Source organism: Panicum hallii, chromosome 2 (assembly GCF_002211085.1).
Source record: "Panicum hallii strain FIL2 chromosome 2, PHallii_v3.1, whole genome shotgun sequence".
NCBI classification, from domain to species: Eukaryota; Viridiplantae; Streptophyta; class Magnoliopsida; order Poales; family Poaceae; genus Panicum; species Panicum hallii.
In genome coordinates this window covers 7,357,544-7,499,024 of record NC_038043.1, presented here as the reverse complement: position 1 = coordinate 7,499,024, position 141,481 = coordinate 7,357,544, and the positions used below count along the sequence as shown (strand labels likewise).

The window sequence follows — 141,481 nt, the reverse complement described above, 5'->3', positions numbered from 1 at the left end:
TTTCTTTTTCAGGGGCTAAAACTCTTTTGCAAACCCAACAACCCAAACAAAGGGATTGCTGCACACAACTCCTTTGAAATTAGTTCCAACATCTCAACTTTCAGACAACAGGTCGTGAATCTCAAGTGCTATTGCGACGCGCTCAGAAGGAGTTAGGGAGCAAATTTAGATCCGTTGGAAAGAACACGAGATAAGCTTTCCAGATTGTATTTAAATATTTGAATCGGACATGTAACATAAGATATAGGACTGTTTTCTTCCAGTGCTCAGATCTGGGAAGATGGATTCGTGGTGGCAGAAATGACAGCGGAAATATGAATAGATTTGGTGGATTTCATGGTGACTAAAACATGACCAGAACTCAAAACTCTAAAGATTGAACCACTAAGAACCAGCAACTAGCCCAAACAATGCAACTGAAAACTCAACAAGCAAAGAACTAAGCAGAACAGCAAAAGCTCAAACTTGTTGTTGGGATTTTCAGATCTAGCCTATTTTTGTGTAGTTTTCTGGACTGTAGGTAAAGGGATCGGTAGAATCTCTCACCGAAAAAAACCTTGCTCTGATTACCACATGATGGAACCCGCTGGGGTTTGCTCCCGATCTTTCGATGAGAGTGGGGGATAACTCGATTTGAGGAGGATCGACGTTGTGCTGCCCGACTACAACACCACAAGGGCTGCGCTGCGCCTTAGCGACAGTTACACCGCCTCCAATTTGTGTTGTTCTTGCTGTGCCAAGAACAACCTTGAACCTGCAAGCAAATCGAAGAACAAGCAAGAACAAAGGGACAAGCAAGCAGCACACAGACCTTGCCCAAAGGATAAATCTGATACACACGAAGTTGGGGTTCTGAATCGAGCAAATCGGGTGGTCTAATCGACACACGCGTTTACAAGGAAGTAGCAACAGCTAACTTACAACCAAACAAAACCCAAGTGTCAAATGGTGGCTGCTGGTGATTTATATAGGTGGGGGGGCAGCCAAGAGGCGTGGGGGGTGTAAACCCTAACTTAGAATGGGCCCCCAGTGGGCTGAACTAGATATAAGGGCCTCAGCCCAAGACTGGAAGACTGAACGTCATTTTGGCGATTCTGCTTAACTCCTTTTGAATTTCGTCTTGAGGTTGGATCCATCTGAAAGTAGACTTCAGGATCTTTCCAACAAGTACTCATGGGCTTCAAACAATATTCGGAGCTAAGAGTTATGGCCTTCCGAAGTTGCCCCTTCCTGGAGGCCCGAACTGGTATGGTCCGATCTGATCATCCACACTCGCTTTCTTGTCGTGTTTGCTCTCCCTCCAATCTGGTTCATGTCCCATGTTCCTAAGAATAAGAAAAGTATCACAAGAATTTAGTAGTACCCCATTCATGGATGATGGTTTATGGACAACGAGGAACGAGTTTACCTGATAATTTAGCTCTCGTGCACGAGCTCTTGTTATTGGTCCTTGCTGCATAGTAGGCATGGGTGTATCGTTGGGAGGGATGTCCTCATCACACTGTATGGGATAGCTGCTGCTATATATGATCCTTTTTATAAGTGGTAAGTTACAACAAGTGGTAAAGGACTGGTCCTATTTTACGGCTTACAATACTATCACTTGTTGGTAGTACGTAGTATATAAAAGATCCAACCGTCCATTAGAAATGATTCATTAGAAGGAGCAAGATTGTTATTAATAACTTAATATAAATTAAGAATAATTTATATAATTTTTTGCAATTTTGTCTATTGCAATCATTTTTAGCATATTGGAAAACTTTTATGCCGTTGCATCAGGGACGAAACCTTGCAGTGAAATGATTTTTCACATATTACCTTTATACTAACTATACTATCTAGATATATTATCTTATACTACTAATCAATATTTTAGTGGTATAGCAAAATCTCGACCGTCCAATATTTACATACGAATCCTTATCAGACAGTAGTATATGATCGTATTGTGTGTCGTAAAATAATTGTGTGTCGTAAAAATCCTCAAGGACTAAAGGTGGATGTGTGGTGACTGATTAGCGATTGCATCTTTTGCTCGACCTGAATTAAACTCGATGATGATCATATCTTGTGGCAAAAAAGAGATCGTCATTCCCAGCATCATCAGTGGTATCTGTCTGTATGTCTCTTGGACGTACATGTTACTGGAAAGATGAAATCATTGAATGAAATGTTTAGTTTTTCATCGTTTTGATATACAGCAGGAGGACTGTTATATCATTTCACAAGATAGTCCTGCTAGGAGGGGCTACTACCTGTTGGTCGTTATGGCTTTACAGGAATAATTTTATTTTTAAAAGAAAATTTAACCCTTCTCCTTTGTAGGTTATCTTCCCAGTTATCTATTGGCTCGGTTCATGGATTATACTAAAAAAACCAACTTTACATGACTTTGTTGCAATAGCGTCACAACAGTTGGCTCAGGTGGCTAAGGAATTTTTTACCTAGGCACATGGGTGACGGTCTAATCTACGGATTGACAGTCATTAGCGTCTCGATTGATCTTTTTTCCGCTTTCCTTATAAGCTGTCTGTGCATCCTCGTAATGCAAAGGTCGGGAATGTTCAAGAATTTTGTATCAACTCGATGTAAAAGCCTTGAGTTAAATAAAGTTTCCCTTATCGAAAAAATATCATTTAAGAAGGTAGTGTGCAAAGGTTTACATGATGGTGATTACATAGGAAACTTGATAACTCAACACCACTAAACATAAGAGGTTAATTGGACAAACTTAAGCCTGCCGCAAGCAGTTCAGGGCCAATGCAAGCGACTTCTTTCATGATCCATTCGACACCCTAGGCATGAACAGGTTGTGCAGTAATCCTTAATCAATTGTAGGCATACAAATACTCCCTTCTTGTTAACGGCAAAACCATCAAATCGTGTGGCTTTGGGCTGTCTGGGGAAGAAAAGCAGGCAGCAGCTAGCATCCCCTGGGCCGCTCCTTTTTGTCTGTCATCCGGAGCTTCCGCGCAGCAAACACATTTCGCCCTGGTTTGCCTGTCCGCGGCTCCTTGACACTTCCAGGAGAACCTGGCCTGACGATCCATGGAGCACTGATGGAGAGGCTCCATAATGCAATTTCCAGCACTCCATCATGCTGAATTGCTGATTTGGGTGTGCCTATTTCATGGCCGCCATCATACATGTTTCTTGTCACGATTGTAACAGGCTGTGTAGGATTGAAGATATTCTTCCACATGCCTACTACCCCTAATGTCACACTGCATGAGCGCAGCTCTAGTGGGATTCTCTCGCTTGATATACCCTCCTTTCTGCACGCTATGTGTCGTTTTCGCCGGTTAAGACTTAAGAGTTAGGTCATGGGATGCATGATGAGGTTGTGACCACTAGTAGTTAATTTATTTACAACACATAGAATTGCTACCTATCAATATTTTGGACGCAGTTGCTCTTTCTATTTATAACTTCACAAATGCTGAGCTCAATTAAGTTTGAATTTCTGTATATAACAAAAATGTCAAATCTTTTATTTCCTAAATCATATCTGGCTAGAATCCTGCTCGATCTCCTCCCTTTGAGAGTCCCTGTTCATTTTGTCCCTTGTTGTGTAAAGTTTTGATCTATTATTTTGGCATGTACATGGATTTAAATAAAAAATTTTCAACTGAAAGTTGTAGGTCTCATCGAAACAACTAATAAAATTTCATATAAAGTTTGTCTCAATCCTAATCCGTATCCAAAAGCGGTCATTTGCCATAAGCCCCGGAAACTGTTCTTCAGTTTGGGAAGTAAGTGCTGCCGCGCACCAAATGGTGGGGCTATGATTCTATACTCGGGAAAGGCTTGTTTGGTCACTGCCCATGATTCAACCGCTCCATGTTAGGGGTATGAAGCTTGTTTTCCTAATGCTGCTATTTCCACTGATCTTTGCAATCCCAGATGTTTAGTAAAACTACACTGTCCAATGCAGAAGCTGTAACTACTTTCTTGGGGCTGGAAAGCGTGTCGAAGTCCATGGGCAATAGGGCTGTGATTTGTCATTTGTGTCTAACTTAAATCTGCCCAGATACTTTGCTAGCTGACATTAATAATGGTGATTTTTGTCCACTTCAGTTGCATACTTGACTGTATATTATAATTATTTTCAGAGGTGAAAGGAAAAAATATTGGTACTGATCTGCTAAACCAAGCTTCTGATTCTGACTCTGATCCTTAAATATGGTGAAGAAAAACGTTCCTTATTATATGTTGCAAGCACCATTAAACTTATGTGCTTGACCACATGATTTTTATTTTAAACCCATTGTTGCGCTGGGAACCCATTCTTGGCAACCGTGGCTGCTTCCGTAGTGAGCTTGGCAGCTCTCTCCTGGTTCCGATATTCTTTCCAATGTTGCTAGTAGCACAACACCTGCAATAAGCATAAAACACATCGATCAGCAGTGGGTGGGCTGATTGGACTTGCTTTGGTAGAAGTGGCAGGGGCTAGCTACCATTGTCGACGACAGCTGAAGCAGAGTTCTTAGTGGCACCTCGCTCAGCTCTGATCAGACAGACGCTATTCCTGTTGCCTCCTGTTCCCAGTTGTCCCTGCAGCACATTGCTTGGCTTGCCCATTTCGGTTCATGTATTGCCCTATTTCTATCTCGGACCCTTACTCGGAATTGACTGTATAGAAGCAAGGCAGCTGGGGAACATGCTCATTTCATCAGAGCTATGTATGTCTCAGCATGTTGTACTAGTGCATTATACTAGTATCTTCGCTGCATCTCGTACATCAACATTAATTCATGTTCTGCAGTCGCTGGTAAAGAGCACATAGAGCAGCTAGTTCTTGTTCTTGGTATGGGCGACAGTTCAGCGATGAACGCCTAATTAGCGGCATGGGAGATGGAGACATTATTAGATGGTGCACACGTAGAAAATAAATCCTTAGAACACTCAGTGTGATCTATAGACATCTAGCAATCAATTTTTTAGTCAATTGAGATCAAGATCCTACGGTGCCTGATGTATCTTCTTCCTAAGCCATCCTCTCGAGCTCGCCTCCTTACCAGCGACTGCAAGATTCTCTATCTCGCTCGCCCTACCCTACCCTCATTTCTGTCCCCGCGGCTTCCAACGCGTGTCTTCATGCCCCACCACTGCCCACCCAATAGGTTCTCCACCATCGCCGAGGCCGGTGGCATCACTGTTGTCTTACTCTCTTACCACCAATGCTGCTACCATTGCCAGGCTAGCCTATTGCCGCTGTTATGAAAACCGAGAAAATAGATCGAACACGAGACATAGAATTTTACGTGGAAAACCCTTACGGGAAAAAACCACGGGCGCCAAACCGACGATCTTCACTATATGAGGAGAGTTTACAGAACGCAGGGAATACAATGAGTGTCTCAACCCTTCCCGTGCTGCTTACAAGATGTATTTATAGAAAATAAATATAACCCAAACTGTGGGCCTCCAGGCGTCCCCACAAGACCACGTATAATTCGGATCATATTCCAACAAACTCCACCTTGAGACGAATTCCATCTTGTAGCGAATGAAGTATCATCAATCAACTCACTTCAATAATAAATAATCACCGGCGCCAAAAGTCACTGGGACTTAAACTGTAATACCAACTAAGTCTGAGCATAGCTCAAACTTAGCTCCAGGAACTGGCTTTGTCAACATATCTGCAGGATTATCATGAGTACTAATCTTGCATATCTTCAGCTTACCTTCTTCGATCACATCACGCACAAAATGATACTTGATATCAATATGCTTAGTCCTCTCATGGAACATCTGATCTTTAGTAAGGTAAATAGCACTTTGACTGTCACAGTATAAGTCAATGCAAGATTCAACTCCACATAGCTCAGCGTACAAGCCTTTCAACCAAATTAACTCCTTGCACGCTTCACAAATAGCCATATATTCTGCTTCAGTAGTAGACAAAGCAACAACAGACTGTAATGTAGCCCTCCAACTCACAGCACAACTGCCAACAGTAAACACATAACCTGTAAGTGACCGTCGTCTGTCCAGATCAGCAGCATAATCAGAATCAACATAACCAATGAGACCCTTATCAGTTCTGCCAAACTTCAAACAAGAATCTGCTGTGCCTCTGAGGTACCTGAAAATCCACTGAACTGCCCTCCAATGTTCTTTACCAGGATTAGACATATATCTACTAACCAAACTCATAGCATATGACAAATCTGGACGAGAGCAAACCATGGCATACATCAAAGACCCAACAGCACTAGAATAAGGAACTCTTGACATGTATTCAATCTCCTGATCTGTACTAGGACACTGAGCAGCTGACAACTTAAAGTGAGGTGCAATAGGGGTACTAACAGCTTTAGCATTTTGCATGTTGAAACGCTGAAGAACTTTCTTGATATAATTTTGTTGACTAAGAAGTAACAAACCAGATTTTCTGTCTCTACTAATTTCCATACCAAGAATTTTCTTTGCAGCACCAAGATCTTTCATATCAAACTCACTACTCAATAATTTCTTTAATTTAGTGATTTCAATCTTACTCTTGGCAGCAATCAGCATATCATCAACATATAACAGCAAGTATATAGGTGATCCATTAACATGCTTGATATAGACACAACTATCAAATTTAGACCTCCTAAAACCGTGCTTAAGCATAAATGAATCAAGCCTCTTATTCCACTGACGAGGGGACTGCTTCAAACCATACAAGGATCTCTTCAACTTGCACACAAATTTCTCCTTGTCAGGCACTATGAACCCTTCCGGCTGGTCCATGTATATGTCCTCCTCAAGCTCTCCATGCAAAAACGCAGTCTTCACATCTAACTGCTCAAGCTCAAGATCATGCGAAGCAACAATACTAAAGAAAGTACGGATTGAACTGTGTTTTACAACTGGAGAGAACACATCATTATAGTCAACACCCGGAATTTGACTGTAACCTTTTGCAACTAACCTTGCCTTAAACTTTGGAGGCTCACTTGGAGATAAACCCTCCTTTCTCTTGAAGATCCATTTACAGCGGATGGTCTTCTTTTCCTTAGGCAAAGGAACAACCTCCCATGTACTGTTCTTCTCGAGAGATTGCATCTCCTCATGCATGGCTGAAATCCAATTCTCGCGATCATCACAACGAACAGCTTCTTTATAAGTTGCTGGCTCATGAATATTCTCCACCTGTTCAGCACAACTCAAAGCATAGTAAGACAAGTTACATTCTTCAATAAGACGTTTTGGAGGTCCACAACCCCTCTTAGACTTGCGTTGAGCAATAGGTAAATCCTCCTCTAGCTGCAAAATAGGAGGAGTTTGCTGAACATCATCATGAGCAACATCATCAGCAATATCATTTTCCTGGTCATCAGCAGGCTCCACCTGCACGCCTGTATCATCATCAACATGCTCCACCTGCACGCGCATACGCTGCAGCTCCTTTTCAGAATTATCTGGAACATGATCTGAGGACAAACTGTCATGAAACATCACAGATTCATTGAAAACAACACTCCTGCTCATAAAAGTCTTTCCTGTTTCGGGATTCCATAATTTATATCCTTTAACTCCCGAACCATAACCAAGAAAAATACACTTAACAGCTCTGGGCTCTAATTTTCCATTATCAACATGAGCATAAGCAGTGCAACCAAAAACTTTCAACTGTGAATAATCAGCAGGCGTACCAGACCATACCTCAATGGGAGTTTTCTTATTAAGTGGAATAGAAGGCGACCTGTTTATTAAGTAACAAGCAGTGTTTGCAGCTTCAGCCCAAAAACGCTTGCTCATCCGTGCATTGGACAGCATGCAACGAGCCTTTGATATGATGGTTCTGTTCATACGTTCGGCCACACCGTTTTGCTGTGGAGTATAAGGTATGGTGTGATGTCTCACAATGCCTTCCTTCCTGCAATAATCATCAAAAGCATCCGAACGAAATTCTCCACCATTATCAGTACGAAGCAATTTTACTTTTCTTTCAGTTTGCCTTTCTATCATAACTTTCCAATCCTTAAAAGCAGCAAAGGTATCATCTTTCTGTTTCAGAAAATAAGGCCAAACCCTTCTAGAATAGTCATCAATAATAGTAAGCATGTAACGAGCACCACCAAAAGAAGGCTTACGAGAAGGACCCCATAAGTCAGCATGTACATAATCAAGAGTACCTTTGGTGGTATGAACTGAAGTGTTGAATGTCACCCTTTTATGCTTCCCAAAAATACAATGCTCACAAAACTTCATGCTACCCGAAGTGCAGCCATCAATCAAGTTTCTCTTCATCAATTCTGCCATACCAAAGTGACTCATATGTCCCAAACGCATGTGCCAAAGGTTAGTTTTACTAGGTTTGTCATTAGAAACAGCAGCAGCAGCAGAAACAGAACCATGTAAAGTACACCCTCTAAGGATATATAACTTTGCAGAATTAAGATCACCTTTCAAGTAAACAAGAGAACCTTTTGATACCTTCAGAACGCCATTTGAACCGGAATAGTGAAATCCTTCTGAATCAAGCGTGCTGAGCGAGATAAGATTTCTGGACATCCCTGATATATACCTGACATTTTTCAGCGTGCGTGTCATGCCATCATCTGTCTTGATCTGAACGGAGCCAATCCCCACAATGTCACATGGGTTATCATCTCCCATCCGCACAACATCTCCTTCTGCACAGGCTTATATGAACTAAACCAATTTCTGTTAGTGCAAATATGGAACGAACATGCGGAATCAAGAATCCATTCATCATGACCAGCAACACAACCAGCAAATACTACCAGACAATCTCCCGAATCAGAATCAACAGCAGTAGAAGCAGAAGCAACAGAGACCTTTCCAGCCGAATTGTTTTTTTCTCTTCTCCTTTATTTTTAACTTTAAACAATCCTCAATAAAGTGAGTATTTTTCTTGCAGTACCTACAGAACTTTTTATCACCAGGCGGCTTGGACTTTGAACGGCCTCTGCCATTATGACTCTTGCCACGACCATTGCCATCATTGGAGGATCTATGATCAGATCTGCCTCTCACATGCAAAGCATCGCCCTTGGAGGACGACGTCCCGTCATACTGCACCATGCCTCTCATCTTCTCCTTTGACTGGAGCGCCTCATAAACTTCCTTTAAGGTTAGTTCATCACGGCTCAAAAGTATGGTGTCACGGAAATTAGCATACGAATTTGGCAACGAACATAATAGTAAAAGACCTAAGTCCTCATCATCATACGTCACCTCCATCGACACTAGGTCGGCAACGATCTTCTTAAATTCAGCGATGTGGCTCATCACCGAATCCTCCTCCTTCATCTTCAGAGTGAACAGCTTCATCTTCATCTGCATCTTACTGGTTAGATCCTTGGACATACAAATCGATTCCAGTTTCAGCCATAATTCTGCAGCAGTTTTCTCCTTTAAGCACTCCTGCAAAATATCATTGTGAAGATGCAACTGGATTAGGGCAAGTGCCTTCTGATCCTTGCGGATCTCCTCCGATGTCCACTCGGCCTTCCTCTTGCCGAAATTATCCAGCGCCTCATCATAGTCATGAGTTTGCGCCAGAATCCCCCGCATCTTGACTTGCCATAGCGAGAACCGCGTGTCGTAGTTCAGCAGCGGAAGATCAAACTTCATCGACGTCGTCATGAAAAATAATAGCAATAACCAGAAGAAATAATCTGCAGAAGTTTAGGTGTAATAGCAATAACCTGCAGCCTGGTACACTTGTGTGTACAATCAACAGTAAACTGAGTAAATAGATCTCCTAGTAGCCTTCACTGTGTGCGCGTAGCAAATCTGCACCAAATTGAGTTGGAGCAGCAGGAAACGGCGATAATTTTTCTCGATCTTGATGCGCAGGGCAGCAGCAATAGAGGACAGCAGCAGCTTTCTCCCGCTGGACGGTGCACACGGAACAAAGGCTGTTTGCTCTGACGCGGTGCAGCAGGACAACTGCGGACGACGGCAAGGATCTGAACCGGAAAGTCGAACACGATGTCGACTCCGATTCGAACCGGAAAGTCGGCCACCCGCCTTGACACGACGTGACGAGCGACGGAGGAACTCGCCCGATGGATGTGTCAGGGAACGGCTTCACGAGAGAACGAGCGACGGCGGCGCACGGGGACTGAAAACCCTAATTTTTTTTCTTCTCTCAATCTGAATCTCGTATCTAGCTCTGATACCACTTGTTATGAAAACCGAGAAAATAGATCGAACACAAGACACAGAATTTTACGTGGAAAACCCTTACGGAAAAAAACCACGGGCGCCAAACCGGCGATCTTCACTATATGAGGAGAGTTTACAGAACGCAGGGAATACAATGAGTGTCTCAACCCTTCCCGTGCTGCTTACAAGATGTATTTATAGAAAATAAATATAACCCAAACTGTGGGCCTCCAGGCGTCCCCACAAGACCACGTATAATTCGGATCATATTCCAACAGCCGCGGCTCTCCATCGAAGCCCACTGGACTCCGGAGGAAACATGCGACACGGAGCAGAAAATTCAAGTGCTGACGAGGCTCAACGAAACGCTCGACCTAGTGTTAGCTCCCAAATTAAAATGTTTATACTAGCTAAACATTATGTTTTTTAGATGGAGTGGTAAACATTACTCATGAGTGGATTTTGAATTGCTTTCCTAATTAATTAACCCCCAGGCTGTTATCAGCTAGCAATCAGCTTATCATAACACCATTATCGTTGGCTCGTTAGAAGAAGATCAGAAATGAGAAGGGATCCTGATGTGATCTCAATCTCACTGATGTGGTAGAGTCGGTGGACAGGTCTTCAACAACATCGTGGTGGCGTCGTTTCAAATAATCGTGCTCCAAACGACACGAACAGCTGAACTTACTGAATTCGCACCCTCAGATCTTGTAATGCAGGTGTTGTGTGGAGGAACGAGGCCCTGCGGAAAAAACAAAGGAACTTTGTCCAGTACGATTTTCTTCTAGCAGTGCCTGACTCCAACATTGGCTGCCTCAGGGACATATCTGTATTGGCTCCCTCCCACACTCTAAGATTCACTGTGATCCTGGCCCATGCCGAGTCTGCCGAACCTGAAATGACAAAGAACACGCATCGGTCAGCTGTCAGGCACTACCGGAGACGCGATCTTTGCCGAGGGCCAAATCGTTTGCCGAGAGCAAAACATCGGGCACTCGGCAAAGACACATTTTGCCGAGTGTAGCCCTCGGCAAAGGAAAACACTCGGCAAAAGCGTATGTGCCGAGAGCAAAACACTCGGCAAAAAAGAACACTCGGCAAAGATAGGCGGCCGTTATCTTTGCCGAGTGTACTCCACAGGGCACTCGGCAAAGACCCAGTTTGCCGAGAGCCGGCAATAGACACTCGGCAAAGAGAGGTCTTTGCCGAGTGTCCTTGACGACACTCGGCAAAAAAGTTTTGTTTTTTCCTTTTAATTGGCACCAAACTTTTTGTATTATAATTATACGTTAAGTTGAACTATATATATAATTTTAGCCTATTACTCTAATTGTTTGGTATATTTAGTCAATTTATTTCATTTGATTGAATTTCTTGAGATAATTCAAATTTGAACTGCGAGTCGATCGAGGAATTGAAAAAAGTGAATCAAAAAATTATATTCATATTATTGAGCGTACGTTGATGCCATATCCACGAACGGACAACAAATTTTAAAGATTATGTTCACGACACGTAACCACAAATTTAGGATCCAGTTGTTTTTAAATTCCATAAAATGCAAATTTGGTCAGAAAATTATGAAACTTGTCGAGATGTCATGATATCATATGGGGAGGCTGTGGTAAAATTTTGATATGGTTTCGTGAAAGTTGTAACGTACGATGCTTACAAATCTATATGTCCTTCACATGTGATAATGAAACTTCTTTCCATATGTTTCGCATTCTAAGCATCGTATGTTAAAACTTTCACGAAACCATATCAAAATTTTACCACAGCCTCGCCATATGATATCATGACATCACGACAAGTTTCATAATTTTCTGAACAAATTTGCGTTTAATGAAATTTAAAAACAACTGGATCCTAAGTTTGTGGTTACGTGTCGTGAACATAATCTTTAAAATTTATTGTCCGTTCGTGGATATGGCATCAACGTACGCTCAATAATATGAATATAATTTTTTGATTCACTTTTTTCAATTCCTCGATCGACTCGCAGTTCAAATTTGAATTATCTCAAGAAATTCAATCAAATGAAATAAATTGACTAAATATACCAAACAATTAGAGTAATAGGCTAAAATTATATATATAGTTCAACTTAACGTATAATTATAATACAAAAAGTTTGGTGCCAATTAAAAGGAAAAAACAAAACTTGTTTGCCGAGTGTCGTCAAGGACACTCGGCAAAGACCCCTTTGCCGAGGGCCAGACGTACGGTCAACAGTTGGAGGCGAGGATGAGTGCCGACCAAGCGAGGATGGCGGAAATGTTTCAATACATGCAGAGTCTGGGCGCCGCAACGGGTGTACCTCCGCCAACTTCACTCTTTCCGCCAACATTCGGCACTCCGGTGAGTTCAGTACGCTCTTTGAATGTATTGTTGTGTTGTGTTTCAAACTTCTTTTCTTTGCAGAATCAGTCGGCGGGCTCAAATGATCCATATGCATCGCCAAAGTCGGGAGCGTATCCTAATCCGGGGCTTGGAGCGTCTCCGGGTGTTGGAGCGTCTCCGGGTGTTGGAGCGTCTCCGGGTGTTGGAGCATCTCAGAATCCGGGAACTTGGCCACCACCACAGGGAACTTGGCCGCCACCACCAAGTTGAGCTATTCACACTTTGACTTATCGATATGTTGCAACTTTAGGACTTGTGTATGATATTTGAACTTGGATCTATGAACTTGCTCTATCGTGGATGATTGTATTGTGTTGCAACTCTAGAACTTGGTCTATTGTGTTTGAACTTGGCCTATTGTCTATTGTGTTTGAACTTGGCCTATTGTGGATGACTGTATTGTGGTCTATTGTGGATGAATCTCTTTATTGTGTTGTGGTCTATATTGTGGTATATTGTCTACTGAATAAAAATAGGTTCTGGACCCTTTGCCGAGTGCCCCAGGTTTTGCCGAGAGCAGGCTCTCGGCAAAGGGTCCTAAACTTTACCGAGAGCTAGGCCATGCTCTCGGCAAAGAGGCCCATGCTTTGCCGAGAGCAGGCACTCGGCAAAGAGGCCCATGCTTTGCCGAGAGCAGGCACTCGGCAAAGAGGCCCATGCTTTGCCGAGAGCAGGCTCTCGGCAAAGGTGCGCCTGTTTGCCGAGTGCCGTGTCAGGCTCTCGGCAAAGCCGTAACGGCCACACAGCCAACAGGTAGTATCCTTTTCTTTGCCGAGGGCCCCGTTTGCTCTCGGCAAATAGTTTGCCGAGCGCCCGAGAAAGGGCTCTCGGCAAAGCCTCCTTTGCCGACAGAAAATTTGCCGAGAGGTCTTTGCCGAGAGCCCCTCTCGGCAAACTCTTTGCCGAGAGGCTTTGTAGATTTACCGAGTGCTTCTGGCACTCGGCAAATCTGCTGCATCCGGTAGTGAGGCCGGCTGGCTTCTCGTACTACTAGTGATCTAGCAACGGCGAGAAGAGCAAACCGTCATGGATAGCTGTAGAAGGTAGCAGCCACTGGCAAGAGTGAGAGCCATGGGCGACTATAGCTATACAACCAACGCCCCTAGAGATGCAGTTCCAGATGCCCCCCATTCCTACTATTCTGCACATGTATATATGGAGCATCCAAGTGCAAGTCATGGTAGTTTTCATTCGGCTCCAGCCTTTTTTCACAGGATCGGACTTGGTTCTTGACGTTTGTTTTGTGGCTGAATTGGTGCATCTTAGGCAGAAGACAACTAACAAGATATGGGAAGATTAGAATATATAGCAACATTCGTCTTAGTGTGTTGTGGAAAGCCCATGATCCTCATCTGGCCTGAGACAGATTGCCCTGTGATTTTGGAGATGTTTCACCATTATTTTCGTTATTTGATTTTGAGAGGGCCTGTGACGTATCACCGTTTCTAGTAATCTTATAAAATATGAGAGGGCCTCCACGCAGGCATTCCAACAAGCATAGTATGTTCTGGGCTGAATTACCACGAGCCTGCAGCTGCACAATGGCAGATAGATGTTTCCAAGTCCTGCTGACCCGGTCATTGCTCTCATGGTGAGCTCGGCCGATATGCGGTGGGTGATTTCCTGCCTGGGTTTGTTCCCCATGCAGCACCTGTAACACGGAAACCTTACTGGTCAGGGGTCAATTGCTGATTTTTGTACAAGTGGTAGGAGCTAGTAGCCGGTTAGCAGGTGTACCATGCCGCACGGCGTATGTAAGGAAGCAAGTGGGTACCCAATAGTATTTTTTGGGTCATCTAATTAATTACGATTAGTTTATTTCTCCTCCCAAATTATTTACGCAGATTGTCATTCTAGTTCCTTTTATCAATTTTTAGGATCGATCCAATGACCCAAAATATATATAATTTGCATCCTTAGACGTATGCAACAAGGACACAAAATGTCTCAGCAAATATGGTTCCCGATGCCTCCTTTTCTCAACACTACTGTGCGTCCATCAGTTCGTCGTGTGTCCATTTGGTCTCGGCCTCTTCATTTTCTCTCATACCTTGTTGCTGTTGTTGGTATAGTTTTAGGGTTTATATGGTTGAGCTAACACTACTATAAAAAACGATCTGTAGCAACATCCCGAATTTTTTTAGGGGCAGACCAAAATGTCACCCGTTCTTACAAATAGGGCGCGAATACTGTAGCAACCGAGCCGCCCCTGTAAATCCATTTGTAGGGGCGGCTCACCCTCCAGCCGCCCCTACAAATGGGCGCTATTTTTAGGGGCAGCTGGGGGAGGGGGTGAGCCGCCCCTACAAATGGATTTACAGGGGCGGCTCACCCCCAACTCGCTCCTAAAAATATCTATAAAAAAATCTGGGCACCTTCTCCCTCCTCTCGACCCCCCATTGTTTGCTCGGGAGAGAGCTGAAAAAAAAGTGGGGAAGTTTTTCAACTTGATTTCCTTCAAGTTGGGGGTTTTAGGAGGTAAGTTGACGCTAATTCCTTGTTATTTTTAAGTTTTTTGTTAGATTTATGGCTCAGATGGAGCTCTCTTTGCCTCTAACTAGCTCTAGATCTCCATGGTGTGGATTAGCCATTTGAGACAACATTTGCCTCAAACTTTTGGATGAAGTTGTGCTATTTTAGTAGGAGAACAAGATTATATAATCATTTTGAATCGATCTATAGTTTTTTAGCATCATTCTTAAGTAAATAATGCCCTAGATCTATGGAGGAGAGAGAAGAAGATTTGTTTTTTTCCTATTTTTCAAAGATGCATGTTAGATTTTTCCCAACATTTAGTGGTAAAATAATATGTTAATTTTTTTATTTAGTACAAGTTAAATTAATTTTTTCCCACGTCTATACATATATAGAAGTATATATTTATATCAATTTAGGGCTCCATTTCTTTTGAGAAAAAGATTTGATTTTTTTCTATATTTGCATACATGCATGTTACATTTTTTCCTAATATTTAGTTGTACAATAATATGTTGGAAATTGATTTTTTTTATTTAGTATTAATTAAATTAACTTTTTCCAACACCTATACATATATATACATATATAGAAGTATATATTTATGTGAATTTAGGACTCTATTTTTTGTAAAAAAAATAATTTGATTTAATTTTTTCTATCTTTTCAGATATGGATAGGACATGGATGTACAATGCAAAAAGGACGGACACCTATTTCCGTGGAGAGCTTAATAAATTTATTCAAGTTGCTGAATCTCAGTTACTTACTCCCCATATGATTGTATCTTTTCTGTACAAAAGACTACTTCATGTGAACCATCAATTAATATTTTGTCACAAAGGTAACATTTCTAATCACTAGCTTCAGCCAATATTTACTTTAACATCAACTCAGCTGTAGAAGCCTGTACAAGCTCGTAAGGAAGGGCACAGTTTTTGCTCAGGAATAATCTTTGTACAATGTCAATGACCACAAAATTAACTCACTCTCAAACCAAAAGGCATACAAGCTATAAATTAGCGGACAAATTTGAGCTACTATATTTGTAAGGAACTCCTTGGGTACTCTAGACGAATAATGCTGTTATGGTCACTTGTGCATCTGAATTGACAAAGTTTATCTCAACAATGATGTAGGATAGTTGAAGTTTCCTGGTCGTCATGCTGTAGCAATAATCTCTGTATCAATAATCCGGCACGCAATTAGCATGTGACTAGAATGACAATAACCTCTTTATCAATTTTAAGGTACTATACTTATAAAAAATATGAGGTAAAATTAAGACGGGCACATTTGTTAAGACAATGCTGCCGAGTTTATTCCCCGATGGAAATCATCTTGAGCTTGGTCGCCTATAGTGGCCACTACCACAGAGCGGGACATTCCTGACAGCCGAAAACCATCAGGAAAGCCTCAAATACCGTCAGGGATCAGATTCCTGACGGTTAGCCGTCAGGAAACAGCTGACAGGACCAGCTGGTCAGGAAAAATGGATGTTTCCTAACGGACGGCCGACAGGGATTGATTCCTGACGGCAGTTCCCGACAGCTCAGGGCTGACCAACCAACCACGTCTCCTGTCAGATTTGCCGTCAGTAATTCCGGTTAGGAACATACCCCGACAGGAGTTATATTGGGTTTTCCTGACCAATCAGCACTCAGGAACTAACCTAACAACCGTGAGGATAGATGGCTGTACACCATCATTACATCTATTACATCCCAGATATACGTTTAATACCTAGATGATTCTCTGTTCACAATACACATGTCATCCATGAAGAGCATGCAATTCATAACAAGTTCAAATGCCATCCAGATCTAAATGGTACTAATTATCGCAGTTATACATTAGTTCATGAATTGGCTACACGCGTACAGCATGTCCAGCTCTTACAGTGAGTTCAGAGCAGCAGCCAGTCCCCATACAGACTCCAACTAAGTTACTAACTACACAAGAGGTTAATTGTGCCCTTCACCAGCAGCCAGTCCCCATACAGACTCCAACTTAACAAAAGGAGAGCTCTTTTCACTGTACAAAAGGAGATAAGTGAAGTTGTATTAGTAATATGAAGTATAGTCTAATGTTGATTTGATATCTCAAGCAATGATGTTTGAATTAGAAATGAAACAATGGAGTTTTATCATCATCTCAACATATGCAAGCATTCCGGAGATGTTTCAAAATGCATAGGTCATAGTTCCAAAATGGTATATGCTAGCTGCTAGCTCGCCCTGTTTCGGCTACATGTCATTCTCAATTCAAAATCAACAGTTACTGCATCATAGTAGTTAAAAGGCATGAATCTCAAGAGCAAAGAAATATACTTCACTAATGAAATTTCAGATAAGTAAATGCTAGCTATTACAGATGTGGCCACTGATAGAAACAAGTGGCATGCATCTCAAATCTGATCTACTAATTTACCACTTGAGTTTTGCATTAGTATCTGTACGCTAGAGTTGCTGTTAAGTGGTTCTCTCAGTTTCAGAGATTTGCCAAGTATTTTGATACATTTTCCTAAAGTTTCACGCCTACACAACATATTGATGGTATTCAGACTGCAGAACTAAAGTTTCATGAATGCCAAATGCAGAAAACATAGACCGCTACAGATTTACGAATAATTATAAAATTCTAGGATTAACCGGTATTAGGTGAATTATCAAATAAGCATGCAAAGCAACCTTTATTATGTAATCCAAAAGATTCAAGATCAGCTTTTGCAGCTCCTCAACCTTCGAAGTCTATCCTTTTTTTCAGCTTGCTCATAAAGTCTTGTCTCCTCGGTTGTTTAAACCTTCAAAATACAAGCAACTAGTCAGCCAGTTACAACAGTTGAGAACAGTTAACTGTTAAAAGGGGGAAGGAGAGAAACTAGCAAGCAAAATACATTAGAAGCCTCTCACCAAGTCATTCCCACCACCACAGTTCACAGGAGAGAAACTAGCAAGCAAAATACACCATAGAGGATAGAGTGATCAGAGCTTGCTTGCTGTCTTATGCTTTATGTGAATTTCTCCTGTTCACATAAAGCAGGACTGATTAATTGAGATATTCATTCGACAAGTACATATAGGAATTAAAAATCTATTAATATGGGTCATGAAATTCAAATCAGAACAGGACAGAATAGAGCGCACTGGAGCTAATATTAAACACTGAAACAACAAATCAGAGCTTAGAATATTTTTGTGTCCTACGATCCTAAGAAACATTACGGAATGCACCAAGCTTTCTGCCTAATAATTATAGACAAACGCAGAGTGATTCTATAGCGCACGCTGCCATATCCACATTATACTAGAGTACTAGACAGATCGATGCAACAAAGCCAGGAAAAAAGAATACCCTTTGTGGATCTCAGGCAGGCTTCACGTGGCGGATCTTGTGGTTGAAGCCGACCTCCCTCTTCTGGATCTCTCCACGAGCCTCTTGTGGCCCACACCCGACACAGCCCTCCTCCGCTTGCATCTTGTGGTCCACCATCATCCTCCGCCGCCGGGCTGGGATGCGCAAGAATCGAACATGAGGCCGGCATGGATGCGAGTCGGCGGATTGAGATGCGCTACGGTGGATTGGAGCAGCGCCAGAGTGGAGCGGCGTAGGTGGGAAGGGGTGGCGGCGGCGGATTGGAGCGGCGCCGGGATGGGGTGGCGGCCAGAATTGAGTGGCAGCGTATAGGGTTGGGATGAGCCCAGAGGTGAGGTGCGGCGGGTTGGATCGATTAGGGTTGGCCAGTTGGGACTTGGGAGGGGATTTTAGTACATGCTTGTCAGTTTGTGGGCCTAAGCAAACCTCGACCTGGGAATTTTTCCCCCGCCTCAGCGCGAAACTAGGCGCGCAAGCGGCAAGCCAATTGTTTCCTCGCGCGCACTGGGTTGGTGGTCCCGTCGGTTAAGCGGCCGGCAGGAACCACAATTCCCGTCGGTTTTCGTAGGCCGTCAGGATTCCTGCGTCAATTCCTGTCGGGTTTCTGAGTTCCTGACAGCTTAGGCCAAACCGATAGAGGCTTTTCTCTGTTTACTGTCGGTTTCTTACGACCGACGGGAATGGAACCTATTTCCTGTAGGTTCTTCAAAAACCGACAGGAATCATACAAACCGTCAGGAATGTGACGTTTTCTGGTAGTGGGCATGTTGCCATGCCTGTGCTTGTGCATGGTTCCATGGCGTAGCAAGAATAATCAATTTTTGGAATTTTTTTTCACAGCAGGGCAAAATCAATTTCCATTTCTAGTTAAGGAGCGACGGCTTTACAAAGTTTTTAACCCCTATTTTGTTACCACCTCACTGCATTTGGATGTCAGGAAGCAATATATGTTCTATCGCATCTGCTGCAGACCCTTTCCTTGGATATTGTCACATATGTCGGCTCCACAGCAGCTGCAACACACAAAACCAGAAACACACATCTATCAGTGGTCAAGTCAATTGGCTTAATGCCCAAGTCGTAGCGGCGGGCAAGCTAGCTAGCATCAGCACGAGGGATCACCAGGAGCCTTTGTAGCTGCACCATGAACACTCCAAGGCATTCAGTTCCGGATGCTTCCTGTTCCCAGCACATACACTGCATGGTGCATCCATGTCTAACTCGTCTTATTCCTTGCGCTCCATCACCATTTCGCTTGAATTTGTTCTCATTGGTTCTGTTGAGGTTGGTGCGTCTTAGGCAGCAGAGGGACAAGCCATGGGAAGATGAGAATATATAGGAATGAAAATCTCTCAGGTCTCTAGGGTCAATTCAGCAATGAGGGGTTGGTTCATGTGTGCAGTGTATTTGGTCTATTTCAGTTAATCTGAAAGACAACCTCTGAATAATATGACAGATCTCAGCATTCATGTGATTCAATAAAGCCACCTTCAATAAACTGTTCATCACTACATGTAGTTGGAAAGGGGCCAGCAGTGAAAGAAAAGTTGTTCCAATTGAATTGGGAGCATTTGTTGCATCAGGACCTACTTTAATAGAATAAAAAATTGTTCCTTAACAACTTGTTCTTTTTGGAAAGAAAAATTGTTCCACAAAGAAGACAAGATGTTTTTATTGCATGAGGAAAAATATCCAGATCTCAACAAATGTATGCTTCGTGATTCGTGTTCCATTGGCACTCGCTCGCAGGTGTGATAAAGTTGGGGTTTGGCCATACGGCACCGCGCACTCCAACAAATTCTATTAGAGCCCAAGGGTACGGGAACCCGGAACATACAACAAAGACATTCATTCAGGAGAAACCATGCATGGCAATACCGCGCCGCTGCAGCTGCGAAGTTCCACCACCGGTGCTAAAATCATTGCTGGCATCGATGGATCAAGTCGTACACAGGAAGATACGAGAAGTCGTGAACAAAATAAAGGACTGACCAAGTTAACATTGTCAGCCTGTGTAGATGCTAGTGGCACATGAAACATACATCAGGGCCATTGCTGTTTTCACAGATGCTGGTCGCCTCGGAAAGCTAGTTATGATTGTTGGATTTAACTAGAAATGAGTCAAGGGGTGCCACACGTGCGTGTCCGTGCTCAGTCTCGTCACCAAGCCGGGGCAAGGCCGTGGATGTGCCGTGGCATGGCGTGTCATGTCCTGTCGAGTGGACCAGGGGCATGATGCGATGTGTAGGTGCCTGTGAGGTTTTCCCTTCTTGAGGAGATGCGATAAAAGCAACAATTAAGCCTTATCCGTTACGTAACATTGCGCCTGTAAGTTATCTGTAACTAATGTGAAATGATTTATTTCATCAGTTACTCGTTATTCGGAGGATGCACCGTTCAAGGTTCATATCCTTCTTCTCATTGGCATCGTCTCCCAATCGATGTATGATCTTCATTCCTCAATTACAGTCAATATAAATAAGTAAAAATAGTATAGCTGCCGAGGATGCTAAACTTAATGAACTTTCTCTGTTGAACAATCAGGCCCTGTAACCGTTGCCGCGCAAACCGATTGCATGAAAACCAAAACAAGCACATTTAACAAAAATACTTAACCAAACAGCACCTATGATCTCTTTCCGATCGAGTGTCCAGCATGCATTGATACAAAATGTTCTTTTGTTCTTAAAAATGGGAAAAGAGAAGAAAATCAGCTTCCTGTAATGGTAGATGTCGAGCAGGGAAAGAGGTGTACAAGCATGGACAATTGACCTAGCTAGTTGCATCAAGCCTCTACCGCCTAACGGCAATTTAAGCACACTTGCTGATATATATCCCTACTTCAAGCGAGGTAACTTCTGCTCTTTCTTAGTGCCCTATGTGACTTCTACCGTTTCCATATATTATGACAAGAAAGCTACGGATCAACCAATGAAGCTCTAGATGTTAATATGTTATATCCAGCTGCACCCAGTACATTCCATGATTATTTGCATTTGTACACACAATACAACTGAAAATTATTGCATTCATCTAGATGCATTGAAATTCAAGTTGCAAACAGTTACGTTTGTTGCTCAATGCAATGCCAAAAAAACTCTGACAAAGACCCAAACCCTACCACCGCGAAGAAAAACTCTGAGAGTCGTCTATGGAGTAAGCAGGAGATGAGGTGCATCATCTCTTGAGATGTACCAGGGTCCTCGCGGATGGTTGTGCGCGGATCCAGTATCATCCCGTTCAGCAGCTCACCAATGCCTATTTCCTGGTGTGGTTCATCACAACCATAGGCGTGATTCGCCGAATCCATGATTTGCCGAATCCTATGGCAGGCCAATCTGTTCTCCGCTGATGTCCAGTGTTCCAGGACACAGTGGGAAGATAGGGCACTAGCATGTTTGTTTTGGTTCGGCAGTGGTTTCTAGAGCAGATGTGACTGGTTTGTAGAGCAGCTCTCCATTCTGAAATGAATATTCTTTGGTGCCTACTAGTGATTCTTAATTTCCTGGTGTCTCCCATTCCCTAAGGCTGTCTGCAATTTTCGGCAATAAAAAGATCGTAAATGAAAAGTGGAACAATGAACAAATAAGGTTATTGCACGAGCATTCAGGGCAAATATAAATGAAGCAGTTCTCATTGCTCAGTGCGCCAAGTTAGGTAGCACAGTCCATTGCGTCATAATTGTGTATTCATCATAAACCATACTGCGGTTGCCGAAAATTTTTATCTCTTTGTCACAATTTACTCTTTCACACAGCAGAAGGGGCCTCCGAAATTCAGGTGAATTATTAGTTATGTTTGTATGAAGTGTTCGCATCTGGTCACCCCAACTGCACCGCTACGACCACTTGTCTTGTGATTCAACCACAGCATTAGAAGTAGAAGAGTAATTCAATAGTCAAACCAAATACAACCTGGCGATTTTGTTGTGCCTGATGCTTCCCAAGAGGTAGCAACCTGGACAGCTACAAGGTCACTTCTGTATGATGAGCGTCCGCTGTGAAAGACACCACAGCCCTGAGCCACGGATGAGCACTTCGCCACGGCATCACATGCTTTCCCGAAAGAAGATGTCACCGATGTAAACCTCAAAGCAGAAAGGGTTTTTCCTGATATCTTCCGTTCTTGTATGGAATTTAGGTGGTGGTAGTTCGTATGCCTTCCATTCTCGTAAAAAACCACAAAGTTGAAAGGGTTTTCTGACGTCTTTCTTTTGCCTGCATTACTTCTTTGCTATTTCCAAACTAATGGCAGCTCTATTTCAAAATGAAAGGATCAGTGTGAAGAATATATAGATTGGTGAGGGTACTTTAAATCGTACCTCATAAAGAGTAGCTCTAGTTAGGGACTACCAGAAGCTCTCTGTTGCCCGTTCATTAAAGTCAGCCAAAGAAGTATTTGTCGTCTTTGTCATGCAAAAGTTCTATAAAAAATCGTCAGAAGAAATATGGCGTTGTCTACAATGCATGTGAAGTACAACTCTTTTTGTTTCCTCGAGAGAGAACGGCAGGCCATGCAAGAATCAGAGACCCATGTAGTACACATTCTCAGCACTCTTTTTGAAGGATGCAGGTGCACAACACCGACTTTATCAGCGTTCCATCTACATATCCTTACATGACATGCTTCCTTCCTATGGAGTAGATAAACATTGCTGAGAAGCGAGAAAAAAGATGAATATGTTTGCCATCTATGCAGCATTGGCAGTGTTGGTGATCCAGCAAATATATTTCGATGTTCAACACACAAATTAAATTCAGCATACGCTTGGTAGGTATCAGGAGCATGATGAGATACCTTTGGTGATATAGCTGGGTCACAGAGTTTCTCCCTTTCCTTTGTAGAGTCAAAACTCGGAGGCTCTGCGACTTCCAGTTACCATTGAACCACAGTAGCCAATGGATTAGGCAAAGTATGATGTTGAGAGTTAGATGGCATACATGTTGCGTTCAGCCCAACAGTGATACTGTGAGACTCAGCGATATCTCTAGAACTTCATATCTGAATTAGTAAGCAAGATGAAGATCGACTCCACACTAGCTGACAATTGAATTGAAATCTCATGGCTATGGGCTCAAGCTGGGTGGTAGAGGAGACTAAAAAAACGAAATAGGCCGGGAGCAGCAGGGCAAGGCACTGAAGAACACAAACACTCAAACGGATTTAAATCCTCTTCTCTTGATGTTCTCCCTTCTTCCCTCTGTATCTGTACCCTTCCTCCACCGCTCTGTTCTTCTTCATGTACCCAATCACTTCACTTGTAGCGCCGCAACAACTGCACCAGCTCATCGACGTAGCGCTCCTGCCTCACCCTGTCCCCGACGACCTCCCGCAGCTCCCTGGCCTTGCGCGCCATCTCCTCGCCCTCCTCACCCGCCATCACCCGCTTCACCGCCGCCGAGACGTCGGCCCCGCGGAAGGACCCGCCGCCATCTTCGTCCCGCGGCACCTCGACACCGACCCCGCGCGCCGCCATGGCCCGCGCGACGAGGCCCTGGTCGGCCACGAACGGCAGCATCACCAGCGGGTGCCCGAACCGGAACAGGCCCTACACCGTGGAGCCCCACCCGCAGTGCGTCAGGAACGCGCCCACCGCGGCTTGCGCGAGCACGCGCACCTGCGCCACCCACCCGGCGAGCACCACCCCGCGCCCGGCCACGCGCTGCTCGAACCCGTCAGGGAGCAGCGCGGCGGGGGTGCGGCCGCCCGGCGCCCGAAGCGCCGAGAGGAAGCGCGCGCCGGAGAGCTCCAGTTAGATCGCGAGCTCCCGGATGTGGCCCACCGTCACGGGCGCCTCGCTCCCCAACGCCACGTAGATGACGGACCTCCGGGGCTGCTCGTCCAACCACCGCGCGGCCGCCACGAACGGCTGGTCACCACCGCCCGGCCGCGCGTCGTCGTCCGCGGCGTCGCCGGGCAGAAGGAGGCCCGCGGGGACGACGGGCTTGGCGAAGAGGTCCGTCAGGAGCGGGAACAGCCGCGGCTCGGCCTCCGGGCAGCTGCGGTGGACGACGAGGCGGCAGGACGGGCGGTGCAGCTGCATGAGGCGGTCCATGTCGGAGACGCCGGAGGCGTTGGGCCGGAAAGCGGCGGCGATGGCCTCGGCCTCGTGGCAGCGGTAGAAGAGCGTGGAGGGGAAGTGGACCCACGGCGGCTGCACCATGTAGTCCTCCATCGTCCGGCGGGGGTGCACCTCGTTCGACTGCTTCGTGCCGACGTACGCCAAGAGGGCCGCCGGCAAGATGAGGAACATGGCGCACGCGATCTAGCTTGCAGCAGGCAAGAAATTAAAATTAACGAAAAGAATTGATTTTTGACGAACAGCTAATCAGTTGCTGCAGCTTCGATCGAATGCCTTTTCACCTTGTGCTCCTCGGCGATCGGCCAGACCTACCAAATACGGTTGTATCTAAATATAGAAGAGATATGGCTGGTTAGCAAATATAGGTTGTTATTAGAGACAGAACAGTTGTAACCGTGTAAATCTTCCTTTCCTAGATAGTTTCCAAACCAGCCAACTCTCCTATATATTGTGTACACGTGCCTGTTATACGCCACTAATATTATTAATACAAAGCCGTCGTGATCTCTGATTAGATGCCGACGTTCACATCTTCTATTGCGCCTCTGATTCTTCTCATGGTATCAGAGCCTAGTAGATTCAATCCTTGAAGCAATGGCGTCCTCAAGTTCGTCATCGAATCCTCTCCTCGGCTTTCAAGTCACAGAGAAACTCACTCGTCATAATCACGGTATGTGGTCTGCGCAAGTTCTTGCGATCTTACGAGGCGCAAAATTGGAGCGATATGTCAACGGAAAAGCCATAGCTCCACTTGAAGAAATTGATGAGAAGAAGGGCGACGTCGAGGACGGTGCATCCGTCAAGGTCTCAAATCCGGCCTATGAAGAGTGGTTCGCCACGAACCAACAGGTCCTAGGGTTTCTCCTCACCTCCGTGTCTAGGGACATCCTGGCGCAAGTCGCCATGGCAAGAACCTTCACTGAAGCATGGAAGACGATCACCGATATGTTCGCGGTCCCACACGCGTGCACGTGCGACTAACGTGCATCTCGCCCTCACCACGACAAAGAAGGATAACATGACGGTTGCTCAATACTATGGCAAGATGAAGGGGCTCGCAGATGAGATGGCTGCAGCAGGAAGACCCCTCGACGATGAGGAACTGGTGATGTATATCTGCAATGGTCTTGACACTGAGTACAACTCTCTAGTTTCTGCTCTTGTAACTAGATTAGAACCTATTGCTCCTTCAGAATTGTACTCCCTATTATTAAGCTTTGAGACCAGATTAGAGTTGCAGCTTGGCTCCGGTTCATCGTCGTCGGCAAATTCAGCAGGAAGAGGTGGTCGCGGTGGGGGCCAGCAAAGGTGAGGCTTCAATCGTGGCCAAGGTGGACGGTCCAATCCTGGCCGCGGGTCTGGTGGCCGCAGGCATGGTCAGCAGCAGCCACCACGCCAGAATCAACAGCGCAGAAGCTTCCCCACTGGACCTACCGCGACCTATGACAACAATGGGCACCCTATCTGTCAGGTCTGCTTCAAGACAGGACACACGGCGATTGACTGCTGGCATAGGTTTGATGAAAACTATGTCCCAGAGGAACGCCACGTTGCTGCTGCTATGAGCCTCTACTCCATGGATCAAAATTGGTAAATGGACTCTGGTGCTACCGACAATATCACAAGTGATCTTGAAAAGCTCGCCGTTCGTGACAAGTATCATGGAGGTGACCAAATTCATATGTCAAGCGGTGCAGGTATGGAAATTAAACATATTGGTCATTCATTAATTCACACCCCATAATTTGCATCTAAACAATATTCTTCATGTTCCAAAGGCTGCTAAAAATCATGTTTCAGTTCATCGTCTCACCAAAGATAATTCTGCTTTTCTTGAATTTCACCCTGATTATTTTTTGATCAAGAATCAGGCCACGAAGAACACCATCCTTAAGGGGCCATGTTGAAGGGGTCTCTATCCCCTTCCTCCATCCACTTTAAAGCAAGCCTTTGGAGCCGTCAAACCATCCTTCGAGAGGTGGCATAGTCGTATGGGTCATGCATCCGCCCCTATTATTTCTAAAGTTATTAGCATGAATAATCTCCCCTGTTTAGATGAGTCAAATAAAGAGCCTGTGTGTGATGCCTGTCAAAAGGCAAAGAGTCATCAGCTTCCGTATTCCAAGTCGCATAGTGTTTCAAGTAAACCTTTGGAACTTGTTTTCTCTGATGTCTGGGGTCCTCCACCTAATTCGGTTGGAAGAAATAGATATTATGTTAGTTTCATCGATGATTACAGCAAATATGTGTGGATTTATCTTATTAAGCACAAATCTGAGGTTTTTTAGAAATTCAATGAATTTCAAAATCTAGTCAAGAGGCTTTTTAATCGAAAAATTGATGCAATGCAAACAGACTGGGGGTGAATACCAGAAACTTCACTCCTTTTTTGAGCGAGTTGGAATCTCTCATCTTGTGTCCTGTCCTCATGCTCATCAATAAAACGGGGCTGCGGAACGAAAACATAGACATATTGTTGAAGTTGGGTTAGCTCTTCTTGCTTATGCATCTATTCCTCTTAAATATTGGGAAGATGCTTTCGTTGCTGCCACATATCTTATCAATCGGACACCTAGTCGAGTCATTAATTATGAAACACCTCTTGAACGGGTGTTCCAACAAAAACCAGACTATTTATCTCTCAGAGTCTTTGGTTGTGCATGTTGGCCTAATCTTCGTCCATATAATACCCACAAGTTTCAGTTCCGCCCCAAACAGTGTGTGTTTCGATCCTTCCACAAGACGGGTCTATATATCTCGGGATGTTACTTTTGATGAGAATGTTTTTCCTTTCTCTCAACTTCATCCGAATGCAGGAGCTAGACTTCATCAAGAAATATCTCTCCTTCCTCCTGATCTCCAGCCACTACCATATGATCAAGGGGGAGAACTAATGAGTGATCATATGTTTAATTCTAATAATTCGTGTGAAGAATTGTGTGCAGGAGATGGCGGTGAATTCCATGCAGATTTGGTTGCAGTCGTCGAAACCGTGGCGTCGCCTGCGTCCCCTCCGACTAGTGCTCCTACCATCTCACCACCTTGGGAGACAAGTGCTCCTACCACCTCGCCACCTGGGGAGACAACCTCGCCCATCGTACAACTGACAGGATCCCTATCGGACTCAGTGCCTGGCTTCCCTGCGTCGGTTTCGCCCACGAGAACAGGTGCTGATCCTACTGTGATCTGCATGGGCAACCGTCAGGATCTTCTGTGCCTGAGGAAGCTGCATCCCCAGCTGCGGCAACAAATGCACCTGAGATATCAAGACCCATGACACGGTTATAGGCCGACATTCGCAAAACAAAGGTGTATACTGATGGCACTATTCGATATGGGTTTTTTACATCATCAGGGGAACCACAAAATATAAATGAATCTTTAGGAGATAAGAATTGGAAAAATGCTATGGATTTAGAATACTCTGCTTTGATGAAAAGTAAAACCTGGCATCTTGTACCTCCAAGAAGAGGCACTAATATTATTGACTGCAAATGGGTTTACAAGCAGATGGAAGTTTGGATAGATATAAGGATCGTCTTGTTGCTAAAGGTTTCAAGCAAAGGCATGGCATAGACTATGAAGACACTTTTAGTCCTGTGGTCAAGGCATCAACAATTCGAGTTATTCTTTCTGTTGCTGTGTCAAGAGGTTGGAGTCTTCGTCAATTAGATGTACAAAATGCCTTTTTACATGGTCTACTAGAAGAAGTTTATATGAAACAGCCACTTGGATATGAGGACAAGTCTGTGCCAGGTTATGTGTGCAGACTCGACAAGGCTTTGTATGGACTTAAACAAGCGCCAAGAGACAAGGCTTTGTATGGACTTAAACAAGCGCCAAGAGCGTGGTATTCGAGGTTAAGCATGAAGCTACAAGACTTGGGTTTCAAATTGTCAAAGGCAGATACATCTCTATTCTTTTATAATAAAGGTAACATCAGTATATATGTGCTTGTTTATGTTGATGATATAATTGTAGCCAGTTCGACACCTAGTGCAGCTTCATCATTGCTTAGTGATCTCAATAAAGAGTTTGCTCTAAAAGATCTAGGTGACCTGCACTACTTTCTTGGAATTGAAGTAAATAAGGTGTCTGATGGTCTGATCTTGACACAAGAAAAATATGCCTCGGATGTATTAAAAAGAGTTGGAATGAGTGATTGCAAGCCAGTTACTACTCCTATGTCCACCTCAGAAAAACTATCAGTTCATGAGGGAGATTTGCTTGGTCCGAATGATGCTACTCAATATAGAAGTGTGGTTGGTGCGCTACAATACTTGACCTTAACAAGACCTGATATTTCATTCTCTGTTAATAAAGTATGCCAGTTCTTACATGCACCTACCACAGTTCATTGGGTTGCAGTCAAAAGAATTTTGAGATATGTAAAGCATACAACAAAACTTGGGCTCAAGATTGGTAAAACGACATCTCTCATGGTGAGTGGTTTCAGTGATGCAGATTGGGCTGGAAGTCTTGATGACAGGCGATCTACAGGAGGTTTTGCAATATTTGTAGGATCGAATCTTGTCTCTTGGAATGCAAGAAAACAAGCAACTGTGTCAAGATCTAGCACAGAAGCAGAGGACAAACCATTGGCAAATGCAACTGCAGAAATCATGTGGATTCAAACTTTATTGTTAGAAATTGGAATTCAAGCACCAAGAAAAGTGAAACTATAGTGTGACAACATGGGAGCCAAATATATTTCGGCAAATCCAGTGTTCCATGCACGTACAAAACATATCGAAGTTGATTATCATTTTGTGTGTGAAAGAGTTGCAAGAAGATTGCTTGACATAGAACATGTTTTGACAAGAGATCAGGTGGCCGATGGTTTTACAAAACCACTAGCGGCGCGACAATTGGAATTATTCAAAGGCAATCTTAATCTGGAGAAGATTTAGATTGAGGGGGAGTGTTAAACAAGTTATAACTAACCAAATATGGTTGTATCTAAATATAGAAGAAATATGGCTGGTTAGGAAACATAGGATGTTACTAGAGATAGAATAGTTGTAACCATGTAAATCTTCCTTTCCTAGATAGTTCCCAAACCAGCCAATTCTCCTATATATTGTGTACATGCGCCTGTTATGCGCCACCAATATTATTAACACGAAGCCGTCGTGATCTCTGATTAGAGGCCGACGTTCACATCTTCTATTGCGCCTCTGATTCTTCTCAAGACCCAGTTCTGCGCGAAGTCGAGTATGATCCAGTCGGGCTTCCTCTCAAACCCGTTGCCCTCACCGCCGCCACCCATGCGGCCAGCGACAAGGGCTACGAACAGCGCGGCGAGACCGTCGAACGCCGCCTTGAGGAGCTTGACCTTCTCCGGCGGGACGTCGGCCGTCGACTCGGTGCCGGCCGGCAGTCCCTCGACTGCCAGCAGCTCCATCGTGATGACGCGGACGCGCGCGGATAGGTCCGGCGGGACGGCACCTAGCCTGGCGGCGTTCCTCGGCGTGGACACGAAGGTGACAGCGTGGCCGCACCATGCAAGCCGCTTGGAGAGCTCGAGGAACGGGATCATGTGGCCAAATGCCAGACATGGAAACACCACGACGTGGAGAGAACGAGAGGAAGGGGACGAAGCATCTCGAGTTCCTGCCATGGCTGGATACTTGAGAGCTTGGAACCGTACGCTGGGTAGAACCCTTCTTTGTTTGCGCTTTTCCTCCTTTTATTTTGCTGAACCCCACGCTGAACCTGAACCGTACGCTGTAATTTCATTGCTGTTAAGTAATGAAATTCGGGTTGGGCCCCTAGTGAAAAACTTGAGAGCTTGGAATAATCCAAATGGAAGCAGGTAGCATGCCTAATTGTGACTACTGTAGGAAGGAATTTGATAAAAAGGAGCTCGTAAAAGCTTCAGCTGTCCTGATCTTTGATGCAAAAATAATAGAAGGTGTGATTCGCGCATTTTAATAATTTAATCTGGTTTAAATCAACCTATCATTATGTCACACCCTAAAATATTTAATTTTAGGATGTGAATGTCTTTTACAATATGTTCATCTATCAATAGGATTTTCCAAGAATTTTAAAGATGTTTCTAGCAATTATTCTATTTATCTTAGAGCTAGATCCATTTTTATTTTATTTGGAAAGCTCTAAAATTCTTTTTCATGAGTCCCAAATATTTTATTTGGAATAGTCGTGATCCAAATTACCTCCCGAGTTTTCCCCGGAAAATTTTGGGATTCTTCCGGATATATTTTTCATGGTTTGAAATATTTATCTAGACTTTTCTAGATTTATTTTAAACTTAAAAATGTGTTCTGGAAAATATTTCTATTTTGATTCTCATCGTAGTCGAACCGAGCCGTATCTTTGTTGTACATCCTTTTAACCTTATCCTCTTAGAATCTTTAAGATGTCCCATCGAGCTTCCGATCCTCTAACCATTTTTCCCGATCAAGTCATGCTTGAAAACGACGCCTCGTAGCTCGTCTTCAGTATTTTTCTAACGATGTTCGATCACCGTCAGCTCCAACAACTCGGCCTAATCCTTTACTTCTCTTTTCCACGCTCTCGAATAACTCGTTCATGTTCAACCAGCACAGTCAGCTCGTTTTCACGTTCGGCCGTCACCCGAACCTGTTTCGGCACATAAACGAACTCACTCGGTCAATCTCGTTTTCTCTTTCCGTTACCTCTACTATCCTCTCTTTGCTCGCTAAATTATGGAACCCGCTGGTCGGTCCAATCTCGTCTCTCGTGGGCAATCCAGACTCGAGAACGAGTCCCAGCCCGATGCGTCACCGCGTCCTTGTCCTCGTCCGAGTTTGAAGCCAGCCCGATATCTCCAAGTCTATTTAAACGTGCCCTACACCTTTCCTTCCCCATAGCCTCTGCATCGCGTCTCTGGTGCCCACGTAGCCGGCCCTAGCCTCCCCCACGACTCCCTGCTGCTTGCACCCTTGCGACCTCTTTCTGCAGCGCCCCGAGTTCCTGCAGCGAGTCGCTCCTTCCCCTGATTCTTCTCTATGGCATCACGGCCCCACCTGTCATTTCCTTTTCCCCTCTTCATTTTCTATTCAGGCCCAACCCCCTGCCAGCCGCCCATGCGTCCCGTCCCCTCCAGCGCCGCCCCTGCCCCTTCCCTCTCCTGGCGCAGCACCGCCTCCCTCCTGCAGCCACAGCCCCCTGCAAGTGCCCAGGTGCACAGCAGACAGCCACCAGAACAGGAACCAGCGCAGGAACAGAACAGAACCGCCGCCGCATCTTCCTCCGTGAAATTCGATCGCCAAGGTGCATCTCCACAGTAAGTTAGGTATGGAATGGAATCCCCTCGTCGTCCTCTTTCATTTTCCCCGCTTCCCACGCTCTCCCGTGGCCGGAATCGACGGGAATTTCAAGAACAGTAGCCGCCGGTCACCATGGGAGGCTGTTCCAAGCTTTTCGCGATTTAGTCTCTCGAAGATACTGTAATTATCGCCTAAATTTCTGTGTCTTGCAAAATTTGCAGAAAACCCCCTAGATCTATTACAACTTCTCAATCCAGCCCTATCGTGGAATTTTTCAGATCTAACCCTAAACTTTTCTGTATTTGCAAGCACTATTTTCTGAGTCTAGTATTTCTTTCCTCCTAAGCTCCGAAGTCTATAGTTAATTACGTATTCATCCCTGCAGCGCTGTTTCATGCATAGTTTCCGCGTTTTAGATCCGTTTCGATCCATTCTTTTTGCGTTAGTCTTCTAAAACCCTAAGCTATCGTTTAGCGGTATTGTTGTACCATAATTCCTATTTTTAAAATTAGATATCAATTTAATTTGAATAATATCCTCTCATCTAGATTTTTGAAATAAAATCCAATCAAGTCTTTACTCCGGTTTTCATAATAAATGTTAATTTTATATCAACTTTTGTTTAATTAGAATAACTCGTACATAGATAATTATTTATAAAATTTGATTAAGTTGTACCTTATCTTTATAAATGCAAATATAATATGAGTTAATTATAATTAGAGATATTTTCTTTTATATCTTTTACATTAGATTTTTAAATTAAAATAAATAAAATCCTATAGTTCTTTTATTTCTTTTATAATATAAATCTTTAGATAGCTATATCTTTTCAACCCTAGCTCCGTTTTCCGCATTTCATTCTTTCTCGTGACCGTAGCAACAAGCCCTATTCTTTAGTACGCTCTTTTAAAGCTTTTCTTTTATTTGCTGTATCGGTTCTTAGTCGTTCTTATTTGTTTGCTTGCTTGTATGCTTGGACCCGATGCTTGTGTGACGTTAGAAGGAGCGTGATCCAAGAGTTTTGAAGATTTAGAGTTTCAAGAACAAGAGTTGAAGACTCTGAGCAGCTATTCTCTAAAAGAAAGGCAATTATTTTCTTGATCATGCTTTTGTCCTAATAATCACAATAAATATAACTTTTTCTTTATATGCATGCTTGTGTTCTAATTTTGATGGATCCTAATTAACGATATGCCTAGTCTTACTGATCATTCCTTGTCAATCTGGATTTTACCTTTTTGTTGGGTAGATATTGCTTAGTTGCTATAACTGGTTCTGGTTTGGCAATAATTTATAACCATGATGACAACAATGATGATGTTACACCTGTTCTATCCATATTCATGCGCTATGCGTTGTTAATACAAGATTAGATTATATGTTTAATCGGAATATGGAGAACCACCCAGGAAAATAATGCAACCACAATACTATATGGCTCTGGTCTTGGCTAATTAATTAGAAACTCTAGCTTGTGATGATGTTACCGAAAGGGCAAGAGGGGAGTGCGTTGATGGGGTATAGCCCGGTCCTCTTAGAGGCTATGATTATGGTCCTTAGCTAAGGTACCACCTCACTAGGGAGGGTTATGACCACTGCGGCCTGAAACCTTAGCGGATTGTCATAAGTTAGGGAATTTTTGTAAAGGCCTCATAGTGAATCCCTTGCCACTCACCTCGGAAGTGTTTAAGAGGCTAGCTACCTCGGGCAAATCGGGAGACACGAATTGTGGATAAAGTGTACAACCTCTGCAGAGTGAAAACTGATATATCAGCCGTGCTCACGGTTAAGAGCGGCTTGGACCCTCACATGATAATTGAACTTGAAGATGAATTAAATTGTGGACCATGGTTATGGTTATGGTTATCGTGGACCATGTTTATGGTTGTGGTTATGCTTATGCTGTATCTCTTCTCTCTTTTTTAATGTGGATTTTGGTATGAACTTATACCTTAGTAATCAAGTGCTAATAAAATTTGACCAACTAAAATTGCTTATCGCAGTAAGCCAGTCAGCCTTTCCTTGATTTTGGATTTCATGTCATATAATTCTCAACACTTGCTAAGTACCAACCATAAGTGTACTCACGCTTGTTATAATTGCTGCTCAGAGGAGAAAGTGATCTGAAATCATTTGAAGATGATGCTGAGTTCTAGGCCTGCGCAACCCCCGGTCGATTGCCTGTGAAGTTTGGAGTCTTCGTTTCCAGGGTAAGCTGTATAACTGTGATAATCTTTATAGTCTTTTAATTCTCTTTTCATGATACTGTTGCTGATTATTCACTAGTGAAGTCACTATATGTATGGAACTTGATCCTGGCATACATATAGTTATGCATTCGGTTTTGTCTTTAAAAACCGGGTGTGACACATTATATGCTTGTACTTTAGTACGAGTGCAAATCAAACTCTAAGTGGGGTGTATCATCCTGAAATTAGCCTTGACACTGTCAAGTCCACATCGGCAAAATATCATCACATGAGTTAGGATTTGTTGATCAGAATGAGGAGGAAATCTGTAAAAGAATAATGAAAAAGTCTTTCAATCTTCAACTCGGATCTCGGTTTGCTTTTCAGTCTATACAAATACTATAGCGTAGGGAGTATATATTGAAGGCCCAACTTTGTCAGGTATAGATCCTCGGGTATCCTCAAGGAGCTACTCGCAACGAAGGAAGAAGTCGGACTCCTACTAGCATTATTCTATAATCCTACCAAGACTCTACCCTGTAATCCTACCACCTACCTTGTAACCGACTAGGACCCCTACCCCCTAGACTATATAAAGGAGAGCAGAGGTACATAGATCGGCACAACAACAACATGAGGGACAACTCGTGCTCATCCAACACATCATCTAAGGCAATACAAACCACCATATATGACGTAGGGTATTACGCTCTCGGCGGCCCGAATCTCCAAGCCACCTCGGGGGTATCCCTCAGTGGGCTTGGAGATTAAACACCAACAGTTGGCGCCAGGTAGGGGCGCTCATTAAAGATCCACCGGAGAACTCGATGGCATCATTCAACTTCACCAGCGTTGTGCTCGACGAGAGCACGACGTTCCTAGTTCTGCATCGCCAACAGTCGTGGTAGCTTCAACAGTCACCTCGCCGGCATCAGGGAGCCAACGGCATCTGCTCCAACATCCTGCCAAGATATCGACGACCTCGTTGATGACCTCGGCAAAATTCGACTTTCCGATCTAATCGGAAATCACAAGGATGAGTCCGGATCCAACCCGGCTCCTACTTATGATCGGCTTGTTTCCAGCTCGTGTCAGCGACGACCTCGACTACCCGGTTTTACTCTAGCTCGCACCGCAGCGATGACCTCAACTACTCAGCTTGACTCCAGCTCATGCCGCGAGGACGCTCGGTGACCTGCCGATGACTACTCCGACTACTTGTCTTGATAAGAAAACTAGTCGGGAGTGGGCTTCACACCGTCAGCAACTAGTCGGAATCAACTCTGACTAGTCAGCTTCATCAACAAACCGTCGCGGCTCCATCGACAACCGTTGTGGCTTTGTTGATAATCATCCACGAATCAAGCTAGGTCACTTATACCTTTTCCGACTTGTTCTTTACAAGATCGGCTACTATTTTGTGTACCCTCTCGACGGGAATTACCCTTGGGGGCTACACCATGATCGGCTACTTCTAGGGTTTGCTGACTAACATCCTACACACTTGGTACATTGAGTTCGTAGGCGCTGCCCACGAGCTTGGTACACTGAGTTATGTCAGACTCATAGCGGCTACACCCTACAGACATATGCGCTGCAACATGCGCTCTCGCGGGCTACTTTATGCCAACGAGCACTCTTTTTGTCGCAATATCGACTACTTATTCATACATTCATTGTCTTCTCTTAACGGTCGCTAATCTACCTGGGTAGCACACGCTTTAATCCATGAAACCTCAACTCTTCTATACGCCTGACGGGTCCAGGGATTCGGGGTCCCCAGCAGGCCCACTTCCCATTGACTGGTTCGAGGCCTTGTCAGACCCGGGTAGATGGAACTCGCTCCGAGCATAAAACCCGAGCCCGAAGACCAGAACCCGAAAAACCCGAGCCCGAACCCATTCAGCCCATTACCCGATACCCGAACATGTTTCTTGGGTTGCAATTGTCAAAACCCGAACTAATTTCGGGCTTTTCGGATTTAGGGTCGCAGCACCCGAACTACCCGTTTAGCCCATAGTTTTTTTCTTTCCGTCACATCTCGCGAGTCGCGACTCCACCGCTCCACGGCCCAGCCCACATTCTGTGAGTGTGATATTATGTTAAGTTCATGTCCAAACTACCCATAATGTTGATGTTTTTGTTCAGATTTGTTGTTCAAATGCTGCTGTAATTTTGGTTCATATTTGAGTAGTTCGGGTAGTACGAGCTACCCGAACCCGAACCCAAAGTTTTCGGGTAACCGAATTTTCGGGTAGTAGTCTGTGCAGGCCTATTTCGGGCTTAGGTTCTGAAAGCCCAAACTTTCAAAAGCCTGAATAACCCGACCTGAAAGTTCGGGCTAACCCGAACGCTCGGAGTGAGATGGAACTGTACACGTGGCATACTTTTTCTAGGATAAGGGTTGGGATATGGCCCACGCCTTACATCTGTGTAACTACTCGTAGCCTAGTAGAAATGCTCCTACAGTAGTCAAACTAGTCAGATACAGTAGGGAACTACCAGAAAACCACTCGGGGTAGGACTCTACGGCATGTGTCCGACTAGGACTTCCATGTAAACTTGTCCCCCCAAACCATATAAAGGCGGACAGGACCCCCTGTAGGGGGGGAACCCAGTGATCGTCCAGAGAATCGCCTAGGAGATCACCCAATCATCATCAAAGGCAATACAAACCACATAGGACGTAGGGTATTACGCTCTCGGCGGCCCGAACCTGTCTAAAACCTTATGTTCCTTTGCACCTTTGACTTTCTGATCTCGGCAACACCCTACCTACAAGCTCACCACCTCGGGGGTATCCCTCGGTGGGCGTGGTGGTAAAACACCGACAGGCCTCAACTGGGATAGGCGCTCGTCCGTACGAAGCAACAAATTCATTTAGGCTATCTCAACCCACAACCCCGACTGACTGCTTAGTCGGGGTTGCAAAGGCCTCTATCCCCGACTTGCTACTCAGTCAGGGCGACCAGGGCTCATATCCCTGACTGGCTGCTTCGTCGGGGTGACCAAGGCTCATCTCCCCGACTGTAAAGCAGCCTGACGGGTCCAGGGACCCGGGGTCCCCGTGGGCCCACTTCTCGCTGGGCAGCCCAAGGGCGCACGTAGAATGAGCGACAGTCTACGTCTTCGACTACTTCGACTACATCTACGACTACTTCGACTACATCTATGACTACTTACTGGTGACTACATGGACTACACCTTAATCGGCTACATCGAACAGGCTCGACTAGCAAAGTCGAGTAATGGCGCATCCGATGCCTTCAGCACTAGATCCGCCTCTGGCGACAACTTCATTTGAGCCGCATCAGCCCAAAACCCCGACTACTCGGCCAGGGTGATCAAGGCTCGTGTCCCCGACCGCAAAGTAGTTGAGGGCCGGATCTGTACCTAGGCTCCGACTAGGGGTTCCAATTGAGTTCCGCCCAACACGTGCCCTCCTCCTCGACTGGTAGGGCAGTCGGAAGGCCGGACTCAGCTTGCCAGCAGGCCTCAGGAGTAGGTGCGGAAGATAAGGATGGGCCTTGGGGTCAACTTATCATACACGGCCAACCACCCCCTCCACGGGGGTTACAATCCTCTCTGTTGTGGCAACAAGATGCCATTATTCTACCGACCCGTCCTCGCAAAGGGATGGGCAGAACGTCATCGTGATATGGCCGGAATGCCCCCATCATGATGAGGTGACTCGGACAGGCGCCAGAGACAGGGCATGATAGTCGTACCATACTTATCGACATCCCACGACCTCCGATCGATGGAGCATAACGCACAGGGACAAGATGAGACAGCCATCCCACGATGCAGGACTTGGGCGATGGTCGTCTCAGGGCCCCGACTGACAAGAGCTAGCAGTCTAGACTGGTGAAGCGAGGAACTCTCTCTCTCGCTCTCTACCTCATTTCTTCTACTTTAGCACCCCTGTAAAGGATACCTCCCTTGGACTATAAAAGGGAGGATCACCCGCCAGGATAGGGGAGATCGGGAATCCAATCTCCCAGTCTCACGACTTCCACTCGAAAGCTTATAACTCCCCAACTCTCACGATCACCTGGGCTCAAGGAATACATCCAACTGACCCCCGACTGGACATAAGGCATTCTGCTTGAACCAGTATAAATCTTGAGTCATTGTATGCTAGGCTACATCCGATCACGACGCACGATACACATCTTCGAGTAGTTTAGGCTATCGGCCATTTCCGGAACTGGCAATTTGGTGCCATCCGTGGGGAGGACATCGTGCGTCCACCGTCCCGACGATCGGATGGCCTCCATCTCCAACACGTCCAGCCTCACGAGCATGAGCGATACGATTCGCTTTGGCTCGTTGGATTTTCCAACAGCCCCGCGCGCTGGGCTATGGGAACCCCCCATCTTCGCACCCTTCCAGGCCTTTCGCTTCGGAAGCCTGGACTTTGTCACCGATCATCTCGGCACGCTTCACCTCCGCGAGGAGCCCGCTCCTCTGACACCACTCAAGGGAGACATTCCCTCGAACGAGCCGCTGGCCAACCTCGACACTGAGGCGCTGGCGTGGCACCTCGAGCTCATGCTCTGTGCTGACCCCTCAGCAAACGACATGGATCTGGTCCTATTCTCGCTGCACAACTTCTTCCATGAACTCTCTGGGGGGGCACCCCGCTGTCCCCACCATGCTCACCACGTGGACAGCTCTCTTTCGTCCGAATACGAGGGCCTCATCAATGGCCTCCACATTACTATCGAGCTCGGGGCCACTCGGCTCTACGTATACGGTGACTCTAAGCTGGTAGTGACCAAGTCATGAAGGAGTCCGACTGCGAGAGCCCCCACATGAACACATACGGCATGGAGGTGCGTAAACTGGAGGACAAGTTCCAAGGAATCGAGTTGCATCACGTCCCACCGAAGGGCAACAATGATGTTGATGTACTTGCTAAGATGGCAGCCCAACGGGATCCCATCCGCAATGGAGTTTTCATCAACGACCTACACGCGCCTTCGATCCGCATAAAGCCAGATCCGCCTTCAGGGCCATCCACCTCGGTACCTGGGGGCCCCGGCCAAGTGCTCGGGGGCCCCGACTGCTTTGCGACCGGGGCCAGCGCAGTGTAACCGACCCCGACTGCTTTGCGATGAAAGCCGACGCAGCAGGAACCGGCCCCGACTGCTTTGCGATGTAGGGTGGCGCAGGGGTAACCGCCCCCGACTGCTTTGCGACGGAGGCCGACGAAGCGATAACCACCCCCAACTGCTTTGCGATGGAGGCCGACGCAGCAGCAACCGGCCCCGACTGCTTTGCGATGGAGGCCAGCGCAGCAGTAATCGCCCTCAACTACTTTGTGATGAAGGTTGACACAGCAGCAACAGGCCCTGACTGCTTTATGATAGAGGCCGGGACTTCTGCGGCCGAGGCAGTAACTAACCACGACTGGAGGGCGCCTCTTTTGGCCTACCTCCTCGACGAGGTTCTCCCACCCGATGGAACCGAAGCACGAAGGATCACCTAGCACGCCAAGACGTTCATCACCATCGACGGCGAGCTGTACAAACAAAGCCCATCGCCTGTGGGGATGCTCATGAAATGAATCCCCAACCAAACAAGGCAAGGAACTCCTCTTGGAGATCCACGTTGGCATTTGTGGCCACCATGCAGCCCCGCGTCGCTAGTCGGTAAGGCCTTTCGCCCTGATTTTTACTGGCCGACAGCTCTGCGCGATGAGGAAGAAGTCGTCTGCACGTGCAAAGGATGCCAATTCTACGCCCGGTAGACCAACCTGCCAGCACAGGCGCTTCAGACCATCCCTCTCACATGGCCGTTCGCGGTCTGGGGTCTCGACATGTCCGGGCCTCTCAAGAAGGCTCCTATCATGTTCTTCTACCTACTCAACGCAGTGGACAAGTTCACCAAATGGATTGAAGCAAAACCAATCATCAAGCCTAGCTCCCAAGAGGCCATCAAGTTTTTTCTTGACGTCATCTACCGGTTTGGTGAGCCCAACACCATCATCACCGACAACGGCACCAACTTCACGGGCAAGGAGTTCTTGGATTTCGCTGACGGGTACGGGAGCAAGATTGACTGGGCATCGATTGGACACCCTCGCACAAATGGGCAGGTAGAGAGAGCAAATGGCATGGTCCTCCAGGGACTCAAGCCTCGCATCTTCGACCAGCTCAACAATTTTGCCGGCCATTGGGTCCCAGAACTCCCAGCCGTCCTCTGGAGCCTGAGAACAACTCCCAACAAGTCCAAAGGATTCACCCGTTCTTCTTAATTTATGGGGCGGAAGCTGTGCTACCCTCCGACTTGGACCATGGCGCCCCAAGGGTCAAGGCCTTTGACCCCGACCGAGCTAGGGAGGCTCAGCAGGACGTCGTTGACTTGTTGGACGAGGCTCGGGAAATAGCCCTGGTCTGCTCGGCAAGCTACCAGCAGACCCTTCGCAGATACCACAAGAGGAAGATCTGGGGAAGAACCTCGAAGTCAACGACTTGGTGCTGAGGAGAGCGCAGTCGACCAAGGACAAGCACAAGCTCACTCTGCCATGGGAAGGACCGTACACGATCGCAGAGGTGGTCCAGCCATGAACCTATCAACTGAAGGACAGCGACGGCAACATCCTCACAAGACCTGTAACATTGAGCAGTTACGTCACTTCTTCCCTCAAATTCAGTCCTTTCGTATGCTTTTGTCCACACGACATCTCCTACAGTGCCCCAATCCGAGCACTCTCAGCCCCAATTCGCTCGGGGGCCCTATGGGGATACGCCATCCTTCTTTCCTTTTAAAGCTCACACACAAAAAGGCATCCTCTTTTCGCCCGAGCGAAAGGGCGACTCGTTTTCCCATTGCAACCTAAGCGATTTCTGTTGGGCCACCCGACCTAGCGAACCCTCGTCACAACCTACGGTGAACTAGCAGCTGACATCACTCGGGCCAGCCCCCGGCTACACGCTGCAACCTATGGTTAACGAGCAGGTTCAAAAAGAAAAGTGCGAAGGCAGAAATCACTCCTGGAAACAAAGGGATACGGGTGGGACTAGCTTCCCAAAAACCATAAAACAAAAATGATTACAAGCACGTAGATCGTTCACTCGAGGACCCTTCAAGACCCCCGCACAAATGGCTTGAAAAATGAAAGCTAACTACTCAACAAATGCTTTCTATTGTGGCACCCCATCCGCGTTGGCCGACAATATGGGTGGGAGGCGCCGCACAACAGGATCAACTGGAGGAGCCTCTTGGCCGGAGGACAACACGATCGTGGCAACGCTCGACTCGATCTTTGTACCTGGATGCCGCCACCCCCCAAGGTTGCCTCCCTCTCCGTGCATCGAGTTGTCTTCACCCATTCCGCGGTGGTCGCCTCTGCAATTGCCGTCGCGACGGGCATCAAGCTCTCTCCGAGTTCACGGAGCTGTCAGTGACCCACCACGACCGCGACACGGGCACGAAAAATGGGGGCAACACTCTGACCCCTGGGGTAAGCCTCAACGCGCAACCCTAGTCAATAATCGAATCTAATTATTTTATTTTCAAAATATCTTAAGACCCAAAAGGGTGCACGCTGATGGATCCTGATTCGGGAATCTAGTCGATCGAGGTTCGAAGGCCAATCCACGGAGGACTCAAGGCCGCCTCGCGTCAAACGGAGCTAGGGAAGAAAACGTAGATTAGCCTCAGCGGTGCTCGCCCAACCTTCTCAGACAGCAACTCAGGTCATCTTGACCTTCTCATCCGATCCGGACCTCAAGCCATGCCCACAAAATCTCTATCGAGGAGAGGCCATCGGCCACCCGAGTCGGTCGGACGACTCGGGCATCTGCCGGGAGGTGGGTCACGGAGCAATGGAATGCAACATACGGGCTATGCTGACCTTGTCACAAACGACGAACCCGGATTCCACTCGGATCGCCTAGACTTTGCCTAGGCACACCCGTTAGGAGCTCACCGAGCACGTCACTCGCGCCATCAAGGCAAGTGACGCCGACTCAACCCCTCCGGTCATGGAGACCGCAGATGGGATCACCCCTATGCGTGCACACATCCAATGCCCCCGACCCAACTGCCTTCCTTTATGACAAAGGCCGCGACGAGTCGGGGCACCGTATTTCCACTTGGAAAAGACAACAAAATTTCAGCCCCCGAACGGACTCCCGGTCAGGCGCAGCAGATACAAAACACTCCAGAACAAACACATTTTATTCTTGGCAACTAAAGTGTTACAAAGTACAATCAGCCCACGGTCGTTACAAGGAACAAAAACCTGTTACCACCGCAAGGATGGTAACACCGGAACCTCGGGGAGGGCTGCTACAAGTGCGGGAAGCTTGGCAGGGATTCCCACCTTGCAACCTTCTTCTTGCATCCCCTCTCTAAAGGATAACACGGCGGGGGGTAACGTCGTGCAGTCCATATGCCACCGCCGCTGGCCGAACACCCTCGCCGTCTCAAACGACAGCGAGGAGATCTTTTCCAGCCTCAGCCGCCTAGGAAGGACGAGCCTTCCGATGAGGCGAGCTGGGGCTGAGGCACACGGGGAGACCAAACCCACTCGGGGTCCAAGCAGATCCCGCAGGCACGCATCGTGCTAGGAAGGCTCGAGGAGCTCCTCCCGGTACTCGTGCCCGGCTGGTGGAAACACTAACACATCCTCCACCGGAGGCCGACGCCACCTTCTTGGTCGCCCAAGGCGCCTGGGAAGGCCGCGTCACCTGCCCGACAGAGACGGAGCTCTGCCTGCGCACCCGCTTAGCCTGATCACCCAAGCAGAACACTTGGAGGATCGAGCTTGGAAGCAGCCCGAGTGAATGACCTCGCCCGCACGCTGTCCCCTGCCGCTCGCAAGCATTCTTTTAGCACCAGGTGCTGAAGGAACCACCGGCTCTATCAAGCGGACGCACACAAACTAAAAGCAACTTCATTATTCAAGGCAAGGCTCGCTCACGACTTAGGTTAGTTCAAGACCAGATGCCAGAGGCCTTCATTTATAGCCACTGAGGTCCCCTCCTGTCTGGCGAGCCGGTTTTGTCCCGCACGGCTCCACCTCAAAACAAGGAAAACCTTCACAAGAGGAATAGGAGGGAGCACCACCGCAGCGGGTCGACGTGATGGGTCACGCAGCCCTTGATATTCCACACTGAGGACACGTAGCTAGCGCCGCTACAGCTCAATTATCATGCAAACTGAATCGGGAAACCCCAGTTGACTTGCGGTCACAAGAGGGGATCCCTTGAACATTGCACCTCTCTACAGAGGAGGCAGAGTGATGCGTCCCTTCGCCCCGGGCGAGGGCGTGGCGCAGCGAGAAATAGTGCCTTCACGATTAAACAAATCATGAAGCCGCTTGGGGGCCTCTGACGGGTCCCCCCAGCGGGCCCACTTCCCATCGACTGTGTCGGAGGAATTCTCCAGCCGGGTGGCGGAAAGCACCCGCCTAAACCTAGTTAAGGATGGGTTTGGAGGAGACTTTGGAGCGCTCGATCGGTGGGCCGATGAACGCAGGAAGGACATGAAGATTTAGAGTGGTTCGGGCCGCCGGAGCATAATACCCTACGTCCACTTTAGTGTTGTATTGGCTATGCAAGCCTGAACGGAGAGCAGCGTGAAAGCGTGTGTGTGAACCTCACTTTCTAACGAGTACACTCTCCCTTTTATAGCCTAAGGGGAGTGCTTACACTGTGCAGGGCCCTGACAGGTGGGCCCGGCCAACAGGAGCCTACTCTACGAGAGATGTGGAGATCTTCATCTCCAGCTCCTCTCCGTAGTCTTCTCTATCGGGAAGTTGATGCGCGTATCCATAGTCAGGATATGGCCGTGTACAGCCTTGTCTTGCACAGTGTCCGGTGTCAGTGTTACCTAACAGCGAAGCCGTGCTGTCACTGTTGGGATGTAACCTCCTGTCAGGCGGTGAAACAGCGCTGACCCGTTACGTGCGCACTGTTGCAGCGCACGCCTTGGCTCGCCTATTACAGGCCATCATCACGCACGCAGCGCCGTGACAGGACTGTACACAGTCCGCGCACTGTGCACGGTGATACGACGCGCCGCCTTGGAAACAGGCGGGCTACTGTGGTGTCAGCCTACCTGCCCTGTGTGTCAGTGGCAGGCCGCTCTTTTTTGACTTGGGCGCGCCCGGCCCAGCTACCGCATTAAACGCTGGTAGGTGGGCTGGAGACCCGCGAAGGGCCTCTAGCCGCAGGCACACGGCAGGGCCAGCCCCGCTCCCCTGCAGGGGCGGCACGTGGCGGCACCGGACCCCTCCCTGGAGGGAGGGGGGTTCGGGCCCCCGTGGCCGGTTGAAGCGGTCAGGCCCGTGATGGTCCGGCCATCACACGCGGCGGCCCCGGACCCCCTGGGGAGTCCGGGTCCGTGGGGGCTACTCGAGAGCCCGCCTGCCCTCCTCGGTATGCGGAGGCCCCGGACCTCTTAAAGCTCGGGGAAGGTCCGGAGACCGTGGTCCCAGCTGTCAGGCCCGGGCCGTATGCCACGTCACCCAGAGGGCGAGGGGGAGATTACGGATTGTAGACGCCAAGGGCCTGGACACCCTAGCAGGAGGTACCCCTGTCTGTATGTATCGACAGACTGGTTCAAGGCCTCACTTGGGACAAGCGCCGTCCGTACAAAGTAATAAATTCATTTGGACTATCTTAGCCCACAACCCCAACTGGCTGCTTAGTCTGGATGGCAAAGGCCTCTATCCCCAACTGGCTACTCAGTCAGGGCGACCAGGGCTCGTGTCCCCGACTGGCTGCTCCGTCGTGGTGACCAAGGCCCGTCTCTCCGACTGTAAAGCAGCCTGACGGGTCCAGGGACCCGGGGGTCCCAGCAGGCCCACTTCTCGCTAGGCAGCCCAAGGGCATGCGTACAACGAGCGCCAGTCTACATCTCTGACTATTTTGACTACATCTACAACTACTTTGACTACATCTACGACTACTTCCTAGTGACTATATCGACTAAACCTTGATCGGCTACAACAAACAGGCTCGATTAGCAAAGTTGAGTAACAGTGCATCCGGTGTCTTCGGTACGGGATCCGCCTCTAGCGACAACTTGATCTGGGCCACCTCGGCCCACAACCCCGACTACTCAATTAGGGTGACCAAGGCCAGTCGAGGGCCGGATCCGCACCAGGCTCCGACTAGGGGTTCCAATTGAGTTCCGCCCAACACGTGCCCGCCTCCTCGACTGGTAGGGCAGTCGGAAGGCCGGACTCAGCTTGCCAGCAGGCCTCAGGAGTAGGTGCGGAAGATAAGGATAGGCCTTGGGGTCAACTTATCATACACGGCTAACCACCCCCTCCACAGGGGTTACAGTCCTCTCTGCTGTGGCAACAGTATGCCACTATTCTACCTGCCTGTCCTCACAAAAGGATGGGTAGAGCGTCATCGTGATACAACCGGAACGCCCCCGTCATGATGAGGTGACCGGGAGAGGTGCTAGAGATGGGGCGTGATAGCCGTACACGACCTCCGATCGACGGAGCATAACGCACAGGGACAAGACGAGACTGCCGTCCCACGACGCATAACTTGGGCGATGGTCGTCTCAAGGCCCCGACTGACAGGAGCTAGCGGCCCCAACTGGTGAAGCGAGGAACTCTCTCTCTATACCTCATTTCTTCTACTTTAACACCCCTGTAAAGGAGACCTTAAACTCTTTAACATATTTACAAATTTATTTAGAAAACTATGCTGTAGCAAACAGGGGTTTTTTTCATATTATTCAATTTTAGAATGAAAAAAAGTTTGTATGCAGTACTAGGCAGAGAATGACCCAGTTATTAGCAATGGGGAGGTGGACAAACATTAGGAGCGCTGCGTTGATCGGCCGTGGCAGTGTCGGATTGGACCATGGTGTCCATCAACCTCCTTAGCTACGCTGTGTAGGAACACTCAATTCCATTAGCTACCGGCTCTAGGGCATGTTGCTACAAATTCCAACATAACCTAGTTACCTTGTATATGCTCAATGCATGAGTCCAGTTTTCCACAAAATGCCCAGTAGTGTGACTTTTGAAGCAACGAAAGCACGAGTTTCAGCAATGCCAAGCAAATGCTCGCTGTGCAATCTCCTCAGCGTTTTCCCAGGTATCGCATTTTACCGCTCCATGGCATCCAACCTGAAAAGGAGGCCTGCAAATGGGTGACAACTGATGAAGGGTGCACTCTATCTACGAGAGGAAGCCAAATTGCCAGCAGCTTTGACAACAGGGTTTCTCTTTGGAGGCAATCTATCCTCCACACCACACTGCAAATTGTAGCATCCTGACTCAAGTGGTTCCATTCCCTGCAAACAGCGACTATGCCACAAGGAATCAGACAGCAGGATGAAACACACCGGCTCCTGCACGGCATCTGCTCGCGGATCTGACATGATCCGCTAGCATTCACAATTATCACAAACCACATCAACTAAGTGCGAAAGGAAAGCTTAAGGGACTTGCATCACTTCAGCCGACCACCCACCATCCGAGCAGAGAACAGGAATAGCAAAAGGCATGTACCAGCTCCCCTTTAACTGATCTTATACGGAAAAAAAAACAACCATCCATTCTCTGAACCACAAACTACAAGAGACTGAACCACCAGAATGCCGAAAGAAGCCATGGCATGTGATTTACAGAACTGATGCACAATTGGCTACCCATATCTCTTTTCCTCTGTTGCGCACACCAGCCTTGGCGGCTTCATATACCCCTTCTTTTTTCCTATCTACAACCCAATCCTGTACAATGCCGGATGACTCTGCAAGGACCTGCAAACACTAAGGATCCAAGTATTATCCAAACTGCACAAGATTAACAAATACTTGAATCAACTGAAACATAACAACCAGCATGCTTACCCTTTGATGTAAGTTCCTAAACGCCTGAAGGTTGGCGGGGCAAGGTTGGAGAGACAAGGACAGCCTCACCACATGTGACTTTGGCTGATGCAATCTTGTCTAGACGTTTCCATGCCGCCGCCTGCTTCAGCTTAAGCTCCTCCTCTCTGACTTTGTCTTCCTCATATTTCAGCACACATTCAGCAAACAGCTCAGGCTCACGATCGGAGAACAACTTTTGCACGTTCAGACTGAGGCTTTGCACGGCCGGGTTCCAGTGCTCATTTATATTTTTCTCCAATGCAGGTAAGATGATAGGCAGGATCGCCTTACTGTTTTGCCTAATCAAACTCTCCACGCGATCATTGTTCCACAAAAACAATGCTCTCTCAGCAACCTAAATAAAGTATAAGCACATTACAATATATATAAAAAAGCAAGTACACAAATAAAATCATAGCAATGAGTATTTATAGTATAGATACCAATGTGTAAAAATAAATCATGTTTCCATATGAATATAAATTACCAATCCTGGAGGACCGAATATATTCACATGTGCACACTACAGTTAACAGAAACCACTCAAATTTGGTTATACATGGTTTTCCAAAAAAAAAAAATATCCCCAATCCATTGTTGTTGTTTTTCCACCTCATACATATAAAATTAAAATTCAAGCAGTACCTTATAAATATTACAACTTTGGATCTAACAAAATTAAGTATCTTTTCTGAAACTTGCCATTAGCCCATTATAGAGTCAAATATAAACGATAAAGAACGAGATCCTAGAATGCTCAGCAAGGCTACAATAAAACAATTGAAGCTTCTAAATATTGCAGCATATGCAAGTAATTTTTTAATAAAAAACATACAAAACCAGAATGAGTTATGATTTACTATTACTGACTAGATATGCAGTATTGATGCACTTCCCAAAAACAGATCCAGAAAATTCCAGGTAGACGTGCAACATATAGAACTAGGTGTCATCTGTTTAATTTTGTTTGTACTCTTCAATAGATCAATGCTTTATCATGATACTGCAGAGAATTTAGGGATCTCATATAGGGCTCCCAGTTCACACCAAGAAAGGAACATTTGAGTTATGTGTCACTGGGTTTATTCACAGATCTTGCAATAGTTTATTCCTGAGCTCCAAAAAATTATTTACATGAATACAACATGCTTTGTGGCACATGCTCACGACAGGCTGCACGCTTCCTCTAGTTTTCAATAGCAAAGGCAGTGAAGAAAAAAGAAGGGGAGCCAAAATCTTTTATTTTATGCTTTTTTGTGAGGTAGTGAGGACCAGTAGAAAATTTGTGAAACAATTAAGGAAGCAGCAAGCATCATAAAATTGAAGGTTGTTTGTTTCCTATGCTAAGCCTCAGATTTGGGCCAGCCCTGTCGCTGTCATGCCACTAAAATGTTGGAAACCCCATCTTTAAGGAGGACATAGAATGACATGAGTGCATGTCGAACAATGGGTTGGGAAATCCCATGAAGCAGCTAGAATGATCTTTAAGAAACATCTGATTTCACTCCAAATGTACCTAGGAGGATTCTGGACCAAGGAATGGTTGCCTAACATAAGTGCAGATTAATTAATCCAACATTATTTAAATCTTAGAAAAATGTAACTAAGTTCAAATCCATGCAGATAGAAAGGACATTGTTCTGTGAGGAACAAACTGACTAGACCAAAATAAATTAATTTAAAATGGCATAAGCTGAATGGGGCCTGCATTCTGCTGTTGGAAACTTAGCAATTCAAGATGTCTACAAATAGAAACTATGTTTTCTCAGTTCAAATTTTCATTTATGGCTCCAGAAAATAAAGACCAAACAAACAGACACATATGAGGTTGATGATATGCACTGCACTTATACAAGCAAACACATTTTTAATGCTAAGAAGTATTTGCGAATAATTAGATGAAAAGACTGAAATTTGTTATTTGAATTGTTGGTGAAAATGATGTAATACTGTTATAACAAACCAACAGGGAACTAACATTTAGCCAAGCAAAATATGATGACTGTTTCAGATGACATCTAATCCAATTCTGATGAGGTAAGAGTACAAAACAAGCCAACAATTCAACCATCAATGGTAATAAAGCTGCATAGAGGGAATACTCATCAAGGATAAGGTGAATGATATTACCTGGAAGTGAGAGCTGTTAAAGCAGCGAGCAACTTGGCAGAAAACAGGAACCATACAATTTTGAAACTCACTAGGTTGTGTTGCTTCTAGTATCTCTTCCAACTCTCCCAAGAAGAGTACTTCTTTTGGGCTGTTTGTGACAGGCCAATATTTTATGATGCCCCTAATAATAGTATCCGCAAGCTTGCCATCTTTTTCAACAAACTGTGTAATACAGTAAGACAGCTGCCGGTGGTACATTGAAATGCACCTTGCCTTGTGAAGTGGAATTAAGGTCCTCACAAGGAACAGTTTGTGCTCTTCCTTGAGTGGCAAAGCAAATCCATTGATGATACTTCCTAAAATTTCCAAGAGCTCTGCTATTCCATTGTGCTTTTCAGTTTCATATATGAACTGGTAGAATACATTATTGATAGCTTTCCGGATAAATGGCCGATACACCATGAACTTCCCATAGATACGGTGAAGTACCATCTTAAGGTAGTCCCTCTCCCTAAGGTCCTCAGAATCAAAGAGCTCAAGCAGCCTTAGAATAAAGGAATGGTCAACATATCGCTTAGCCAATTTAGCATCAGTTTCTGTAGATTGAACAAAATTCAAGAGCAACTCATACACAATATGCAAGTGCGGCCATGCAGGGTCCATCAATGGTTCGTCCTCCTCTAAATCAAAAGCTTGAAGCACCTTTTTCTCCCTGGGCGGGATAACCAGTGTCCTGAACAAGTTTGCTGAAATCATTTTTGTGATTCCCTCCACAACAATCTCAGGGAACTTTGTGTTAGCTGTTTTAACATAATCGAGTATCTCCATCAATGTTTCCATCTTTATTTTCTTCTCCTTTATGTTCTTTGTCGGGTCCGAAAAGTCAAACAGGGTGCAGCACATATTCAACTTTATAATGAGCAGGTTCTGTTTCTCTGTATTTGGCACATCCTTAATGCTCGGCAACGTTCGGAAGTAAGAAGAGAACAAAGCATCATTTATCCTCGACTCCTGGAACCCCATGCGGTTTCCACTCCCATAGGTGTGTCCAGTACCCGACAAAACTTGCTGCTGGCCACTCAGGTCTGCATCTCCAGAACCCGACTGCTGGTTCAACACGGCATGCCTCCTCCCGCCAACCAATTCCTTATCTGCAGTTTTGGACGCCTTGCGCCGCCCAAATATCTGCTTCATCATACTACCACCCAGACCAGAACAGCTGACACCACCCACCGAATCAACACGGATAGGAGATTCAGATCCTCCCTGGAAGAAACGGCAAAAGGCGCTCCTTGCCCCTTCCGTGGAAACACGAGCACTACCACATGCCAAACCCTAACCCCTCATGTCTAGTCCATGGCATGCTCTCACAGCACATGAACAAAAGCTTCAGTCTTGCAGAGTTATCCTTCCAAATCCAGTCACTCCAACCTGCAACAATGGAAAATTGGGATCAGATAGGTAAACCGGTGAACATCTCAGCCATGCCAGCACTTCACAAAAATTGCAGCACCAGTGCAACCGTATCGCAAAAACAGCCTAGGTCGCTCACCTCCCACTACCTCCATACACTCCAAACAACAAATTCGACCATGAACACAGTCAGGCTGAGAATGTACTAAGGTACCCAGAGCACCCCCTCCCTCTAAAATCTCCGCAGCCCAGGTGAAATTGGTTGACGGGGCGGCGAGAAGGAACCAACCTGAGGCGATCCTACGCGGCGCGTGGTCCAGGAATCCGTGTTGGGCGCAGGCGGGCGGGATGGCGACCGACAGCGACCTCTCTGAAAAACAAAAGCAGAGCAAACTCAACGCAACGGTCAACAGGGAGTTGCGCGGTCGCGGCGCGGGGCCCAGGAAGCGGCGGCGCGGGAGCGGGAACAAACCCCCACTCCGCGCGCCACCTCCCACCCCGGGGCGCGTAGCGTGAGAAAGCGGGGCTGGGCGGATGGGCACTCACCAACTACCACCAGCGGCGCGGCGACGGCGACGGCTTGCTCGTACCCTCCTCCTGCCGCGGCGGCCGAGGTGGCGGGCCGGCGCCGGGCCCGACGAGAGCTCGCTTCGAGGAGCGAGTCGAGTGCGGGGTGGAGCCCGGCGGGGAGCGGAGCGCGGCGGGCAGTAGGGAGAGAGGGTCGGGAGGGAGAAGAGCACGAGGGGTGGGGGGGGGGGGGGGGGGGGGGGGGGGGTGTTTGCCTTGTTGGATCTCTGGGCTTGGCTTCTACGATTATTTTAATCCCCTTTTCCGTTTCTGACCCCCGGCTGCCTTTTTTTTTCTTTTTTCTATACAGTCTCCCATTCTCTCTCTATCTCTAGAAGACGGCCGTAGCAGAGCGATTTTGGCCGGTAGCCTGGCCAGCGTGTCCGTTTCCGCCCTTTCCACGGTGTTTGTTTCCATCTTTTTTAAGGGGGGAAAAAAGCTTTTTTTTTGGGAACACGGCAGGGTGTCTGGTAGTCAGAACGTAGAGCCATGTTTGCTGGCAAAAGCGTGAGGTCCAAGCGCGGACAATGGCGTTCTGTTTCGCCTTTTCTGTGAGTGGGTCGTGACGCGCCGGATGGTTATCGAGTACCTCTAGCTGAGGTGGACGTGGGAGGGAACATGAGCTTTGTGGAGGGTACATTGGAGCTGTTTGATGTGTATTAGGTGTGGTGCGGGCGATTGCGCCAGATATTATGTTATGCACGACTCCACCAACAAGCTATTTGTGGAATTAGGAATTCGAAGTGATCGAATTGACTTCCTAATTAGAATGGTGTCACGCTGATGCGACAAGACGAATCATGCTCTTTAACTAATTCGTCATACCTCGTATTTGTTGATATTGACAGTTAAATACCTTTTTTCTAACGCTCAATTACTTGTCATCTTGTATAATGGTCTTTTAGCATCGGAACACAACAATTTTATTTCTTTGTCGGGTGTTACCATTAGAACCTAACTTCAATAATTCATCAAAAGTAGCAAAACCTCGACAAAATGTACCCTACAATGTCGCCCCCTAAATGGCTGTATGCCACTCCAACAGTCCAAACCTACCTCCTATGCCATATATAGGATGTCATCAGCTCATGACATCTAGCATCTTGTTATGAAATTTCCAACATTTCTATCAAGCATCGACACGATATCATAATTTAATAGTTAATTTGTTGACTCTCCGCAACAAAGTCAAGAAATGATTAACATCAACTAGAAATTTCTTAACCCTAAAAATAAAGATAATGAGTATACAAAGCAGGATTTTGGATTAAGATGGAGTAGTTGACGGTTGAGTAGAAATAAATATAAAAAGATAAAGGGCATGTATAGAGTGAAATAATTACTAACTACTCAATACATTGGAAGGATTGCACCGAAAGTTGAGAGAGGATTATATTTGTAGGGAAGGGCTAGAGTAGGTGACGAGTTCAAAGAAATAAATATATTGAAGAGGAATTTATTGAGTAGAATAATTGCTAGAGACTTGATTTGTATCCAAGTTGATAATCAAGAGATATGGAAGAATCTATTTAAAATTAAAATATACTATATCTCATTTATACTTTTAAGTTTCCTTATGGATTTCATTTTAAATTGTAGTATCTAGATGAAGATACATAATAGACTTGTGCTACCTTCTTGCTTGACACATAAGCTGAGTATGTAATCCTAAATGCAGTACCAAAGAGTGGGATAAAAGCAAAGACAATGTTGTTTTGTTTTACTTTTCTTTGGATGGCTTATGAATCACCAGATGCTTATCATATATTCTGAGGTGATGTAGAGAGCACATGAACTTCATGAAGAGTACATGGAGCCATTATACATTAGGTGTGGCATGGGCCACACTCCTCTCCGCTCGTGTGATCTCTAGATGTTATGTTATGCATAGGTTTTTGTCGAATTGTTTTACGAAATTAGAAACTTGAAATGAAAAATACTGACTTCCTAATTGGGATGGTGTCACGCTGATGCAACAAGGTGAATCCTATTCCCCTTGAACAAATCTACCATACTAGTTTTCTTTTGTGCGATAGATCAATCCCTTTGCCATGTTCCACTTCTTTCATGTTGTTCCTTACAGGCCCTTTTGCATTGCAATATGACAATTCCACTTTTTTGTCGGGTGTTACCATGAAAACCTAACTTCAAGTGTGTAAAAGGAAGATTGTGGGAAAGGATGGAGTAGTCGATGGTTAAGTAGAAATAAATGTAGAAGATAGACACATTTAATTTAATGAGTGAAACAATTGCTAACTATACAATATCTTGGTAGGATTGCACCAAAAGTTGAGAGAGGAGCTGGATTGGGTGAAAACTTCGTAGAAAATACATATATGAAGGAAGAACTTATTGAGCGGAACAGTTGATTTTGATTTGTGCCCAGTATTATACTCAAAAGATACGGAATATTTATTACAAATTAATATATATATATATATACTAGTATATCCTTGAGCCCCTCATGGATTCCATTTTAACTTGCAGTCCGCGGAGACACGAAATAGACTTGCGTTGTCTTTTTTGTACGAGACGTAAGATGGGAATAACCGAATAATTTACTGCAAATGCACATCCGAATCAGGTAAATCTGTGACTGTGAGGTCACCAAGCTTGTTTTCCGGTCTCCTTCCGACTGCTCTATAGCGTTTCCCGTATTGGGCCGGAAACCTCCCGTATTTCAGCCCAGCCAGCGAGCAGGCCATGGTGAAGATAGAGCACGAAGTGGCCCAGTCGCGGCTGTACCAGCCCCGCCCTAAGCAAGCTGGGCCTCACGCGCACGGTTCGATCGACTTCCCGCGGCGGAGACGAGCGTGCAAACCTGGAACTGGAAGCAGCGTCGTGGGCGCACGCGGGCCGCCGAGCGTCAACCGGGACGCGGACGCGACGACCGCGGGGTCGCTTCCTTTTCACTACTGTTTCACATGGCGCAGCGCAACGAACGGTTGGCCTCCGCCGGTCGGTGGAGCCCGTAGCCAATGCAGACGCAGCCTCTTTCCAACTTGCTCGTAAAGGTCACGCACGCATCAGTTTTATTCCAGAATTCAGAAAGACCAGTCGACGCGAATTGCCAAAAGGAAAGGTTCAGCAGGGACAGATGGCAAACAATTATTTATATTTGCATGATTTCATCCCAAATGCATCAAAACTCTGAAACATGCCTGCTCGCATCCAGGCCTCGCGCGTAAAACATCATGCCATTTTTGGTCTTGTTAACAATATGTGTATATGGCGATACAAAAACGTACCGAGAAGGCAATTACGGTAGCAATAATCAAGAATTAAATGGGTGATGCGGCCGACCAAACCAGCCGCCGGCCGCTGCCGCAGGGCGGCTCCGATCTACTTGGGGTCCGCCATCCACGAGTTGATGGACTCCATGATCTCGGGCTTCCTGCCGTCGATGAACTTCCTGAAGCCGTGCTGCGAGTACCTCTTCCCCTCGTCGTGGTTCTCCAGCACGCCCGCCGCCCTCTTCTCCTTGAGCACCCTGCGGCAGCTCGATCGTTTGTTATTTTTCAACAATCATCATCCACGAGATTTACCACCGAATCCCAACCAACTACTAACTAAAAAGCTAGGCTCGTTCATCACAGCGCGGAAGAGGACAAAAATGATGAACCGGCCGATGATCCTTAATTACCTGACTTCCGGGTTGCCGGTGATGTTGCGGATGAGCTGCATCCCGCAGATGCCGACGGCCGTGCCCGTCGCGAAGAAGAGCGGCCACACCTCGGGGCGGATCCACCGCTTCGACCACGACCCGGCGGCGGCGGACGCCATCGTTCGGATCGGCGGCGGAGGGAGGAAGCACAAGCTGCAGGCAGGCAGATCTGTTTCTTTCGTGGCTCGCAAGACTAGCGCCGGCGTGCGGGACTGGCTCGCCTGCCAGCTTATATAGGCGGCGCCGATTGGGTTGGTAGGGTTTGTTTGAAAAATAAAAAGAAAGAAAGGCTCCTGCCGAATCGCCGGGGCGTGGACAGGTTGGACACGCATGTGGACGCGGTGGTTGCGAGCGGGAGCGATTCGGCGGCGGCGGGCGCGGGTCGCCTTCACATGCCCATTTTTCGAACGCCAGAACTGGCCCGTCCCGGTCGGTGGGGGTTGCCGAGGAGAAGAACAGCTCGCGGGCCCGGGCACCGCGCCGGCCTCTCTTTCCGATCGAAAGGCAGGCCCGCGCCGGTTGGCTTGGAATAAGTTGCACGGCCTAAACTTGCCCGCGTGCGCGCTTTTCCAATGCCGTCACATAGCACGAATTAACGGCGACCTTTCGAGCTCGTTGAATTGAATGGTAGTCTTAGATTATTTTGATTTTTCTAGGGTATATAAATTTTTCCTATAAATATATTTAGATACATACTACTTCTGTTCTAAATTACAATTCGTTTTAACTTTTTTAGATAAATATATTTTGCTCTGTATACTATGTCTAGATGTTCCAGACATAGAAAAACTATGTATCTAAATGGCCAAAACGAATTGTAATTTGGAATTGAAAAAAAATAAAAGAACTAGATTAGAATGGAGGAGCACTGCATCGTCATCGTATCTGTAGTCAACAAAGCTTGCGCACCGTCGGTAAACAAGGAACATTTATTTCCTATAAAGCTCGGCAGAGAATGCTGCTTTGCTGCTATCCTCTGCAGCAGTACTGTAGAGAGACTCATCCCGCTGGCATCTACATATAGACCCCGGTCCAGTGGGGCCCGCATGTCCGTGGGAGCGGAGCCCCTCCGCACTGCGAGTTGCTTTCACGTTTCCACATGCCCAATTTCGTATGCCAACTTGGCCCAGCCCGGCCAGGCGCGGGGGTCGGTGGCCTCCGAGCGAGGGGAGCCGACTACGCGGTTGGCTTCCTCCGAATAAAAAAGTTCGTCGCTGCGGCCTAAACTTGGCTGCTGCCCCCGCGCGCGTGCGCTGTACGCGCCGTGGTGGGGGCGTTTTCCCTACGGCAATCAGCCTCTCGTGTTCGTTGAAGCGGTGCACGTATCTGTCGCGCCCGCGGTCAACGGCGCGCACGCCGGCAACGAACCAGGAATGGGATTTTTTTGGAAAGCACCGCCAACAGTACTTTCTGTTTTTTTTTTCTTAGATGTCACCTTCGTTGGCCCGGCTACGAAGAACCACCGTAACCTCATCAGGTTTGGTCTCGATCTACATATTCACTCGAAACCTGATTAGAGATGACAATGAATGTGCGGGTAGAGTAAATACCTATCCGCGATAATGCTCGGAAGTTCAAGGTTTAACTATGGCCGCAAAAATTATCGTCTAAGATTTTACGTCCGTACTCATAGCCATATCCGACGGGTAAAAAACCATTAGATTTGTTCATAAGAGCACAAATAACAAACCTTTCTAACAATATAAATAAGAGTAAATTAATTTTTTAGCTCTAATAAAAGTTCGGCCTAGTTTCTTGGCCTCTTTTCGATTGAACTCGCTTAATGGTCTAAAAATGAATTTCGTTTTGGCCCTTCCGTTTATTTGACAATCTAATGGTGTTAAAAGCAACGCAAAATGACTCTGTTATCCCTGGCGCCAAATGAAGCACTACAACAGCATACAGTAAAATTATACAAGAATTTTAGGCTGCCTATTATTATTAATGAAAAAATAATATAATTTTTCTACCAAAATAAGTTATAAATTTTTTTGGTGATAATAGGCGGCCTAAAATGCTTGTATGACTTTATTGTACGTTGTTGTAGTGTTTCATTTGGTGCCAAGGGTAAAAGAGTTATTTCGTGTTGCTTGTAACACTGTTAGCTTGTCAAACTAACAGAAGGGTCAAGAACCAAAACAAAAGTTATTTTTTAGACCAAATAAGCAAGTTCAATCGAAAAGGGGCCAAGAAACTAAGCCGAACTTTTATTAGGGCCAAGGAACTAATTTACTCCATAAATAAATTTAGTTCGAGTATACCACCCATACCAGTCAACGAAACCTTTAGTTAAATGCCCGTGCATTGCTACGGGCAACAAAAATTATACTAATCCATGTATGAGAATCATTCAACTTTGTAAAATTTATGCAAAATTGAACTCAAATATTGTGATACAAATTTGGAAACTATCAGTTTCACCACTCACATTGCAATAGACAAATTGCAAATGTACAATAAATATTTGAATCAATCTTGACATATTATCAGAAGAGCTGAACTGATGAAACCTATTATACATAATATCTCAATGGCTTCTTAAAATCATTTTGATGTGAGTGTGTAATTAACACCCAAGGAAGCAATCACCATCTTCGTTTATTTTGCAGCTCCTGTTTATGCTGTCTCTCTTGAGAATCTTCTCAACAAAGATGATTACTTATTGGGGCCGCGTGAAAACTATTGAAGACATATCTTCAATAGAAAATTTGCTACACCTCAAATAGACTTAGCGGTAATATGCAAAAGAATTGAGAATCTTGGCTGCTTCCTTATGATAATGTGATCTGCATTGGTGAGTCAGAACCAAGAAGCCAAGACTCACGTCTTTTACTATGGCTGGGCACCGTCACCATAATTAGGGCCTGTTTGGATCCACCCTCAAATGGCAAAAGGGCAAATGGTAAAATTTTTGCTCCTATCACATCAGATGTTTGGACGCTAATTAGAAGTATTAAATATAGTTTAATTAAAAAACTAATTACATAGATGAGGACTAAATGACGAGATGAATCTATTAAGCCTAATTAATCCATAATTAGCAAAATTACGGTAGCATTTGCCCTTTTACACTTTGGGGTGTTTGGATCCAAAAGTGCAAAAAAAGTGCAAAAGAGCAAAAGTTTTGCACTTTCTCTTTCTCTTTCCCATTCATCCGAACAGGCTCTTAGGAAGTAAAAGGACAGGGTGCACCATTGTAAACGTGTACTTCCTCGGAGATGTAAGTCCTTGTTTCATACTTCCATCCTGTGAAAATGGAGTTAACAAAGTCAAAAGCTGCATATAATATGTGCCTCGAGTAAAATACACCTTGAAATCCCATCTTGGTTGAATAAATTTGACGTTTCAGTAACGCTTCTATTTATAAACTAAATTTATATAGCACCGTAATCTTATCATCTCATCATGTTTTTGCACAAGATAACACCCAAGAAACCAAGTAGCTCCAAGCACCCCTGCTACAATTCCAACATAAAGGCTTCCAGACCCCATTTATATCAAGAAGATGCAGGAAACAAACAGAAGTTTAGAAGCAAAAATAAAAACTTTATAATTGCAGTCAGCTCCCAGCTGCAGTAAAAAAACAAATGTAACAACATGAGAACATCTGAAATGAATAATAAAGGAGAGAAAGTATTTACTGCATACTCAGTTCACACTAAAAAATTAAGTGACGGTTGAAAGGAAATCACACGATCAAGCTTAAATTGTGACGGTTGAAAAGAAATGACACAAGCAAGCTTACCCAAATCATGACTTGAAATTGGGCAGTTCTGGAGTCCAACTCATCCATCACTTACTGCGCCACTTCAATTAGCTCCCGAAGGAAGGAAAAATAGAAAAAAAAACCCAACAATTAGACTACAGAAATGGTAAAACCAGAGGGAACCCTTACCCTCGAATCTGACAGGAACCCACCCTAACGAGTGATGACCTCACCATCATGTACGTCTAAAGGTATTGGGTGAGGTAGTAATAACCTTAGCAAACAATCCTCACTTGTTTTATATCCATCTGACATCAAAAACTGAATGTGCCTTTTTGTGAGGCTTAGTGATAGCATAGTGCCTTCATGTTCTCTTTGTGTAGGGAAGACAAGATAATAAGCGTTTAGAGACAAGAAGCTAAAGTCAGTAAGACAAATAGGTCTCTGAATGGTGTGCGATACTCACCGTATTTCGAAGACGCCATCTGCATGAAAGAGTATGAGTGATAAGTTTATTAGGACATTCCTATGACAACCTACAAAATTAAAAAGATTCATTCATTCATATACGTGTAAAACAATATGAAATTTGCACCAGAAATTAAGAAACATATGACCAATTTGAGAAGAATATTTTACACTAAGTTGGTCTAGCAATGACAACCAATTGAAACAATCGATCTGTCAGAGCAAATAAGGCATCACATTCTTTCCAGGGAAAGATGCAATCAACCCAATATCGGATCTATTGAAGGAGGTGTGTTCTGCGGTGATGGCAACTTGGTCCTAGCTGATCTGTAAGTAGGGTGCCGCGTCAGAGGTGCAAGCAATCACTGACAATCTTACTCTGAAATTGTGTAGTGATATCGCCTGACAAGATTAATCTCGTTTGGTTGCTCCAGTACTAATAATTTTCACAGGCAATTAATCGGGAGGTCTTATTGAATGAAATTTCTGAACTTCAAAATCAGGCATCTATTGAACTTTATTTTGTAACTCTAATAGGTACAGTCAACCGTTTCTTTTAAACAACTTTTCCTTGTGCTGACAGGCTGCACAGATACTTAAAGAGAGGATAGAAACTGAGAAACAAAATACCTTCTTGCCAAAAACGAAGGCGAGTTCCTGGTTTGCCCTACCAATGCAAAATATCTTTCCTGCCAAATTCTCTAGGCACATTTATCTTCCCTAGCGGTTTACTTAAAGTTTTTTCAATTTTAGGACAGCCAACAATGTTTATTAATCTTTAGAGTGATGTTGAAATTTTGCTTATGAACACAATTGCATTATAAGCACTACCACTTCATAGGGAAATAACTGATCTTGAGAAAGAATTAATTGGTCTAGAAATCTCAGAAGAGGGAACAACCTAAAGTATTTTAGGTAGGCACAATACTGCATGAACTTATCTGTATTCTTAAGTATGTTATTAAATCCCTGAACTTTATCTACTAACAGGACACAATTAACGGTGAGAAGTATCAAAGACCAAGATCAGAAAGTCCAGCCACAATTCATACGAGCATAGATCCCCAATTTCAACACATTCATGCATTGGAAGACAATGGACTGAATTGGATTGCATCAGAGTATGTTTTCATACCACAGCAATAGATTGAATCGATTCAAGTCAGTTGGTTCTCCACTCCCAGAGGTGATTCGAGCGGAGGATGTGAGGAGCATGCAATGGTGGAACGCTTGGAGCAGCAGAGTGTTCCGGGGCCGTGGGAACGGAGGTAGACGTGGCTGCAGGCATCTGATCCAGCGTGAACCTGTGGCTGCTATAGTTGGGCATTCGGGCCGCCCAGCTGGCCCGGCACGGGCCCGACTCGGCCCAGCCCGATTGGCTTGATTAATTATTCCTGCCGGGCCGGGCCAGCCCACGTGCTGAAGTCTCGATCTAGGTCCGGCGTAAAGGTCTGTTATCCGTGCCGAGCCGGCCTGATATCCCATACAGGCTATGCATGCCGGGCCGGCCCGACCCCTTCATTAATTCAGAATTATCTCAAAATTTCAAATTTTACAAGAAATTTATTGAAATATTAATACATTCTCAAATCCAAACACTTTCATTCACACTTACACATTCAAATATACATATGCACATAGACTCTGGGCCTTAGCAGGCCTTCCGTGCTCGGGCCGGCCAACGTGATTGGTCGGGCCGAGGATTAACCGGGCCGGGCCGGGCCGGCCCACGTGCCGAGGCATCGGCCCAGGTACGGCACGAGGCCCGTGCCAGGCCGGCCTAGGCCCAATTAACTTCATGCTGGGCCGTGCTCGGGCCAGGCCAAAAATTCGGGTCGTGGGCTGGCCCACGGGCCTCGGACCATATGTCTGCACAGAACCATGAGATGGACTGAAGCGAGGAGCTGTGCTGCGGCACACCAACGCCCTGGAGCGCGGGGTGGCGGAGGCTGCAGGGGCACGCGGCGAGAGAGGCGCGCAGGCGGCAGTTGGGGAAGGAGCACGGCGACGGCGGAGGAAGCAGCGGGGGAGGCGCGGTGGAGGCTGTGGCGCGAGCAGGAGGACGACGGGCCGTTCGCAGGGCGTAGGGGCGGCGGAGGAAGCGGTGGCTGAGGCGAAGGCGCCGTGTGGGCAAAGGCTCGCAACGGACGGAGGCCGTTTGCGCGGTGTGTGTGGAGGCGAAGGCGGGCGACGGGCTGAGGCGAAGGCGGCGCGGCGGGCCGTCGACCTCGCGCGGAGAGCCGGCGAGCGTGGGGGAGGCCGGCGGCACGGGCACCGCGCGTCGACGGCGAAGCACGGGGGATGCGGAGGCACCGCGTGCGGAGTTCTGGTCTCGGCGTCGCGCGCCCACGGCGAAGGGTGGGGGAGCTCGGGGGCGCCGCGTTGCCGCCCGCGCGCGCGTCGACGTCGAAGGGCAGGGCAGGCCAGACGAAGGCCGGCGAGCGAGAAAGAGCGGCTGACCCGACGACGAACGGCGGGTGAGGCGGCGAAGGGAGGCACAGGCTGGAAGTGGATCCGGCGAGATCATAAGCAGCGGAACTGCTCGCAAGCGAGAGCAGAGGCGGGAGCGGTCTTGTTTTTTCTTCTTCTTTCGATTCGGAAGCGGGCTTGGGGGTGCGGACAGATCAGGGAGGCAGATTCATTATAGTGGCAAGAGCATCCGCAACAGCCTAGTGAAAAGAATTGTAAATTTCCTGATTTTATTCATTATCTAAAATAAATTATCTTTTAATTTGGTTAGGGACTCCAACAGAATATTAAAAGAATCCTCACTTTATATTCAAACTCACCACGTTAGCGTTGGCGTCTTTTTAAGATCGTATGGTAGATGCCTCAATCTATTTGGCTGCCGCCGCTGCTCGTGAGTTCGCGACTAGTCCGCGCCGCCTGGACGAGGTCCTGCCATCGCGTGAGATGGCTCCAATCCACGGGCAGACAGCGGCATCGACATGGGGATCTCGCTGGGTGTGCTCGCGCGACGACCGGAAATTGGACATGGCGAGCTTCTGAGCGGTGATGGGCTGACGATTCCGGCGGCTAATCTTGCAGGTGGAGGAGGTTTCTTGGCGATTTGGCCAACTCTAGATGCACGAGATTAAATAACCAGACGAGGGTGCGCGGGAAGGCAAGCTCGGATGCATGGGAATGGAAACGCGTGTGACATTCAGGTATTTAGGATTATAAACACACTGGATTTTAGTATAAAGTGTGTATATTTGATATTGTGTATGTGTGTTCAAATTTAAGTACAAAGGAAAAAAGGGGTATTTATGTAATTCTGAAAAATTTAGGCCCTTTAGTGTTAAATGGGTAAGAATGGGGGTAAAATAAAAAACATAGGAAGGTTGTGACACCCTAGGTGTCAAATTTGTATCACATTAGGAAAGAAATTGTAATAGATATGTTGAATTATATGAAATTTGGGTGTTTATGTGAAAATAAGGACTTAGGTGTGATTATTGCAAAAGTATGAGTTCCTTTTATGCAAAATAATTGAAGTATAAAAGTAACTTTTAAAGTTTACTTAGGGCAAAAAATGTAAGAATGCAAGTCATCATGATATTGCATGAAAACATGCAATTATGTCCAAAACTGTATAAAATCTACCTCAATAAGGACAAAACCTTATTAAATTTAACTTTTGTTCAAAGTTTAAAATTAAAACTTTGTACTTTGGGTTTTTGGATTTTAACCCTAAAGCAATTTTGTAGGGTTTGAAAAACTCTACAACTTTTATTTTGATCATTTTCTCATTAGGGTTTTGGATCAGCGGGAAATTTTACTTTACAGAAGGATCCCTGAGATTTTTGAAAATTGCAAAGAGACCCCTCAAACCCCCCCTCTCTTCTTCTTCCTCTGGCACCCCTCTGCTCCCCTGCTCTGCTTCCTCTGCCGCCGGCGCAGAACACCCCCCCTGCCGCCGCTGTGCTGCTGCTGCCGCACCACCTCCTGCTTCCCCTCGCCTCCACGCGTCGCGCCGACATCTTCCCGCCGCTCGCCGCCCCTTTGCTGGCCCTTTCCCGTGCGCGCCACGCCAATCCGAACGCCGCCCGGCCGACACCTCGCCCCTGCCGTGGCACGGGCCGAGCACTCCCTCCGGGCCTCTAATCTCCTGCTCTCGAGCTTCTCCAGCTCCTGCCCGACTCAATTATGCTCTTTTCTCCTCCAACACAGCACCCCGTACCCCCTATCACCACCGCCGCCCGTTCCTCCAGTCCGGTGAGCTACTGGCCGCCATGGGTAGCCGCTGTCGATCGCCCATTGCCCCCACCGACCCCCTAGCGAGCTTCCCCATCACCTGCTCGTGCTCACCAGCCCCTAACCGCCATCGAATTTCGGCCGGAGCGCCACTGCTGGCGACCGCCGCCCGCCGCCGCCCCCTGCTCGCCGTGGAGCACCCCTCCCCGACCCTCCTCGACTCCAATTGACCCCGTATCTAGCTTCCCCGCGGCGCACTGAAGCTTCCCGACCCCTTCCTCGCCGCTCGCGACCGCCGGAGCGCCGCCTCCGCCGTTCTCCTCCGCCGTCGGCCGCCTGCTCTCATCGCACCGCCGCTACAGGCCACCCCGACCCCAATTCTGAGCATCTACAGGTGCGCACGGACTTGGTGAAGCTCTCACGCCCCTCCACCCTCGCCGCCAGTGATCACCGTCGCCGGATTTGGCCGGTCAAACCCGCCCCCCCCCTCTGACCACAGCCAAGGACCTCGGGTTGAGAGAAACAAAAACCCAGGGGGCTGTCTGTGAAGCCCGTGACTCAAGTGAATAGTATCATCAGGGATTCCTTTGTTATTTTTGTTGCAAACTTTGAAATTCCATAGCAATTAAGAGAAAAATCAGAAAAATGCAAATCTTGATGTTTTGGAATCCTCTTGAAGAGACCTTTACAGTAGAATCATAATATGTTGGGTGTTAGTTAAAAGTTTTTTCTGTAAAAATAAATTTGTATTACTAGTGTTTAAATGCTAGTTGTTTTTATCTTTTCCTCAACTGATGATTGAAACCATGTCTTGCTGTGAAATTGTTATGGTGAGATGTTCATGTGACCCTAGTGTTGCTATAAAAATTTCATGGTCATCCCTTCTGTTTAGCTATTTTCTTTGGTTTAATACTTTCTAAGTGAGCTTTAATCATGATAAATAGTTTCCCTGCTTAGGAAATCCTGGTAATTTTTGTAGAGCATTGTTTTAGTCATATGTTGCTGTCTATAAAATTTGAACACTAGTTCATGACTAGAACAGAAGCTAAAAGTGAATCTTGTTAGCTTGTGGTCAATTTGGTTTATTTTCTCAGAATTAATTCTGTGGAGAATAAATCTTGAAAAATTTACAGTAGCTTAGATATAGCTTAATCTATAATTAATAAAAGTTTCAACCCCAGTGCTATGGTAGTTTGTTTTGTAAAAATAAAATATGTTGTCTAATGTAGCTAACTAGATTAGTTTATACTCGATAAATGACTGCCCAGTAAAAGAGTAAATGAGATGCTTGACAATTGAATTATGTTTTCATTGGATTGCAACTTTATCATGAAATAAAATGAAAATATATGCATCCATTAAACTACATCTTTGCACATCATGTAGACTCAACTACTCTCGCCGACGGAAACTACGAACTGATCCCGGAACCAGAAGTGGAAATTTTTGAAGACCCCGGGAACATTATCGGAAATCTAACTGAAGCTCCGAACCAAAGTTCGGAAAACTTTGACACTCCTGCCCCCAGCCCCGCCAGCAAAGGCAAGCCCCGGACATAAACCCGCTACTTTATTTACACTGCAATCTACATTTATATATATACTTGTGCATTAAGTTCTTAGGAGTGGTCTGAAAACCCTAGTTGCATATTCCTAGGAACCGATGTATTGAATACTAGAACTTGAGTCCGAATAGCTGCTATGCTAAATAGGACTGGTAGAAGTTGAGTGATTACCTGTCACTCGCGAGCTTATAGGAATTGTAATGTTTACATTCTTGTAATCACTATAAGGATGACGGACAGGATTTTTATAAGGTATCATGGTTGAGATGATACCCCATCTGTGTTGATGAATTTGCTAAGGTCGCAGTGTGTGGTAGCAGTGGTTAAGCGTTTGAAAGTACTAGCCACATGCCGTGAAATATGGTAAGCGGTAAGCCTAGTAACCAATCGGCCCGGCAAGTGGACATACCTCCCACCACTCGTATTTGGTTTTTCCTATTACCCGCTTCGATGTGTGGGAATACGTGTTGCAGGGCAACTAGGAGTACGGTCGTACAGTAGCGCTGTAGACGTACGTCCTGCACATTGGATTTGCGTATGGTCCTGCAGTCGCTTGATGTGGATCTGATCCACGAGTTGGAATGAAAGGTAAACGGTTGCTTCGGAACGACCATTGGATGTTCCAAGCGTGTGAGTTAGGTTTAACCTTATAAGGCTGAAATTCGATTCAGGAATCGTCCGTTTCTCTCGGAGATTAAGACTGCTTGATCGCTTTGCCACATAGAGTAACAAGAGCAACTTTATGGTTATCACAGATGATATTTGTTTAAAGTTTCTACCATGCTTGAGTAGTCAACAAGAACTTGAAAGCTAAAATTTGAAATTAAGAATCTAATTTTTGTTGCTTTTCAGCTGAAAACTATACCAGAACCACTAAAAGCCTTCATAAGTCTAGTTACATGGCTAAATATACCATGAAACGGGTAAGCCTTGCTGAGTATTAGAATACTCAGTCTTGCATTGTAACTTTTGTCCAGGTAATCCCCCTAAGGACTCTGCTCTATCTGTACCATGGCCTTACGCTCTGCCCGATGGTTGGTCCGTGGGATGGGACCCGTCCCCGGCCAACACTGATCATACCGAGTGATGTCATGCCAGGGCTTAGCATGGTGTCCGTACTGGCGACGTATATAGCTGTCGTGTTTTAAATTCCGCTGCCGTAAACTTGTAACCTTGAACTGGTTTGTAATAAATCCTATTAGTTTGAAACTGCTGTTACTTTTGGAAACTTGTGTAATATAAATGCCTGTGATGTAAAATATGATGGTGATTGTATCTCTGGACTCGCCTTCATGCGAGGTACCTTGTTTGATCCTGCATTCGGTGGTTTATCGGGACGTTACCCGACAGGCCAAGGGGTTACACTGTTTGAAGTACGTTGAAGCCCTTAAGAGAGGACTTGCGTACTTGAGCCGGTGTAATTCAGGTTGGTTCTGCCACAACACGCACGCGGGAACGCGGGGAGCACGCGCGGAAATGACACATTGGCGAGCAACGCTCGCTCGCCATGCCTGGCGAGCAAAGAAGCCGGGATGGCGATGAGTCTATTATTGCTGATACTGTTGGAGAGGCCGTTTCGTTGATAATAGCTAAATTTAGATAAAAAAGATTTTAACAAGGCTGTTGCGGATGCTCTAAATGTCTACTTCGTTCTGTTTAGTTGCAGAGATAGTATAAAGATATAAACAATCCATCCTACATGATTTATTCTTATCTTTGATGTCTACTTTGTTGCATGCAAGCAAATTTTTAAATCAAGTATTTTATATGAGAAGCAATGATAAGGTACACCACTAGCGAACAATTAAGCAAAATCTAACTTCTTATTTACTTCTTATTTACAGTTTATACAATCTCACATATTCTTCATATATTCTACACTAGAATAAGACAAAAATAATAATAATAATATAAGTTCTCTAGGTTACAATACTTTTGTTACAGAAACCCATCAGCAACCCATCAGCAAGTAAGATTAGATATCTATGCCTGACCCAGTAGCGAATCCAGCAACCAAGTGAAGAAGGAGCTCATCTTCCTTCACTTCTCCTTCCTCTCCTTCTTTTTTTTTTATTTTTTATTTTAAAAATAGAGAAAAAGCTTAGAAAATATCCATCGATTTTAGGAAGATAGAGAACTTCATCCCCTAGACCCTACTGTAGATCCGCCCTAGCCCGACCCATCTTACCCGGTCCGACCATACCCACCATACCCACGGACCGGGACGAGATTTCATATCCGTACCCTCGCTCCACTCGTCGGCTACGGGGATCACGAGTAGTATAGCGGGAACAACGGGATAAATTTTATTGAGTTGGAACATTTTGCTTGTATTTTGTCCAAACAAATAACAAGAACAAACCAAAACTAAGCATCAAGAAAGTTTCACTAGGAATCAGTTTTCCCAAAAGGAATCTTAAATAACCTTTCACAGAAATTTAAAAGCTTTTCACAAAAAACTGAAACTTTTCGCAAAAAACTGAAGCTTTTCACTAATTACTTAAAGGAAAAGATCACAAAACAAATCACGGAAAAGCTTTCAGAAAATTACAAAGACTGTTAAGAAACGAAACGGATGATGCTTTTTAAGAAAAAAAGAAAAGAGAGACAAAATGAAAAGAAGGATGATGGATGGTGTGCCACACACGCCAATGAACTTGCTCTCCTCTTTTCGCCATGTTTATACCCCGTCATTGCATCAAGCTTTTCCATCACGGAAAATATGGGGGATGTCCGTATTTTACCGTCACACCTATCAAGAGATGCTCCTAAGGTGGTGAGTTTGTAGGTAGGGTGTCGTCAAGATTAAGAACTCGAAGGTGCAAGAAACACAAGGTTTAGACAGGTTCGGGCCGCTGAAAGCGTAATACCCTACGTCCTATGTGGTTTGTATTGCGTTTGATGGTGATTGTCCCTCAGGGGGTCCTGTCCGTCCTTATATAGTCTAGGGGGACATATTTACATGAAAGTCTTAGTCGGGAATAAGCCCAGAAGTCCTATCCGAGTACTTCTCGGGTAGTTTCCTACCATGTCCGAGTACAAGCCTAGAAGTCCTACCTGAGTACTTCTCGGGTAGTTTCCTACCGTGTTCGACTAGTTTCACTACTGTACGAGTAGTCCTATTGCACTATGAGTAATTACAACAGATGTAGGGCGTGGGGCATGTCCTATCTCGTATCCTAGGAGAAGTACGCTACTGTGGCAGAACCGTCCGAATTAATCCAGCTTAAGTGCACTAACCATCATCCCTAAGATGAACCGGCTACCATGTACTTCAAACGGAGTAATATGACAGTTTGTCGTGTAAATCCTGATGCGACCACAAAAAAATGAGACCATGATTGGGAATAGATCGAGCTGGAAAAACACTACTGCAAAAAGGGATTCTAGGGGTGGGTAAAAATATATTTTTAAGGGCGGATGCCGCACCCGCTCCAAGTTCTTGCACCTAAAAAATACAATTTTTAGAGGCGGGTAATGCATCTGCCCCTGAAAATAATTTGTAGAGGTTTCCAGAAAATAAAAAAATCAAAAATAGTAAAATAAAAAAAATATTGCAGCCAACCAGCCCCTGTACTGTCGAGTTACAATTTTGTTGACGAAATATGTACACTTGCATCACCCGGAATTCGAATTGCAAACCTCAAGTCTCGCGTGTACCTTCCTCTCCAGCACACTACACAGTCACTTGTGACTCTATAGGGTATGCTATTCTTTTATATTAACTCTGAAATTGATTTGTAGGTGCGGGTGACGCCATCTCCCGTCCCTAGAAATGTTTTCAATTTTATCCAAAAATTTATTTAAATCTTTTCATATAGCAAAACGTTATCAACACTATGGTTATTGTGACTATAGATAAAAAAATATACCAAGTATATTTCAGTGTATATAAAGGTTAATATTGTTGAAATCTCAAAGTATGATTTGAGTTGTATGAGATACTATATAGTCATAGCCATATCTGGATTCATAATATTTTTTTGACCATTAAATGATCTTAAATGAAAAGTTATCAACTATAAAGTTTTAGATGTCATCATTCTCTAATATTTTGATATAAAGTTTAACTTCATCTAAGATCACATGAAAATATTATGAATTTTTTGTGTGGAACTACTTTTAGGAGCAGGTCATGCTGTCACCCGTTCCTAAAAATATTTTTAGGGACGGGTGACGTCATTACCGTCCCTAGAAATACCACCGTTTTCAGGGTCGGGTGGTGGCATCACCCGCCCCTGAAATACTATTTTTAGGGGCAGATGATGCTATCACCCATCAACCGTCCCCTGAAAATGATACCCATTTGCAGGGGCGGGTGATGGCATCACCCGCCCCTAAAAATATTTTTCTAGGAGGGGGTCATAACAACGCTTCATTTGTAGGAGCGGGTTATCTTTTGATCCGCCCGACGTCCTTACGTATCATTTTTTATTAGTGAAATATGTAAACACATCGTGAAAAAGGAACAACTTGTACCCTGAAAAGGTATAGTGGGAATAATGAGATCCAGTTTATATATTTGGAAATTTAGCTTACATCAACAAACCAAAAGTATGCATCAAGAACATCACCAGGAATCAGTTTTCCCAAAAGGGATCTTAAAGAACCTTTCACAATAAATCTAAAAACTTTTTCACAAAAACTGAAACGTTTCACTAATAACTTAAGGAAAAGATATCAAAACAAATCATGGTAAATCTTTTAGAAAATTACAAGACTGTTAAGAAACTGATGAAGCTTTTGAAGGAAAAGAAAGAGAAGAGATACAAAATGATAAAGAAGGAAGTGGGGTGGTGTGCCACACTCGTCGATGGACTTGCTCTCCTCTTTTCGCCACGTCTGCAACCCGTCATGGCACCTAGATATCTTTTCCATCACTGAAAATGTGGGGACGTTGGTGCTGCGAAATATGTGTATACCTTGGGGGTCAAGCTGGCTTGGCAGTTTCTAAAATATTATTCAACTTTTTTAAAAAATAAGACCAAGGGGGAATAGATCGAGCTGGAGAAACATGTAAACACACCGTGGAAAGGGCCGGGCACAGCTTGCACACTTAAAATGTACCATACGGGAATAACCAGATCCATTTTATAGAGTTAGAACATTTAGCTTACATTCAAACATAATGTTCGGGTCCAGAGAGGAATAACGAAAGAAAACCGAGATATATCCCAGTATGTATGAAACTGGTCATCACCCATGGGGCATACACATAATAGACCGTCCACAAGACAGCTAAGCCCAAATGCGTGCAATGCAAAGACGTACCAATACATGGATCAGACCTAACAATGCTACTTATCATTATCGCATGCATCGGCATGGCGATGCTGCAAGCAATTGCATCTCTCGCTCGATGGAGCATAGAGATAGATCTTGGCCATCGATCTACTTGTTGGTCGTCGTCTTGGATTCTGCTGCCGGCACGTTGTCCAGGGCGTGCATGTAGTCGCGGCGCTGCGAGAGCCAGAACCTGCGGACGCCGTGCTGCGAGTAGCGCCGGCCCTCGTCGTGGTTGTCCAGCACCCCGGCCGCCCGGTTCTCCTTGGTCACCCGCACCTCCGGGTTGGTGGTGATGTTGCGCACCAGCTGCATCACGCAGATCCCCACCGCAACACCCGTCGTCGCGAACAGCGGGTACACCTGCATGCACACCAGCATTCATTCGGTATTGCATCCTCCGATCGATCCATATGCATGACGAGCATTTTTTTTGTTTTTTGTTAGAGTACACGACGATCTTTCTTTCTTTTTCTTATTAACAAAAAATCTGATGAAGATACGCATTGTTTAGTGGTGTTGATCGAGAAATGACCGTTAGTTGGAGATGCGTAAAAGATCAGCTGTCACCAATTCCATGAGAACAGTGGATTTATTTGCATGATGGTGGTTTTGTGAGAGAGCGCACAACAATATATATATATATATATAGTGTTGTATAATCACATACACCTCGTACATACCTTTCGTTACATTATATACGCTCTCCATCATAACATACACATTTAGGAGTAGCTACAAGCGCGTGCATGATAGATTTTTTCCTTTATTTATACATATATATAAATAAAATGCTAAAATGCAACAAGGTGCATTCTCTGTACAAAATGCACCCATCGAGAGACTACATCAATTGCAATTGGATGGAACTCAATCAACTGGGTGCGAACCAGTTGTAACTGGACGCAAACTAGTTGTAACTCAGACCGACCCGGTTGCAACTGGACGCGAACCGGTTGCAACTGAGACCGACCCGGTTGCAACTGGACGCGAACCGGTTGCAACTAGAACTATCACAATTGCAACTGACACGGTTGGTGCATTCTCTATACAAAATGCACAAGGATGCATTATAACAATTATATATACACACACAGAGACAGCAAGCAAAAATCATCATGAATTGAATGAATCTCCATTAATAATCACCCAAAAAAGAAACGAGGATGAAACTTAAAATCTTCCTGTTGGAAATGGTAGTTTCCAGCAGGATTATGATCGAGCAGAAACCACAGCGTTAATAAGGAAATAAACCGCGAAGAAATAACAAAGAAAAACTACCAAAATCACACAGAAATTTTGAAACTGCTTGTGCTTTAGTACATGATGACAGGCCAACACCAGGATCATCATCTGTAATCAATCAGCAATTCAATCATACCTCCGCCTTAATCCAGCGGGAAGACGACATGGCGTCCGCGTAGGTTTGTGCTTCCTCGATCCTGTTCTCGAGATCAACGAGATTGGGGCTGCAGGGGATGGATGAGAAACGGAGGAGGACGCCTGGGTGAGAAAACGCCTGGTCTTACTGGAAACCATGGAAACGGTTATCACCTGCATGGGCCCTTCTATTTAGGCAACGGCAGTTTCTGCAGGACCCGGTCTTTCCGCCGGCGTGACCTCCGCCCGCCTGCACAAGTGGCACCACACACAGGAGACAAAACAAAAAAGAAAAAGGAGAGAAACTCAGGAATACCACGCCATGAACAATCACCAATTCACCATCATGATAGCTTCCAACAAAGATTGTTCCTTAACTTGGTATCTTAATCTCGGGGTTTTACTAAATAAGATATTTGTTTCTTTTTCTAGCTGAATTGAAGGCACAAAATTGTTAGTACGTTAAGCCGTTAACATGCGGCGTTGAAGCTTATGGGCCAAAGACGGTTCTTAATTCATTCATAGTTGTTGGTGCGTTAAGCTGTTAACATGCGGCGTTGAAGCTAATGGGCCGAAAGTGGTTTTTAATTCATAATAGTTGGTGCGTTAAGCTGGTAATATATGGCGTTGAAGCTAATGGGCCGAGTTCCAAGCGAAAAAAGTTTGCTGAGCTAAAAGTTGTTCCTTATGAAACCATTGTAGTTCTTGGAGTTCTATAAGGAGTGTCGGAGTTTCGACTTCAATGGCCCTTCCATTCCGACAGTTTTTCCTTATCCTTATATGTATATAGTAATCAAAATTTGGATCATCTGGTATCAAACGAGCTTATCGCATGCTAGCTTCGCAAAATACAAATATCTTCCCACCGGCCACTATTCCAATTTCTCACCACATTTCATTAGGACAAATGGTCGTTGTGCACCATAGATCTTATATATGAACATAACACATCCGGTTTTGCGGAATTAGCAAGATATATAGTTATAGTTCAAAGAAATCTTCGACCCACTCTTAAAAATTGGGAGTTCCTCTATAGCAAATTATTGGAAGAAATACATTCAATTCTACATGAAGGCTTAGCTCAAATGATTACTACTATTAAATCTTATGTGTACCGTTCAAATCCTTTCCTGCAGGTCCAGTCTTGCCCAGATATCCTTCTTCTAGAGGAACATTAATTTTTACCAACTATGTCTTTGTGATTACATTAGCCATTCTCTCCTGCATTTTTCCTTATTTCTCCAAAGGACCTTTCAACAACCTTGGATTTGCATGCATTTCCTCTTACAACCTCCAGACGCCACAGAGGATATCCTTGTACCCTTTGTAAGTGCCCAATTTTTGAAAGGTGGTGCGTGCAAATTTTCATCAGTTATTTGGCAGGTGTGCTCAAAATGTGACGACCTTTAATGAGTCCAGCTTTTGCTTCGTATGCTTGTTTTGTCACCTCTGCCTATGCTCCAGTCATGCACTGTGGGGCCATCTCGAGTGTGGACAGAGATGGCAAACAACCCAATGTGAACATTTATGCATCTACTTAAACCATAAGAAGCCTATAGCCGAGACTCCATCTTCTTCTCCTCCGGCCTGACACCCCTTGGTCCCAAAACTTGAAATTCCTCCTTGCTCTCTTCCCTCACCGTCCTCCCATGGCGCCGGGGGAATTCAGTGCAACTAGTGTCATGCATATGATTGTGCGCCAGTTGTTCACCCGTTTGGTCTTCAACCTTCAGTTCGAGTCCTCCCTTTCCATGGAGATCATCTCCTTCTGGATGTGGCTTGAAGGGATTGGTCATGCTGACTTCCTTGCAAGCATAGACTCACTCGACAACTACCGTCTGCACTCAATCGCCTCGGGTGCAAAAATGTTTATTGAAGCTCTGCGTCTTAGGTCCATCCAGCAGTCAAATCATAGATCTGTGGAAGGGGGCTATTTCCGCAAAGAAGCTGTGAAAGGCATTGTTTTCTACCTCAACAATGTCTGCTACAGGGTCTTAGAAGACATTCTCGAAGTAGCGACATCAAAAGAAAACATCTACCGCCGTGCCAACCAAGCTCAGCAGCAATACGTGAAGGGCAAAGCTCCCATGACCATGACCACGGTAAGAGTCTGTAGATCTGTCAGTCTGAGATACACTGAAAAAAGTGTTTCACTTTGTTTCCCTTATCATTCCTGCATGCAGAAGGATCTCCTGTCCAAGATCAAGGCTTCTTTTATTAGTGCTCGTAGCCATCAAGAAGGCTCAAGTTCTAGAAGCATTGTGGTGCCGTCTCCAAAAACTCACATCCTCAAGGATATAGAAAATCCAATCGAACAGTGCCTCTCATCAACATACCCTTTGGCAAGCCTCTTCGAGGCTCTTAACATAAGGGAGGAGGAGGAGGTTGAGGAGGAGGAGGAGGAGGAGGAGGAGGAGGAGGAGCCAGCTGATGCAGTAAGAATGCTGCTAAGTTTTTTACTTTCCTGATCTACACATTATTTATCCAATTGTTTTGCTGATGAGTCCTAATACCTTTCTTCCAAATATTCTGTAACATGTTTTGCTACAGATCCAGATACAGCAACAGCCCAACGTACCACGTGATGAGAGAACCCTCTTCGTGACTTTCTCCAATGGCTACCCATTTACTGCAGATGAACTCTATGAGTTCTTCATTGGGTAAAGTCTATTCTTGCCATGTTAATATTACTTACAGATATGTACACAGTGAATTTTAAGGTTGCTGACTTTAAAATGTTATAGTCTGAGTGTCCGAGAATGAAACATTAATAACTTAGATATCAAACACTGCCGGATCGCTTACTAAAATTTGAAATGTATGACTGATTCAGTTAAGTACTATATTTGAAATGTATGACTAGTGTCCTATATTACATGACCCATAGGCAGGCCGCAGGGGCCGATGTATGCTGTAGCACAGGAGTAGTGTTAGCCCCTTCTTTCCAGAAATGTTTAACCAATAATAGTAGGTGTACTTGTTGACTATATATCAATGGATGGACTGCATAAATGTATGCTATAGAATCTTATAATGTGAACCCCAAATACCTCAAGTTATACAGTTTACTAGGGATTGTTTGGATCACTGACTGGACTATTAATCATATTCAGTGATTAGTTTCCGTACCTGATTACAAGATTTATACATTTAAATCATATCTGTTTTGAACAATGACACATAAGCACAAAGCTAAGATCTTTTGCATATATGTATGTGCTAAATGCATCCACTGTGCACACTTTATAATTGTATTGAACTTAAGATATATAACCTAACAGTTGATCGATCATTTCTTCGACCACGAGCCATCACACAAATCAGTAATAAAAATGAACTGTTTTTAGTGTTTTGAGTTACATGTATGTTCTTTCCTCAATATGATTATTGATTGTATTTCTTTGATTTAACAGGAACTTTGGAGATGTTGAAGTCATAAGTGTGCAGGAGCCGGTTGCACCTAAGCCACCACTTTATGCACACATCACGTTTTACACACAGGACACACTCTTCCGCGTCCTTGCTGGTCACCCGAGGGTCAAGTTCGTGATACGAGGGAAACATCTATGGGCTCGAAAGTTCGTTCCGAAGCGGAAGAAAGCTCACAACTTTTAAGCTAATCTCACATGCCTGGATGTTGGAGGTTTGGGGCCATATATATGTGATATGTCACATGCCTGCCGAAAACATTTGAATAAACCCTCCAGCGCTTCTTAGACTGTCATGGGTCTTGCTTAATTTCTCCTTATGAAACTTGGCCAGATGGTTCTAATTTAAGTTTATGTCATGAACCCAATGTTAATGTTGATGTGTTAAGACTTGTGACTTTCAGTTTATCTGCTGTTGTGTGATGTGAGATCAAAGTACTGTCTTCTGTAATGTTATCTGGGATTATGGTTAATAATAATGTTGTGTTATGTGAGAACACAGTACTATTGATCTGTTGGAGTTTTCCTTGAGTAAATTCTGAAAATGTCTCATTCTTCCTGTTTGTTGGTGTTTTCCTGAAGTAAATTCGGATCATGTTTTACTTAGAGTATTCTCCATTCTTTTCTAGGTGGGATGGGTTCACCTATGACATTTTAGCTGTTTGTGCTCCACTGTTCTGGGCCGGGGTTATTCAGTTTTCTCCCAGGACAGTTGGTTACTAATTGCTGGATTCATTTAACTTTAGATGACTTCACTGTTCTGAACTGATTAATGATCTTAATATCAATGCCAATATCTGATGAAAGTGATATATGGTATAGGGGTATACTGACAATTAAGGGTATACTTAATTAGCTGGTAACAATCATCTGAAGTTTTCTTTGCTGCACTATTTTTCTTGTATAACATGGACTAGTTAGAAGCATGCTGCTGTTGTACACGAGGCAGATCCAAAACCCTGTAGCTGCTGTTGTATAACATGGACTAGTTAGAAGCAAGCCAATACCCTGTAAGCACTCTTTGTCTCTCAACCTTTATTTAACCTTAGAGATGATTTAAGAGGCAGATCACATATAGAATGTGGGTCTTAGGTGTCTCTATGTGATCTCACAGTCGTTTCATTTAGGGATCTCATAATTCACAAATTATCTTTTATATAACCCCACATATATTTAAGAGATGATATCTAAGTGAAGAAACAACATATTCTTGCACCTAGGATCTTGCTGATGTATGTAAAGAGACGTCAACAAAGATGGCACTATTAATTGTACATGCCCTATTCACTGTCACAACTAACTTGCGCTAGTAGACGCTGATTCCAACACAAATTGCATCAATCTAAATTCATTATTGCCTCCCACCCGTTTTTGCATTCCATATATTCATTCATATTTTCAGTAAAGGATAGGGGATGAGGAACAATTGATTGGTGGATGGACATCCAAAGGGTGTCAAAGGAGAGTAATTTGTGAGTACCCTCCAACACAGAGACCAGACCAAACCAAAATTATTGGATGCCAAAACAATCTAAGCAAAACCAAATTAATCAACTTCATCGAAGGAGAAGAAAGCATGACAACATCAGCGAGCTCTCCCGTAGTTTTAACATAGAAGAAGGATAGCATGGTAGAAATTTTAGTAGAAATATTATTCAGGTTCACATGATATGAATTTTCTCTCGTATTATTTACCTATACATATGCCTTTTTTGTCCCTAGGAAGATCTATTAATTAAATTAGATGTGCCCTTAACGAATCATATTTTAGTGGATCTTATTTTCTCTTTGTATCATGGTTACAATTTTGTTATATTTTCTAAGGCCATACACAATCTTCATCAAAATCAGAGTGTGGAAGAGAGATGAGCCATCTGCGCCAAACCATCATGCTAGAGGCAAAGTAAATAGAATTTTCCGTACCGTGCAAATTTTTCTTGAATAAAGGATGGGGATGGGTCCACCCCCATAGAAGGAAGCTACCGTCGTTGTCGGTCGAGGCCATGGCATCAAGGATTGAGAGGCCATACTGTAAAGGATCAAAAGGCTACAGTTGTTGTCGTAGTAGATCTATCCTGCCACCATCCTCGTACCAACGCTACCATCGATCTTCTCCTCGAATAGATGCCATAGATTTCCTCATGATGAGAGATGTCAAACATCTTGGAAGAAGAAGATTTGGATTGGAAGAAGAAGATTTGGATTGATGGAGATTGGAAACGAAGGTTCTACACCAAGATTGAGATGGGGGCGAGGGGGGGGGGGCGCGGAGGGTTGAGGGGAGAAGGAGGGGCCGGGTTGTTATGAGGGGCAAAGGGGAGAGAGTACCACTCTCCTTTCTCTTGTTGCTAAGCTCTGGGTGGAGCCCGCATCCCGCATAAAGGAAAGTAGGTGGGGTTGGTGGAGGGTCGCAATCACGTGTAGGCCGGGAGAAATCACGTGAGGTGCTCACACTAGGATGATGGCGCCTAGGGTTGCAGTTGTCACCTCGGTCCAAGAAAGATATATCGATTGGAGAAAGAAGGATGTCTAAGATTGAAGGACTTGATTGCAAGCCTAGATAAGATTTGACATATCTTCAAGGACCGGGATGAAATGTCACAACGAAAATATCTAATATGCAACTTTTCTTTTCTGGATTGGATGGTCCCTATTTCTATTCTATAGATGACGTGGAATGTTATTTTCAAAGAAGACCATTGCTTATAGAAATATAATGTTATTTTCTACAAGATTTTTGTGTTTGTATAAGGTGGATATGTTGATGGGTCAAGATTATGCCATCAAGTATTGATGAAAGGGAGTAATGCTTGCATGCCTTGATTATGCCTTCCATATGTCTCTTTCTTTTCCCTATACTTCATTTTAATCCAAACCCAAGATATGAGAAAGTGCAAGATTGCTATCACCTCTTTCAGCTTGGTTTACCTCCAATTAATCCATGTTCAGACCATTCAAATTTTAGGCTGGCACTTTAAGTCCTCCTAGGAGGAACTAAAAGTAATTTAGAACATGTGCAATCAAGAATGCAAATTGGGAACATTGTTTGGAGCAACAATTCATTACTTCAGCTTTTTATTAATTCATTACAGAAGCAGGGTACACTCTCTGTGTCTGATGCAATTTCTGACGAAAGAAATATAGACTTCATCAGCATATCTTCTTCAAGGAATTCCTATTCAGTTTTGTGTCCCATGGTCATTTCCTCAAAATATACTGTGTACTTCTTTTTTTAACCAAAATAGTTTACCAACGAAAGTTCAGCTGTTGTGGTGTCTGAATATGGGCTGGACTACTCTTCAGCCCATCAAAACATTATAAAGAGAAAGTAACGAGAAGCCCGTTAAAAGGAGTGGCATGCAGAAGCCCATCCTTAATGCCTCACGGTGGTGTTCAGAACTTCAGATGCATCTCTAGTCAACACATCATTTACACAGATTACAATCCTGCTGCTCGCAATGTCTTGTAAAATGATTAAATTTAAGTTCTTCAAAAAATGATTAAATTTAGTGCATGGATTTAAATTCATATACGCACGGAGAATTGGGGAGTCAGCTATGTTTGTGGTTTGTTGGACTGAACTGAATTTTTGAATCAGAATGGTTCGACTTCAGAAATGTTTCGCTGTTTCGGTTCAGTAACTGCGCGTTGTTTGGGTAATTAATGCATCCCAAAATTCCCAATTCATTTTCTTCTTCTTGTTCTTCTTCATAGCGGAAGCAATTCGGATTAGTTTCATTTCCAGCAGCGCCTCGAGCTCGATCCAGGATCCCAAGCCCTCCACCGAGGCGGCGGCAGCGGCCGGAGTGCCGCGATGGCCTCGCCGCAGCGGCGGCGGCAGGCGGCGTTCCCACTGCCGCCGCCGCTGCTGCTGCTGCTGCTCTGCGACTGCGCCCGCGGCGGCGGGGACCTCCGGCGGGTTGTGGAGGTCCCGGGCGAACCGGGGTCGGTGGTGTGGGCGGTGCAGCTGTCGGACCTCCACCTCAGCGCCTTCCACCCGGAGCGCGCCGCCGACTTCCGCCGCCAAGTGGGTGACGCGCTCGCCATGGTGAACCCCGCGCTCGTCCTCATCACCGGCGATCTCACCGGTAGGCTTCCTGCCTTCTTCCTTCGCGTGGGGTTGGAATTTTTGTTTGGTTTATTCAAGGGGGTTCAGATCTGGTTCTAGTTCGATGTGGGAGGTTTTGCCTTTGGGGTTTAGGAACAAGATTGTGACAACTGTCAAGAGTATGATTGTGCATTTGAGTTGCTGCTAAAATCTGACAGAGGCACAATTTTGTGCAATGGGTAACACAATGCGGAAACAGCACCAACTAGCCCTCTATTGTATATTGCCACACATACCGTCAGCACTGCAAAATAACACCAACTAACCCTCTAATGCACACGATTGGAGCAGAGCAATTGCGCCCTTATACATTGAATTGCACATATGCGATCAGCAGCCCAAAGCTGTGCTGTGCTTTTCAGACACTGAGGTATGGAGATAAGCTGCAATGCAACTATCCACCACCCAGTGAGTGAGTCTTGAGAGAGGTTTTATGGTGAAGTCAAGTGAGTGGGTTGGGTGAAAAGTGAGTGTTCATCGTGCCATGGAGTATAGATAAGCTACAGCTTGTTCCTAGTTTGCAGTGCATAAGAAGCCATGTCATATTTGCTTAAAGGAATGGCTCAGCTACAGTATTATTGGCTCAACTGCAGCATTATTTGCACTAGTGGATTGTTTGTTGCTATTAAAAGTAACGGAGCTATGTGGCTCCAATGTGTAGGCATAACTGTAATTCTGCCTTTAAAAACATTGTAAGCTAATGTCTGAAAAAGTATTGAATAGCCATTGATTGTCATTTTTTGTGTCAGAATTGGGTTCCTACTAAACCTACGAATTTGCTTCAATCAACTGCTGCAAGCAAAGTTCAGAATTATTCTTGAACTAATGCACCATTTATGATAGGCAATGAATCAAACAAATTTTAGACCTTTTCATGCTCCAATGTTGAAATGATGTTATAACCTAGGATGCTTGTTTACAGCTTGATTTGACCAACAGTCCACCGTTTGCTCTGTCCATGGAGTGTATAAATTTATGTTTATTGTTAAAAAAGCTACGGCAAATTTTCAGGGGAACAATGGCACCCATCATTTCTGACTACAGTTGATGTCATTTGAAATTGTTCTATTTCGCTTTTTTACCTGATCATAGTGACATTTCAACTACTCTTCTTTTTTCTGGCATGATCAACATCAGTATTGTCACACGAAATATTTATTACACTTTTCCTCTTTCAAGATCAATTTCTGTAATATCGAGTATGCACCAATCTGTGCAGTCAATTTATTGAAAAGCTGTCTCAAATGTCATGCTTGCATATTTTTTGTCGATTTGTGTTATCTGATGGCAACTTTGCAGTGTGTGTGTGCTCATTTGGTCAATCGAAAAGGGAAATGAAAAGAATAATCTGTATCATGTAGGCTTAGAAAGTAGCAGAGGTTTTATTTTCTGTTCTTTCAGATTTACAGAGGCTTAATATTTTCTTTTATCTTCTATTCTTATGCTCAGATGCAAAAAGCAAGGATTTGTTGTCGTCAAGGCAAGAGAAGTCTGAATGGATTGAGTACGCAAGAGTTATTGATGATGTTGCTAATAGGAGTGGGCTGAACAAGGAAATATTTTATGATTTACGAGGTAATCATGATTCATATGGTGTTCCTGAGGTTGGTGGCATGTTTGATTTCTACAAAAAGCACAGCATTAATGCAAGATTAGGACGGACAGGTGCTGTCCAAAGTATAACGTTACAGGTTGGTTCCAGTCAGCACAAATCCAATTAATCTTTGCCAAGAAATGATGCATATTATGAATCCTGTTGCTAGTATGGTTTAGTATAAGTTCACTATGGGTTTGCTTTAAGTTTACATAATCTTTCCTGGTATAAATTTTTTGCAGAATAGTGGCAGGAAGCATTTATTTGTTGGATTTGACAGTGCAATGGGTGCTGGTCTCCGAAGCCCAACAAACATATTTGGGCAACCTACAGATCAGTTACTTTCTGATTTAGATGCAGCACTTTCACAGTGGGATAATCAATCTACAAGTTCCCCGATAACAAAGATCGCCTTTGGACATTTCCCTATATCCTTTTCTGCATCGACAACTTCAGGAAGAAATATTAGAGATGTTTTTCTGAAGCATTCACTCTCCGCTTACTTGTGTGGGCATCTTCATACAAATTTTGGAAGAAACCTGAAGCGCCATCATACTTCTGAGCAGCATCAATTTTCTTCAAAACAGTATTTTCAATTTGATGTCCACGAAGGTATGTCAACAGCTGTCAGTAATGGTAATTGTTCTGCAGGGACAGAGTCTGTAGCAGAATTCTGGGAGTGGGAGATGGGTGATTGGAGAAGTGCCAGGAGCATGAGGATTATAGCAATTGATTCTGGCCATGTCTCATATGCTGATGTGGATTTCAGATTTGGTTCTAGAGATGTGATCATAGTACCCACCTTTCCAATGGATTCACGGTTTATGCAGAGATCTTCAGATCCTCTTGATTTTATTTGCCAAGAGAAAAGTACCACACATCTAGGGACTGTGAGAGCCCTTGTCTTTTCAAGATGCAAGATTGAATTTGTAACTGTAAAAGTGTATGAATCACATTATGGAAGTTTTCATTTGGTACTAGAGCAAGAAATGGAAAGAACTAGTGAAAAGGGAGCTAGAGGAGCTATGTATACGTTCCCATGGAACTGGAGAGATTTTTTAGATGATTCACCTGATCGGTACTGGCTCCAGATAGAAGCAGTGGACATGAGTGGGGAGGTTTACCTTAGTGAACTGAGGCCATTTTCAGTTAATGGTCTAAGTGCAAAAGTTAGTTGGACATGGAAGGAATTTAGAGTAATGGGTTGCCAATGGAATCAACTGTACTACCCAATTATGTGGACTACCCTTACATTTCTTTTTTCATTGGTTCTAATTCCTTGCACTTCACTCACATTCTTTGAGAATCAATTAATGTTTAAATTCCTTAGACCAAAGATGACCAGAAGAAGTTCAGGAGGATTTTCGCCTGTTAATTTTGAGTTTTTTGCAGCTGAGCTTTCGAAGATGTATATCATTTGGTCAGGAATGTTGTTGTATTTGCTATATTTGGTCTTCTTCCCATGGTTTAGTGGCTATGCTGTTATGGAGAATGACAATAAGATGTATTTGCATTACAAAGGCTGGAACACTAAGTATCTTGCCAACACTAGTAAAGGCCATATATTGGTTTGCCTGACGTGATGGTTATTGTTCTTCCTCATCTTCTGTTTGTGGTTTTGCCAGCCTTTCTTGTTATAGCAGCTATAGCAGCAGAAAGAGCTTTGTGTCTAGGTCATGATATCTCCCAGATGGCAAAGAAGGATGATGATCACCATAAAAAGACATGGCACACGAATTATGTTGGCGTGCTTCATTGGTTTAGAAAGATTCTAATACTTCTATGCCTACCAATTGTCTGGAAACATTGGAAGGTTTGCTTTCCTTTCAACTTCAACTCATATACATGCAATTTTAAGTTATATGTCGCCTATTGATCTCCCTTAGAACAACATAGTTCTTCTGTTCCCAAATTCATGAACTCTCTTATGCCGAATATAAAATTTCAAGGTGTGGTATTTTCTTTCCTTAAATTATGTGTGTGTTTAGAAAGAGTGATTTACAAACCTGACCTTTCAGAATCATTTTGAACTTGTGTATACCTTTTGTGTTGCCAGTATAATGCCCTAGTGGCTTAGTCGTGAGGCGTAAGATGACATTAGAAGTCCCTCTTGGATTTTTCTTCCTTAAGTGACTTAAGTAATTTTTGTTATGAATAAAGTTTAGTAGCTATGGAGTTTAGCTTCACATTGTCTTTTGCTTCATGCAAGGTTTAGGGTGAATAGGGCCTATCAATGTTCCCTCATTTTGTTTTCTCTGGTATGGTGAAGTTAAGGACTGCCTTTTTCAAAGGCTGTATTTTATACTAATAGCTATTCTGCACATAAAAAGATTTTCCATGCACCCCAATTGCTGTCACTGTCTCTTTTTTAATTGTCTTTTTTCTGCTCTCTGAAGGTAAGTACAGTATGGAGTTATTATGATAATCTATCCTTTCATGAGATTGTGACCTTGGGCAGCTGTGAATTTAAATGTCCCGTTGAGGACATTTCTGATCGAAGAGGATGGCTTCTCATTAGAATTGCATAGAGTAAACTAAATGTCGAATCAAATAGTAGCAGGTGGTAGGCACTTGTTGAGCGGGGAATAATTTAGTGGGAATTATTCAATTCCTAATAAGGTTTTTGTTTTCTCTCTGATTGATTGTGTTATTTTATTATGTCGTGATCTCATGAACCAAACTTGTAAAATGCAAGCAAATCTGTGAGCTTCCACACTAACAAGCACTTATCTGCAGCATTGCAGAGGTATAGTCAGGGCATATGAGGTTAATCCATTCATGGATGCGCCCGTCTACTGCTTTGGTGTTCCAGTACTTCTGTGGTTGGCCATATTCAGGAGTTCATCTGTACGAGTTTATCAAAATTGAGTTATTTGTACCACGGAAGACAGCAAAGCATTTATAGGACCATTTTCTCGCAGTTATACAGTGGAAGGTGAAATTCTATAGTTTAGAAGGACAGTTCTAAAAAATGTAGAACAGGTCCCTTGACCTTAGCTGCCTCGTTCTTTAAAGAAAAAAGAACTACATTCAGTCAGTGACAGCATTGACTCAGCTGTGAAGGTATGAATGGTAAATACATGAGATAACCCTGATTGTATTCTTTTTCTTTTGGAAAGGACCATTTTGTACAATTTTAAACGGCGTACATCATCCCAAAGTGCAATTCATTTTAGCTGTCCTCACCTCTTCCTAATACTGAGTTCTACACTACTGAGTTACTTCTCCATCATTCTATCCTCATTTTTCGTTGTTCTTAATTGTACTAGTAAATGGGCTCCTTTACTTGCATTTTCATATTAATGACTCATATGCTCTAAATGATTACCCAAGAGTCAATGATTGAATAGTAAGCATGGTTATTTCACACACATAACACCTTCCTGTTCTTTTTCCTCACATATTGGAGAAGGTCCCACCATGGCACGGTGTTGCCACAGTTGCTAGCAGGCGGTCCTCATAGTGGACTTCAATGGTCATCGTGAGTTTATTTTGCTGCATGCTTTTCAATTGTAAAAATTTCGGCCCAGTAAAAAATAATTAAAGAAATTCAAATAATCAAATTACTATGTCTCGGGTTCTCATTTTTTCCAAGATAAAATTCAAATCCGGGGATTTCTTGTACAGTCTAAACAAACTTAGAATTGTTCGCACTGGTTGAAAGTACCAAACTGAACGTAACAATAAGGTGCATAATGAGGAAACTTGCATGAGTAGCAAGGTAGCCATAATTTTGAACAACTCAAATTATGTAACATAGAGAGGTAGAGGGTAGCAAGATTGAGTGGCCACAACAATTTGTGCTCAGCTGGTTTGCATGGTCCAAACAGCCACAAGTCCTTCCTCATACTGTCCCTACATATATAACATAAGCCATGGCGGGAGAGCTTGGACCCATTCATGAAGATCACTGAGCGCAGATAATTTCCATCTTTCTTTGTATTTTGAATCATTTCTTCATACTGCACATGTGCCCAATTTTTGCAGTGGTATCATGCATGGAGGAAGTGCATCAATCAGCTCAGATTGAATTGATGCAGACATCTTTGCACTGAATGCACCCTATGAATGAAAATCCACATCAGTAGAACATATTGAGTGGAACTACAGCCTGATTTGAAATAAAAATCTGACGGGGAATACCTAATTCAGTGGATCAATGACCATTTCCTATTTTTATGCGCTGTAGGAACAGGAAGCTTCAAGAACTAAAATGTCACCTTCCATGATGCGTGTATATGAAATTTCACTTTGAGCTGGTATGTGCTTCACCATATTCCGATATTTCTGAACAAGATAAAAAGCAAATGTGTTCTGAACATTACCAAAAACACTTTAACATGCTTTTTTGTTCCATTCAGATTCAGAAAAGTACAGGCTATGTAACAAAAAATTCCTAGTATAACTACATATCCTTGTGGGGGGGTTTGTATCGAAACTCCTAGGAGTGATATCAAATTTGTGATTTTAAAATTTTGATTTTTGCAAGAAGGGGGTCGTTGTGCCCTTATAATATTTGGAATATCACCTATTTGCATCCACTTGATCCAAATAAGACTGAATCCATATGCATGATTGTGGAAACTCTAAGGAGCCATTTCATATACTTTTGTTGTTCTAGTGAATGCAACATCTAGGAGGCAGATGATGTTTTCATGGATGAGAACAAATACAGTCTTGGTGGTGAAGTAAAGAAAAAGAATTGCAGAAATATGAAAAAGAAAATGAGTTGTGCATATGGAACATGAAAAATTGAAGCATGCGTATTATTAGCTTGTAGCAGACATTTGAAGTTTTGAATTGAAGCATGCGTATTATTAGCTTATAGCAGTCATTTGAAGTTTCGAATGGTACCTGACACAATTGCATTTGCAGCAGGTCACAGTGCCGGATTCTCAGCTTTGGTTCTGATGTGAACTTGGGCAATAGTTTGAGCTTGCTACACCTAGCAATGGTGAGATATTTAAGATTGGGAAAGTGCTCACTCTTGACACCGCACCATTCCTCCCACGCTTTCATGTTCCTGAACTTTAGCGACTCCAGTGCTGGAAACACATTACATACTCTCCTATCACTGCTTGAAGCGATATCTCCAACATCACCATAAAATTTGGGCCCAACTAGCTTGACACGTGGCAGTGATTGTACCAAAATATGTTTAAGAGATGGTAAGCAGCCAAGGGGTGGTAGTTCTTCGCAATTGTGACAGTCTTTCAGTTCAATAGAAGCTAACCTGTCCAAGGGCAGCCATCCTGACCATGTTGGAGAAAAGGATCCATTATAATGCTTGATACTGAGCTCTTCCAGATCTGAATGAGGCTTGAGGCATTTCAACACCTGATCTTTTGCAGCACTAAATCCAGGGCCCTGTCTGTCTGATATGCCTCCCACGGCATTTCCTTGTGGATCACAAAGAGGCTTGTTAAAATTTGTAAGTTCAGACCATTCAAGTGTAAGCTTTTGAATACCCAACTTGTTCCAGAGGTTGGCTGTGGCAGCTTTTGCACCATCCAGGTTGTTTAAACCTGTGATATGAAGATGTCCTCTAAGGTTTACCAGTTCATTCAGTTCTTCTATGCCACATCCAGCAGGCTCATTTCCAATGGCAAAAAAAGGTAGTCTCTGCAGCCTAGTCAACTCTCCTATCCCAGAAGGCATTTGTATGTTTGAATGTGGGATCTCTAGGCACCTTAAATTCAACAGGAGTTTTATACCTTGAGGTAACTGAGTAAGAGAAGAACAATTGTTAAGCTTGATCGTCTCCAGGTGGAAGAGAGCACAAATTGAATCGGGCAATGTCTTGATGGTGGTGTTATCCAAAGCAAGATAACGTAGATGTATCAGACTCCCTATGGACTTCGGTAACTCCATGATGTTTGTGTTGCTCAAATCTAGAGCTCTTAAGCATTCAAAATCCGTGATCAGTTCAGAAGGAATCTTTGTTCTAAATGTCATCTTCTCTTGGTTTTGTTCTGTTCTTGCAATGAACAGGAAGGTTCGCAGATCATGATGACCACGAAATGCGTTCAAGTGCATTTCTTCAACAGAATAGGACTCTTCGTCGACAAAGGACAAATGCCGAGGGCTCTCATCTATTTTCATGGAATAAGGGTGCTGTATCATCTTACATTCATTGCCGGAAACAAACTGAGCAAGCTCCTGATACAGGTCATGCATGACAAACTTCCCTTCACCGATACATTGAGCTGGGGAAGGGTGGAAGAAGCACCTTGACACCAAACCCTTGAAGTAGCCATTGGCGATAACTTCAGGGCTGCAGTCTCCTTCAGCATCCACAAATCCTTGCGCCGTCCACAGCTGGACTAGAACATCTTTGTCGAAGACAAAGCCCTTCGGAAACAATGAACAGAATGCAAAGCATCGCTTCAGTGGCGACGACAAATGATCGTAGCTCACCTTCAGCACTGGCAGTACCAGATTCTTCGCCTCACTACCAGCCCACAGTCCATTCTCCAGGACTTCTTTCCAGTGCTCCCAGCTGATTGAATTGCTGAGGGCACTACCAGCTGCCTCTCCTGCCAATGGCAAGCCCCCACACTTCTTCGAAATCTGCTTACCTATCTCGACAAGTTCTTGCTTAATGTTGGTGTTGCTGTTTGGCAGTGCCCGTCGCCGGCATACAAGCCAGCAGTCGTCATCTGACAAGCATTTCAGATGATACACCTTTGGGTTTACCATCTTGGCAACCTTCTTGCTCCTTGTTGTCACGATGACGGTGCTCCCCGCAGCACAGCAGCTCAGGGGAGCCGTAATGCAGTCCCAGTGGCTGGGATTGTCATCCCAAACGTCGTCGAGAACGATCAAGCACCTCTTCCCTGCAAGATGCTCAACAATGAGCTCATGAAGCGTGCTCAGCTCGTCGCAGTCGGGACGAGATCTGGTGATCGCCTCGACGATCTTGCGCGTCACGCCGACGACGTCGAACTCCTGGGAGACCCAGATCCAGAACGTCATGTGGAAGTGTGACCTGACGTCCGCCATGTTGCAGACGCACTGCACGAGCGCCGTCTTGCCGACGCCGGCCATCCCGACGATCGGCACGACGGCGTAGCCTCTCCCGTTGTCGGGCGGCGCGCGAACCAGAGCGGCGACCCTCTCGGCGTCGCGCTCCCGCCCGTGCAGGCCGCCGCAGCCGCGGGGTTGCGCGCTGCTCGGCACGAGCGCGCTCGCCGCGGGCCGGGGCGCGCCGTCGCCGGGGCGCAGCCGGAGCTTCCTCCTGTCCGACGCGACCTCCTCGTACCTCGCCCAGATGCCGTCGATCTTGCGGCGGAGTCGCCTCCCCGGCGCGGCGGCGAACAGCAGCCCCACCTCCCGGCGCCGCTTCCCGGTCTTTGCGGCGCGGAGGAGGTCGAGTTTGAGCTCCTCCAGCTGGGCCGAGCGGCGGGACTCGTACTCGAGCTCCTCGAGCACGTCCTCGGCCCGGTGCTCGAGGTCGCCGAGCTCGGCGAGCCACAGCTGTACGGAGCGGTCGGTGACGGACAGGCTCTCGGCGTCGCGGAGCGTGGCGCGGATCCGGAGCAGCTTGGACCTGAGCGCCGTCAGCTCGTCGTCGTCGACGGTGGCCGGCTCGGACGCGCGCCCGAACGGCTCAAGGAGCGGCGACGCAAGCTTCTTGGACTTGACGGCGAAGTGAAGCAGAGCATCTCGCAGGGTGTGGATGATTGGTTTCTCTCCCTTGTCAGCCATTGCGGGATCTGCAAGAACGCAATGATCGATAGGGAGAATTGATCAGTGGACTGGGCAAGAAGGAGATAGGTAGTCGTCGGCAAGCGTTGACGAAGACTTTTGGTTGAGGGGTAGTTGATGGCGTCTCGACGGATGAGTGGAGCCACTGGTTTTTTCCCTCTATTTTCTCTATTTTTATTTACATATCATATGTATTAAATTTATTTTAAATTAAATTTAACTTACTTTGATCAAATCTATAGAAAAATATAGCAATAACTATATTACCCAACATATGCATTATTTTATAGTGGATTCAATAAAATAAATTTGATATTGTAAATATTATTATTATTTTCTATAATTTGATAAAAGTTGTTCAAATTTGACTTACAATAAATCTAATACGACATGTAAATAAAAATAATAAAAATATATATGGCCGACAAACCTGCGCTTGGCTGGTGTCTCGACAGATGAGTGGATTAGTGGAGCCACTGTTTTTTTTTTCTCTATAGCCGACAAACTTGAACTTGGCTTACTTTACTATGAGGTGTTTGGATTTAAATGCTAATATTTTAAAGTGCTAAAGTTTACTACTGGTCCATCTAAATAGGAGTGTTAATAAGGTGAGATAAACTTTAGCTGAGATTTAAAAACTTCAGAAGGGATACGAGTGGTAATAGGTACTAAAATTTAGCACTCAACTTTAGCCTATACAAACGACCTTATATGCTTTTATTGTTAAAAATGCACAGTATACAGAAGTATACTTTTTAGAGTAAAGTACACTAGTGATCTCTAAATTTGTTCTGGTGTGTTATCTAGATCACTAAACTTTTAAAATATATTTTCAGGTCCCTGATCTTGTTCGAAGGTGTCACATAGGTCCCTAATCTCATAAAATGCATTTTTAGATTCATAAACTTGTCCCGCGCTGTCATGCAGGTTCCTAAACTCTCGAGATGCTATTTTTAATTTAATATAAATATTATTTTGCTACTTTAAGTTAATAAAAAGTTCTTTTGATTTTTATTGAGAATAGGAACAAATTATCTTAATAAATTTATACAAAGCGCATGCAAAATATAAATAGTTAGTAAGAAATATTCAGGATTAGCATTGATATCACCATATAAACGAGAAAACTATAATATCCACCGTTGATATCAAATGATCTGGATTAACCCATGATGTATGATTAATAAGCAGCTAATTCAAAATTAAAATAGTCTTTGTGGTAAGATTTCTAAATGAAACGGCTAAAAAATAGTTTAATAAACAGCCCATTTCGAATACAATTAACTAATGGCAATTTTCAGGGATATAAAAATTCACCTTAAGTGTTTGGGAACCGAAATGACACATTGAGACAAGTTTAGGGACCTGAAGATGCATCTTGAGAGTTTAGTGACCCGAATGACACCTCTAGAAGTGTTTAGGGATCAAAAATGAATTTTGAGTGTTTAGGGATCTATAGGACCGTCCATATATTTTACTCTACTTTTTATACATTTTAAAAATTTGAGCAAACCATATCAAAGCATTACCATTTTTTTGTTTATTGGAAGTAGTACTACTTCTGATTCATTCAGTAAATGCTTTTCCTGAGCTGACCCGACACTAGGCAAATATTGGGCGACATGCCCAAAATAGGCCTTATTTCGAGAAGGCTATCTTTATAAATGGTTTCATCATGCTTCATAAATTGTTGTATCTCTTTCAGAAAAAAAATGAAGAAAGTCTATTTTAATCCTACCAAACTACTTTATCCGCTTAACCCTCTTAATAATCTTTAGGCTCAATTTACTTTTCCCAAACTATTTCAATTGGCCCAATACCCCTACTAAGATTTCTCTTTTTTTTATTTCTACACGTACAAGTGAAATTTTAACTTCAAATTTTGCATCGAGACTATGATACGATGCCCCGTGCTAGAAAATTATATTATAAATTTTTGATAATTACTATTCATACAGAATTGTATCTCCATAATAAATTTCATATTAAATCTTCCTAAACTATGAAAATAAATATGAAAAATTCTTATTGCATTTTTTAACATAAGGCATCATGTTCTCCATCCATTCATAAAATTTGAAGTTAAAATTCAATTTGTACGTGAAGAAATTAAAAAGAAAAATATCAATAGGGTAGATACCAATTGAAATTGTTTGGGGAGTAATTAAGACTAAATTTTGCTCAGGGGGTTAAATACACAAAGTGGATTTAGTGAGGGGAGTAAAATGAACTTTCTAAAAAATATATAAAAATAGCTTTTGCAAATTTCTTCTTAACTTTTTTGAAAAATTGTTTAAAAAGAATTCATGGACATAAATTGCTTAGATTATTTCCGCTTGTTGAATTACTGTTCGAATTTTTTGACATTACGCACAAGTCATGCTGCAAGGAACATGGCCCAACGGGGCTATAGTTGTGATTTGCTGATTATGTGATAACATAGTGTCGGTACATACAGATAGGGGTACCTCCCGCTAGGGTGTCCAGGCCTTCGGATTCCCATAATCCATACTCCCCCTCGCCTCTGGGCCACGTGGCATACGGCCTCCGGGCCTGACAGCTGGGGCCGCGGCCTCCGGACCCTCCCCCGAGCTCCATGAGGCCCGGGGCCTCTGCACACCCAGGTGAGGGGGAGAGCTCACGGGTAGCCCCTGCGGACCCGGCCTCCCCTGGGAGGTCCAGGGCCGCCACGTGTGATGGCCGGACCATCACAGACCAGCCCGTTCCAACCGGTCTCGGCGGCCCCGGGCCCCCCTTTTCCTGATTAGGGGTCCGGCGCCACCACGTGTTGCCCAGCGGGAGGAGCGGGCTGGCCCCGCCGCGTGCCTGCGGCCTGAGGCCCCTTACGGGTCGCCTCCTCACCTACCCGCATTCAATGCGGTAGCTGAGTCGGGCACGCCAAAGTCAAAAGGCGCGGCCTGCCACTGACACACGGGGCAGGTAAGCTGACACCGCGGTAAGCCCGCCCGTTCTGAAGGCGGCGCGTCGTATCACCGCGCACAGTACGCGGACTGTGTGCAGTCCCGTCACGGCGCTGCGCGCGTGATGATGGCCTGTAATAGGTGGGCCAAGGCGTGCGCTGTAACAGTGCGCGCGCCACAGGACAGCCCCGTCTCGCCCTCTGATCGAAGGTCCCATCCAACAGTAACAGCACGGCTTCACTGTTGGGTAACGCTGACGCCGGACACTGTACAAGACAAGGCTGTACACGGCCATATCCTGGCTGTAGATACGCACATCAACTTCTCGATAGAGAGGACTACGGAGAGGAGCTGGAGTTGAAGATCTCTATGACTCTCGTAGAACAGGCTCCTGTAAGCCGGACCCACATGTCGGGGACCCGCTCAGTGTAAGCACTCCCCTTGGACTATAAAAGGGAGAGTGCACTCGTTAGAACACATCGAATATCCAAGGTGGCACACACACAAGCTTATGCTGCTTTCCATTCAGGCTCACGCTGCCAATACTAACACCAAAGTGGACGTAGGGTATTACGCTCCGGCGGCCCGAACCACTCTAAATCTTCGTGTCCTTCCTGCGTTCATCTGTCCACCGATCGAGCGCTTCTAAGCCTCCTCCAAACCCATCCTTAACTAGGATTAGGCGGGTGCTTTCCGCCACCCGGCTGGAGAATTCCTCCGACATTTGGCGCGCCAGGTAGGGGGTTAGGTTTGGTTTGCGCTCGGTCGACCTTCGCCACCTCAATGGCGCAGGAAAATGGCCACCATGACCTCCTGGTCGGTGAAGAAGTGGCGTCAACGGCGCCACACGCCTCGCGCCATCCCGCCTCCAGAGTGGCCCCACGTGCTGCTCCGCCGTGTGCAGCGGAGCGGGCCTCTGCGGCCCAATCGGTGCTCCCACCGAGCGGGCCCCTCATGGCAGCCAGGGAGTTGCTCCGCAACCCCCCGGGCGAGGCAGCGTCGCCAGACGCGCACAGACAGTGGCGTGACGACGTCGACCGTCTCCTCAACCTAGCACAGGCTTCCCCAGGCTCTGCGGGGGGTCTGTTTCCAGGCAGCGCCGTCGCCAGGGCGGTGCATCCGGTTCTGTGCACTCACCATCCGTGAGGAGTGCACGGACCGAAGACCTCCGGGCGGAGCTCAACCGTAGGCATGCGGGAGAGGACGCCAGGGTCTCCATCGAGCGGGCGTGCAACCGACGACTCAATATTGAGGGTTGGAACCTTGCGCCCGAGCTCGATGCGGCTGCGGCCAGGTCGCAGGGACTCCCCCAGGCGCCGGTGTCGGGTGTGGGCTGCGCCGTGCTCGCAGACCACCTCCGCGCAGTCGCCTGGCCGTCCAAGTTCCGACCTCACCTGCCGGAAAAATATGACGGGTCCTCCAACCCGTCAGAGTTCCTGCAAGTTTACATCACCGCCATCACGGCGGTCGGGGGTAACGAAGCCGTCATGGCAAGTTACTTTCATGTAGCCTTGACCGGGCCAGCCCGGACCTGGCTCATAAATCTTACCCCAGGAACCATCCAGTCCTGGGGTGAGCTCTGCGCGCAGTTCACTGCGAACTTCGCCAGCGCGTACCAGCAGCATGGCGTGGAGGCCCACCTCCACGCCGTGAGGCAGCAACCCGGGGAAACCCTCCGGGCCTTCATCTCCCGCTTCACCAAGGTACGCGGAACTATCCCACGTATCTCCGATGCGTCTATTATCATGGCCTTCCGACAGGGGGTCCGAGACGAGAAGATGCTAGAGAAGCTGGCGACCCACCAGGTGGAAGCCGTCACCACCTTGTTCGCTCTGGCGGACAAATGCGCCCGGGCTGCAGAAGGTCGTGCATGGCACTCTGCAACCCAGGCAGGTCCCGCTCAGACGAGTGGACCTAGCGTCGCCGCCCCGGCAGCGGCAAGAAAAAGAACAAGAAGGTCCGTGGCTTCGACAAGTCACGGATTGGGGGTCCGGCCGTTGCAGCTGCAACGACCAGGGGCCAGAACTCCCGAGGCAAGCGCCCGCGGCAACAGCGCACCGACCCCGGGTCGTGCCCTGTTCATCCGGGGGCTCGTCACAGCGCCACCGAGTGCCGCGAAATCCAGAAGCTCGCGGAGCGCCTCAGCAAGAGGCGAGATCAAGCCTCCAAGGAAGGCTCCTCCCCGCCGCGCCGGTCCGGTAAGGAGAAAGCCTCCGATGCCGACGCAGCCGCGACGGAGAGAGAGTTGGGGTATCAAGCCCCCAACAAAGACCTCAAGGGACTTTTCCAGCAGTCCGATTCCGAGTCCGGCGGGGACGAGCGCCGCAAGAAGCTGTACGTTATGTACGGTGGCAGTTCGGAGCTCGTCTCCCGGTGGGACGTCAAGGCCCTTCGCCGGGAGGTCCTCTCGGTGAAGCCAGGGGTGCCGAAGGCGGCGCCCCATCAGCGGTGGAAAGGCACCACCATCTCCTTCGGGCCATCCGATTGCCCAGAGAACATGGCGGGCGCGGGGTGCTGCCGCTCATCACGGCACCCACCATCGCCAATGTTCGCCTTCACCATGTGCTGATCGACGGAGGCGCCGGCCTCAGCGTCATCAGCTATGCAGCGTTCAAGCACCTGCAGATCCCGGAGTCCAAGTTGGCTCCATCGCGCCCATTCTCAGGAGTGGGCCCGGATCCCGTATACCCGGTAGGGACCATCACCCTACCGGTTACATTCGGGACAGAGGACAACTTCCGCACCGAGAACGTGCAGTTCGAAGTTGCGGAAGTTAACCTCCCCTTCAACGCCATCATCGGCAGACCGGCTCTGTACCGGTTCATGGCCGTTGCCCACTACGGGTACCTGGTCCTGAAGATGCCTTCTCCGTCAGGCGTCCTCACCGTCCAGAGTGATCGGGCCGCTGCCGTTGTGGCGGTCGAAAAGCTCCATGCGCTGGCCACAGGACTCGCCCCTGTAGCAGGCGCCCAGGGGTCCGACCCCTCAACCTCGCGTGCCAAGGTTCCGACCAAGGCGCCGAGGGTCTGTCCGTCCGACACGGACAACGTTCCCGTGAAGACCATCCAGGTCGGAGCGGAGGCCTCCCAGACCACCCGTATCGGTGGCAACCTGGGAGAGAAATAGGAAAGCGCGCTCATCGCCTTCCTCCGGACAAATGTTGATGTGTTCGCCTGGGAGCCATCACAAATGCCTGGGATCCCCAGGGAGGTGATTGAGCATCATCTGAAGATCCACCCCGACGCCAGGCCGGTCCGGCAGAAGCCACGCAAGCAGTCCATTGAGTGGCAGAACTTCATCCGTGAAGAGGTCCGCAAGCTGCTGCAGGCTGGCTTCATCGAGGAGGTCTACCATCCTGTATGGTTGGCCAACCCGGTGGTGGTACCAAAGGCCAACGGGAAGCTTTGGATGTGCATCGACTACACCAATCTTAATAAAGCATGTCCAAAAGACCCTTATCCACTCCCACGTATAGATCAGATTGTAGATTCCACCTCCGGGTGTGATTTGCTGTCCTTCATAGATGCCTATTCTGGTTTTCATCAAATCAAAATGGCTAGAGATGATAGGAAGCATACAGCTTTTGTAACAGTGGATGGTCTTTATTGTTATATAGTGATGCCTTATGGATTACTAATGCTCTACCCACCTTTGCTCGTGCAATGAACATCACTCTAGGTGATTGGTTAGAGATATAGTCGAGGTATATGTCGATGACATCGTTGTCAAGACTAGGGAGTCGAGTTCCCTCTTAGAAAATCTGGCTCAAGTCTTCGACAAGCTACGCGCGACCTCTACCAAGCTTAACCCCGAGAAGTGCGTCTTCGGCGTATCGGCGGGAAAGCTCCTTGGTTTCCTGGTCTCCCACCGGGGGATCGAAGCCAACCCGGATAAGGTCCGGGCGATTGAAGCAATGAGGCCCCCTGCACGCCTCAAGGACGTACAAAGGTTGACGGGGTCCCTGGCAGCTCTCAGCCGCTTCATTTCGAGGCTGGCGGAGAGGGCACTTCCCTTCTTCAAGTTGATGAGGGGGTCCGGCCCATTCTCATGGACCGAAGAGGCAGAGTGTGCCTTCCAAGAGATGAAGCAGTACCTTACCTCCTTGCCGGTCCTGGTCGCACCGGACCCAGGTGAGACACTGTTTCTTTATCTTGCAGCTACGACCGAAGTGATCAGCATGGTGCTGGTCGCCGAGAGGTCCGAGCCTCTTCCGCAGGGGGCCCCCACGGACCCCCCTGCAGGAGAAGGAGGTCTGGCCTCCACCGCTCCGGAAACCGGCCCTGCTTCGGAGGGTCCGGCCAGGTCCTCACCCGGACAAGCACTAAACAGCCTGGGGGCCGGCGGGAACCCAGCTGAAGCCGAGGGGTCTAATCCACCTGGCAGAGTCAGGACCATCCAAAAGCCGGTCTACTACGTCAGCGAAGTCCTTCACGAGGCAAAGGCCAGGTATCCCGAGACGCATAACCTTCTTTATGCCATACTCGTTGCGTCCAGGAAACTCCGTCATTATTTTCAAACCCACAAGATTGTGGTGGTAACCTCCTACCCTTTGAGGGCCATCCTCCACAACTCCAACGCCACAGGCAATATCGCCAAGTGGGCGGCTGAGCTCGCAGGATTCCAACTTGAGTTCCAGCCGCGCCACGCCGTCAAGGGTCAGGTCCTAGCTGACTTCGTGGCGGAATGGACACCATCACCAGGCGCCTCGGGGGTCCGGACCATGGGACGGACCCCCCACGTCCGGAGGCCAGCGCCCGGTGTTCACCGGACCACACTGGACCCTCTTCTTTGACGGGTCCGCCCGCAGCAAGAGGGCCGGGGCTGGTGTGGTCCTCATCGACCCACGAGGCGAGCAATTGAAGTACATGTGCACCTCGATTTTGAGGCCACCAACAACATGGCGGAGTATGAAGCCTTAATCTTTGGGCTCACGGCGGCTCTGTCCCTGGGGGTCCGGGAGCTCCTGGTCAAAGGGGACTCTCAACTCATCATCAGGCAAGTCCGGGGGGAGTGTTGCTGCAACAACCCCCAGCTCGCAGCCTACCACATCCATGTGAAGAGGCTGGAGAAGGACTTCGATGTGCTGGAACTGCAACACGTTCCACGCGAAGGCAATTCAGCAGCTGATGCCCTCTCCGCGAGCGCATCGACTCAGGCGCCCGTGCCTGAGGGCGTCTTCCAGAGGCGTCTGCTGAAGCCTTCCGCCCAGCCTGCCGATCTGGCGAGGGGGTCGGACTAGCACCTCGAAGCTAGCGATCCCGGCGGTGCTCCATCCGTGGTACCCCCAAGGGCCGTGTGCACCCTTGAGGGTCCCGAAGACCTCGGGAGCCACGCCCAGTTTCTCAGGAAGGTCCCGATGCATGGATCTCTAAGGTCCGGGACTACCTGAAGGATAACTACCTTCCTGAAGATCAAGCATCTGCTGAGCGCATTGTCCGGATGGCTAAGCGATACACGGTGGTAGAAGGGGATCTTTATCGCCGTGGCGCCAGCGGTGTCCTCATGCGGTGCATCACCCAGGAAGAGGGCCGCGACTTGCTTGCGGAGATCCATGGAGGCGAGTGCGGAAGTCACTCTTCATCCCACACGCTGGTTAGTAAAGCCTTTCGGCATGGTTTTTACTGGCCTACAGCACTCCAGGATGCAGCTGAGTTGGTAAGGACCTGTAAAGCGTGCCAGTTCCACGCAAAGCAGATACAACTCCAGCTCAGGCACTGCAGATGATTCCTCCCTCTTGGCCCTTTGCGGTATGGGGGTTGGATATCTTGGGACCTTTCCCTAGGGCCGTCGGCGGGTACCGGTACCTCTATGTCGCCATTGACAAGTTCACCAAGTGGCCAGAGGCAACCCCAGTGGTCAACATTACCAAGGCGTCAGCAACTGCTTTCCTCAGGTCAATTGTGTGCCGGTTCGGGGTCCCGAATCGTGTCATCACCGACAATGGAACCCAGTTCACGAGCCAGTACTTCCAGGAATACTGTGAGGATATGGGCATCCAGCTCTGTTTCGCCTCAAGTGGCACATCCCAGGAGCAATGGCAAGTTGAACGGGCCAATGCCGAAATCCTCAGAGGGCTCAAGATCCGAACCTACTGTGACCTTGAGAAGCATGGCGCAAGATGGATTGAAGAGCTTCCGAGTGTGTTATGGGGAACGGACCACACCCAGCCGGCAACAGGGGAAACCCCTTTCTTCCTGGTCTACGGGGCCGAAGCGTGCCTTCCCCCGGAGATCACCATGGGCTCTCTGCGAGTCCGTCTTTTGATGAAGAATGCAGGAGCAGGAGCGTCGCCAAGACGTGGACCTCGTAGACGAGCGTAGATGGCGAGCAGCAGTCCGCAACGCACGGTACAACCAAGCGCTCCGGCGCTACCACCAACGGTTCGTGCGAAGGTAGAGAGCTCCGGGTCGGGGACCTAGTCCTAAGGCGAATCTTGAACCGGGAGGGTATGCATAAGCTCTCCCCCAGCTGGGAGGGCCCTCAAGGTGACCAAGGTGTGCCGACCCGGATCTGTTCGCCTTGCTGCGGAGGATGGAATGCACTACCCAATCCATGGAACATTGAGCACCTCCGTAAGTTCTATCCCTAGGACCTGGTTGAGAGGAAATTTTTCCTTTGTAATTGGTAGCATTGCCGTGCGGACCAGGGTGGTAGAGGTCCGCCCTCGTAAACCCAGCCCCTGGCGTACATCGCACAACTCTTCTGTACCAATTCATTTAAGGGGAAATTTGTTCTCAAACGCGTCCTTGAACTCTATGCGATTCTAAGGTTTTTTCGCTTCTTCTTACGCTAACCCCCACGGGTTTTTCGCGTCTGTGTCGTGTCGAAAGTCCTACTTAGGTTGCTACACTATGTCTCTGCCCGGGACCCCTGTCTCGCGGAAGAAAAGGAACGGGCACCCGGGAGCTGGCTTCAGGGAGGCATGCTCATTCTTTGCTGGGGTCCAGGGCTGTGTAGCCGCTTAGCCTGGTTCCGTACCCTAAGCCTACACGCCCTGCCCCCTAGGACGGGTACCGTTGTACCTTGAACAATGGACCCGGGGCCGGGACCCCTTAGATTCCCGAACAATGGCCCGGTGCTCTGACTCGTTATGCAATGCAGTAGGCTTTTGCTAGCCGGACCGGGACCTCGTGGGGACGTCTACTAAGCGTTGATCTAAGTCATGTGCAGGACCTCGGTTATATGGCAGCTAGTCCCGTCCTATCGCGACTACCTCCCAGGGGGCCACACGGGACCTCGGTATGCACAAGAACACCTTACAAAACCGACAACAGGAAAACAGCTAAGTTTTTGCGCAATATCATAAGGTTATCTTACAATAACAAAAGTTATATACAAAAGAAATAACAAAAAGATACTAGCACTACTGCTCTGGTGGTCCGGAGGCACTTCCACTCTCTGTAGGTTCGGGACGTCGCCGGAGGCGGGCCGCGACCATGTCCACCGCCTCCTGGACCCCTTCTCGTGCGGCGGCCGCTGTCGCCCGGAGGGGTCCGACCAGGACGGGAGTCAGCTGGACGGCAGGATCATGGCTCCGGAAGCTGGTGAGGATGTACTCCGCCACCCCCGAGCAACTGCTCGTCCCTCTGTCTCCAGGAGGTCCTGTATGCCGGCCTCCACGTCTTGTAGCCGTCTGGCGGCGGAGTCCAACAAGCTGGAGTGCGGCGCCGGAGTGGTGAAGGAGCCTCCGGTACCCAGACGGGGTTGGCTCGAGTGCTTCCAGCAGAGGTTCACCGCGCCGACCCATCTTGTTAACCGGTCCGCGCTGGCGCCCCGCTCTGCCAAGAGCTCCTCCACTTGGTCTCCCTCTCCTGGAGCCTGCCTTCGCGCTCCTGGAGCCTCCGGTTCCCGGCTGCCAGCTCCTCCCCCACGGCCTCTTCCCGCTTCTGGAGCTCCTGCAGCCGGACCACCTCCTCTGCTTCTCGGGCGGCCAGCTCTTCTTCTTTCTTCGCTGCCGCGCCGCCCGATCCGCGAGGGCGGCCTGATGCGCCTCGGCCGTGGCAAACGCCTCCCTCGCCGCTATCAGCTCCCGGGCGGCCCGCTCCCTCTCCGCCGCCGCCTCTTTCTGCCTCTCCACGGCAATCAGCCCCTGGAGAGCCTCTGCTTCCCGCCGTGTGGCCGCCAACTCCCGCTGGCGCGCTGCCTCCCGGTCGCGCGCCTGCTCCAGCTCCTCCCGCAGGAGCTCGCGCCCCGCCACGAGTTTGGCGCGCTCCTCGGCGTAGCGGGCGGAGACAGAGTTGATGCGGCCCCCCAGGCGGACCTCCCAGTCGAAGAGCCGCTGGCGCTCCGCCTCCAGCTTCTCCCACTCCCGGCGCATGCCAGCCTCTAGCTCCTGTTGAGCTTGCTGGCATCTGGCTATGAGCCGGGGAGAGGGACCTCCGCTGTGCTCGGGAGGAGGCGCCTCCCAGCACTACTCCGGTTCCTCCTCCTCTGCCGGTGGCGGCGCTGCTGGCAACTTCGGCCACTCCGGTGCCGCCGCCTCTGTTGCCTCCGGTGCCGCGCTCTGTCGCCTCCGGTGCGGCCACCTCCGGTGCGCGGCCTCCACCGCTCCCTGCCTCTGGCGCTGCAGCCTCCACCGTGGCAGCGGCCCCCTCTGCTGCTGGCTCAGCAGGAGAGGGCCCGACTTCGACACCGACGCTGTCGCCGGCGCTCGGTCGTTGCAGGGACCTGGTGTCCTCCTCCCGGGGGGCGGCTTCAGGTTGTGGCGGTGAGGCTCTGGCTCCGGGCCACGGGTCCGGAGCTTCTGGAGCTGTCTCTGGTGAGGGCCCTGCTGGGGTCGGCGTCGGGCCTCCCGGCGCTGGCTGGGGGCCGGACCCCCAGTGGGAGCATCCGAAGCTGCGGCCTGTCGTATCACCTGAATGGTTGAGGACCAGAGGCCAGGAGAAATGAAAAACCTTGACAAAACCACTTACGGAAGTCGTACCACTCCCATCTGCCCCGGGCTGCGGGGGGGACCTTCCTCCCAGCTGAGGACCCCCCGGACCCTTGGTGGGTGTCCCTGGCCATCGAGTTTCTGGTGGCGGTGATGGGGGCAGTGGATTGGCCTCGGGCGGTGGTGGTGGCGTCGCCGGACGCCGTTCTGGTGGCGGTGGCGGAGGAGGCTGCGGAGGAGGTGTGTCCTCCGGACTCCTCTCCGGCTGCTGTGTGGCGCGGGTGGTGGAGCTCTGCTCTGCTCCTCTGCCCCCGTCTTCTGGCGTTTCGGCGCCGGTTCCCCGACCAAGGAACCGTCGCGCGCTGGAGCCTCCGGGACTTGCTCCCTTCGGTTGGCTGCGCCGCCGGTGCCGCCCCCTGAGCCTCGTCGCTCCTTTGGGCCGGGGCAGCCCCGCACTGTCTTTCTGCCGGTGCTCTGGCGCCGGCGCTTTCTCCTTTCCCTTTCCGCCGGGGGCCGGACCTCTGGGTCCCGGCTCCCCGGCACCTTCGCTGGGGCGTTGCTGGCGGTCCGGAGAGGCGCCAGGGATCTGGAGCCCGCGGTTGGGGTCCTCCCAGCTGCCGGACCGCCAGGCCACCCTCGTCCAGGGTCGGCATCGACGCCAGGACCGATGACCGCAGTGCCTGGTCCTCGCACAGGGCCTTCACCCCGCTCGGGAGGACCAGGGACTCCGGGACGAACGCCTCGCCGGTCATCGCCCGGACCGCGCCTCCAGCTCTCCCTGGTGAAGTCGCCGCCGGGCCCGCGCGCGATCCTGCAGCAGTCGTTTAGCCCCGTGTACACGTAGGCCATCCGGGACCGCTGCTGCAGGGGGGCGATTCGCCGCTTCAAGAAGTCGCCCAGCACCATCATGGAAGTCAGGCCGCTCCTCGCCAGCTTCTTGATCCGGTACAATACCGGGTCGAGCTCCGGTATTGTCGGCCTGGCCTTCCAGGTGCTCCGGTCGCTCTGGGGGCCCTCCGTTGGCAGCTCCAGGCGGTCGTGAGGCTCGTCAGCCATGACCCAGCCTCACGCCAGTCCTCCCACTTGGAGCTGGAGAAGGCGGCGATGTAGGAGCCCGCCATCCCGTGCCGGAGCTGGAGTAGTAGCGCCAATCTCGCCGCGCTTTCTTCCCGGTCCCGACAGGGAGTAGAAGTGTTTGAAAGATGGTGGTGCAGGGGCGCACCCCCACGAACATCTCCATGAAGTGGGCGAAGACCGCCGCGAGGAGGAACGGAGTGGGGGTGAGATGATGAAGTTGGAGGCCGAACTCCTCCAGGAGCAGGAGGAAGAAGGAGGAGATCGGAGGAACCAACCCGCACATAATGTACGAATTAAAAAGGACAAACTCCCCGCGGCAAGGTCGCGGAGGGGAATCTCGCCGGCCCTGACCTCCCGGCGTTCGCCGGCGCGGTCCACCCCAGAAGGCGCCGCACCGCGTCCAGCTGATCCTGGGTCTGGAAGCGGCGCGGGAAAGGAAGTGAAGCCATGGAGATTATTGGGGGGGCGAAAGGAAAGAGGGGCTGAGCGCAAGGAAGCCGATCGCGAGAAGGGATGCGGAGACGAAGGGGCGCTACGGCGTCTGTTGTTGGCAAAGAGCGAAAAGGTAGCCGTTCCCTTCGGCGCATACCTTTTATGCAAAAGGCTGCTCCCACCTTGGCGTCCTGCGGCGACCGAGGAGAAGACGAGCGGTCGCCAGCGCCGCCTTCCCCTTCCCTCACACTATGACCAGTGGGCTCGGGCCCACCAGTCATTGGCGTGGGTGCTGGAGGTCGTGGGAAGGGCGGAATCCGAACCGCCCGAGCCGCGCGGCGGGCTCGAATAAGACAAGAATCTGAACCGTCTGACGCGCACGGTGCGCGCGGAGGGCGGGCCCCTCGGGGATCCCGCTACGGGCGAAAGGACACCTATGCCCTTGCCCGGCGGGAACGAGCTGTCCACCCGGCGCGATGCTGGGATTTGGCCCCACCTGCGGGTTCATCCCTCTCCCAAGGTGGGCCCGGGGGCCTCTGTCGGTACATACAGATAGGGGTACCTCCCGCTAGGGTATCCAGGCCTTCGGATTCCCATAATCTATACTCCCCCTCGCCTCTGGGTCACGTGGCATACGGCCTCCGGGCCTGACAGCTGGGGCCACGGCCTCCGGACCCTCCCCCGAGCTCCATGAGGCCCGGGGCCTCTGCACACCCAGGTGAGGGGGAGAGCTCACGGGTAGCCCCTGCGGACCCGGCCTCCCCTGGGAGGTCCGGGGCCGCCACGTGTGATGGCCGGACCATCACAGACCAGCCCGTTCCAACCGGTCTCGGCGGCCCCGGGCCCCCCTTTCCCTGATTAGGGGTCCGGCGCCACCACGTGTTGCCCAGCGGGAGGAGCGGGGCTGGCCCCGCCGCGTGCCTGCGGCCTGAGGCCCCTTACGGGTCGCCTCCTCACCTACCCGCATTCAATGCGGTAGCTGAGTCAGGCGCGCCAAAGTCAAAAGGTGCGGCCTGCCACTGACACACGGGGCAGGTAAGCTGACACCGCGGTAAGCCCGCCCGTTCTGAAGGCGGCGCGTCGTATCACCGCGCACAGTACGCGGACTGTGTGCAGTCCCGTCACGGCGCTGCGCGCGTGATGATGGCCTGTAATAGGTGGGCCAAGGCGTGCGCTGTAACAGTGCGCGCGCCACAGGACAGCCCCGTCTCGCCCTCTGACCGAAGGTCCCATCCCAACAGTAACAGCACGGCTTCACTGTTGGGTAACGCTGACGCCGGACACTGTACAAGATAAGGCTGTACACGGCCATATCCTGGCTGTAGATACGCACATCAACTTCTCGATAGAGAGGACTACGGAGAGGAGCTGGAGTTGAAGATCTCTATGACTCTCGTAGAACAGGCTCCTGTAAGCCGGACCCACATGTCGGGGACCCGCTCAGTGTAAGCACTCCCCTTGGACTATAAAAGGGAGAGTGCACTCGTTAGAACACATCGAATATCCAAGGTGGCACACACACAAGCTTATGCTGCTTTCCATTCAGGCTCACGCTGCCAATACTAACACCAAAGTGGACGTAGGGTATTACGCTCCGGCGGCCCGAACCACTCTAAATCTTCGTGTCCTTCCTGCGTTCATCTGTCCACCGATCGAGCGCTCCTAAGCCTCCTCCAAACCCATCCTTAACTAGGATTAGGCGGGTGCTTTCCGCCACCCGGCTGGAGAATTCCTCCGACACATAGTCTATGGGACTAACAAGTTTGTAAGCTCAAATTTATAGAATTTTTAGGTTCTATGGATGGAGTCCAATCTATATACAAAATGGTCCAAATCGTATCAAGATGTCCAAGTTGCAGTGAAAATGCAGAGATGGTTTGAACAAGGTTCAGCACGATTACATGCGTCGGTTAAACCAACCGACAGCATGAACTTAAATGACAGCAGCATCGGTTGAACCGATGCTATAAAAATGGAGGCGTCGGTGCAATAAGGAGGTGACATGGCAACCAAGTGAAGAAATAACAGCACCGGTTAAACCGATGGTGCAAAAGAAGGCGTCGGGGCAAGCGTGCTGTGGTTACTCATTACGCATTTTTTTCGTTCCAGAAGGGTTTCCAAGCAAAGTCTTTAGCATAGGTTAAACCGACGGTCGTCAGTGCATTGCGTCGATAAAATGATGTCAGCAGAGGATAGCAGTTGGAGTTTAATGGCTAGTTGGCAGGCTGAGCGTGACCGGTTAAACCGACGATGGCGACCGGTTTAACCAACGCTTTATGCTTTTTAGGGAAAAAGCATGTAATGGTTAGGAGTGGATCTCTAGCCTATATATAAAGCCTCACCTCGTATCATTTGAGGTTGCTGGAGTTTGTGAGAAGCGACCCACACTCTGAAAAAATTCTCCAAGCCACGCAAGAGCTCATTGATCACATCCTTAGTTTTAGCATAAGCTTTGTGAGGTGTAGTGCTAGGCTACCTCTAGTTAGAGTGAGAGTGCAAGATGCAGTTGCCTTGTGTGCCGATTCTTGAGTGAACCAAAACTTGTATCTCGGTGCGCCGGCCTCTTGGAGTCTTGATGGCTCGCCGGCAAGTCATCGACTCTCTGACTTGGTGCGGAGCGGCGACGACGACTTCGTGCGGGAGACGTAGAGACCCCCTTCCTTCATGGAGAAACTCCTTAGTGGAGACGGTATCGAGGTAACCGGGGACTTGACGAGAGCCTTGGTGGCTAAACCTTGGTGGCAAGTCGAGTCAAAAAGCGTCCCGAAAAAGACTCGGTCACCGGAAAGCAATACTCTTAGTGAGTGCTTCAACAACGTGGACTAGAGGTGGCCTTATGCCTACCGATACTACGGGATAAATTTTTGTGTCGAGAGTTTGGTTCCCCTCATCTCCTTCTTTTAATATTCCGTATTTCTTATTGCAATCTTACGTGACTTTACATTCTTAGTGTAGTATCTTGCTAGCATTAGTTATAGGTTGCAAAACTCTTTGGGATGAGATTTTCACGCTAGTTGAACTCTAGTTGCACATCTAGATTATATTTTTGTGCTAACTAGTTTGAGACATAGGTTAAAGTTTTAGAATTGTCTAATTCACCCCCTCCCCTTCTTAGACTACAAGCACCGATTTTTTTCACGTGCAATAGCACGGGCTAATAACTTTAACAGAGGTAAGTGTTCATTCATGGATATAAATTTAGAGCACGCGACAATGTTATAAAATCTTGGACATTGCAGATAATGCATAGTTTAGGCAATTCTTAAAAAGTACTTCAACAACACTCTTGGGCCAGGTGACTTGTCACTTCTCACTTTTACACTTGTCAGTCGGCGTTAAATCCATCGGGGCAGGTGACTTGTCAGTCGACATGCACTTATAATTACATTATCGATCTTTTTAGGAATACATTACCGATCTTCTTAAGAATTCAGTTGTCTCTTTGACGTATGTTCATCACTGGGTACATCAGGTTCCTTTCTTTTACGTGTTGTTGCAGGTTCGGCGGACAGTTCAAGGTTTGGTTCATTGGGGAATTCATGGTTGTGCTCATAGATGTACATTGCAGACAGCATGTTGGGTTCAGTGTCATTGGGCTGCAAAAACTTGGTTGCACAACATCCTGTTGAGTTTCTGTGAAGGCATCTGTAGTATGACCTGAAATGTTGCAGACTTTGTATTAGATACCTGAAAATGTCATCACATTTATTGAGGACTTGTACATACAGTATAAAATCGTAACAGAAAAAGTATTTAATATTAGGATGATAATGCAAATTAAGATATTTCTCAGCAAGTACTTCAAATTTTGATAACCATGACAAAAATGATATGGTCTCCGGCTAGATTTGTTAAGGACAAGTATTTTCTAATTTTACAAATGAAGAAAAAAATGCTTGCGAGTTTTACCTATCATGGTATAGCAATTTTGCATTTGCTTACAAGCTTTAATTGCTTGTCAGATGTTGGAACCGTAGGTAGAGGTTCTGTTGTTAAACTATGCTTGCTGCACTGACTATTTACCTATCTAGCTCTTCTTTTCTGCTGTTTCAGTTTTAGCTGTGCTTGTCCAATCTATTTGGAAGGTTGAATCGTGAAATACTGTTCGTTCCTTGGGAACGAAATGTGGACTTATAATAATAATGATCTATAGTTAACTAATAAAATGCTTTCATATGGAAGTGTTCATGGCTCCCATGTAGTTCAGTATTTACTCTATAAATATTATATTTTTACCTTACAAGATTGGACGCAAATATATTCTTTTCTCCATGCTTTTCCCACTTCCAACTGTCAACTTGGAGATCTGTATATGTTGCAGTTTTTAGCACCATAGACCGCCTTGTAGGACTATTCCTGTATATGACGAAACAATTAACAGAAATAGTTTACTGCATTATTCCTAGAAAAGTAGAAAACGGAGATCAACAATTCAATGATAACAATATTGCTTCCATTTCAGAATCCAGTGCACAATTTTTCCTTTTTTTTTTGCCAAACTATGAATGTAATTCCATTGCCTGCTCAATTATTCCTCTTTATCTTTAACTTCTGTTACGTCTCTAATTCCCTACAGTAGTACAATAATATCATGGTTGTTTTTGTATTGCATAGGTGGTAATATGCCAAGCGCCCACAACAGGAACAGCCACCTTTCTCCCTGAGTTAGTTGAAGTTTGAGATAAGGAAGTATGAGATAAAACACAGATTGGATTTTTCACATATTTTTCTACTATAATTGGGATGCACGCATAACATCATCTTATTAGGTAGAAACAGCTTCAATGGTGTCACACATTGACAATCAGAACTGATATTCCCTTTCAGTGTTGTTGATCCTACAACGAAGAAAAGGAACTCTAAGCTGTACTACCAAGTGTCAATATGACTAGTGCATCATCATGCTTTATGAAAGGAACCACACATATTTTGAGTCTTTATTGGCATGTAAGCAGGGGCATGAAAATACGCTGGCCTCCTAAGAAATATAACAATATGAATTACTGCCCTACAGTTAAATGGCATGTCAAATAGTAAAAGAAAATAAACGACATAATGGATCTAAGTGATTGAAAGGGAATCCATCTACCTTCCACCATCCACCTTTTTTCTGTGATGATCTTCCAGTGAACTTCCAACCAAATCAAGTTTTGGGCACCTCACAACTCTTGAATCCGAAACAGATAAGGAATATGCATACATTGATGACAACTCTTTGCAGTCACTAATTTCCAACTTCTTCAACGTTGTCAGTTGATGGGGGAAACTAATAGACCGAATCTTATTGAATCCTTCGATCTTCAGTGACTCAAGTGATGGAAGTTCTGAGAAGGATGGTACTTGACTACTGCAATGTACTGACAGATGCACTAGAGAACGAAGGGGAGGTAAATTTCTGAGTCTTGGGCATCTACTGATGGAAAGACGGCAAATCCGTGGAAAATCCCCTTCACTTGTGCCAACCCAAAATTGCAAATCATACATCTCCCATAAAGTGAGGACCTCCAGCGATGGGTATCTTGGAGGACGTTCTTCTTCAGTGGCCAAAGAACTACTCCCAATTTCAAAGCTTTCTATAGAATTCATTCTCTGTATAAAGAGAGATTTAAGAGATGGCAGATCACCAAGGTATGGAAGCTTACTACAGCCATAACAGTTATCAAGTGTTACTGAGACGAGCTTGCTAAGGTAAGAGTCCTGCATCCACAAAGGAAACAGATTTCCAGGATAATTTTGAACGACAAGCTTTTGAAGGTTGCTGTTGGGTTGAAGATTTTGAAGAATATTATTAGCAATTTCTTGGCATAAACCATCATCTATGTCTTCGTCGTTGTAATACCACTCCAATGTCAAAGATTCTAAGAAGTTCTTGCCAAGTATATTTGCTTCTTTGGCATCATCAGCAGTCTTAATATTCTCAAGCCCTGTTACATGGACATGTCCCCTTAGTCCATTCAGATTCTTGAACTCTGCAATTGAACATTGCGACAAATTATTCCCAATGTTGAATTCTGTCAATGTTTGGAGATCAGTCAACTGTCCGATACCATGAGGCATGCCAACTTTAATATTGCCAGGTTCTTTCTGCACATCAAGATGTCGAAGCTTTGTCAAATTACTTGTGTTTTCTGGTAAGTCAGTAAGGTGGCAACAATCCTTGAGTTCCAATGTCTGCAGAGTGCCTACCTGTCCTATTTCAAACGGAAGGCCCTTGATCTTTGTGCTGTTGAGAGCCAAGAGTCTCAAGTGTTTCATGTTCCCAATAGAACGTGGCAACTCTAGTATATCTGTATAACTCAAATTTAGTGCCCTTAACAATCCAAATTTCATATAAAGATCATCTGAAGGCAAAATTCTCACAACTGGGAAGGATCCTCTAATAACTAAGAAAGACTGCAGATTTCTTGCTTCTTTAGCCAGTGCGACTGTCTTAAAATCTGAGAGAACAAGCGATAGGTGGCAAATGTTTTCAGCCAAGCTGCAGAATGGTTCCTCAGATCTCAAGCATTCGTTCTTTGAAACAGAGGTTGCCAGATCATGAAACAGTTCATGCATAACATACTCATCGTCCTGATCAATACGAAAAGGACAACGCTGAAAAAATGATCTGCAGACCAACTCATCAAAATAATGCAACCCAGTATCTTCTGGTTGATTACCTTCTTCAGGAAGGACAAAACCTTGAGATATCCATAACCGGATGATGTGATGCTTGACAAATATATGATGTTTGGGAAACAAGGAACAGAACCTGAAGCACTGCTGTAGGTGTGATGGCAAAAGATCATAACAGAGTCGCAATGCTGGTAAAGTACGATGGACGAACATATAAATTTCATAACCAAGTTCAGAATGACACAACAATCCACTTAGGGCTTTGATGCACAATGGGTTGCCACCAGATTTCTCTACGACTTTCCAGCCAATGCTTTCTAACTGAGGGTAACTATTCATATCCAAACCACCGAGTGCATGTTCCTTGAAAATCATGAAGCATTCTTCTTTGGATACAGGACTCAAGTAAAAAGTTTGCATTGCTCCGATCAGCTTAGCGATGTCACTGCTCTTAGTGGTTACAATGAGAGCACTTCCTTTTGCACACACACTTAGTAGTTTCCTTACATCACCCCAGAAATAATGGCTTTCGACATCAGAATCATCCAGTACAAGTAAGAGCCTTTTCCCACTAAGTTCTTCCATTACAATTTCTTCAAGAACACTGATTGGGGCATTACTACAATATGCACAAGTAGTGAACTCTGCTATTTTCTCCAACAGTCCCCTTTTATCGCACATATACACCCATATTCTCAAGTTGAAGGCATCCAGAATCATTTGATCATTGTAAATTCGATGGACCAGCTCAGTCTTGCCCATGCCACTTTCACCAACTATGCAAATAGAAGTGACTATCTGGTCACTAGTAATATCACCCTCATCAGAACCATCAGACAGTAACATGTCAATAATACCTAGCTCGTAACACCTATATGAATGCAAAGAACCAACCTGTGACAAAAAAGGATGAATCTTAAAACGTCAATATTGTTGAAAAAATCAACTGATTTTTAACAAGAACTTGTCAGATAACTAAAGAAATTGGTAACCTTTGGGTTGCACTGGGGGTGGAACTGGCTCCTCTTCCACCACCTTGACCACTGCAGGTAGATGTCAATAAATAGGAAGGAACGAGGAAAACTTTGATATTCGGTAACCGGTGACAGAGTTAGGCACTTCAAATTAGCAAGACTGCGGAGGTACTTGACATCCAGGTCTAATCCAGAGCATCTTGATAAATTCAAGTACTTCAATTCTTGAAGGCTACCAACTGCTCGTGGAAGCTTCTTTAATTTAGTGCAGTCTGATAGGTTCAGAATCTCTAAATGGTCAAAATTGACAAAAGAATCAGGTAAGACCTCAAGGCTCGAACAGCCCGACAAATCAAACAATCTGAGCATAGAAAGCAGACAAAGTGACACCGGAAGATTCTTTAGTTTGTGGCAACACGAAAGAAGAAGAATCTGCAGGTTCTGCAAGGTTCCTAGTGACGCCGGCAACGTGTGAAGGGAATAACAGCAAGAGAGGTCCAGTGCAACAAGATTCTTAAGAGTGGCGAGGGAAGCAGGAAGCTGTGCAAGCCCACTGCAACCTGAGAGATCCAAAATTAGCAGATTGTTCATGGCTTTGGGCAACGAGTATATAGGTTCAGCCATCTGTGCTGGTATTCTCCGTGTGGTGAACCTAGTTACCTTGTTGTGACCAGAGCATGCCAGATCATCAAAAGCAAGCACTGGAAGTGCCCGTGCATCCTTTGCATCCTCAGCACTAGCTCTGCCCGCAACGCCATGTACACCACGAGCCAAGAGCCTACATTTCTGAAGCACTGCAACAATCGATCCATGGCTTCCATGCATCCTGCCATCCGATCTTGACAGATTGCGAGCGTCCACGGCAGAAGCAAATCCCAGTGAGCAAGTGGATGTTGTTCTGTTGGAAAAACTCCGTGTGAAGTTGAAGGTCGTCTTGTGGTTTCTCTCCCTGAACCCAAGCATTCGCAGAATCATCACGTAGTACACTTCTTGGAGACGTTGAAGGGCATCCGAGGCTACCGAAACCGCGTTCTCTTTACCGTCGTCTTCACCGTGCGTAGATGCTCGAGCGACATCCAATGCTGGAGGATCCAAGAGCAAGCCGGAGCTGGATCCATCCTCGTGCGTCACTTCAGATTGTTCAGAACCTGAGCGGTTAAGATACGGATGACACGGCACAGATAACGGATGATACGGCACAGATTTTTTCTTTCGCGGTGGTGCCGGACCTGGACCCTGCAAGAACCCAGCTGAAACCTTACGCTGCAACGCCATGTCCGCCAATTCCTCCTGCTTCGCTGCCTCCATGGCCGCCAATTCCTCCTGATTGTATATGGTTGCAACGCCTACCCCAGATCCTGCTCGCTTTGTTCCTCAGCTTACAACTGGTCTTGGGGCAGGGGCTCTCGATGGAACAGGGTGGTTAGCTAATCCGTGCGCGCTTCTGCGAAGAGAGGGAGGGGCCTTTGAGCCGGTCGACATGGGGATACTGATCTGATGCTGATCAAAGGGAGAGGGAAAGGGTTAGCACTGACCTGGGGAGGACCCATCCGTGGCGGGCAGCTGCCGCCGTCGCATGCTAGAGCAGCTGCGTCGTCCGGCCACCTGATACACGGCCAGCCTACGAGGCAGCCTGCGGTGGTGGGGCGGAAGGAAGGAGAGAACCGGCTAGGCTGGATCGGGATAGAGGAGGGTGCCGAGTTGCCTTGCTACTTTGCTACCGGCAGAGAGGCGCGAGTGGAGGACGGGCATGCTGGCTCTTGACGGGGTCAGAGTCGGACCTTGCGTTGCTGAGAAGCCATTTCTGCTGCTGCTGCTGCTATTATTATTATTATTATTATTATTATTATTATTATTATTATTATTATTATTATTATTGTTATTGTTGTTATTGTTGTTGTTGTTGTTGTTGTTGTTATCGTCGTCGTCGTCGTCGTCGTCGGTAACGATGAGTTTTCCTACACGTATAGTATGTCGAATACGTTGTTTTGTAGCTGTCAGTCGACTCACGTGTAGTCAGGCAAAAGTTTCTCAGCAAAAAAATTGAAAAAATCGATAATTGCGTTTATTGGTGATTACCGGTTTGATAAAAATTTCTCGATAACTTTAAATCCGTACACACCTCTTCCCTCCTAGTCCATATATCTTCTCATTTCTATGCACTATGATGTCTTATATTTCATATTAGATTGTTTGGAGACAATCTAGACTATTTTGTGTATAGTTTGAGAAAAAAATCCTGATAAATTTTCGAGAAATCCGATAAACGCATTTGTCGGTAAGTGAAAGGACCTCAGAATGCCTAGAGGAGGGTGAATAGGCTAACCTGCAACTTTAAAATATTTTTTAAATAGTTAGTAACTCAAATGTCCGGATACTCCGCATATATGTCCGGATATTTCGGACTCGAGGTCCGGAGTTTCTGGATATTATATCCGGAATATCCAGATATGAAAGTTCAAAGATAAATAATAAAGTACAAAGTACAGGTGTAGGAAATTTAGATCGAGTAAATTTGCAAGTACAGAAGAGTTTCTTCTAAGTGTTTTTCACAAGCTGATTCTAGTTAGAAGCTAGCAAATAAGTAGATCAAGCTCAAACCTAACAAGTTAGTCTCACAAGCAAATAGATAAAAACTTAAGTAAAAAGCACACGGAGAGACAGAGATTTATTTCCCGAAATTTGCTCGCAAAGGAGCTACGCCTCTGTTGAGAAAGAGTTTAAAAGACGGTGTTCAAGAACTCCTATGCTGCTCACCTAAGGGGCGAGACTAATACTTAAACCCAAGGTTACTTGCTATGAGTTCCTCCAAGAGAAAAGATAATTACAAGCTTCCTGTGATGCTCACAACTTCAGCTGAGTATTCACGAGCACGTCTAGCCGTCTAGGAGCTCAAAGCTTAAAGAGTAACAACCTTAACTCCACCGGCTTGACGAAGACTAAGTGCTCAAAAGGATGGAATGACAGTTCACTGGCACGAATTTCTTCTCTTGCAACGCTCTCACTTGAATCTCTTAACAAAATCTCTCAAGAAAGGAAGAGAGGGAGTGAGAGAGCTCTTGGAAGGCTTGTGAGGCTATTCAGCTCGAAAAATGGACAAGAGAGGTATGGCTAAAGGGGTACGGGGATATTTCACTCCAAAAACTAGACGTTGATGAAAGGGTATCCGGATACTCCGCGTATATATCCAGATATTCCGGATATTGTTCACGGATATTCCGGACTGAGACCCGGAGACTCCACCGTTCGTGAAAGGGTATCCGGATACTCCGGGTATATGTCCAGATACTCCGGATATTGTTCTCGGATATTCCGGGCAGAGACCTGGAGACTCCGGTTTCGGCAGAGACACTCTTAAAATATCACTTTGAAGTGGGTTTTTTTGGCTCATAAGTATTTTGTATAGGTTCTCTTGAGCACTAGTTTTAAGTCCAAATCTGCAGATAAAGTCTCTCTTGATAGTACGGGGTTCCTGTACTCAAAATCAAAACAAAAGTCTACTCTTCGAGTGAATTTCAACCACCGCTTTTTCATTTCATTTCGAGGGGTCGTACTTTATCATATATTTTGCTTGTTCAATTTTAGCACCTACACACATGCTAGAAAATGAGATTAAATGTACATATGTTTTGTCATCTAAACACCAAAATCCACTTAGGGTCCTAGATATCTTTCAGTAAGCTCCATTTTTTCCTTACCGATAAAGTTAACCCTGCATGTAGATAGGGGTGGTAAAGTGCCTTAAAATTTGACTTAGATAATTTAAGGATCAGGCTCTAATCTTATAAAATTTTGAGCTAAAAATATATAAAAGCCAAGTTGGATTGTGAAGAGGCCACCATGGTTACGATCCGTTACCACCCCTACATGTAGCATCGTGTTAATGAACATCGGGAGGAATCCAATGCAACTGTATGTGTGTAATGACTGATTGATTTAATTAGTGTGTGCTATAGACACACGGCGAGGCTAAAATGTAACAAGATGCATTCTCTTTATAAAATGCACCCAACTTGCAGTTGCAATCGAGAGACTACACCGATTGCAACTGCGAGAATAGACCGATTGCAACTGGACGGAACTGACTGTAACTGAGCGCGAATGGGACGTCTGGACACGATCTAGTTAGCAACTGTAGTATCCAATTGCAAAAGAAGATATATTCTTTTTCTGTTGTATTTGTTCCATCATCTGCATCCCCCAATACACACATAACATATTTTTTTTCTGTTGTATTTGTTCCATCATCTGCATCCCGATGACTTGTAACAGGTATGTTCTATGTATGCATACATCTGTAAAATCTTTTTTAATTAAATTATTTTACATATATTTTTATGATCATCTACGCTAATTTAATTTGTCCAGATTTATTTGCTAAACAAAATTGAGTGTTGGCCACCAAGAATCTAATGATGAAAAATTGATAATGCAAGCAGCTGGTCTATCGGCTAATTAATTATTTTGCATGTTTTTCCATTCGTTTCATTTACAACTATCAATAGGTGATTGATTGCAAAATTGATCATGGAAGAAACTAATTAATTGATTCATACGGTATCCTTTCAATTGTATTTTAATTTGTTGTTGCAGTTATGATGACCTATATTTAAATGTTTTTTATGATTTTCGATTGGTGTGTATCATATCATCAAATAATTTCTTTAAATTTTTCCTTAAATCTAAATTTGAGAATTAATGATTCATTCATAGTTAAAAAAGTTTAGAAATAATTGATTAAAATGTTATTTGGTCCAATTGAATACGAAACTTCTACTTAATTGATAAGATATTTTAGGTGTTGCAAATTTTCTTGTTATTAAAATAAAACATTCAAAATTTGTTAATTTTCTATAAATGTAATTTTTTTATTTATTATACAGGCACGTATATCTCCACTAGTTAGGAAGAAATGAAGAAAAGTACTTGAATGTGATGAGAAGCGAATAAAATGCCGAGGTATGGTTTAGCAAAACCAAAACCAAAAGCAAGGGTGAAACTACAGTAAGGTCCAATAACCACCGGTAAATTCCTTTACATTACAGTTGTTATATACAAAAATAACCTTATAAGAAAATAAGATTACTCCGCGGTCCCAACACCTCAAATCTCGAGCTTCGCCTTTGTCAAAACTATTTGCATCTACGCTTACATAGACAAGATATTACAGATACGTTGCAGTGATCAACGATCAACAATCTCGTGGTACATACAACCCCAAACACTTACATTCTCCTGATTGTGCTTTTAGTGCTCCAGCTTACTATGCTTATTTATTCCCTTCCTGTCATACATTTTGGATCTTTCATGCTTATTCAATCTTCCTCAATACCTGTGAAATTGCATTGTTCATTTGCGACTCTAACACAAGCGAACAAATTGCATTGTGCCTGCACTACAAAAATTACAGCAGTTATTGTGGCAACTTATATGCGAAAGTAGATTTCTCTACTCTTTTTTTCCTCAATTGCATATATCACCCGACTTTTAGTTAGATCCACTGGTACTGAGGTGCCTATAAGCTTCTCTTCGGCTGGGCTGACCTCTTCTTACTACTCTATAGCAAGACCACACCTGACCGGATTCGAAACTGGGGCGCTTGCTCAAGAGGGGTAGCAGTTAAGCATTCCTCAACAATGGATAAGGAGCACGAGTCTGCTGGTGGATTCCCTATCAGATAACGCGGGGAATGGGAGCGCCTTTGCAGCCGATCTGCCTGTGACAATGGGCTGAGGTGATCAAGTGAATGGATAAAGCTCATGGGCCTGATTTTTCTAGTCATTTTGATAAATACTAAGAGGTAGCTTAAGAAAAAAAATGTAAATACACTTAGTGGGCATGACTCTTGTTTAAATGCTATAGATTTGACGGTGTTAGACTGAAGTGAAAGTTCTTGCAAGTGGATAAATAAACCCCTAAAAGGTTTAAATGGATTTTGTAATTTTAAATCATATATTATATTTGATTCCACACAAGTAATGCAAATTGCACTTGTGGTATAAAAAACCACACTTTTTGCCTAGTAAATTTGTAGGTGACTACTACCAAAAATGAGAAACCATCACAAAAGGATAAAATAGCAGTTTAAATTAGTAGAAATCTAATGTCTAGATCTTTCACGATATCATTTAATTTCAATCTGAAATTGGTATGTTAGTTAAATTTGTCTAACTTATGGCATGTAGGTTTATTTATCTCCACCAATTAAATATATACCATGATGTGCTTGCAAGAATAACCATTACATATAGAACATGAGACAATAATTAAATATACATTTCTATGCGCTAATGGTAGCACATCTATACATAGCATAAATCTATATCTTTGTAAATATATATATCTAATTTGTGTCATCTAACTTTTCTTGCATCCACTTACTAAATGCATATAAATATATCCAACAGATACAAGGATAACATCTCCAGGCACTAATCGCTAGGCTACAAGAAATCCTACCGCTATATCTTTTCCTCATGTTTTCTATTGAATAAAACCACAGCAGTTCAACTTAGGAACATATTACAGATACGTTGCAGTGATCAAGATCAACAATCTCTTAGACATACAACCCCAAACACTCTCCTGATTTGTGTTGTTAGTGCTCTAGCTTACTATGCTTATTTATTCCCTTTCTATTCTACATTTTGTGTTTTCTTTTTGTTTATTCAATCTTCCACAACACCTGCGAAATGGCATTGTTCATATGAGTTGTGCGACTCTTAACACAAGCGAGAAAATTACATTGTGCCTACATTACAAAGAATTACAGCAGCTATAATGACAATTTATATATGAAAGTACACTTTTTGGTTAGATCCACCTACTAAATGCATAGACAATTAGATATCCAATAAATACAAGTAAGCACTAACTAGGCTACAAGAAATCCTGCCCCTAGATCTTTGCTCATGTTTTCTGTCAAATAAAACCACATCAGGTGTCAACCTGGGACACACGCCGTGTATGTCTAGCCGTTCTACACCCCCTTCCCTCTGGCGTTCTGGCGGAAAGGCGCGCCCGCCACGCGGCCCCCACCGCCCCTGTCGCGCTCCACTGCCCTCCAGAACCAGATCCCCGCCGTTTGCTTCCCCCGCCGCACGAATCTCTTCACGCTCTCGCGGAGGAAACGTTGCCACCTCCGGCCGCTTCCTTTTCCACCGGACTGGAGCGGCGAGGGACACGAGGCGTAGCAAGCGGAAGGGGGGAAATCGAAGCTTCGTCGGAGAACCCGCCCGAGTGCGCCGTCGGTTGGTTTCCGGGCTGTGTCGCTAATTGCTGCGGGTTCTTGGGAAATTTTGGGGGCTTTTCGTTTGGTGTTTGGAGATGCTTGGATTCAAGGTTCTTTCTTTTCTGGCTGGTTTTCTATTCGTTTCTGGATGCTTGGATTGGGGAACTGAGCGGAATGGAGGTTCGCGAACGGGTGGTTTCTCGTTTCCCCGCTACTTTCTTGGCTGGTGGTTGGTCTTTGCTTATGTGGTTATTTTCAGCGATTTTCTTGAAATTCCTTTCAGAAAACTTGGACGGAGATCGTGGGCTTTTACTTGATTATACGAGGTACGAGCAGGAGCAAGGGGTAGTTCTTGCTAGCCCAAATTGAAGTTAAGAGTCGATTTCTTGGTTGCTCTGTTGATGGGAACTGAACCGGTGGCATTTTAATTGATTTTGTTTAAATCACCTCCAAAAAATTTAGACGGATCATGAATTGTTTCTGGCAGCAATGGGGTTAATTGCCTATCTTTTCTGGAAAAGAATCAATTTATTGGGGTTTTCTTGGTTCATGGGAAATGAACTAACACTAACAGTGGTCTCCTACCGTTATTGTCGTGAAGGGAATTGATCAGGGGGCTTGTATGAATCTAGTAGGATTTTTCTCTCTTTTGAACTTTCTTGTTGGGCGTCAAACAGTTGCTGGACAATAACTGTACAGATGACACAATTTTCTTACATTTTGCTGGCTGGCAACTTTGCATTGATGCATAACGCCTAATCCACATTTTCAAAGGTTTTCTGATGGATGGTGATGAAGCGAAGGAATCAGCTCTGGATTGTGCATCCAGTGCAGTCACTACTATGTGTCTTGATGCCTCTTGTGAGCATGAATCAACACAATCGGACAAGAAGCAGCACAAGAGGAAGAGGGCCTTCTCTGAATTGGATATTGTGGATAAAGAATTTGTATCTGCTGAATGGCAGCGAGAACTTGATGCATTGTATGAGTATTACAGGGAGGTTTCTGGTCATCATGTGAATCCAGAGGAGCTTGAGTGCTTGACAGGCGACTCGATTATAGCATGCTTGCTGGAGGAGAGCAGTCTTCCCTGTGCAAAGTTAACAGATAAAATCTACAAAAGGTTGAAACTGCAAGATGGCGTCACTGTCTCTTCAGTGCGCAACTCGGTGCTCAACGTTGGTAGGAGATCTTCGTATGGAATTTGTGCTATAGATGTCGATGAGCTGGAGGACGAGTCTGATTCAAGCCTTTGGTGTTGGGAGGTAATAATCTAAGACACATTACTATTCTTTTTCATGTCTAGATCTCCTTCATCATATGGCCATACTTAAGCTTTCTTTATCTATTATATGACCATGGGACAGACACAAGATTTGGCATTGTTACCCTCGCATCTATGTAATGGTTTAAGCATTCGACGGACAGCTCGGAAGCTTATCCATGAAAGGATTCTGGCTCTTTCAGGTATGATAATTTTTCTACTCCCCAAGTTTCTCCTCAAAAGGACAAAATTATAAGCTGTTAATGTTGATGGGACTGTAGTACAGGAGATATTATAACAATTCTGTCAAAGGTTTTGTCCTTTTGAGGAGAAACTAATGCAATTCTACTGTATTATTGGGACTGTAGTACAGGAGATATTATATAACACATTGGACTGCATTAGTTCCAAAAAAAGAAGGAAAAAACCTTTGACAGGGAAAACCAAATATGCAGTGGATCCAGTGGTGGGTATACATCAAGTCTGCAAACTATATTATTCGACTAATTTGAAAAAGTCTGTACATAACAGAGGGCTATAGTTTTGATTTTCTTATCTTGGAACAGTTGCTTCAAACTCATGAAAACTTGCTGCTTGATCAATTCTACTGGTTTCCATTACTTGACAGGGGGCTTTGGCCAAATGGCCAGTACATTGATTCCAATTTTGATGATTGCTAGTTGACACGTACCTTGCCATGCTTCTCTGTCCTGTTTGAAGTTTATTTTTTTTTAATCCTGGCTTATAGTATAGCACTTTTTTTTCTGGAAAAAAAGGGATCATCATGTTATACCATTTTGTTGGCATGGTATTACCCTTTTGCCCTCTTTCTTACACAAATTTCATCTTTCGGTAGTGTACTCTATTGGTATTTGTTCAATTGTAGTTATATTGTGGTAGTAAGTGTAGCAGTGTACTCTCAGCACTTCATCTTTCGGTTTTTGGTGAATCTTTGTTTTGATTCTTTGTATTTTGCATCCTTAGTGTACCAACTACCGGGAAGAAAACTAGTTTGGATATTTGTGGAACTAGGTTTTATATAAGCATAGTTTCGGAAGCTACTATTGGTCATTGGCGTCTTTCTACTCCCTAACATTTCTTGTTCAATTCACAATTGTCAAAGTATATGTGAAATAGACTGTAGTTCGATGACTTGTTGCAACTTTAACACTCTGTTACGAATTTGTGATTTAATTTTGATGGGATGTTATCATTGTAATAACTCCTGGACATTTCTACTTATTGTTCTTGCCCTACAATAGTACAGCATGAGTTTTGAATATGTTGTATTTATGATGGTGAATCATAGATGTGCAAAGGGATGCTGAATGTTTTCTCTGTATTTTATCTTACAGGCAAGCTGGCTGCCAAAGACGCCCCTAATACTCATAGCAACCAGGACTCTCATTCAGTAAATGCTGTGGAAGTGCCAAATCTGAATGAGATTTGCTCTTTCGTTGAGAAGTCAAAACAAAAGAATGATGCTGACATGTACTTATCTTACTTCAGCTAAATATCTTAATTTTTTTTAACTACTTACTGGATCTTGCTTTTACCTGTAGAACTAAAATGCACAGCAAAACAAAAGCACAAGAGTTACAAGCTACCATGAAAGCCGTGAAGGAACAGCAAATGATGGCGAGGCAGATTGAAAATGAGGAAAAGAAGAAAGTAAGTTCTTTCGTAATACAAAAAATCTTCTTTTTCAGTGTTTTATCTAATGTTGCAATTACTGATAAATTCTTTGGAAAAATGATAAAGAAAATCTATATTGTCCATATATCTGATGGTGCTATATTACTGGTTTACATAGGCCATGGTTTTCTTCCAGTGAAATAGTTCTTTTGCCTAAAATAGCTTGTAATGCTCAGTGATATTTCAAATATTTTTATCGACTGATTTTTATTACCTGGTGGTTTAAAATTTTATGGAGGTTATTTTGAAGCTGAGACTTGATTGGAAACTGGTTGGGTCTTACTGAAAGTTGATTAAAACATGCTTATTTATTTCTTATCTCATTAGACGTCAAAACTTTTGTTTCTATTTCTTTGTCCTTTCGTACGTGAAGCTTGGCCTCATTGTAAGTTGCATCTTTAAGGATCTAGTACTGGAAGTATATCTAATCATTTTATTAGATGTTTAAAATAAAATATTAGAACCAATTAAACGATAAATTGAACTTCTGAAATATTTCAGCTTGTACATTACAAGTTAAAATTGTAGATAATAGCTGGAACATTGATTTACCGTTGCTTCGTGCTGGCTTTTCACCAAAAAAAAAGCAAGGTAACTTTCCAATCACAAGCATGATGCCTAGAGTAGTTATTAGATTCTGTATTGTGCATTTAAATACTGTTTTCCAATCAAGATCGAAATGCTGAGCTTGGATTAGTCGTTGCAATAAAGAGTGCTGTTGTAAAGTAATCCCTGCATTGATGTTGCTGTACTGTAATAGATAGTAATGACTTCCTTAATATCTGTAGTAATGCGACCCAGGTTAGATGCTAGTTTCCTATTGGGGAAGGTTATACTAAATTGGCATATGTGTTGGGTAATCATTGCTGTGTCTGTTATTCTAAATAACTTTTATGACATTACAGGATAGGGAACTTAAACATATGAAAGAAAAAGCTAAGAGGGAAGCAAAACGTATCGAGAGAGACAATAAGCAGCTAAAGAAGCATCAGGAAGAAGCAGAGAGGGCAAAGAAGAGGAAAGAGAAGGAAGAGGCTGAGTTGAAAAGGAAGGCTTCCACTAAAAAGCAAGCAAACTTCATGGAATGTCTTTTCATAAAAAAGCCGAATAGCATCATGAAAAATTCTAGTAGTCACCACTTGGAGAAGACTGCATGTTCGAAATCATCAGGATCTATTGAAGAACTTTCCGTTGCAGCTACATCAGCAATGGACTGTACATTATCTCAAGCAAATCATTTGAGAGTGGAGGAATTCTGGGAGTAAGTTATAATTTTTTGCTCTGCATCTATTTGAAGTTTTCAGTTAATAATATATGATAGCATACAATAAGATTGCTATTTGGCAATTTATCCTATGAAAAATCTTTTGATGTTAACCACTAAGATGACCGTACAATCAGGTTGCAAGCTTGTATATCCAATCAATATGAATTTTTTTTGCCCTACATTTTCATTATATTCTAGTTAAAAAGGTTAAAATGCAAGTCACGATTAGAATGATGTGTTGATGGGGAGAGTAGACAGATCATCTCAGCATCATTGAAGATTGCCAACTTTATTTGACTTTACAATGCAGGGCACATGTTTCTAGATGGAGAAAACTCTCTCAACATAACAGATTGCACCATTGGGGTGTTAGGAGAAGTCCTAATGTTCAGTTGTTTCCTGAGCTAAAGCTACAGAAGTCATCTGCAACTGCACATTCTGATAATATATCGACTCCAACAAAAGAGCACTCATCTCGGGAGAGCACAGGAAGCCTTGATTTCAACAAACTTCTTGATGAACTGAAAACGCCATCTCATGATAAGAATATCCCTTTTAGAACTGCTCAGAATAGCATATCATCTTCAGTTCTTTTTGTGAAGAAGCTTTTGCAGTTTGATAGAAGCTTTAGGCCAGCATATTACGGTACCTGGAGAAAGAAGAGGTATGCTCCAGATATTATGTATGATTACATAGATTTCTCTATATGGATTTTTTCTTCTGTTTATTTAAAATTAAAAATTTTGCTTAGAGGATAGCATAGTTGAATTCAACTAGTGTTTTTTTGTTCATGCCATGCATAAAAGATAGTATTTTCATATAAGATCGGCTCTACAGTTCTACAGTTAGTGCAAGGCAACCCTTTCAGAGGGATCCAGAACTCAATTACGATGTTGATAGTGATGAAGAATGGGAAGAGGTACTTTCTCCTTTTTCCATTTTATCTGCTTTGGAGAAGAATTCTAAGTATATATAGTCTTGATGCAGGAGGATCCTGGTGAAAGATTATCTGATTCTGAGGAAGAAGATAAGACTAAGAATGAACATGATTCCATGATTGATGTGGAAGAGGAAACTGAGAACAGTTTTGTAGTGCCTAATGATTATCTTTCAGAGGATGAGGTATATCTTCCTTAAAGCCACCTCTCTAACCTTCTGAGCACGTCGATTTCATCTTTCTATTACATGTTGCATTTTACTTGTTTTGATAGGTGGGCAACATACTTAGGATATATGTGTTGCTAATAGGGGCCCTTAATTATGATAATAAAAATAAAACTCAAATAACATATCGATGCAGTGGCCACAGATGATTGGAAACATGGGTTATTACTTGACTCTGAATTTGGAAGTAATAAGTTATTTTACAGTTGGTAAATGTTGCCATTCCATGTGTGGGATGCTGCTCTTAGGCTCCCTTTGGTTCCGATTCTCCTAATCGATTCGCGTCACCGAAGTTGAAATCCGAACCAAAGGGCTCCATCCATCGAAGTGATTCCTAGAAATCTACCGATTCCTGCAGTTCAATTTGGAATCGGGTGCCACCCCAGATTTTTACCGATTCCACCACCTATTTACCCGCCTGCCACTGGTAAAGTGCGTACCGTTTTGTTTCTATTTCTTCCGCCTCCCTGTTTCTTCCCCACGAGGCCATCTTCCCCACCGATGCTCCGATCCAAAAACTCGCACTGTGAGCAAGACAAGGAGGGGGCGACTCCTTCCCCGGCGCTTCGGCGGCTCGGGGCGACACCTTCCCCGGCGTCTCGGCGGCTCAGGGCGACTCCTTCCCCGGCGTCCAGGAGGCGGGCTCGGGGCGACTCCTTCCCCGGCGAGCGATAGCGACGGGGGACAGATTAGTAGGTGCTCGCTGCTGTCGACGAGGTAGCCGGTGCCGTCGCACCCGAGGACGCTGGTCACGGCGGCATCCCGCGCACCCGTGAGCTCGTTGCCAGCCCAGCAAGGTCTCCCTCATCCTCCGATCCCCGTCGTCGCCTGCCTGCCTCGCTCCCCTCCTGCCGCGCGCGCCCGAGGAGCTGCCCCCTTCCCGACTGGGTCGAGCGAGGAGAAGCCGTCGGGTCGTCCGGCCTCAAAATCGAGCGGGGAGGAGCGGGCCCCCATCTCCGGCGCGCGCCCCCATCTCCGGCGACCCCGGCCGACGGCCTCCTTGCCGTGCGGGAAGAAGATAAGGCTAGGAAGAAGTACGGGAAGGGAATAGAAAAGGAAAGGGGAAAAAAGAGAAAAAGAGAAGGAAAAAATATAAGAGAGAAGAAAGGAAAATTGATGTCTATTTATATGTTATATATAATTTTTAGAATGAAATACAAAAAGATGATAATTATAAAATTGAATAAATTAGTATATATATTAAATATTGATAAACTTGAAAAATTCCTCTCTAAAACGGTCATCTACAGGTCCATGTGATTAATTAGAATATAAACGTTCTTACACGGCCTCAGGGGCATAACAGTTATTTCTTACAGAAATCCACAGTTGACAGTTGATTCAGCCAAGCAGCTTTCAGCTTTCCGACAGCTGATTCCACACAGCAGCTTTCCTACAGCTGATTCCAGAAATCAGATTTTCAGGAATCCACAGCTGAACCAAACACACCCTTAGTGTCTTGTAGGATTTCTTTAGAACACTTTTAACATGGGAAATGCTAACTTAAGATTACACCGCAATAAATTGTCATGCGAAAATCGTGTTGTTCTTTGTTCCTGTCATTGCGTGATTCCTTCTTCAGAGCCTTCTTTTCTTCTATGTAGGGCGTGCAATATGAGCCTATATGTGTCAAATTTGATGAAACCTGCAGCATGCTGAGCAACCCTGGGGTTACAGTTGAGCAGAAATTTCTTCATAGTGCCACTGAAGATGCTCTCAGGATAGACAGGCCTTTAGTCATATCCAACCTAGATCATGGGAAACTTGACCTGCTGAAAGCTGAAGATATCACTGCAGAGAGACTCTGTTTGCAAGCTCTTTGTATGAAGAAATACCGCAACGGCCCCATCATTGATGTGCCTATGGTTGTTAAAGTGACAATGGAAGATCCAGCATTTTGCCGATCAAATAAAAAGAGCCCTAGAACACCTGTATCATCCAAATCCATTTCAGATTCGGACATGCCTGAATTTGTAAGTTTCTGGGAGACATTTATATGGCACTATTTTCTGGAGTGTAAGATTTCTTATTAAATCATGCTGTTATGCAGGCCAAACTAGTTACATCATGCTCTCAAGGGATGGGCAAATTGGTGGAGGTATTACATGAGAGATTTCCATGTGTCTCTAGGACGCAACTGAAGAACAAAGTTCGGGAGATAGCTGAGTTTATCCATAACCGCTGGCAGGTCTTTCGCATTTTTGCACAAAACTTTCTCTGAACCTGTGTAGCCATATTTTCTTAATATCAAATAAGAGTATGAATTTGAACAGGTTAAGAAAGATATCTTGGATCAGTACATTATATGTATCTCTCCAGGTACTCAAGTTATACTTTACTTTCACTGCTAGATTTTGTAAGTGATACTTTTTCTGCTTTAGAAACGTGATATAGTGTTGCTATGAAACAATTAAGTAAGATATCTGATATATCAGCCCCCGGTCCCCAGTATAATTGATGTTGTGGTGTTTAAATCAAGCTTTCTGACACAGAGGCCAGATGAAGTGATATGAATCTTGTTTGTTAATGGATAAATGCTTGACAACTTACTCTAGTCAGCAAAATTAGCTCTTGTTTTATCCAGCACTGTTACATGTTCTGCTTCCTGCAGTGATAAAATCATGTCGTGCTTTCTGTTACAGATAAAGTTGGAAGCCACAAATGTGCAGGGCCGCACTCCTCCCAACAGTGCGTGTCACCCGATGAACCAGGAAGGACAGGCGAATCTGCTCCCCATTCCGCCCTGAAATCCGAAGTGAGCAGACGACAAATCGGTGCCAAAGGTTCCAGTGGCAGCGCACTGCATACTGATCCTTGATAATTGAGGTTACCGTACCAAGGCTGTCGCTGGCCGTAAGGAAGGTTTTGGTAGCACAGCGCATGTATATGCTCGTTATTAGGTTAGGTTATACAAAGTATAGATATGTTCAGTACACAGAATCCCATATACTAGCAAGTAGGCGCTGTAGCGTGTGCTGTGTAACCGAGGGCCTGTTTGGATGAATGGGATGAATGGGAAAGAGAAAGAGAAAGTGCAAAATTTTTGCTCTTTTGCACTTTTTTTGCACTTTTGGATCCAAACACCCTAAAGTGCAAAAGGGCAAATGCTACCGTAATTTTGCTAATTATGGATTAATTAGGCTTAATAGATTCATCTCGTCATTTAGTCCTCATCTATGTAATTAGTTTTTTAATTAAACTATATTTAATACTTCTAATTAGCGTCCAAATATCTGATGTGACAGGAGTAAAAATTTTGCCATTTGCCCTTTTGCCATTTGGGGTGGATCCAAACAGCACCTGAAGCACTCTGAGATTTCTCTCAGGAATGGTTGATCTGTACCTCCCATGAGAATCCAAGCTGGTTGCTGGTGTTGCTACTGGCTACTGCCACACACCTAATATCTCTTAATGTTGCCATCATTCTGTCAGAGGTTGTTGGTGCAGTTCTGTGGTTAATTTTGTCTTGCAAGATAATAGTGCGTACGTTGATGTGTTGGTATGAGTTTAATAACACTGCACAAAATGCTCGCGCTCTTTCAGTCATTGTCTGGAGCCCAGAGCAGTTTCAAGGAGACTCTTCCAGGATAGTACTGACGTTTGCAAATGGCATTGTTATGTCGCCACTCGCCACACCACTGCCACAATCACACAATACAACACTGCTCATCTTCTTTCCGGTACTATTACACATTACACGCTAATGTTACACTTTTTCCCCTCATTGCTGTCAAATGTCAATTATGCAGGCTATATAAAATTTGCACCGACATAACACAAATTAAACTCTGTTTCAGAATCAATAATTCACAGCCGGAAATCAGATAGCGCAGTCTTGCAGAGGCACAGTCGCACAGAGCGATTCTAGCGGCCTGCCAGAGATGCCGAGTAGGCAAGTACTCCTGTCACCCTGTGTGCTTCGTTCTCTTAGTATTGGGTTTAACAAAAAAAAAAGAACTACTGGGCTTCTTAGCTGCGTCCCAACAAGGGATGCAAGTTATATATATTTTTTTAATCATTGGCTCGATCCAAAAAATTAATAAAATGAACTTAGAATAGTATTCTACGTAAATAATTTAGAAGAAGAAATGAATTAGAGCGTCGTGCCATCATAATTAATTATCTAACGAAAAATACTATTGGATATTCACTTGCATCCTTAGTCCTAAACATCCTGATTTGGTTGATGACCCAACTCAAAGTATCTGCAATGAAACGGAAGGAGTCTATTTATGCTTAACTTGATGACCCAACTCAAAGTTGAGAAGCCCAATGGCCCACTCATCATATATTAGGAACAACTAGAGGTGGTAATGGATCATGGTTTTAGTGCTCTCTTCACAATCCAACTTGATTCTAATATATTTTTATATTTTTAGCTCAAAATTGTATAAGATAAGAGACTGACCTGTTTTAGAGTCTAGTCTTTAGATTCTCTAGACTAAAACTTGAGACCCTTTACCACCCCAGGAACAACGCAAGGCCATGTGCCTTCTCAGTTGTGGTCGAATTTTTTCATATGATGGAAAAATGGTATATTTTGTACTTTGCGTATATATAATGAAACTAGTCCAAATTAAATTAGTAAGTTAGGATAAAGTGCACGCAGGTAATCCAATTTTTTTACTGAAAACCTTCTATTTTATTGAGTGCAAAGAAATATAAAAAATTGTATATATTAATTGATATTAGATTATATGCAACACAAAAAATCTTACAAACAAAAACAACAAAAAATGAAAAAAAAAGAGAAAACATCATTTTGAAAGTCTAAGAAAACCTTAAAACATAACAGTACATGGGATCAAACGGGGACTCCTATATAACTCGTGGAAGCTAATTAACCAATATAGCTTTGAAGCCCATTAGATCCAAATTAGAGGTCTAAAATTAAATATTCTGGAACATTAGATTCAACAATTTTTGAAAGATGAATCAATATTTGAAAATAGTGAATTCAACATTTTCCAGAAACACATTGCAACATTTTTTAAAAAAATACTAAGATCATCATTTTTTAATCTATTTTAACATTTCAAGAGAATGGATTCAACATTTTTAAAAATCTAGATCAACATTTTTTTTTAAAATTATTCACTGCTTTTCTTCTCAGGGCGACCACAGCAGCGGCGGCCCACGGTGGAAGCGGCAGAGCAGGCGCTAGGCGGTGGCGGCAGCAGAAGGGCCGGGGGAGGAGGCGGTGGGCTGAAGCAAGAAGGAGATCAAACGATCGTAGAAACCTGCACGAATCTCAAACACCAGAATCCATATAACTAATGGACTTCCGAAAGCTATATACGTTTGACGGGATCAAATCCTAAGCAAAAGGTCGAACATTTGGCCCAAGAAACAAGGCGACTAAGCAAAGCACCAACAGTGCCACACTAGGCCCAATGAACACGAATTTGGCCCGCACAAGGCAAGCAATCATGGTAGCTTTAAAAATTCATCGAAATTAACTGAGTGACCAGTAGTTGCGAAACTTATAGGAAATGAAGTATATTTGGATAATTTTTTTCAGATAGTTCTAATTACTCCAGCTGTTTTAGTCCTTCATGAAAGACAAAATCAAACTACATGCTGCAGTATCTGTTCAAAGTTCTATTGACTAATCGTGTGAACTGTATCATGGTACAGACAATTCATGCTGTTCTTTTAGGTGGGGGAAAAACAATGATTTTTGGTCCTTAATTTGTCAATCAGAATCCTAATTTGAATTCGGACAATCAATATCTCTCACGGTCACGGTACGGTCTGTATACGGAGTGGAAGATCCCAAAGTTGGTGGCGTTGTATAGACAGCCGATGATCTTGCTGAATCATGTTTAACATCATAATACGATAACGATAATGTATGTATTAGTATTCGGCTGTAGCAATGCACGGGTATATTTGCAAATTTTATCTAAAAAGTGGAGCAACGGACCTAACCAATCCTCACCAGCCCAAAAGGCCGTGCCAGGAAAGGAAATGTTCCACAGAGGGCAGAGCACGCAACGCGGCCTCGTGGGCCGGGCTGGACCCGCGCAGGTAAAACAAGCCGGGTAAGAAACCAACAACTTCTCTTCTCTTGTCGTGTCCGCGACGCCGTCTCGCCTCTCGCTTGCTCGTCTCCGCCCCCTGCCGCCATCTCTGCTTTCTCCGTGGATTCGTGGCGTCTCCCGTGCCGCTGCAGGCGACGCGACCCGGCAAAGCCAGGCCGCCTCCTCCTGCCGGTGCCCGCTCCCGTCGACAGGCGTCCCCCCTCCCTGCCGGCACCGAGCAGGGCGGAGAGCTGACTGGCCTCGGACTGGCCGGTTCGTTCGCTTTCCTTCTCTTGTACTCTTGCTCGTAAGCAACCCTAGCATCCAATCAATCCAACCAAAATCGAATTTTTGCGTTCTCCCCGTTCGGTTAGTTGGGGGATGTTTGTTTGTTGCCTCGCGCGCTGCGAACCTGATGCATCCGTTCGCTCCCAGTTCGGTCCCCGTCTACTTCCCAAAAGAAATTTGGGGATTCGATAACCCCTGATGCCCGCCGGCGAAATTAGGTGACGGATTTTGATTCTTGCATGGCGCTTTCGGGAGTGAAGGTGCGTTTTGTTGCGAAAAATGTATAGGGGGTGGACGGAATTTAGATGAGGAAGGCCGTATGAGCTCTGGCCCTGCAGAAAATGCAGCGTTTCAGTGCTGCTGAGACCTTTTGCTTCTTCTATGGACTTTTCAATCCATTGATGATATTTAGATTTGGATAATGAGGAGAAGCCATGCAGACTCCACTCTATTCGGCTCCACGAGCCTTAAGTTTCTGGAGCATTAACAATTTTGTGTATCTTAGATTCCTCATGGTCAATCTCCATACATTTAGCCATTGGCATGTGCTTTCTTCTTCTTCTTCATAACATCAGTTGTTTGTACTCCTGCAGGTATGTTAACCATTTTCTCATTGCTGGTTTTATTATTTCAGGGAGTTATGTGCTAGACATTGATTGCCATGTCAGCACGTAGGGAGGTTGTCTCCTACCACCCATTGCCTGCACCAGGAGCAGTGAACAGCCTCAAGGATGAGATCCAGTCAAAAGTTGTGGAAACGGTTGGCAATGCGATCAACTCATTTGATCCAAAGTCGTTGCCTCAGCATATAGAAAGGGGATTGGAAACAGCTGGAAACATTATTAATTCGTTTGAGCCAAAATGGTCTGGACAAAGGGAGTTTGATTTTGGCGGGGAAGCTGATTTCCATGATGGATATCAGTGCCCTGATGAGTATTGGGGCTCTGCACCAGTGAAGGTGCAAAAGCCAGTAAACATTAAGAACCTGCTGGGCGGTGTAATTTCGATCATCGGCCGCAATTTGAAAACTACTGAAGGTGAACAGCCAAAGGACAATAAGACCAGCGTCTCTTTCCTGGGTTCAAGTGATGATGGAAACACATTCTTGCATTCTTCCGTTTATATGCCAAGCGCACCACCAGTTCTTGATGAAGAAGCCTTGAATTACAACATTTATAGGGCTGTACTGGAAGCAGAGCCACCGGAATGGCTTCCTGATAGTTATGCTAGCTCGTGCATGCAGTGTGCTGCTCCTTTCACTGTTGTTACCCGAGGAAGGCATCATTGTCGATTCTGTGGTGGGATATTTTGCAGGGCATGCTCAAAAGGAAGATGTCTGTTGCCTGCCAAATTCCGTGAGCGGAATCCACAAAGAGTTTGCGATGCTTGTTATGATAGGCTTGATCCTTTGCAGAACTTATTGATCAATTCTGTCAGCAATGCCTCACAAACTGCAAAGCATGATGTTATGGATTGGACTTGTGCAAGAGGGTGGTTAAATTTGCCTATTGGGTTAACAATGGAGCATGAGATTTACAAGGCAGCAAATACCTTGATGAGTTACAGCCAGGTTCCTGAATTTCATTGGTTTCTGTATCTGTATGTTAATTCTTTGAAATTGTTGTCATCTGAATCTAATAAGCCCATAAAAAAAATCTCAATGCAGGTTGCAAGAATTAACCCTGAGAAATCTATTCCACATGCAGTGCTTAGTGGAGCAAGTGGGCTTGCCATATTGACAGTTGTAAAAGCTGGTGCTATTCTTACTTACAAACTTGGGACTGGCCTAGTAGTTGCTCGAAGATCTGATGGGTCATGGTCTGCACCATCTGCTATACTTTCTGGTGGTTTTGGATGGGGAGCACAGGTAATATTTTGTTGCTACATTTTGTTTTGTATGGTAAACTTTTAGTTTTTACTCGATAAGTCATAAATGGCACTGCCTTTTCTTGCTAGGCTACAAATGCAGCACGACCTGTTTATTTCAGTAGTGTGCTGTATTGTGTTTTCTTAGGGATGTTATGCATCACTTATTATTTACTTAAGAGAGGCACAGTGTGTTACATTTAACAGTATTTCTATCTTCACTCTTAGAAAACATGAGTTTGTGCCATTTTTTGAATAAAAAAACTATATCTTGCCACGGGTCCGTGGCTCATCTCATTTTTGAAGCAGTATCATGGAACGATTGAAAAAAGTAGAATGGACATCACAGGAATTGTGCAGGCAATGGTTCCTTACTCTATCTGCTTTCTAAAGTGTTATGTTTAGCAGCTACACCAATAATATGTTTTTTTAATTCATTATATCTATTTTTCCTATGCCCTTGCAAATTTAGGGGAAGAAATGAAACGTTTAGGTAGAAATGGCAACAAATTGTGTTGCCTGGGGTTCTGCAAGTTCATTCAGAGATAAATATGAGCAAAACTTGCTGCTTATTTTTTAGAAAATGATACAATTCCTTTAGGTTGCCATCCTTTGTACAAGAATACATTCTTTTTTAATCTTTGTTAGATTTACAATACATGTTTGTGCTCATTGTTATTGGCTAGTGGTGATTTATGTTTTGGGTGTTAGCATTCCTGGTCTCTGCGTATTATTTCCGGTTGCATCTTATGTGCTTGTCTTTGCACATACAGGTTGGTGGTGAGCTAATGGATTTTATTATAGTGCTTCGGGGTCCAGAAACTGTCCAAACGTTCTGCAGTCGAATGCATTTTTCACTAGGGGCAGGTGTAAGTGCTGCAGCAGGACCTGTGGGCAGAGTATTAGAAGCAGACATGAGAGCTGGTGATAAAGGATCAGGAGTTTGTTATACATATAGCTGCAGCAAAGGTAGCAGTTTTGTCTTAGCTTGTAACTTTCAACTTCATGTAATTTGATGTTTCCCAATGCTTTTGGGCTTATCATCTTGGAAAAGTGAAATGTGCAATGACCATACAATTTATCGCAAGACAGAAAATGTAGCCTACAAAGCTTTTATTTATTTTGGTTTATTATTTTTCTGAATTCAGTATATATTCAGTTCTGCTGATTTAGAAGTTAAGTGCATTATCAAAATTGAATGTTTAGTTGTCTAGATCTTGGCGCATTTGCTAACATCTTTCATGACTGACTGATAACATGGATACTCTTTTTAGTTAATTTCACATGTTCTTTCTTGTGACTTTGCAGGTGCATTCATTGGTATTTCATTAGAAGGGAATCTAGTTGCCACGCGGATGGATGCTAATCTGCGGTTTTACGGGGATCCGTATCTAACAACCAGCGACATCCTCATGGGGAATGTGGAAAGGCCAAATGCTGCCAAGATTCTTTACGCTGCACTGGATGATCTGTACTCTGGGCTGGATTGCTAGATCACCATGAAGCCGAACTGTACATATGTACTTTGATTATTTGGATTGTAACAAGTTGTATATATATATATCCATGAAATGCTGCTCGTTTGGTGGGCGAAATTTGTATAAAATGAAATGCTCAATAGTCCGGTACGGTCTCAGGTCGAGGAAGTTTAATAGATTAACTATGCAAGTGGAAAATCATTGTGGAAGTGCTTAGGCGTAAGGCAAATCATATGGGGTTGGTTGCTGGCCGGCTACCTACGGAGTACAAACACCGTTTCATCAAGCTTTTTCTGTGCAAAATGAGAATGCCATTTCAAATTTTTTTTGAAAAAAATTCTCTATCCTGATAGAATTTCGATATATCTGATATTTCTCATTTATCGACAACGTCCATTAATTTTTATTTATCCATAATGTAATCCCATTACATAAGCGGAGTGCGGTAGTGCACTCGGTCCTGCTGTGCCTCCGCAAGCACTCCACGAGCTCGTCGACGTACCGCTCCTGCCGGCCACCATCACCGCCGACGACCACCTCGTGCAGCCTCCTCGCGTTGAGAGCGAGCTTCTTCCCCTCCTCCATCATCACTTTCGGAACTGCCGTGGCGATGTCATCCCTACCGAACCAGCCGTCATCCCGCTCCCCCAAGAATACACCCACCGCGGCGTGCGTCAGGATATATCCATATTTATCTCTTCAAATAAATTTAATATAAAAATATATTATATGATTAATCTAATAAATACTTATTTTGTAACACAACTGTTAATACTATTTTGTATAAATTTGATCAAATTTAAAATTATTTGACTTCTCAAGAAATAACAATTTCATTTCTTCCGGAATGGAGGGAGTATTACTAAAATTGGTCGCAAATCAATGTGCAAGCCTTCCAAAAAGCCATAAATCAGATTTAGCCAACCCAAAAGCGTAGGCCTCGGCAGGCAACCGTCGCTGAATTGGAGCCGGCAATTACTGGTAGCCATCCCATTCGATTCCCACGCGGCGACCCTGGGTTCCCCGCTCTCTCTACAAACTCCGTTCCCCATCACCCCTCTCTGGTCGCCTTCGTCTCGCCTCCGGCGCCTCAAGATCCCACGCGCGCTGCTCCGTCGATCGCCAGGTAACTGCTGCCCATGAACCCTTCTTGATCCATGCTTCAATGGTATCCGCTGCTGCTGCTGCTGTCGCTTGATCTTACTACCGAGATGTGGAGTCTGGCCGGTGACCGGCCGGGTTGGTGTTCAGTGCATGGCCGGCCGTCTCTGCCTGATCCATCCGCCCTCTTGCGTCTGCATAAACCATAGGGACCGGCGCCGGGGGGCGATTTGGTCCCAATTATTTAGTTTTTGTTTTGAAACAAAGGCTTCGTTGATCCCTGTTTTACTTGTTTGTCATCTGCGTTTCTTTTTTCCTTGATCTATTTTATTTCAGTCTCAGATGACCCTCTTACAGTCTTACTCGTGCTTTGATTTTTTTTTTTGTCTTGCTCCATTATATGTGCAAGTTTTCTTATTGCTCATGGAATCTGATACGCCAACGTTTTGATCTGTATGGAAGGATGTCGTCCTCGGGCAGTCCAAAAGTGACGGAAAGGAAGGTCGACAAGGACAAAGGTGGAGACAACGATGATGAAAAGGGAGGTTTCTTCGACAAGGTTAAGGATTTCATCCAAGATGTTGGCGAAAAGATCGAGGAAGCAGTAGGCGTTCGAAAGCCTACGGCCGATGTTACTGGGATCCACATCCCCCACGTCAGCCTGGAGAAGATAGAGCTTGTTGCTGATGTTATGATCGCCAACCCGAATCCTGTCCCCATGCCTCTTGTCGACATCGAATACTCGATCGAGAGCGAAGGAAGGAAGCTCGTGTCTGGAACGATCCCTGATGCTGGCACCATTCATGCCCATGGTTCAGAGACTGTCAAGATTCCCCTTTTACTGATCTATGATGACATCAGGAGCACATACAAGGAGATCAAGCCTGGAAGCATCATTCCTTACAAGGTCAAGGTCGTTCTTCACATAGATATACCTGTACTTGGGAGGGTTTCTTTGCCGCTAGAGAAAAATGGTGAGATTCCGGTGCCATACAGACCAGATGTTGACATTGATAGGATCAAGTTTGAACAGTTCTCTTTCGAAGAATCGACTGCGACCCTCCATTTGAATCTGGACAACAAGAATGATTTTGACTTGGGACTGAACTCGATGGATTATGAAGTGTGGCTAGCTAATGTGAGCATTGCCTCTGCTGAGCTCAAAGAATCTACGAATATTAAGAAACAGGAGATAACAACTATGAACTTACCTATCAGCTTCAGGCCTAAGGATTTCGGTTCTGCTATGTGGGATATGATTAGGGGAAAAGGAACTGGTTATAGCATAAAGGGACACATTGATGTCAACACTCGTTTCGGACACATGAAAATACCTATAAGCAAAGAGGGGGGAACAACTCGTCTTAAGAAGGGGGATGATGATGATGATGACAAGGTATATATTATCTCAAATTTTAGTGTTCCAGCTAATTAGCATTCATCATCAGCACTCTGATCAATTCCTATATATGCTATACTGAAACTTTAGCATTTTTGTAGATAAATATTTCACAAAAAGGATCATAGGTTCAGAAAGGTTCCATAAACTCTGAATTCTCACATTTCCTGTTATTTAAAAGCTTTTTATAACATCTCTACATTGGAAAATACAGCACTCTTCCATAGTGCAGTAAATGGAATCCTACAATCTTATTTCCACTGAACTGAAATTATATTCCCTTGGCTTTTCCCCACTAAGCTCAGTGCTGTTCTCCTATCTGCCACAAAAACAATTGCCAATATCTCTGGTAATGTTTCATCAGTTCATACTTGTCATGCGTCATTATCATCCAGTCAGCACATTTGGACGGATGCTATACACTTGTAATTTTCTGGGAAAAAATGATACTACCCTTACACTGTTGGTACCACAAAAAAAATCTACTATCGCCTTCCAGACAATTTCTAGTAGCATCTCCAAAAGAACAACTGCTTTTAGTTAGTCAGCAAGGGCAATATGATATTTCAAGGAAATTAGCTGACAACCAAATGGACATTGTTCCTTGTCCATTGACTGTATGGTATATTAATAGCACAATAAAATGTCACAAGAGTATAAAAACAGAAAGTGAAAACTTTGCGTGGTAAAGAGGAAAATTTCTATAAATTTAAGAACTGTTCTTATTGAGAGACATAATATTGGACAATTTAATTCACTTATAATATCTACCATTGCAAGTTTGCCATGGTTTCATCCATTTCAATTATTTTTCCTTCATGTTAATTTGATTTAATTAGAAATAGTTGCACATCGATCTGTGTGGAGTTTCATATTTTCCACAAGTTATTGTGAACTAGTATGGTTTGGTGACCAAAACAATAGACAAAAGGGCTTTATCATCTCACCTTTAACTTTATATTTTCTTATTGCATTGAAATATAGAGTTGTTTGTCTCAAGAATATGTGCTGTTCCTTTCTTTCTGAAAATATGAGTCCCTTATATCAACTTATTCTTCTTACTCACGTCTAATTCTTGCATATATGATTTTTGCAGGACTAAGGTGGGAATACATTTTTCTGAAGCATATAAACAAATAAGTAATATTTGTATGTCTGTTTACTATGCTAGTCAAGCGATCATTTCAGCTTATAATTTCTAGTTTGGTTACGTTATGTATCCAATATTTGTTATATTTTTTTATCAGTATTCCTAATCTCGTAACTCTCCTCTTCAGAGCGCTTTCTTTGTGTATGGTTATAATTTCAAATCAAGGACATCAAAAACATGTTCAATGAGCCAAGGTTACTCTTTGATATATTGTTGATGTACCATGGTCACACGTCCAGTTTGTGGTGTTACATGATGTTTGTCACGTGGATGCCGTGTCGTCTGAAGTACTAACATGCATATACTAATTGAGAAGTTAGGTTTGTAATACCATTGCGTCAAGTTTGACAAACAATAATGTTTCATCATTCTAGAAAATTATTGAAACAAATGGTCTATCTATACTAATCAGAATCTCTCATGAAGTTTTCACGTTAATCACAGAAATAAGTCCACCATCTATATTTTAAGAAGGCCTGGATATGTTCTCTAGATTTCCTTTTGTTCCCGCATGAATCGTAGACATAGGACCAACAAATCAAATTAAAGGCAATAAAACTTATATTTCTCTTTTTCTAACATGCGACGTAAATGCTTTGGCAGCTCATGAAAAATAGAAACATACTGCCTCTGTCCCTAAATGAAAGTTATATTCTATGATTCAATATTTGTCGCACAATTCTTGTCATTGTTGATGTGTGCAATGGAGGCAGTGTTGGCTATGTGGTAGCTAAGACGTCAACTCATCTACGGATCTACCCCAGCACTCCCACCCAATGCACACAAGTTCCTCCACATCATCTGATTGTTCTTTTTTGATGTAATCATCTGATTGTTGTTCTTGGGGCGCAGCCGTAGCTGTGCATGTGACTCATCATCTGCATGTATGCAGTTGACTGGACTCTATAGCATCTGAGTCGTCTTCCACAATGTCACTCTTCAATCCAGCTCTTTTGGGCTATTTCGAACTAAGTGATTAGCTTCCTCTTCACAACACCTGCCCATGCATGTGAAAAAGTTATTGATCTTGGAAAAAAAGTAAGATAGAACTTTAGTCAGTTATCGATATCGATTAATGTTTGGGGTGTTAAGTTTCGTGCAGTACTAGAAAGGCAAGGTGGACTCAGATCCAAAGTTATACATCACTTGAATTCATACCAAAAGAGGACTGGATACTTCCATGAAGACCATTGTGTGGGCTTGTTTCCTGGTGCCGCTTATTCTTATTGTTCACCGCATCTCTAGACCTTGCTGTATCATTCTCATTGGTCCTACTAGTGCTACCTGCTCCAGTGGTAAGTGTCGGTAGTATGGATGAGTATGTATATGATGGCTATGGTAGTATCAGCACGATACTTTTAAATTTTGTGCCAGTCATCATTACTGTTGGTAGGTGACAATGTGCATTTCAATTGCCATCAAGTAAGCACGTGGAGTTAATTATATTTGTCAAGGATTTCCAATATTCCCATTTTTCCAAAAAGAAACAGATTATCTTTGCAAAAAAAAAATCCGCTACTATGAACTCTGGTCTCAGTATATTTTTCAATCTATTTTGAAACTACGTTTAGTTTCACCCTAAACTTTTTTCCGCGAATCTTTAAACTTGGTTTTCTCATGAGCGTTTCATCAGCATGATATATTTGATTGGACAGCTTTATTTTGAGAAGTCACGATTTGCCCTTGTTATTTCAGACAATCCGTTTGGTGTTCACCAGTCAAGCAGCTCCCACCTTGATGATGTTTTCCCTGGAATTGCTGGTGGGAATTTGATTTGTAAAATAAATGAAATACTGTGCTCACTTTTGACAATGTATTGACGAGGAATCCCAGTTCATTTATTCCTTTTTCATTTCCATTGTGGCCACTTTTGACAATGTGATGCAGAGGAATCTGGATTCATTTATTCCTCTTTCATTTTCATTTTAATTCCCTCCAAGGATCCATGGGAACCCTAAGGCTGAGATTTCACCAGCCCTAGGGAAGCCCGTGGCCAGCAAATCCTTCTCTCAAGCTAAGCACCAGACGCCACAGTGGTCACAGGAAGGCACGAGGTGACTAGCAGACGCCACACAGTATTCGATATTTTTAGATAAACGAATAATTCAATATCCCATTTTTCTACATCACAGTGCAATATATCCAGCCTTTATTACGAAAGTGACCACATATGACCAACAAAGCTGAACTAAAAGTGACCAGCTTATAAGCAAAGCCTATTACTAAACCGCCACCTGTTCTTTGCAAAGATATTGATTGCTGTAGTCTCCAAAGCTCGTCAAGCTTCTAGTATAGTGTCTTGCTCCTCCTGCTTGTGTAGTAAAGTTCAGATCTGATCCAGTGAGTAGCCCAAAATACATGGTATTCGATATGGTAGTATCTCACTTCATTTTAACCATGATACTTAATGTATTCATTTAGTGCTTTGAGATTTGTAACCTATATCAGGCAATAGTTGAAAAGCATGTTCCTCATTGATCCTAGCGCAATGCAAAGGGATAAAACTTTCACAGACACACAATAAATGAACAGTCAACTAAATAAAAAATTATGATCTTTCATCGAAATGTCCAGCATTTTTTAGTACAGTGGATTTAATGAAATGTGTAATAGGGATCAAGTTTTGTTCTTCTCCTGGTCATCAAAAATGAATTTCCCCGCTTGCTGTTTTTTTTTTTGCACAGAGCTAAGGTTCACGTGAACTCTGAATGGCGTGAGCGGTTGAGTGGTGACTTTGGTACTGTGTCACCCGCCGGTAGCTTGGTTGCGAGCAGGGTCACATTCTAGTTTTTACTTTTCCTTTCATTGTATAGATGGGGTTTATGATGCCTGCAAGTGACATGAAAGATAATTTGTACTCTCCATTCTGCTAGGTATATTTGGCTTCTGCCGGATCAACTGATCAATTTTTTTTGAAACAATCACTGATCAATCTTCAGTTGTTATATCCTCATCAGATCATCAGATGGAACATAGATCCTGCTTCATGTATAATAGGAATGGCCGTGTTTATCCTGCCGGTTTTGCAGTTTTAACGGCCTGATGTTCTGTTTATGGCTTCATGGAGACAGGTGTAGCAACCAGCACGAACTCCAGCATGGACCTGGAATGTGGCGACGCAGCTGGACCCAGGGAATACCCAGGCTCTGTTTGCCTAACCTCAACATCCAAGTGAAGGAAGGGTACGATAGTATAGTGGACCTTCAGGTTTATACTATGCTTTCTCCCATCCTCTGCATCCAAACACACATAGTTGCAATCGCAAAACAATAAACGGGAGTTCTCAAATGGCAGAAGATTGAAATGCCCAAAAAAGATCGGATCCAGTTTGAACAATCTCTCGTTAAACAGCCTCTCTGGTTGGCAAACAAGTACATTGTTGTTGTGTCCAATGAACCAGATTCTCCCATCTTCCACACTCCAAAATCTTGTCCATAGTGTTTTTGTGGTGTAGAGGTGATCAATTGGGCTTGGAAGCTAGTTTCCTGACAGCTTCTATTCCGAGATATATACAACATAAGTGATTGTTTTTTGCTCCTGTACAGCTAAGGGTGATGATGAGTAATAATATATAAAGCCTGAAGAAGGGGGAGGAGCAAAGTTCTCCATATAAGATGCCGATTCAGCTAACTGCTTAGTTCTTGGTTGATGCCGCTCGGCTGCAGCAGCTGCTAGCCCACTGCAAACCTCAAGTTTCTTGAGCTGTGGCAATTGTTTTTCCAAAAGTTGTCGGCCCTGAAAAAATGACCACAAACTAACATCACAATGGTAGGGGAAAATGGTGTTCATCACAAGGATCTACCGTCTCATAGGTGGAATTACAGCTCCAGTATCTTTCCTAAATTTGTTCCTTTTTTTCCGTGTTCAAAGATTATTCTTCATGTTTATTACTATTTCGACAATATCAAACTATAAATTAACATGATGCTGTTCTTCCTTTTATCTTCAGATTGACGAACTAACTAGTCGATGGGAACATTGCCTACAATTGGAAGCATAGTGCCATTTATTCTTGAAATCAGTCTACAAAAAACGCAAGCATCCCCTACCGAGTCTAGGACTCAAACCCATGTTGGCAGGGTCCATCAGAAGAAACCTACACAATAGAGTGTTGCGCCATGATATGCACGACTGTGTAGCAGCACACATGTTTTGATGGAAGATTTTCAGTATAGGAAATTAAAATTGACCTATTTGTAACCTTTACAATTAGGTGAGTCAATTATGTATGGCAACAACCCATAAAAAGCATCCTCAGACGGGCACATGCCCATATGACCATGAGCAACTTGAGGTTCCAGCATGCCGCACACATGTGGCATGATGGGTGAATAAAAGGAGCATCAAGGTCAACCAGTAGAAAGATGCGCTATGCTGGATGTCAGCAACATGCGCATCTGCGCAGCTCCTTGTTGTAGAAAATCTTACAACAGGGGCGACACAATGGTTTCCACATCTGGGTGGCGATTGAGCCATGATGCCTGTGTGAGGAGCTGCGAGCAGACAGTGACAGTTTGCTACAAAACGACTGGCGATAAGGCTTAGTAATTAGGCAGTGCCAGTTTCCATGTGTCCGATTTACCTGCCACATACGACCTGGTTTCAAGGCAGCTACCTGGCTTCCAACAATGATACCGAGCAGATCAATGGTCAACTGGAGCGGAGAGGCTACAACATCGACCTGGTGCAAAGAGAAGTTGAAGTGGCTTGTACTTGTAATTCCGATTTGGTGTAGGCTAGTGTCAGGAACATTATCATGGTAAATGGCTAAGACAAGGATCTGGATGATGCATAGCAGAAGGGCACGAGAATGATCATGCCAGCAGCATGTGTTTGTCACAAGGGAAAAGTGTGTAAGATAATTGCAACATTAGTGGTTGAAAACAAGAGTCCGTTCCTCTATTCTTAGCCTACCTAAATATACCAATTGAGCGGCAGAATATTGAAGAGCCTATAAAACACTACTGGTTGCAAACAAGAATCCATTCATCTATTCCATTTTTTCATTTATCTAGGCTCATGGATCATCAAATTCTGTAGCATTTTTGTGATAAAACTTTTGACCACTGGGCATCTGATAAGGCAATATCTAACTTCTTCCTATAGGTGTATGTGAATGAAACACGGACCATTCTGGTCCTTGTAACTTGTCTGCACAGTGAAGTTTAGCAGCTATCCTTATTCATGAACGAGTGCCGGCATATTGCTAACGGCGTGTCCCCAGGAGGACCGCTACTATTTCTCTATGAGGAACTCGCCCACAATTACTTTTTAAAGGAGGATTAATATTAATGCACACTTAGTTCCTTGTTGGTCTTCTTTTTTTCTTCCTGGATGTCTTCTTTTCCCACATATTCCTCACATAGATGTTTAATGGTTTCTCTAAAATATTATATTTTATTCATGTGGATAAAAGGAAATAAATTTGGTAAAATGAGCGGTGCTTCCAAAACGTTTATGAATTTTTATATATTGACTGCATCTTGTGACCTGTCGATGTCAAGATTGAGTGGTGTATACATATCCATACATACACTACCGGACTCAGGACCTTTGCCGAGTGTCTACGACACTCGGCAAAGCCCTGAAAACACTCGGCAAAGGCTTTGCCGGGTGTAACACCCGGCAAAGCGCACTCGGTAGTGATTATTCCGGCAAAGACGTCTTTGCCGAGTGCCTTTTGTCGGGCACTCGGCAAAGGCTTTGCCCAGTGTTAGATTAGGCACTCGGCAAAGAAAAGTCGCCGTGACGGCGCCTGTGACCGTGACGGCTCTTTGCCGAGTGCCCTCGGTTTGGCGCTCGGCAAAGGGCCTCGTCTTTGCCGAGCGCCCTCTGTTTGGCGCTCGGCAAAGGCTGGCTCTTTGCCGAGTGCCTGTGACGTGGCACTCGGCAAAGGCCAGACTTTGCCGAGCGCCAAACAGTGGGCACTCGGCAAAGTTTAGGTCACTTTGCCGAGTGCCTGTTAGGTGGCACTCGGCAAAGTTTAGGTCACTTTGCCGAGTGTTTTTTTATACACTCGGCAAAGTGGTTTTTTTAAGATTTTTAATTTGTTATTTCCGTGGCATTTTACACTGGCACATATTCACGCAGGCATATTATATATTCACACAGGCATATTATTTGAAATTTCACATACACAATTGACGCAAATCTTATCGTGACAACCAAATTTAACAAAGTCTCGTCAACACACAAGTAATATCACATACACAAGTTCACCACATAAGTGTTAACAACGATAAAAGTTCATTTAAAGTTCACCACACATGTTCACAGAAGCTCACCACACACAAGCTCAAATATCACAAATGAAGATTTCGAGATGGCTGATTTGGAGTTGCCTGATTTGGAGATGATGGTGCATGCGGATCATTTGACGCCGCCGATTGTCTCTACACAGAGAAGAAGAGATTGCATGTGAGACAAGGTAAATGACGATCGTACATAAATTAAGCTAACAAACAGCAACAGTTTTATATATGTCTACCTGATTGACTTTTTCCCATCATGGATATTAGCTAAATAGTTACGTAATGTTTTCACAATATTCGAACGTTCTCCAAACATATGTTTACTAATTAAGTGACAAACTAAGGGTTGCAAAATGTAGTTACAGAGAACAACAGAGACAAAGTAAAGCATGAGGTTTGGCATGGACATATGCTTTTGCCATCAAACCCTTTGTTTCTTAC

The 141,481-nt window shown here is 45.2% G+C and overlaps 9 protein-coding genes, 1 long non-coding RNA gene, 1 other non-coding gene and 2 pseudogenes across 19 annotated transcripts; 6 read left to right on the top strand and 7 right to left on the bottom strand.

Moving 5' to 3' along the window:
- Window positions 1–16,854: 16,854 nt before the first annotated feature.
- On the bottom strand, window positions 16,855–18,735 carry LOC112883380. Its single transcript, XR_003226830.1, has 4 exons — window positions 18,373–18,735; window positions 17,931–18,043; window positions 17,709–17,821; window positions 16,855–17,052 (listed from the first exon to the last, which is right to left on the bottom strand). It is a non-coding gene; the product is annotated as an uncharacterized LOC112883380 (long non-coding RNA).
- Window positions 18,736–23,647: 4,912 nt separating this feature from the next.
- Window positions 23,648–30,095, bottom strand: LOC112883397 (annotated as a pseudogene).
- On the top strand, window positions 25,560–25,698 carry LOC112883680. The gene has a single exon (XR_003226933.1). It is a non-coding gene; the product is annotated as a small nucleolar RNA Z247 (small nucleolar RNA).
- Window positions 30,096–46,173: 16,078 nt separating the features above from the next.
- On the bottom strand, window positions 46,174–51,055 carry LOC112882902 (serine/threonine protein phosphatase 2A 57 kDa regulatory subunit B' theta isoform-like). 3 transcript variants are annotated; one of them, XM_025948095.1, is made up of 5 exons: window positions 50,853–51,055; window positions 50,596–50,676; window positions 48,912–50,324; window positions 46,761–47,136; window positions 46,174–46,679 (listed from the first exon to the last, which is right to left on the bottom strand). In XM_025948095.1, exons 3-4 carry the CDS (start codon window positions 50,088–50,090, stop codon window positions 46,777–46,779), a joined length of 1,539 nt encoding a protein of 512 aa, XP_025803880.1. In that variant the 5' UTR covers window positions 50,091–50,324; window positions 50,596–50,676; window positions 50,853–51,055; the 3' UTR covers window positions 46,174–46,679; window positions 46,761–46,776. The 3 variants fall into 3 exon arrangements, with proteins under 3 accessions (XP_025803880.1, XP_025803877.1, XP_025803879.1); XM_025948092.1 differs by having other exon boundaries at window positions 46,411–46,670; XM_025948094.1 differs by lacking the exons at window positions 50,596–50,676; window positions 50,853–51,055 and adding an exon at window positions 50,446–50,587 and having other exon boundaries at window positions 46,411–46,670.
- A 2,914-nt stretch (window positions 51,056–53,969) lies between these two features.
- LOC112881951 lies at window positions 53,970–54,756 on the bottom strand. Its single transcript, XM_025946886.1, has 2 exons — window positions 54,517–54,756; window positions 53,970–54,363 (listed from the first exon to the last, which is right to left on the bottom strand). The coding sequence occupies exons 1-2, from the start codon at window positions 54,654–54,656 to the stop codon at window positions 54,216–54,218; spliced, it is 288 nt and encodes a 95-aa protein (XP_025802671.1). The 5' UTR covers window positions 54,657–54,756; the 3' UTR covers window positions 53,970–54,215.
- A 15,107-nt stretch (window positions 54,757–69,863) lies between these two features.
- Window positions 69,864–71,166, bottom strand: LOC112880834. Its single transcript, XM_025945579.1, has 2 exons — window positions 71,137–71,166; window positions 69,864–70,118 (listed from the first exon to the last, which is right to left on the bottom strand). The coding sequence occupies exons 1-2, from the start codon at window positions 71,164–71,166 to the stop codon at window positions 69,864–69,866; spliced, it is 285 nt and encodes a 94-aa protein (XP_025801364.1).
- A 1,657-nt stretch (window positions 71,167–72,823) lies between these two features.
- LOC112879723 lies at window positions 72,824–74,750 on the top strand. Its single transcript, XM_025944098.1, has 5 exons — window positions 72,824–73,237; window positions 73,319–73,519; window positions 73,550–73,567; window positions 73,686–73,795; window positions 74,549–74,750. Exons 1-5 carry the CDS (start codon window positions 72,824–72,826, stop codon window positions 74,748–74,750), a joined length of 945 nt encoding a protein of 314 aa, XP_025799883.1.
- Window positions 74,751–78,088: 3,338 nt separating this feature from the next.
- Window positions 78,089–83,684, top strand: LOC112880051 (annotated as a pseudogene).
- Window positions 83,685–83,880: 196 nt separating this feature from the next.
- On the bottom strand, window positions 83,881–88,144 carry LOC112880050 (putative disease resistance RPP13-like protein 1). Of its 2 annotated transcripts, none has more exons than XR_003226230.1 (3): window positions 85,251–88,144; window positions 84,409–84,552; window positions 83,881–84,327 (listed from the first exon to the last, which is right to left on the bottom strand). XR_003226230.1 is itself a non-coding variant. In XM_025944514.1 (3 exons), the coding sequence occupies exons 1-2, from the start codon at window positions 87,970–87,972 to the stop codon at window positions 84,442–84,444; spliced, it is 2,964 nt and encodes a 987-aa protein (XP_025800299.1). In that variant the 5' UTR covers window positions 87,973–88,137; the 3' UTR covers window positions 83,881–84,327; window positions 84,409–84,441. The 2 variants fall into 2 exon arrangements, 1 of the variants encoding a protein (XP_025800299.1); XM_025944514.1 differs by having other exon boundaries at window positions 85,120–88,137.
- A 16,346-nt stretch (window positions 88,145–104,490) lies between these two features.
- Window positions 104,491–110,581, bottom strand: LOC112882474 (putative disease resistance protein RGA3). Of its 2 annotated transcripts, none has more exons than XM_025947542.1 (5): window positions 110,399–110,581; window positions 108,882–110,307; window positions 106,364–108,783; window positions 105,511–105,630; window positions 104,491–104,931 (listed from the first exon to the last, which is right to left on the bottom strand). In XM_025947542.1, the coding sequence occupies exons 2-5, from the start codon at window positions 110,169–110,171 to the stop codon at window positions 104,697–104,699; spliced, it is 4,065 nt and encodes a 1,354-aa protein (XP_025803327.1). In that variant the 5' UTR covers window positions 110,172–110,307; window positions 110,399–110,581; the 3' UTR covers window positions 104,491–104,696. The 2 variants fall into 2 exon arrangements, with proteins under 2 accessions (XP_025803327.1, XP_025803328.1); XM_025947543.1 differs by lacking the exon at window positions 110,399–110,581 and having other exon boundaries at window positions 108,882–109,423; window positions 109,524–109,689.
- Window positions 110,582–115,948: 5,367 nt separating this feature from the next.
- LOC112881743 (chromatin assembly factor 1 subunit FSM-like) lies at window positions 115,949–124,537 on the top strand. 4 transcript variants are annotated; one of them, XM_025946583.1, is made up of 14 exons: window positions 116,008–116,113; window positions 116,378–116,420; window positions 116,869–117,359; window positions 117,462–117,561; window positions 118,714–118,849; window positions 118,921–119,029; window positions 119,959–120,314; window positions 120,631–120,984; window positions 121,158–121,239; window positions 121,308–121,442; window positions 123,089–123,457; window positions 123,535–123,672; window positions 123,758–123,803; window positions 124,127–124,537. In XM_025946583.1, exons 3-14 carry the CDS (start codon window positions 116,877–116,879, stop codon window positions 124,300–124,302), a joined length of 2,484 nt encoding a protein of 827 aa, XP_025802368.1. In that variant the 5' UTR covers window positions 116,008–116,113; window positions 116,378–116,420; window positions 116,869–116,876; the 3' UTR covers window positions 124,303–124,537. The 4 variants fall into 4 exon arrangements, with proteins under 4 accessions (XP_025802367.1, XP_025802371.1, XP_025802368.1 ...); XM_025946582.1 differs by lacking the exon at window positions 116,378–116,420 and having other exon boundaries at window positions 115,949–116,113; XM_025946584.1 differs by lacking the exon at window positions 116,378–116,420 and having other exon boundaries at window positions 116,023–116,102.
- Window positions 124,538–127,568: 3,031 nt separating this feature from the next.
- LOC112882487 lies at window positions 127,569–131,340 on the top strand. 2 transcript variants are annotated; one of them, XM_025947557.1, is made up of 5 exons: window positions 127,569–127,780; window positions 128,430–129,365; window positions 129,462–129,662; window positions 130,435–130,630; window positions 130,970–131,340. In XM_025947557.1, the coding sequence occupies exons 2-5, from the start codon at window positions 128,457–128,459 to the stop codon at window positions 131,152–131,154; spliced, it is 1,491 nt and encodes a 496-aa protein (XP_025803342.1). In that variant the 5' UTR covers window positions 127,569–127,780; window positions 128,430–128,456; the 3' UTR covers window positions 131,155–131,340. The 2 variants fall into 2 exon arrangements, with proteins under 2 accessions (XP_025803342.1, XP_025803341.1); XM_025947556.1 differs by having other exon boundaries at window positions 127,569–127,814; window positions 130,970–131,284.
- Window positions 131,341–132,090: 750 nt separating this feature from the next.
- Window positions 132,091–134,997, top strand: LOC112881952. The gene is made up of 3 exons (XM_025946887.1): window positions 132,091–132,265; window positions 132,703–133,636; window positions 134,736–134,997. The coding sequence occupies exons 2-3, from the start codon at window positions 132,704–132,706 to the stop codon at window positions 134,739–134,741; spliced, it is 939 nt and encodes a 312-aa protein (XP_025802672.1). The 5' UTR covers window positions 132,091–132,265; window position 132,703; the 3' UTR covers window positions 134,742–134,997.
- The last annotated feature ends 6,484 nt before the right edge of the window (window positions 134,998–141,481 follow it).

Bases quoted from the DNA above. Each gene is read 5' to 3' on its own strand.
- LOC112882902 (XM_025948095.1), bottom strand. From the start codon at position 50,090: ATGATGAAGCAGATATTTGGGCGGCGCAAGGCGTCCAAAACTGCAGAT. The intron at 47,137-48,911 runs GTAATATCATTC...TACTTTATTTAG, and splicing joins TTAACAGCTCTCACTTCCAG to GTTGCTGAGAGAGCATTGTT.
- LOC112881951 (XM_025946886.1), bottom strand. From the start codon at position 54,656: ATGGCGTCCGCCGCCGCCGGGTCGTGGTCGAAGCGGTGGATCCGCCCC. The intron at 54,364-54,516 runs GTAATTAAGGAT...GAGCTGCCGCAG, and splicing joins ACCGGCAACCCGGAAGTCAG to GGTGCTCAAGGAGAAGAGGG.
- LOC112880834 (XM_025945579.1), bottom strand. From the start codon at position 71,166: ATGTCGTCTTCCCGCTGGATTAAGGCGGAG. The intron at 70,119-71,136 runs GTATGATTGAAT...GTGTGCATGCAG, and splicing joins CCCGCTGGATTAAGGCGGAG to GTGTACCCGCTGTTCGCGAC.
- LOC112879723 (XM_025944098.1), top strand. From the start codon at position 72,824: ATGATTGTGCGCCAGTTGTTCACCCGTTTGGTCTTCAACCTTCAGTTC. The intron at 73,238-73,318 runs GTAAGAGTCTGT...TCCTGCATGCAG, and splicing joins CTCCCATGACCATGACCACG to AAGGATCTCCTGTCCAAGAT. The intron at 73,796-74,548 runs GTAAAGTCTATT...TTGATTTAACAG, and splicing joins CTCTATGAGTTCTTCATTGG to GAACTTTGGAGATGTTGAAG.
- LOC112880050 (XM_025944514.1), bottom strand. From the start codon at position 87,972: ATGGCTGACAAGGGAGAGAAACCAATCATCCACACCCTGCGAGATGCT. The intron at 84,553-85,119 runs GTACCATTCGAA...TATCTTGTTCAG, and splicing joins TGCAAATGCAATTGTGTCAG to AAATATCGGAATATGGTGAA.
- LOC112882474 (XM_025947542.1), bottom strand. From the start codon at position 110,171: ATGGAGGCAGCGAAGCAGGAGGAATTGGCGGACATGGCGTTGCAGCGT. The intron at 105,631-106,363 runs GTAGATGGATTC...CGTCATATACAG, and splicing joins AAAAAGGTGGATGGTGGAAG to GAATAGTCCTACAAGGCGGT. The intron at 104,932-105,510 runs GTAAAAATATAA...GCAACATTTCAG, and splicing joins TTTGCGTCCAATCTTGTAAG to GTCATACTACAGATGCCTTC.
- LOC112881743 (XM_025946582.1), top strand. From the start codon at position 116,877: ATGGATGGTGATGAAGCGAAGGAATCAGCTCTGGATTGTGCATCCAGT. The intron at 120,315-120,630 runs GTAAGTTATAAT...TTTACAATGCAG, and splicing joins AGAGTGGAGGAATTCTGGGA to GGCACATGTTTCTAGATGGA. The intron at 123,804-124,126 runs GTACTCAAGTTA...TTTCTGTTACAG, and splicing joins CATTATATGTATCTCTCCAG to ATAAAGTTGGAAGCCACAAA.
- LOC112882487 (XM_025947557.1), top strand. From the start codon at position 128,457: ATGTCAGCACGTAGGGAGGTTGTCTCCTACCACCCATTGCCTGCACCA. The intron at 129,366-129,461 runs GTTCCTGAATTT...ATCTCAATGCAG, and splicing joins CCTTGATGAGTTACAGCCAG to GTTGCAAGAATTAACCCTGA. The intron at 130,631-130,969 runs GTAGCAGTTTTG...GTGACTTTGCAG, and splicing joins TACATATAGCTGCAGCAAAG to GTGCATTCATTGGTATTTCA.
- LOC112881952 (XM_025946887.1), top strand. From the start codon at position 132,704: ATGTCGTCCTCGGGCAGTCCAAAAGTGACGGAAAGGAAGGTCGACAAG.